This window comes from Perognathus longimembris, chromosome 12 (assembly GCF_023159225.1).
Source record: "Perognathus longimembris pacificus isolate PPM17 chromosome 12, ASM2315922v1, whole genome shotgun sequence".
NCBI classification, from domain to species: Eukaryota; Metazoa; Chordata; class Mammalia; order Rodentia; family Heteromyidae; genus Perognathus; species Perognathus longimembris.
Genome location: NC_063172.1, coordinates 34,599,925 through 34,744,103, shown reverse-complemented (window position 1 = coordinate 34,744,103; position 144,179 = coordinate 34,599,925). Strand labels below are relative to the sequence as shown.

Sequence of the window (144,179 nt, the reverse complement as noted above, 5' to 3'; positions counted from 1 at the left end):
CTGTTGGAATTGTTCAATGTTCAGTGTTACATACTTTTAGTATGTTGGTAAAAATGGACCTGAGAGGTTCATGGCTTTATATACACTTAATTGTGTGTGTGTATATAAACACATATGCAAACTGTGTGTGTGAGTGTGTGCGTGAATCTACATATACACACATATATATAAACAGTACGCAATTATGTAAAATAATATTAAGCTATTATAGGAAAGGAATGGAGTTGCTACTTAGCATAAAAGAAAAGTTTATTTAAATATACTTTTAAAATACAATAGGTCAATATACATTGTACTCATAATCTGACATGTTGAGTTGAAACCATTGTGCACAACTTAATGATAAAAGAAAACAGTAGTATGAATTATCCAAATTCCTCCTTTGTAATAATTGATGATAGATCTTTTTCATGTTCATGAAAAGAAGCATGATGGAAGAAATACCATATGGAAAAATGTAGTTGGTGTAAAACAGACACAGCTATTTGGTAGTGATTATTATTTAAATCATTTAAATGAATGTACTTTACAAACAAGAAAGTTCTGACAGTAAAGGAGCAAGGACCTCCTTTTGGAAAGTTGGGTCTGGTTTGGACTGAAATCTGCAGCAATAAAAGCTAAAACTAATTTCCAGATGGAATACATTGGTTCCAGGGTTTCTGTAATGTTGGCCAGGGGGTTGCACAGCTGAAGTTGATCCTTTCTCAGAATTGTTACCAAAGCGAGTGGGAAGGGAGCAGAAAGTGCTCAATGGGGAAGCATTTCCTTCAATGGAGAAGCATTTCCCCAGAGATCCTAGGGTTCGGTGTTAAGTGGGGCCTTGCTTGCTTCAGCTTTCCATTTCTCTGATTTTCAAAGGTCAGCAGTTCAGATCATGTCTCTGAATCTTTGTGGACTTAATCCTGGCAGTGGAAAGTAATGGGTGATGGGAATTCTCCTAGTATTGGAAAGGCTAACAATTTAGATATATACACCCAACATACTTTTGCCACATACTGAATGAACTGAACTGGAGCAGTGAGGTTTGCAAGCCTGAAAAATGACAGATTTACACCCCCACCAAAAAAAACAATTATATTGCTAGAAATGCCAGAATATAATTTTGAAATATTTTTGTCTATAGATTGTATTTCCTAGTTGTTTTGTTCTCCTCACAATACTATCATGATGAAAGTCTTCAAAGAGCATCTGTTGGTCACTGTTACAACCTGGCCAAAGAGAGAGCAGACCATATCCTACTAGGGTCAATCTCACTAACTGTGTCAACATCAATAGTGAATGAACGCAGAGCAGTGCCTTTTTTTTTTTTTTTTTTGGCCAGTCCTGGGCCTTGGACTCAGGGCCTGAGCACTGTCCTTGGCTTCTTCCCGCTCAAGGCTAGCACTCTGCCACTTGAGCCACAGCGCCGCTTCTGGCCGTTTTCTGCATATGTGGTGCTGGGGAATCGAACCTAGGGCCTCGTGTATCCGAGGCAGGCACTCTTGCCACTAGGCTATATCCCCAGCCCATGAGCAGTGCCTTTTATGTCCCGTCAAAGTAAGGCTGTCCAAATTAAAACCCCAATTTATCAAATAGAAGCAATTTCTATTTGGAATTTACAATCTAGGTAATCCAAGACTTTTTAATGCCTTATTTATTTTAAATTATTTTCCTTTATATTTTAATTATGCTGAGTTCCTTTTTTATATTTATTTTTTCACTCCTCCGTGGTTTCAACACTCTACTTTTTTGTCCTTATCTACTTGTATGATTTGAGGTGGGCAACATTTTTGCTTTCCTTGTCCTCTCCAACTATTTTGAAAAGTCCTGGAATCTAAGTTCTATAACATCTCTTCACCTGGAATTTTGTGACATTACCTTCACTCATATTGAAAAACATGGCTGAGCCTCTCACTCAGCTGATTTCACTGTTCTTGGGCATTGATGTTAGGCTAGGCCTCTATTCTTCCCTTCTGAACTACATATCTACTTGGTCTAGCCCACCAAACCAAAGGTGGACTGCCTGTTAAAAAAGAATTAGGTTATTTTCTCTTTTCTGATCTGTCTCTTTTTGAAAATATTCCTAATTTTGTGAACTAGGTAGAATGGTGTCTTGTTTTATGTTTGTTTTGTTTGTAAGAGTTGTATCTACTGGTACCCAACCATGTCATAACTACCAGACACTCATTTATTGAATGTGTAAATGATAGTCTTTTTAGAGCCCATCTTTTTCCACCCATGTCCTTGCCATGAACTCTTCCTATTCCCCGATCGCATCTTGCTCCTTCTTACCTCTCTTTCTTAACCTGTACTTTTAATAAATGAGCAATCTTTATATCTATACCAACTTGCTCAGTAATACCCATCTATGGGCACTAGCCAAAAGATAGAAAATGCTCAAATGCTTCCCCACCTTGTAGCCTTTTCTGATTAAGACCCTGGTGACCCTGCTTACCAAAAAGTGTCTCATTACCAACTGGCACTTAGTCAAATCATTCCTTGCTGCATAGTTTAACTTTTTAGGGAGACATGAAGAAGGTCCTCAGGTACAGAATGTTGAATGAATTATATGGTTTAAAGTTTGTATGAGGGCTGGGGATATGGCCTAGTGGCAAGAGTGCTTGCCTCTTATACATGAAGTCCTGGGTTCAATTTCTCAGCACCACATATACAGAAAATGGCCAGAAGTAGCTCTGTGGCTCAAGTGGCAGAGTGCTAGCCTTGAGCAAAAAGAAGCCAGGGAAAGTGCTCAGGCCCTGAGTTCAAGACCCAGGACTGGCCAAAACAAAAACAAAAACAAAAACAAAAAACTCTTCCCATCCTCCCATCTTGTTGAATGATGAATACTGAGTTCATACAAACTTTATTACTTTTTTTTTTTTTTGCCAGTCCTGGGCCTTGAACTCAGGGCTTGAGCACTGTCCCTGCCTTCCTTTTGCTCCAGGCTAGCACTCTGCCACTTGAGCCACAGCGCCACTTCTAGCCCTTTTCTATATATGTGGTGCTGAGGAATCAAACCTAGGGCTTCATGTATATGAGCCAAGCACTCTTGCCACTAGGTCATATTCCCAGCCCTGAGAAGATTTTTAAGAATGAGGATACTATGTTTCTTTCTGATATTCACAATCCCTTGCAAGACGTTAGGCACATAGGATGTGGATGAAGTAATTTTGGTTGTACATCTACCAGAAATTATTATATCATAAGCAGGTCACTGGAAAGAAATTTCCATAAAATAAACCAAAGCAATTAAATTCTCACTGTTTGATAGCACAAGGCTTGATGTAGGTTGAAGCTAATGGCTATGCTGTAGTTGAAACCAAATGACCTATATAAGTCTATATGTTCCAGTCCACAAACTTCATTCCATGTGAAGAGGGCATTAAACTCTTTGAAACCACTGAAGTGCCAAGGCAAAGAACTTGCTACACAAGGTTAAAACTGAGTTGTACACAGCAATGTTAAATAATTCACAATCTTAAGTGTGATTTATTTAAACCAAATAAGGAAATAATTTCCCTTAATGATATAGAATGATGCAGTACCATTTTCTTCTTCCATCCTCTATCCTTTCACAAGTACTTATAAAAAGTAATCTGTGTCTACATAGATAAATATATCCATGTCTATGCAAACTATCTATGTCCACACAGACATATGCTTTTCTACATTTCCTAGTGGCTTAATGATGATAGAGTTGCATTTCTATGCATAAATAAAAATAGAAAATGTTGTTTTCCTCTCTTTTTACCCATCTCTGGATCAGTCATATCCAATGTATTATCTAATTTAATTCTAGAAAAAATTAATGGGAAACAGAAATACTTTGAGATTGAGTTGTTTATTGAATTCTATGGAGAGATAAAAGCTATAATATTAGTTTTATCCAAATATCCTCCTAATTCAGGGCTGGGAATGTGGCCTAGTGGCAAGAGTGCTTGCCTCGTATACATGAAGCCCTGGATTCGATTCCCCAGCACCACATATATAGAAAATGGCCAGAAGGGGCGCTGTGGCTCAAGTGGCAGAGTGCTAGCCTTGAGCAAAAAAGTCCAAGCCCAGAACTAGCAAAAAAAAAAAAAAAAATATATATATATATATATATATAATTCTATAACTAGATCTCGTATTGCAGATTTAATTGTGACATCAACCAACATTCACTGAATTACCTAATGCTGCATTTCTTTAGTATTTGAGGCCAAGTCTTAAGGAGAATGAGCAATGACAACAAAAAGATAGCTATTGCAGGTTTCTTCTGCAGGCAGAGAACTGAGAATTTGAAACGTTGCTCTTAATGTTCATCTTTTTTTATATATTCTTTTTTTATTAATTAAATTTTGTTGACAAGGCGTTGTGCAAAAGGGATACAGTTACATAATAGGGCAGTGAGTACATTTCTTGTGATATCTTACAATGTGATATCTTAATGTTCATCTTAACAAGACAGAAGAAGGAGTAAGGCTGCCTTGTTATATTATATTTTTATTCGATTCAAGTAGTCATATAAAGGAGTCACCACTTGACAAATCAGTTCATCATTTTTTTTTTTTTTTGCCAGTCCTAGCACTTGAACTTAGGGCCCGAGCACTGTCTCTGGCTTCTTTTTGCTCAAGGCTAGCAATCTACCACTTGAGCCTCACTGCCCCTTCTGGCTTTTTCTATATGTGGTGCTGAGGAATCGAATCCAGGGCTTCATATATATGAGGCAAGCACTCTTTACGCTAGGCCTTATTCCCAGCCCAGACAAATCAGTTTATAATTTCAGTGAATCTTGATTGATGTCACCCTTTTCATCATTCTCCTCTCCCCTTCGTAACCCATTACCTCCCCTCAATTTTCTTAATTTTATAAAATATGCATTGAATATCATGACTACATTTCTACCCTGCCCCATTGCTTTCTTCATTTCTTTATGCCCTCTTCTTATCCTCCTCCTGAAACCTTTCCTGTGCAAGTTTCCTGGTGTTCATTTTGTTGGACTGGGAGTTTTTCTAAGGAATTGCACCAATTGAGAGAATGTTTTTTGATCTGTATGGCAACATACACATGGTATCTTTCGACCAAGAGACTGCCCTTTGTAAAGCATTGAGATTGAGCTCATAGACCCTGAAGTCACTTTGCCTGCCTTTGGTACTTCTGTCACCTAGTAATATTTAACTTAAATGTTAGTTGTGAATTGTTAATGTCTAACTTAATTATACTTATATCCCAATTCCATTTATAAAATAGACACAACTTAACTCATAGAGTTGTAATGTGTATATGAATTAATACTTTCTTTTACAGAAGATGACTCATTACATTTTATGAACCAAATAAACTATGCTTAAATGAAGTATGACTTTCTATAGATTTTCAGACATGTTTGGGGACAGGAACACTATTTCTCAAATTTCATGTGCATATTAACTGTTAGCAGCTATTATTTATGATGTTCAGGTAATAAATATGAATCTGGAAGTTGTTATTTGCATACATTAAATGTGAGCAGTTTTTATTTATAATGTTCAGGTAATAAATATACTAAGAATGCTCAGTATGATGAATTTAGATTGCTTCCATTTTTCAGCTTCTTTAGGAAGAATAATTGTGTTCTTCCACAAAATAGGATCATGGAAAGGATTTTTTTTTTCTGATAATATACCAGTTGTTTTGCATACGTGTTGGGAAACTCAACAACAGTGCTAGTTTGGAAGAACTCTTTCAGTGGCTCCACATTCATCCCTCCCAAAGCCATCCTTAGCCAGTGGACAGGACTTTCCTAGGTGAAAAGTAGAACTGTCATTTCCCCATCCCTCTGCATAGAAAACACAACTGAATCAGAAGGATGCAGAACTTTAGAGAATACAGAGAATGAGTGCGGCTTACTATACAATGTGCTAACTCTTTCTTAGGATCTTTTCTGAGCGTGTGTGTGTGTGTGTGTGTGTGTGTGATGCACACATGTAGATTGTAGACATGCACTCTCAAGACTATGTGTATCATCATTCATTTATTCTCAGAATAAGAAATGGTGACTTTAATAAACAATTGGTTAAGTGTTCAAACACCAAAGATTCTTAAGTCCTTCTTTCATGGAGGAATAAGTTGTTTAGTGGATGAATTAATGGACCAATGAGTCAAAAAGTTAAGTGAGTGAATATAAATAAATAAAGTCTGATGAGATGGATTTAAAAAAAGGGATGATTTTCAAACAAAGTAATGATTCTGTTATCTCACCCAGAAGCAGCATCAGAGCATTGTCAGACAAGAAAGTATGCTGTCAAACAGATTAACTCAAAAAGAAAGAAAGTGAGAGAGAGAGAAGGAAGGAAGGAAGGAAGGAAGGAAGAAGGAAAGAAGGAAGAAGAAAGAAAGAAAGGAAGGAAGGAAGGAAGGAAGAAAGAAAGAAAAAGAAAGAAGAAAAAAGGAAAGAAAAAAGAAAGGGGTGTACTAAATAACTAGAGCACAAAATGAAGAGCATGCACTACAATGGAGAGGTTTGTTTCCCCAACTTAAGACAAGCAAGGTCAGGTGTTCCTGTCACTATTAGCCAGTGAAGCAATGAATGACAGACCATTAATGGCTGTCTTAAGTTATGGGAAGGAATCAAGTTTCCCTAATGAATGTTCTTTCAAAGGCTAAAAGGAAACGATTGACAACCTAGAACTAGAAGAGCTCTGACATTAAAGAGCATCTTTTACATCTCAAAATGTATATCTCTGGTTTAGTTAAAAACAAAGAATAACCTAAGTCCTAAAAGAAAAGTGAGTGGAGTGGCATGTTCTTGGGGACTAGCTGATACAATGCATCTCTAACTGGTGTCCATATTCCATATTCTCAATTCTGGAAACAGAGATTTCTAAAGTGTGTGTGTGTGTGTGTGTGTGTGTGTGTGTGTGTGTGTCTCAATCATAATGCAAGTATTAGCACTATTAAGAAACAGAAATGGTGAAGTTCACTTGTACAAGCTCAGCTTTGTAAGTGCTTATTTCTGTGGCTGAAACTTATTGAGAGTTGTCAAAGGGAATGACAAACATTTGGTTTTCAGGGTTTCCATGTGTGTAGTATCACCACACCACTCGACAAAAAGATAAGGCTGCAAAAGCCTCCAGGGCCTGGAAAGGAAGTTCAACCTTCACACAGGATTTTTTGGCTCACTAGATCAGTGATATTATTGTGGGATTTTCTTTTAACCCTTAAGTACCTATGTCCTTTTCTGTCACAATAAAACTCAGGAGTGTTATAAGTGGGTACACAAAGCCCCAATTTGTCATACTATTTAATCACAACAGGGTTCTTATTGTGGAACCTCAAGTCTCAATCCCTTTGCCAATTCCCTTAGCAGATAGAAAGGGAAAGGTATCTTTGAGGAGACTACTTATTGCATTATGAGCTAATGGGACTTGTCCTTCTTTGATAAAGGACTACTTGCTTTCTGGGGTCACTGTTTCATCTTTTTCTGTGTCCTGTACTGCTGGTTTAAGTATAGTGATGCTTACTGACTTCAAAGGCAGCTTAATAGTGCATGGAAAGAAACAGAGAGCATGGTGGGAATATTTCAGTTAGCACTTTACGAGGTCAGGATTCTTTTCTGTAATTTTTCTATGCACAATTCCACTTTTGTCTTAATATTGGCAAGAACCAATGGGTCTCTTTTCTATCCACAACCCCCATTAAAGTCATTAAAATGTTTCCTCTTAATCCTACAGACTCTACTTTGTGTATACAGTTCATGTTGTTTTGCTGGGAAATTCATCGACCTGTGGATGAAATCAGAATTTCGACAACTACTTTATAATACTGTCTTTGGATATAATTACATTTATGGCAGTGATGAAGACCATAAATTAAAATGCTACATTTCTTGCAATAAAGCCAAATCCAATGCCATCCAGGGTGCTGCTTGTAGTAAGCCCCCCCTTTCAAATTGGCTAATATCATCATGTTGATGATGCCAGAAGAGAGTGGATTTGTTTTCATTTTCTTTTCAGCCTCAGGATCAAGTGTTTCTAAAAACATATTTAATTTATTAAAAAATGAGTATAGATACATGAACAATCTCTATGCCAAGGCATTTTTTATTATAATAACATGCATCTTTCTGGATTTTCTGCACAATCAGATTGTAATTAAGCAGAGCAACATGCAGGTAAGTGCAAGAGATGCATGTTCGATTAAAAATTAAAAAAAAAACTGCTGGCTAAGTATCAATTTGTATGACATTCAGTTTACAAGGATTCTTAAAGCAACTCCCTCTTTCTCATATATTTCCTTTGATATGTGTGTATTTGTACCCATGTAGGTTTTCACACTGAAATCATATTTTCATTTTATATGCAGGAGTTGCTGCCACATGTAATGCCCCCATCCAAGAAAATGTTGATATATGTTGAAAAAATCTCCATAAAAAATAAAATGCTTACATAAATTCATGTAGGGAAAAATTAGGAAGAAAAAAAAACCCCCAGCAGCCAGGATGCAGAAGGCTGAGTCAATGTATAGCTTGCATATGGAAACAATGACATGATTGTTTACTCACTGGCTTAATGATATTCACTTTCTCCTAATGGCAATGTGGAAAATGTGAGTACCAGATGCTGTGCCCAGAGCAGAGAACAGAGGAAGATCTAGAGTATGGAATTTATCCTGACACCAGAATGTGGTGTAACTCTTCAGTTTATTAACGCATTTTTTTTTTTTTAGGAAAAAATACTTTGATGTCTGAAGCTTAAATTTCCATATTTTTATAACAGTTCAGCAACAAATTTACATATTTCCTGGAATCTGCAGATATAAAAGCGGTAAAACACTCCAGGCATTATTAGACAGTAGATTATAACCCATTACTATTGTTTCAATTAGCAATGTAAAAGTGACCTGCAGTGTTCAGATGACCCACTAATGGATTTAAACGCTTTCAAATATTAATGCAGGTTTTCTAAAGATGAATCCCAAACCCATTATTCCTGGAACAACTATGAGCTGAAAAGCTGGCAATGATTGTGCATTATGTGGAAAGGCTCATGGTTAATTAAATGAATACCTAGCATTACACTATTCACTTTAGTGCTACAAAATTATTTCTCATTGATTTTTACATTCTGAGTCCATGATTCAATTTACTTCTGCAATTTGTGTTGCTGTGTCAATAATAGAGGACGGCTTGAAGATGGAAGCATTAGAGACTGATAAATACATTAAGATCCAATGAAAACTGTAGTTTTCCCATTGTTTTCCTCTATTGAAATACCATTTGTATCAGTACTTTGTTATGTATTATTAATACAATTTTTGTTTGCTTCCATCTGCTCTCTCCTCCTCCTTTCTATTCAGGAACTGGAATGTTAGTGATTGCTTGAGGGTGAGTAGCTAATTTTTCAGTAACAAGTTCTCTCACTATCAAGAACAAAAGCACCATCAATACAAATCTGTTATTTCATGTTAAATGAACTAGAAGGGTAGACTGTTCATCAAAGACAGTGTGTGGAGCTACTCAATGTGTGTGTGTATGTGTGTGTGTGTGTGTGTGTGTATGTGCATGCACATGCTACAATTTTCAAGAAGAAAATGCCAACCCTGTTTATTAAACCATGAAAGGCAAAAAGCAATAACAAACAGCTGTAACCCCACTGAACAATGAATACCATATAAATACAATTCGACATATTTATGAAGTGCATATTATTCAAAAATCCCATTTTACATCTTACCACTATGTTTGCACATGCCTTTGCCCTTTGCAAACTCCCTTACTCAGTTCCCTCAAAGCCTAATATTATATGTTGAAATTTGCCTTAGTACTTTAGTATATTCCTATGTGCAACAACTTCAACTTCCTAGTTGTGTGTTATTTTCACATGACTTAGACTTACCCAGGAAATATTAGGTGCACATTGTAAATGTTACTTTTCCTAAGAAAAGTAGGTTTACTAGCCAAATGTAACTGTTAACATCTTTGACCTAAGATTACCTCCTTGCCTTGATGGTTTGAAAACCGATCCTTTCCCTGAAGGTTGTCACTAAATCATATCTCATTCATGTGTAGATTTGCACTCTGCATTAGGCATGATGGATAATACAATCTCAAGGAAGATAGTCATAATTAATTGTCTTCATTTAAAAAAAATCCTCCTATAAACATTTCTTTTCAGACTGAGCTGAGTTTCTGGCTAAAACTTGAGTTTGGCCATCATGAATTATCATTTCAGAAGTGCACTTTTTTTTTCTCTTAATGTATAATTTTATTTATCTTTCAAGGTTAGTGGTTTGAGTAATTTCTTCTTTTTATTTTTATTTATTTTATTATGTTTAAGTAGTTGTATGAAGATGCTCCTATTAAACATGTCAATATATGAGTAATTTCATCTTAATCAATGCCATATGTTTCACAAAAATGAACTTTTTTTGTTGTTTGCTTGTTGAGGCAAGTCCTTACTATGTACCCCGGGCTGGACTCAAACTCCTTCCTCATTATCCTTCCTCCCAAGTTCTGACTACCTGTTTGCACTACCATGCCTAGTTTCATTTCACAAATATTCTTAAGAAAACATAATTTTATATACATAATGTAACTAAAGAACAGATATTATCAATATACACAAATTTATACACAACTTTCTAATGAACATATAACATCTTTTTTAATCAATGGAGCCTGATTTAAAGTAATTACTCCTTTTTCCTATCATAATATAAAAGGTAACATATGATATACTGCTGATGAAAGTACTCATGGGTATATTTATGCCACTGGTGGGATATACAATGATGTCATTTCTCTAAAAGTGGTTTGACCATAAGTGGTCTTAAACTTACATTTTTTGTATAACCTTGAAAAATTGAAATTCTATTTTTTATTAAGTGTAATAAATAATTATGAGTCAGGTGCTGGTGGCTTATACCTACAATCCTAGCTATTCAGGAAGTTAAGATATGAGGATGCTGGTTTGAAATCAGACTGGGCAAAAAGTAGTTGAGGTGCCATCTTTATTCAATAAGCAAAAAGGTGGGCTAGAGGCATGGCTCAAGCGGTAGAGCAACAGCACTGAGTAAGATTGCCTGAGTAAGAAACAATCGCTAGCATGGGAAAGCTTTTAGCTATGTAAACTGTCCATTCAGACCTTAAAGTGTCATTTATGAGGAGAAAATTTAGAAACATCCTAAAAGTTTAAAATAAAAAAATAACAAATAGTTTTAATGTGCAAGTATAATCATACACACAACTAATGAAAATATGTACAATATATCTGGTGAGTTCCAATTTGGTATTGAATGTTAGGGTTAATTTGAGGATATCTTTATTTTTTTAACATGTAAGCAACTCATGTTCATTGAAGAATCTAAAAAATCTACATATCTGTAAATCTATAGAAAGGGTAAAATAAGGGCATTAACACCATAAGGTTAACAGAGACTATTAGGCACTATCTAATGAGATATTCTTTCCTTTAATTGTTTTGGGGCTAGTCTGGATCTTGAACTTAGGGCCTGGACACAGTCCCTGAGCTTATTTGTTCTTGGCTGGAACAAGTGGTCAGCAAAGTGGACAGCAAAGCCATATGTCATAATACTATGGCCATCATATCCCTCTCCTTCAATGAGTAAAATGTCACCCTTGGAATTGAGGTTTTCACCTGCTTTATTCACTATTATACCTTTGTACCTATGGCCAATGTGAAAAAAAAATAGATCCCTAGCTATAATTTTTGGCTTTTTGGTGGCTAATTGGAGATAAGAATCTCACAGACTTTCCTGCAGGGCTGGCTTTGAGCCATAATCCTCAGATCTCAGCCTATTGAGTAGCTAGGATTATAGACATTAGCCATTGGTGCCCAGTGTTTTTGTTGTCATTATTTGTAACTTGTATCTTAAAATACTTCTATAAACAACACAAGTAACATAACTTGGTTAGTTAAAATAGGATGGAAGACTGAATTTTAATTATCCTATCAAGTGGAGAACATGTCCTAGTAATTCTTGGGAAGTGAAAGATAAGACCAACTATATTTAAAAATAGTTCTGTTTTACCTATCAAACAACTTGACTAGAATACTAACTTGTCAATTTACTACCTCAGTCAGGAAACTCTCTTCTCTCTTGTCTGAACTTTAATTTCCTAGGTGGACATGGTAAGTGAGAAAAGAGAATACTTGGCTCAGTTGCATGTGAATATTAAGACAGAGCAACTCCAGAGAGCTGCAGAAACTCTTAAATATCAATAATTTCTTGCCACTGTTTATATTCACTGTTTAATTTATTCGCTTGAATAGTGCCCAACAGAATATTCTGTCATAAAGATATGTCCTTTCATAAGACAGCAAAACCATAAGTCATAGTGCTATGGTTACTATATTTTTACCCCTCCCTTCCAAAAATGAGTAAAATGTCACCCATGAAACTGTGGATTTTACTTGTCTTATTCACTACTATACCCTCTGTATTTGTGGTCAAATGAAAGAACTGTTTCAAATATTAGGCGTTTCACTTCAGTGGAATTTTTTAAAGTACATAATTTATTCAATGAAGAAAGATAGAAAGAAATAGCTAATGCATGATTATAAAATACTTTGTTGATTGTTTGGCTGTAAAATAGAAATGGCTCATAGACATTGGAGGCATCACATTAGGTATAGAAACCAAGGTGAGAAAGAAGGGCTTCCAACCAAGAAGTAGTTCTTTCCTATCACACGCTACCCCCACCTCCCTTCACTGTGCATGTTCTACAGCCTAGAATTAGCACCTGGCTTGAGTGTTGAGTGTCTGTGGTTGTACACCTGACAGGTGAAGACAGAAAGGACTAGCTTCTGAGCTACATAGCTCTCTCTCCCTCTCTCTCTCAGGTCATTGGAAAAGGGGATGTTGTTCATTTCCTCATAACAGAACTCCCAAAAGATTTTGGTACTGAAGCCCTACACTTTAGCAACCACTGTGGCTGAAGATAGACTCTGAGGGTGAGTATTCTTCTGCATGCAGTCTTGGGTTCATGCTTACAGAAGATGGTACACTTACAGAAGATTGGACCTTAGGTTTTCTGTACACCAGTGTTTTCTTCAAAATGGGACTATTCATGATATAAAAACCAAAGGCCATTAGGAAGATAAACCGAGCTCCTCTACACTGAGGACTTGAAACAGACGGAAACAGGTGTTTCTTGAAACAGGTGCTTCTTCCTATTGCTATTACTATGGCTCTGCTTCACCAATGGAAGAACTGAATGATGATTTCAAGAAGCCCGGCCTGAGGTGAGCAGAAAATTGAAAGTAAAATAAAAACATAGTGTGGATGATTAAAATCAAGAAGCTACTTAACCAAACCTCTCTACAAGTTCCTGCATTATTTCTTTGGTAGGCACAAGTGGGCCTCTAAGTATTCAGAAGTCATAGTTTGGTTTGGTTTTTTGTTTGTTTGTTTTTGTTGTTTTAGCTGTTGTTGTTTTTCCTCAAAGAAACCTCAAGCCTATCTGGAAACCTTAAGACTACCTGGTGCCTTCACCTTAACTTATTCTTCCTCCAGAGGAGCCAGGATGAATCGCTGAGTGCTGCACCCCTGGATGCCAGGAGTAAACCTACTTTTCTTGCCTCATGGTCCTGGGCTCTCTCTAGTGAATTGATTTTTCTTTATCATCTATAGTACCTTTACATTAACTCTTCTCTCCCCCCCCCCCCCGAAAAAAAAGGAAAAGAAACCCTACTGTACTCATTAAGTCACGGGACATTAAAAAAGACATATTTCTTGGAGTATAATATCTGATAAATTCCCTTTTATATTAAACTACACAGGCATGCACACATACACATTCAATTTTTAACCAATAGGCTGCTAGATCCAGAGCTTACTAGCACATTTTTATAGGGAAATTCAAACTCCCATGTGTGACTGCTTTTTCAGTAGTGCATTGCAGAGGAATGACTGGAATGGTAATGCAGCAGCTAGGCCTGTACCAGGACAAGACTGGCTGCCTGGCAGGTGTGTTGCTCATTGGTTCTAGGGAGCACTGATGGAGAATCTCATTGTCTGCTGCAATATAAAAAGGAACACTTGATCTGAGAATGTCATTCTTTCATTTAGAGTAAATATCTAGTTAAATGGACACAGGGCTGAAGCATTTAGCTTTCAGTGCAGAAGGCTGGAGTACTGTCAGTAGATGGATCTTAATTCAGAAATGACAACTAAGGACCATATCATGAATTGTACTTTCCCCAAGATCACTTAGCAGGGAATATAGCACTCTTTATATATGATCAAAATGAAGATGGTATTAATTTTGACTTTGTTTTGTGCCTTAATTATCTTTCCTTTTACCATTACTTGAATGAGAGCACAGCAGACAATAAGATATAAACAGCACAACAACTGCCCCATAAGTAACAAGGGGGAGTCAGGTGGAGAAAAATAAAATGGAATGAGAAAAGAGCTTCCAATAATCGCATGGTCAAAAGATACATCCTAAACTTGTATTTTCTTCTAGATGTTTTCACAAATTTGAGAGTAGTTTGCTTTTTATTTAAAGTGATCTAAGATTCATTTACAATAACAGAAAAAATATAGTCTCCATACTATATTATAAAGGCCGTAAAATCTAACTGGTAGAAACTCAATAGGAATTATTATAGCTGTAAAGAATTAGAACACAATAAATGGTATAGATTCTTAGTAATTTACTATCTAAGGTAGACAGTGCATGCATTATTAAATTATATGATATTCATCTCAAGAAATATTTATTCAGAAGTTAACTAAATAAGGCTAATGGAGATCATTAAGGTCACCACAAAGACAAGAAACCTCCCCACCAGTGAAGAGAAGGATTCTGAAAATAGGATCATTGTCATGCTCAGCATCAGAAATCCACACACACAAAAAAAGAATATGTGTGTGTCAAGACCCATTGCATAAAACCTACTTTTTTTTTATTTTTATTCTTTTTAATTTTTATTTTTGGCCAGTCCTGGGCCTTGGACTCAGGGCCTGAGCACTGTCCCTGGCTTCTTCCCGCTCAAGGCTAGCACTCTGCCACTTGAGACACAGCGCCGCTTCTGGCCGTTTTCTGTATATGTGGTGCTGGGGAATCGAACCTAGGGCCTCGTGTATCCGAGGCAGGCACTCTTGCCACTAGGCTATATCCCCAGCCCTAAAACCTACTTTTGAATAATTACATAAATAACATCTTTTTTCCAAAGCAATAAAAGTTTTACATGATATGGTCAGAAGAGGGAAACTGCATTTGTGCACCTTTGATGCATTTGTCCAAGAAAAGGATGTGAATTCATTTTCTTTGTGATGGTTTAACTAACCCAGCTTCTCACCTCTAATCATCACACACTTTTTCCCTTAGTTTAATTACGCTTCAAATTCTGAAGATGAATTAACCACTTACACAGGGAATTGAACTTGTCTTGATGAGAAAATAAAAATATATAAATAAAAGGGAGGGGAAAATAGCTGCCTTCTGGTTAGCCATTTCACTGACCACCACCTTAGCACCTCTTTCTGGCACTGGAATGAAGCACCCAACTTACCCATAGAATCATAAAGGCGCCTTCCAATTGTACAGATCAACTGCACATAGTGCTATAAATTAGTTGTTCATTTAATTCACAGCAGAGAGCCAAAGAACTAAAACAGAGAGAGCTCTTAGTCTACTGAAGGAAATTGTAGCTTTAAAGACAATGGGAAAGAAAATTGCTAGAAAGAGCAGAACAATTTAACTGGAAACTTGGCTGTGCATCATATCCTTTCATCTAGCTTAAAAAAATCAATTCTTTAGCTTACCCTTGCAACTTTAATTGCAAGGCTGATTATATCACAGAAGAGCAAACATGAGATTAGATCTGAAAATATGTAATTTACTTTGGCAATCAAATAACAACAAAGCTATTGAAAAGATAGCATCCTTTTCATTTATATACTGAGCACATGTTTTAATCATTCTAAAATACATATTCGCTATACATTTACATAGGAGAGCTTTTATCAGAAAGTATTTGAAAAGTCAAACTTTTATTTGGTCTAAATATCAGGGATCTAGGTGAGGTCTGCTGAATCTCATGTTGTGTTGTGAGGTTTTCTCTGCTTTAAGGTTGGAGGATAGCAGATGTGGTACTCAGCAGCATTTTTCTTGGAGTTTAGATATTAAGCTAAGAGCAATGATACATCACCACATAAGAGCTGATGACTGGATTATCATTTTCCACAACTGCAAATTCTGGTGTTTGTTTGAATTAGCTCAATGGAATTAGCTGATGATTCTCCAGTTTATGACTTCCTGGGTTTGCATTTCCAATTCCCAAATTTAATTTTTCTGACAGTAATATGACATCTCTTTAGTATATCCAAATAACTTGCTCACTTTCCAGATGAAAGAGAGGCGAGACTGAGGGTTTGAAAACTGGGAAGGAACAGAGTCAGTGGCTCATGCCTGCAGTCCTAAGACTGAGATCTGAGGACCATGGTGCAAAGCTAGCCTGGGCAAGAATGCCTATGATAGTCTTATCTCTAATTAACCATTAAAAGTAGAGCTATGCCTCAAGTGGCAGAGTGCCAGACTTGAATGATATATTTAAAGGATAATGCCCAGCCTCTGAGTTCAAATCCTAATACCAGCACACAGTAAAATAAAACAAATAAAGTAATAAAATAAATGAAACAGAATGAATAATAAGATAAAATAAAAACAGAAAAGAAAAACTGAATTATACAACATGTTCCTTAAAGGAAGCACTTCATGTTTAAAATTGACATTGAGCTGAACTGTACTATTGATTTTTTAAAAGGGGGGAAAAACCTGAAAGTGTTTGATTCTACTTGACATTGCTTTCATTGGAGCTTAGTGTATCTGATGTAATAAAGTCGCAATTTTCAAAATATCCAATTATTTCATACAATAACAGCTTATAAAAAAAGAATATAGACTGAAGAGTAAGTTGCATAATGAGATTTAATCTATGTAAAATACATCCCAGAAGAAACGTCCTTTACTTTGATCATATCCCTTGAAACAAGGTCCCCTGCTGGAAACCACAATAAAATGAGAGCTTGGGAAAAAACTCGTCTGGCAAGCAAGGTTGCTTTTTAAAATAAAATTTCACCAAGTCCATAATCCTGGGGTGGGCTTAATTAATATCAATGAAAATTTGAAGGTTCCCTGAGGCTTAAAGGGGAAATAATTCTCCCTGGATTTTCCTTCCCTTCCTATCTGATTGGACACACACACACACACACACACACACACACGTACACTTGGGACCTATCATACCCCATACCCATGCACACATGTATGTACACACACAGAGATATTGGTTTCCTTATAAAATATTCCTTCGAAGAATTTTTGTTTTCGGAGTAGGCCCCCACATCACCTTAGCATCACACTCTGCATGGCTCTGAGTGTCCACACAATCTTGTCTTTTCTCTCAGAATGATTTAGCCCAATTCTCTAAGAAGACAGTTTCTGAAACTGTCTCATTTAAAAAAATATTGACTGCAGCTCTGGCAAGTTCAACTGCAAAAGCATACCTGAATAGATTCTTCACTTGTTTTTTCATTAAAATTTAATTCCATATTAAATAGTGCCTCACTGAATTGAAAGAGTTTGGTTTTTTCCAAGTGTGCACTCCATTTCATTTCATTCAGAGTCAATGAGATTCTGGGCTTGATTGCATAGCCTTACAAATTAATACAAATGCCAATGAAATGCTTAATTTTATTTTAGATTGGTTGCATATAAAGTGACTTATCAAGAACAGGTTCACAAATTACAATAAACCATTTTTCTTGAAAAGTGAAAGAGGAGACCGGAGATCAACTTGTATTAATAACTAATGCATAGTTAATGTTGATTTGCTGCCTGGAAGTTAGGAGTGTACCCTGTGAATATATATATGGTTTCTCAGTGTACACACACACATATACACTTCAAACTCATCAGCTGATCCACTTAGGGAAACAACTATATTCACTTCCTGGACATACCTTGAGAAAATGATTACTTATATGAGAATTCTCTTCCAGCGTTTCTTCTCCTGCTCTTCCATGTATTCAGTTACATCGTTTTCAGCCTCTGAGTCACCTTTCAAGTTTTGTTTTGAAGACTTCAATTTTTCTAAAGATCTCAGAAATACACAAGTGGTCAAATAAATGTGATGTAACTGCCTGTGTGGTTTCATGTTGCTTTTGTACTTTCTAAGACATTCTAACATTATTTAATTAGCTAAAATTTCCCCTCTCTGGAGAAATGGAAACTCAACGAAATGTCAACAATTGCTGTCAGTCTGCTGCAGGCTAAACTCATTACACAAAAACTAAAGGTAAAAATAGTCCAAAGCTGAATTCTTTATCAGGGCCCACACCTTATGTCAAGGAAATCCATTTATGATTCTAGGAAAATGCCAAAATGGGAGGCCCAGTTAATAAATTATCTCAGCAGAGACAATAATTGATCAGTCCTTGCACAGAAATGTATCTAATTAGTCAAATAGCATATCAAGTTCTGTCAGGGATTATAGAAGTAGCACATTTATGACTTGATGAATCTTTGCTTTCCAATCATGGTATGGCCAACAATAATAACAAACAAAAGACTATGCTGCTTTGTATTCCTAAACTGAATCTTTTTGCCCCTCAAGAAAGAAAGAAAAATTATTATCTTTTTAAGTAAAGCATAGCCAGCAACTGAACAGAAATGCCTTACTTTATCTCAATTATCCCAGAGGGTTTGGGATCCATAGGCTCATTACTATGGATAATAAAATTTGGCATTTTCTATTGCAAGAGGTTTTATAAAGGCTAAATTTCCTGATTTATTTAAATGGACCATAGCAAAAAGCAAACTACAAAAACAAGTGCTATATACTGAAGGCATGTGAATTACCTCCTTCCCCCGGATAATGCAAATTAGAAGTATGTAAAGCTTTGTCTGCACCTGGGATCTTTAATGAGGATAAAGAAAAATCAGACAGAGATTCTCCTGGGGAAAGAGGGGATCGTTATTTGAATAACCTGCAGTGAATTCTAATCAATGTGACGTGACTTTGAAAATGAATGTGGTCTTTCAACCCGCTGTACTTGAGCTGTAATATTAATCATAACTTCATGGTACAGTAAAGCTTATGACAAATGCTCATCCAGTAGACTCAGAGAAAAAGACTGGCTCAGATGTGCCAAGGAAGCATGGAGCTAGGGAAATACAAAGATTCTTTCTTTTCCTTCCTTGCTAGTCTATTTATCGGCTACTATATTCTGATATCCTTCTTTTATTATCTCAAAATGGTCTGGTGCACATTGCATGTCATAACTATAATTGTTTTCTTTTTTTTAAAGGTGACATTTTACATGTAGCTTATTTCCTGACACACTCTTAGGAGTGTTATTTAACATTAAATTATACCAGGAAACTGGTGTGCCAATCTACTAAGGATGCATTAAGCAGTCCAGCAAACCTCTGAGACACAGGAGGGAATTTTAGCTCTGCCCCATTAAAGCCCTGAATTCTTTATAAGTGCATCCTGGACCTGAAGAAGGTTGAGTATAAACATAGCAGATTTCCTGGTAGGCTAGATAGAAAAGTGATGCTGACTTAAATAATAATTTTCAAAAAAAAATCAGTTATCAAGTGTTTCCTGGCTTAAAAGGAAATGTAATTAGTTTTTGACAAGTTGACATTAAAAGGCTTATTACAGAACACAATGCGTTAAAGTGAAATTTTTAAGAATCACATAAGAAAGGAAGAAGATGATAAAATAAACATCTTACAATGATTTAAATAATCTTTTGTCTGGAAGTAATTCTAGAGAAGGAAGAGGGGTGCATATGTGAACTGCTCTGATGGAAAGGGAGCTTAGGAATCAGAGCTGATGTCATTTTGATCCTGTGGCTGTTACCATTTTCTGGAATGAACTGAAAATGCTTCCCTCCCCACCCCCCTCCCCCCTCCCCCCTCCCCCCACCCACCAATACTGCCAGCACATGCCATTGCTTTGTCAGCAAGAAAACAGAAATTAATTTTATAAATGAAGAATCTCACATGATCTTTCAGGGAAGCAAAGTAATTTTTTAAAAATAATGGTAGCTGGCCTTTTAGTTTGAGGACAGCCAACAAAAACAGGTCCATATCCAGCTTATCCATGTGTTACAGAATTAAGGAAGGGAGTTTTCATGAGACATTCATTTTATCTATTGCTTCAGAGTTGCAGTAAAAAAATAATCAATACCTAGATGAAGCATATGTTAAATGTAAATGCAATGTTTTGTTCACATATACATGAATATGAACCTGTAGATATATACAACAAATATCAAAATGTTTGTGGAAGGCTTATGTGCATAGAAATAAAATTTATGAATTCACATGCATGTAGGTAGACATAATTTAGGTAAATGAATGGATACTAAAGTCTAGACCCATCACATGTCATGGTAATCTTTATCTATGGTCCTTAGTATATATGTTATGTGTTGGTTTAATAATTTTATTACTACTAAAACTATTATGTATTAATCACTACAACTCTTTTACGCATGACTTTAATATTCTAACCTTAACATTGATAGTATCCAACATATTTTGACCTTTCTAATATGCAAAGAAAATAGATATTATAAAAAATACACATAAAGATGAGAATTCAGAGTTACAAAGTAATACGTTGTCTTCATTTGGCCATAGCATACCTGCTTATTTTGTTAGGTGTTATTTCTAGGTATGTCTTTGATAACATTAGCATTTTACTCAATAGAGTGTGGAAAATACATGTCTCCCTAACCAAGGGTCATATATCTTAGTGTGTTTCCAATGACTATAACTGGACTTGGTGATTTATAAAGAAAAAATAGTTTAGCATTGGGTGTGCATATATGAAAGAGTGTGTACATGTATTTTCCAATTGGTTATGTTTCTCCAGAGAACCGTGACAATCCAAGGTCTCAATTTATTTCACACTGTAAGTGACAGAGCCAAATTTCAAATCTACATGAATAGTAACACTTTATGGTTTCCACAAAGTTCACTGTGCTACAATTTACATAATAACAAATTTAAGAATTTTGAATGTACAACTCAATGATTATTAGTAAAGAAATGTACATAGTTGTGCAGATATTGTCATAATCTAGATTTAGATAATATTCATCTACCCCACCAGATAACCCATGCCTGTTTATCTTTTAATCTTTGTTCTACCTTTAGCCCTAAGCACTAATTGATTTCTGCCTCCATAGATTTGCCTTTCCGGTCATTGCATGGAAATAGAATCAAATCATACAATCTGAGAGGTCTTACGTGTCTTGTTTTGTCCACTTAGCATAATGTTTTTGAGGCTCATCTAGGTTATCATCTCAAGCTTTTTAGAATGCATTTGTCTACTCTTCACTCTGCTCACTGATTCTGATCTATTTTGCGCCTTTTCTATTTTGATATTGGGAGGCAAAGAGATGCACTGAAATGCATAGGAAAAAAGAGAGACAGAGAGGAGAAAGAGTTGGATTTAATTCTATGGGAAAGGTAATTTACTTTCTCAGATATCTCAGCTGTGAAATCCAAGAGACAACACCCATAGTAGCACTTTTCAACCCCATACAATAGTAGCTCATTGGTCTTGTATCCTTTGCAGCATCAAGAAGTTAATGAGCTGGGTTTTGAATTCAAACAAATGAGAAAGATTAATGAACAGAGTTTCAATGGTGGTAAAGAATTATAAGAGGCTTCTCTTCAGGTTGCCATTCACCGAAAAAAAACCATGTTCAATTTAGATATTTCAAGTGATGGGTTTTAATTGCAACAATACATCAACCATTCTCGAATTTTATTTAAGATCATCCTATAGGAGCCACCATCTCCCTCAAATTGTGAAAACTGAAAAGAATCACTGATACTACATTTTAAAAGAAATACATATTTGTTGGATCTACTAGGATTGGAGCTTAAAGAGCTTTAGTTTGGGCTATTTTGAAAGCAATCCACTTTTATCCCCCAATCTGAGAGACATTCTTGGGTAAAAGCAATACTTTGGTGCATTAACTATTGGTAAACAGTGGAGAATCACTTATCTAATTCTCATGTCTTCTCATGTTTACTAATAGGTAAACTTCCAACACCCATTTTCTCCTTCTTTTGGTTTATTCCTCTAGAACTTTTGCTAAGAGCATGGCAACTCAGTCTCTGGTGTTGATCATGTGACTAATCACTGGTCAGGTCATATGAACAGGAATCTTTTCTAATATTTCTAGGTGATGCCTTTCCTCTTTTTCACTAAGAAGACTATTCATAAGGTAGTTGCAACCCATCCATAATCCCATGAATAAGAACAACGTTAAACAACATTAGTATTTGCTTCCTTGTGTTTGCTTCTGTTGAACTTAGTCTTTTTAGAAAGATACAATATTTGAGGTACCCTTGAAACTATTGCATATACACTTGCATATCAGTATAATTTACTTATAAATTTAGCTTCCATATATAATGGAAAATATGTAACCTTGACACAGATATTCAAAAGAGGTGGGGTGGGGCCAAAGGGAAAATGGTGGACAAATGAAGAGGTGGGGAAAATGGAGCAAAAAATCCAATGTATATCCTACAAAATTAATATAAGGGAAGGGATGGATAGAGGAGAGGTGGGTGAGAATGTTGAAATGGGGTGACATTGATTCAAATATGTTGTATTCATAAACGTGTGTGTTAAATGGAAACTCCTTTGTGCACCTACTTAAAGATAAGAAAAAAGTAAAAGAACACGTTAGTGAATTGCAAAGCAGTAAATAGAAAAGTTTGGGGCATCGAATAATCTCACCGACTGCTTATTGCCCCTTGTTTGTTGTACATTCATTTATTCATTCATTATGACATGATTTCACTAGTAACATCTTGCCTGTGACTCATTATGTAGCCTAGGCTGGCTTTGAATTTGCCATCCTCCTACCTCAGCCTTCTTACTGCTAGGATTACAGGTGTATAACAACTATTCCTTGCTGTTAGCTCAGATTCTTAATTGAAAGAAATTAATCACCATTTTGTTTATATGTTTTATTCTTTTCTCTGTTTAAAAAGCAAAACTGGTTGGATGCTGGTGGCTAATACCTGTAATCCTAGCTACTCAGGAGGCTGAGATCTGAGAATAGCAGTTTGAAGGCAATCCAGGCAGGAAAGTCCATGAGACTTTTATCTCCAATCAATCACAGAAAATGCCAGAAGTGGTGCTTTGGCTTAAGTGGTACAGTGCTAGCCTTGAATGAGAGGCGCTCAGCGACAGTACTGGCAGAAATAAAAAAGCAATAAAACCAAAACTAATAGCTTAATCAACATAGTAACTAAAAAGCATTTGCCGCTCAGAAAGTTCAGGTAAATCTAACTTGAATATCTTCATTTCTAAGGTCGTTATTTTCTGTATACATTCACTTCACCTAGGATACAAGCTGGGTATCTTGACTATTTTGTTTATGAAGACATTTAATTTGAAGAGCCTGAAGAAATGGTCTGAGGAACACTATGGCATAAAAGCTTGTAGGGAGATAGCACAAAAAACCTGGTATTTGTATGGTTGTTTTCTATTTTGCCTTGCAATTTTTTAGATTAATAAGTTTTCAGATCACTGGTATGAATGAACTGAATGAACGCCATTTTGGGTTTCTCCAGAGGACCCAGCACACATTAAACACTCAAAAATATCTGTTGATTAATTCTGAACAAAAAACTTCTGGGCACTGTGTTGACATATGAATTTTATACTCTCATTCATAGGCGATACACTCAGGCACTGGAACTCTTTTCTCTGAAAGATATGGAGGTGTGTTGTTTGTTTGTGTGTGTGTGTGTATGTGTGTGTGTGTGTGTATCACTGGACAGGTAGAATGTACAAATTTTGAGTCCTTATAAGCTCTAAAAGAAAGAGAAATCACTGCTGTCACTCCACTTTCTAACCTTGCTGATTCTTCATTGTCTTAAAGAAAATGCGCCAAGATTCAACAGCCAATATAAATGCACCCCAGTTCAATCTCTCTCTAGTTTTCTTTCTTGCTAAACTCACTGTGACTTGCTCTTTATTTTCTAACCTTACATTCTGTTCCACCTGTTTTCTCTGCTTAGGGACATATCTACCTGTCAAATTTCCATGCACTCTGCATGAGTGAATGCCCTTTGGAGCAATGTGAATACCCAGATCCCCTGATGGCACGGGAGGTAAACAACCCTGACAGTTCTGGACTTTCTTCTAATTGATTTTGCATGATGATTTCTCACTGAAGAGACTCCATATAGTAAAACACCAAGGCAGAAACCAGAGCAGTAAAGATACCTGCCAATGGAGTAGGGCAATCTGCAAATTCTGGGTCATTGACTGGTAGGCAAAAGGCTCAGGTGGTCTATGGTCAGAGTGGATCCCTGGCATACCTTTCCCCCACAGCTGCTTCCCTTTATCAAGTCCTATGGGAATGGTCTCCAAAATATTTTCTAAGGCTTCTCCTTCTTACCATTTCTAGATTCCAAACACTTCTCATAATCCTCCCCACATCCGAATGCTACCTGCTTCTTTTAGCACTACCATCCTTGCCTGAGCAGCCATAACCTGTTACGTGAGCTTATCTGAAATACTTACAACTTCTCCACTGGCATCTACTCTTCCTTGCTAGATTCTTCACCATGATTAGTTCTACACATGAGTCGAAACTACTTAAAATCATCCAAAGACTTCCCATGGCACTCATCATAATTCCTAACAATACTCTAATGACTTAATTTCTGCCATCCCCTTTGAAGCCACTTTATCCCGCACTTTCGCCACACAGCCCTAACTTGTAAGTTCACTAAGCTCTCTTTTCATCACAGCTTTTGAAAGTGATGTATTCTCCATTGAGTGCACCTTGTCCTTTCAAATTAGCCAGACTGGTCTCTTCTCATCAAATAAGTCTCTAATCAAAAGCCACCTCTCAGGGATGTTTTTCTGAGCCCTCCAATCTAATGCCCCCTTCTCACTTTACCAGAATCTTTTCTCAAAGAAACTAACCTTATTGGACATTATTTTACTTGAACACATCAATAAATTTCTGAGTAGAATATTTAGCTTAGTGCATAGGATCTCAAACACTAGAGCTGCTCTTCCTAGATGAAACTTTAACATTTGACATCTATCTATGTGTTGGCAAGTTACGTTTTTTTTTCCTCTTTGTGAATCCATTTCCTCTGAATAATAGGAATGCTACTGTCACCTACTATTTAGGGTTGTTGTCAAGAATAAACAAAATAATACATGCTGCGGAAAGGAACAACACTTAGTGGAAACTGTGCAATCAAAAAATTCAACTAACAATTTAAAATACTGCATTTAAAGTTCCATCATATATATGATAAGAGTATGTCAGTAACTATTTGGCTTTATTTAACTATTTGCTTCTGGTTTTAGGGAGAGCCAGAATACTACATGGTCATTGAATGCCACCATCATTTGGGCTCCTAAATATTCAAGGCCAGTTTCTGTCAGAGCTCTGAATGTTTTATTCATTCATCAAACAGTTTTACAGAATTATTATTTATATGTAAGTTTCAGTAATAGGTTCTGAAATGGATGAGTTGTTCACAGTTGAATATAGATTTATAAATAAGTATGTAAATCTGATGAACATCCAAGAGAGAAGGGAAAATAAAACACCTCCTATAGTCCTTTGGGGGCAGGCATCTCCTGTTGACCAGGAAATGTTCCTGGTTCTTGCAAGGTAGGATGTAGACTTGGGAGGTTGAGTGTTTAATGAGCACCTGTGGATACCCCACTGTGGCTGGAATACCACTCAGGGAAAATGTAGTCACTTCATAAGTGAATAACTAGAAAAGAATGTAACTCCGTTTGCTCTACCAACAGCATGTGAATAAATATGCTGCACATATGTATTTATACAAATGCAGACTTATAGGCTTGCTCCAGAGGGGGGAAGAAGAAGAGTGTTGAAACCTGATGGCACATCAAGCATTTCCTGAGGGAGGTTGTCTGTCAGTCTGTTTTTGCTGGCTGATTGAAAATCACATGTGGCTTTCAGATGTAGTAAAGGAAAAAAGTATTTGCATATAAGAATGGAATTTTTTAGTAGAAATTCTCGCTGTAAGCCACTTGAGCAATCATACCATATTTCTGGGTACATCTTTGGTCATAGATTCTGGAAAATCTGAAGACCACCTTCGTGGTTTTCCTCTTTGACTTTGGGATTCTTTTAAGGGTGGGATTTATTTTAGACGAGCTCTCTATTCTTGTTCTATACCTCCTCCTCTTTCTTGCTTGCAAGGTGATAAGGATGTGAAACTTATTTCCACTCTGCTTTTTCTTCAGTCAAGAGAAGATTTTATTATTTTTCTTTAAAAGGCTTGTGGGAAACAAAATTGCGGTAAGATTCATTCATGATTAAGATTCGCTGGTGAACATGTACCAAAATCTAGTGTCACTGTATGACAGACTAAATTGTGACCCACCAAAGGGTAATTAGAGAATGAGATAAATTCTTTATCCAAATCTGTCCTGATTGAAGAGTAAACCAAGTTTGAGAAGAAGAAGTGATACATGTATATATTGAGTTATGAATCTGGGGATCAAGTAGACTAAGGCATGAAGGTTGCCTCTAACTTACTAATTATTCTGTTGTGGGAATCACAGCCTGTGAAACATGAGGCTTCCTCACTGCTCATCTTCTCTTCTTTCTGTCAACTTACCCAGATTGCATTTCCCTGCCTTCTTCAAACCTCAGCGCTGTCTAGTGATTGAGTTCTGCCGAGTGATCACTACTGTCCTCATCCATGGCCCAGCTACCTTGGAATAGCACTTGAAATAAGAAATTAAATTTTGATGGATTAGACAGTGGGAGTTTGCAGCTGGTAAAGGAGCTAGCTTACCCATATGCACGTGAATATGACTCTTGCACTCCCAACTTTAGTTTCATTTGCTGCTGGCTCACTATGCTGGGTCAGTATGCTGCTGATACTAGCAGCACAAAAATTATCGGAAAATAAAGTAGCCCTTGAACCATAATTCTAAGGTGTCCCAAGAAAGGAGTGGCAGCGTGTATTAAGTCCTTAATTCAGTGTCAGTTGTCAAGCTGGGCCCCATGGGAACCGCCTCTAAGCAAAGTTACAGTAAATGAAAACATAAGGAGCAACTTGAGCAATGTGGAAGGTTCATAAAGATTATTACTAATTTTCTCAGAGGGAATGCCACAGGGACCTTTATACAAATGCATTGCAGAGTTTCTTAGAAATACATTTTAGACATCATACTTTCTGCTCTAATTTCATATTTATGAAATCTATTTTTAAAAATCTCTCTCATGCTCTTATTTACTTGGTTTCTGTTCCATGAAGTCATTGTTCCTCTCTCCTCTCACTGTGGTCTTTATGCTAGAGAAAACCCATGGCATTTCTGACCCTATTTTCTATCCAAACCAGAACACCGAGAGCCAAGAGCTTCAAGTCCTATGACTGTTTTCAGAGAAGAAGGTATATACCCCTTGGGAAGTGTGGTTTTAATTTCCTCTGACAGTTCATCCTCTAAATCATTCTCATGAAAACTTTTCAGTGACTGAAATTCTCTAGCTTACTGTATGGTTTGATACAATGACCAAATTAGGAATACACAAGTCTCTACTATGACAATAAATGATGTCAGAATTCAAGGGAAAGGAGTGGCCTGGAAAACCAGCATGAACTCTGTGAATCTTGGGTTCTCTGGAGTGATAGACAGGTCTGGGCAGCTGGGAGAGCATCTTGTAGTTCAGATACGCTTTGATGTAATTTATAAAGCAAGGAGCCTCTCACAAACAGCATTCCTTACTCCTGAGATCCCATGGTGCCAAAAATAGAGAGGCTTACATCTGCATCAGGTTATGACACTGTGAAAAGGTAATTTTTATATGTGAGAGGTAAATATAATTATCACAGATATGATTTCAGGCATATTTATACATCAAATAAGGGATAAGAACTTTAGATAAATAGCTTTAGATGAAAACAAAATGAATATATACCATATTTTCTTCATCCATTTATCCATCAAGGGGCATCAGGGTTGATTTCATATCTTAGTTATAGTAAATAATCCTACAATGAACATAGTTGTGCTAGTGGCTTTAAAATTCTATGCTTCCATCAGAAAGAATGACATTACCCTATTTGTAAAGAAATGTAAAGAAAAATCTTTATTAAGTGAAGTAAGCCAGACCCAAAGAAATGTAGGCTACATGGTTTCCCTCATTTGTAATAACTAGAATATGTCTAAGATTTCTTAGGAGAGGACCATAATAGCTCAATAGCAATGCATATGACCATAAAAAATTATGCTTATCAAAATGAACTCCAAGAAATAGGAACAAGAGGTTTTTATACAGTGTTGTTTGAAGTTATTCCTCTTTTCTTTCTTTTTTTTCCTTTGATTTATTCCCTGATGTCATTGTTTTCTTTATTTCTGTATCTTTTGTTTTGTATATAAGTTTATCTGATTTGGGAAAGGGAAGGAGAATCAGAAACTGTGGGACAAAGGATGAACCAATTCAACAGTGATACTCACTAGACACTATGTTGGAAATGAACTCTTCAACTTGGGAGAAGGGGGTTGGGAGGGGAACAAGTGGGAGAGAATGAGGGAGAAGGTAACACTATTCCAAAAGAAATGCATTCATTATCTGAGTCATGTAACTGTAACCCCTCTGTACATCACCTTTACAATAAAATTTAAATTAAAAGAATGAAAAGAAAAAACCAAAAACTTGAGGTCTCAGTAGAAAAGGTATATCTCATCCTTCTTGTGCCATGTATGTTACCATACTTGAGGTTATAAACTGCTTAAAACCTGAGATTTTACCTTCCTTGCAAGCCAGTGCAAGACATATTAGCTTCTGAGCTAAAGGTAAACACTAACTTCGTATCTTCATTGGCTGCTGTTGTCACTCAGGTACCAAGGGAACTCTGAGCTGGGAAAAAGTCAATGATCTTTAATGAGTTGTCCGCGAACCTGTCCAAGTTTCTCTAGAGGGAAATTTTATCTTAATTATTCTGAATGACAAGTAAATATGTCCTTTTCTCTGGAAAGAAACACTGACTCTACCCTTCAAGGCTGTTGACTGTAAGGAGGACATGAAAAACTATTGAATCTGAAACAAAATGTTGCCTGTGTCTCCACTAATCTCATGTGGAGAACTAGGTGGGATCTATGAAAAATAATCTGACATCAGTTGCAATGAGTACTGGAGGGAAGGCATATTGAGTCAAGCAAATCTACTTAAGTCACGGTTATTATATAATGGCTTTCAAGAAAGTTACTTCAATATTCTGAATTCCAGTTTCCTTGTCTGTGAAATAAAGAAAAGCTACCATATAGAGTTACTATAAGGATTAAATAAAATAATCTATAAGAAGTATCTATGATTCTGTGGGTATATTACACAGATAACATTACAATATAATGTTACAATGTTATTTTATTTTTTACTACTTGTTAACATAGATTGTAAGTATGTTATGGCTCATGAGTTTAGTTTAGCTTTAAAATACTATTCAACTCATTTACTGAACAACGTGAAAGCCCTGCCTAAGGAAACAAGTTACCTGGCTTCTAGCTCTATTACAAACTGCTGCATCGCTTCAGCAATTCACCTCTACGCAATTAATTGGTCAAGGGAAGAGTTTGGACAAGCATTCAACAAAAGTGAAAAGATTTCATCACAGTGATAATGTTGAGACATGGGTAGTGACTGCCTAAAGAATTGTGTGGAGAAAAAATGTGAGCCTATATCTAGGCTTAGCAAGCAAGTGAGCACATGGCATTCTAGCTATATCTTCATGGTGCTGGTTTAAGAGAAGGTAGGAATGGAGCTGTCTGAAGTGGCATGTATGCCTTTAAGTGCTGGTCAATTAATGCATATAAATTTAGTAATTGATGGATTGACTAACAGTTTCTGGAATCTGGGGTCAAGGATGAAAACAGGCAGAATAAAGCTGATGAATGGTGGAAAGGGAAGACTATGAGCCATGTTACAATTTTACTTTGGGATGAAGGGAATCCTCTTTTTTTGTTAGGCCATGACCTCTATACTAGGTTAAGTGCTTATGGAAATCCCAGATGTTGTCAGGCTGTGTGTGGAGCCTGACCAGGCTTTTTCTTTTCCAAATGACCTGGTGTGATGATGTTGCCTCTGTTTTCTCCTGGGCTCAAAATGACTGCTCTGAAGCAGCTGCTCAAACACTTTAATGGCCACGATTAAATAGTCCCAGAGGCTGACCTTTAGACATAGCAGTGGTGAATCCAGCCAACTATGCTGGGGTCTGCCATCTTTGGCAAAGCCTCCCAAATTCAAAGTAGCTTGGTCTTCTGTTTGATTTTTTTCAGAGTAAGGGGAAAACATACTTCTAATCACCCTGGCAAAGATGGCAGAAACTGTAGAAAGAATTTCAATGTCCTTGTATGGAAAAATCTTTGAAAAGGAGACAGTCTCAGGGAAACTGAAGGGGAAGACACAGAGAAGGGAAGAGAGAAAATCAGAAAAATAGAAGGGGTGAGTACGATCAAATTACATTGTACACATGTATTAAAGGGTCATAGTGGGCTGGGGATATAGCCTAGTGGCAAGAGTGCCTGCCTTGGATACACGAGGCCCTAGGTTCGATTCCCCAGCACCACATATACAGAAAACGGCCAGAAGCGGCGCTGTGGCTCAAGTGGCCGAGTGCTAGCCTTGAGCGGGAAGAAGCCAGGGACAGTGCTCAGGCCCTGAGTCCAAGAGTCCAAGGCCCAGGACTGGCCAAAAAAAAAAAAAAAAAAAGGGTCATAGTGATACCCTTTATTATGTACAATTTAATGTGTTCCAATAACATTTATTATAGATAAAGACCTTGGAAATAATACAACTGAAGGCTTTCATAATTAATGAGAAATATTAAGTTCCTTCAAAAGGTAGTACAGTGTATGTACTTTGTCATAAGGAAAAGGGAAATAATTAGTGTTTTTAATCCATTGTTCAGTTAATATTCAATGAGCACTGGAAGAAGAAACAACAGGTATCAGAGTGATTCAGATAAGAATAAATAAACATCACAAACATTTTTATTTGGTTCACTGAATTCTTCAAGAATCCAGGATGTTGTCTAGTATAACATAAATGCTCAAGTAGAACTGTTGGATAAATAGGTAGACAAACATTCTGCTCTCATCAATCTCCCAAATGAGTAGATACATGAACCACAAACACAAAATTGATCATTTACAATGCATTATGTGAACAGGAAAAGCACTATGGTATATGACAGAAGCTAGTTGGGAGGTGAGGGAAAAACACTTTTGTTAGAGATTCTCCAAAAGTTATTTTATTTGAGTTGAAAGATGCCTAAGAGCAAGGAATTACCTGTGCAATTGCATGTGTTTGCTGGCAGTGAAGGGGGAGTTCAAGGCTTTCTAAGCAGCAGTAGCAATGGGCAAAAGTTCGTAGAAATAAAGAAATAACAGTGTGTTAAAGAAACAGAAGCTTGGATGTGAGAGAGACATCTAATGAGGTGTATAATACTTAAGTGGTGGGCAGACACCAGTCATAAAGGTCTCCTAATTACATTGGGAAATTTCAGGTTTTACTCTATGTCCTAACACTACCATGACAACCACAATCTGAGCCCCTTAGAACCACAGAAAAGTGTTCTTTCATAGCTATCAAAAGACATTAGCAGGGCTGGTTTCTTCTCAAGACTGAGAAATAATCTATTTTCCTAGCTTCTAGTAGTTATTGATAATCATCATGCTCCTTGGCTGAAACATACATCACTCTAGTCTCTGCTTCCCTCTTCTCATGATCTCAGTGTTTCTTTTCTTCAGTGTCTTTCCTTAACTTCCTTCTCCTCATCCTCTTTCTTGTGTACCACTATAATTTGAATTGAGGGTCTATTGCTTTCTGGGTAGATCCTTTGGGGGGTATGTGTCATGCCCTCAACACTTTCTGCATTCATTTATTTTTGATAGATTCCCAAGCTTTTGTCCCTGGCTGGCCTCAGATCTCTGTCTTCTAAGTAGCTTGAATTATAGGGATATAGCCAGCTGCTTTTATTCTTATAGAAAACTTGTAATTGGACTTTGACACATGGAAAATAATCTAGTATGATCTTAACTTGGATTATTCATTTGTTACATCTGCAAAGACTATTCTTTCAAGTCTGTTCACGTTTATGTATTCCTAGTGCTTATATCATTGAGGGTAGTGTGTCATTCAACCCAATGCACTTTATTTTCAATACAATACCACTGGAGGATTCCTCCTAGAGTTGTTATATAAGACTTAAGTTTTCTGGGTAAGGAATGAATTAGAGAAGAAGGGAAACTTATCTTGACAGGGAGGCTTTGGGTATTCAGAGATTTCCCTATTTATCTGGGGCACAGGAAGGCATGCAAGCTTGAGTGAAAAGTGGTCTTGGAGGCTGGAGACAAGGTGATGTGAATTGAGTGAATGTGCTGTAATGAGAACAGTAGTATGGAGTGCCAGGAATAGCTCCTCTATCATCACAGTGTTTACTGGGAAATCATCAAGCTTCTTCCTTCTACTTTCTTGTATTTTTCATTCCTTGGTCCTCCTACAGACCTCCTTGGCTCTTGATATGTTTTTAACAAAGCACTCAAACATGAAGCTCTTCTCTGCATCTTAAAGCAATACCCCTTCCTCTGTAGAATTCACATAAATCTGAGTGCTCAACTACACAACATAAGGGAACTCTAGCTTCCCTCTGTACCACATTGCTTTCAGGTTTCCCAGTATCCCTTATCTGTCTATTCAAAGCAGAGATTGCCATAAGGAATAAAATAGAAACAATTTTTTTTCTAACTGAAAATTAGATCTTGGCAACTTCTAGCTTTGCCTCTCTGGAAGCATCGCCAACGGGATGCATGACAAGCTTCCTTGAGAAGAGAAAAATATTCAAATCCTGTAAATTGATACTATAGACTGACTAGTCTGCCCGTCACAATCTGTGAGCCTTTCCCAGAGTCATGGAGCCCAAGGTTGGAATTTAGACTGGAACTTAGTGTGGGATTGGAGTATTTCCTATAGAAGTCTACAGAGCAAAAGGTCGTGATTCAGTATGATGAACATTTTAATTACTTACCATTTCTTCTATTTGATTAGGGGGACAGAGGAATATTTCCTGATGTAGGAAAAGTATATGCTCAACAGAAATAGGGAACTTACTTACTGAAGTTTGGAGAACCTTTTATTTTTTTGAGAGGGCTACATTTGTTTTAATTCATTTTTAGTTGCAAATGGCAGAAACATCTAACAAATATTGTTTGAGTCAAGTAGAGAATTCAATGGGAAATCTAGTTGTAAAATGGAGGTAGTACAGAAAATGTCCTTAAAATCAGTTCTGTAAATTTGCCAAAGTAATTATTATCAATTAAAAGTAATATGCAACATGAATAAACATGATACCAAGAACAAAAACAAATAAATTAAAGAAAAACAGACAATGAAAATGATTCATGAGAGTTCCATGAACACCTGAGTATCAGACTCACATTTCAAAACAACTTTGACTGTATTTGAGGACATAAGCAGCTACTAAGCATTTCAGCAGAGACTAGGAAACAACTAAAAGAGAAATAAATAAGCAGTCAAACAATAAAAAATAATTAAAAAATATTATAGGTTTAATATCTTTTTGAATTTGCTTAGGGCATCAAGGCAAAGGTTCAAGAATCTTTAGACATTAAAGAATGGTCAAAAGAGAGAAAGAATCCACCCACAGTAGCAAAAGGAAAATGACAGATTGTCTTTGAAGGAAGAACAGGTAGACCAGGAACAGAGATTTCAAAAGAAACCATGATATCAGAAAGGAACAGATTGCTATCTTTAAAGTGCTAAAAACAAAATAAATGTCAAACTATTACTCCAAAGGCAACACAAATATACTTTAATATTTTTCAATATTACCAAACGAAGAATTGGAGATTCAGAAAGAAATGTGGAACAAAGACAATGGTATATGTGTGGGTATATCCAAAAGAATATCAATTTTCTAAAATAAAAAGTATTAAGGCAATATCACTTTAGAGGTACTGGGAATTTGAATTTAGGGCTTTATGATTTTTATGCAGGTTCTCTACAATGAGCTACTTTCTCCTAGCCCAAAGGCAAAAGCCACTTTTGAGCATAATAATTAAAATATATTTAGCATACATTTATCATGTTATTGAGGTAGGGAAGAATTAAATTAAAATATTATAAATTTATTGCTTTACTCAAAAAGAAAGCAAGAAACTATTAGTATTGTGTATACTAGTGATAAATGTTGTGCTGTCTAGAATAAGGAAAGGTGATTTAATACCAATAGAGAAAAGGCAAAACGTAATAAAATTAATCCATGCAAAGTAAGAGGAAAAAAAGTAGTATAGAAATACAATGGATCCTGGTCAATTATCATTCTAGTTTTGACTTACTTCTAACACTGAGGGAATGTCATATAATGCTCTAAAAAAAAAAAAAAAAAAAAAACTAGGGCTGGGAATATGGCCTAGTGGCAAGAGTGCTAGCCTCATATACAAGAAGCAGTAGGTTTAATTCCCCAGCACCACATATATAGAAAATGGCCAGAGGTGGCACTGTGGCACAGTGGTAGGGTTCTAGCCTTGAGCAAAAAAGAAGCCAGGGACAGTAGGCAGGCTCTGAGTCCAAGACCCAGGACTGGCAAAACACACTAGACTCATCTGTTTTTAACCCCATTAATATTACCACCACCTACTCAATCATCTGCACTGAAACTGGAAGCATATTCAATTCTTTGATTCCAGTAATTCCCAACTTCTAGCTGAGTAGATAGTATGGTTCTTACCACCTTGCACACATCCATTTCATTTGCCCCATTCACACCAAGAAAAGGTCTATGAGTTCAGCATATGCTGAACTCCATTACTGAGTCATTCTGCTTCCAAAAAATTCTGGTAAGAAGAAACTAGTAAAATTGTTCTGGTTGCTGTTTAGAAAATAACAACTGTGGTAAACTCTTGGATTGTTCCCAAGATTTTTTATTATATAGTGATAATATGCAAAGGTTTTATTATACTCTATTAGGGCTAGACATTTTTTTTGGTTTGGCCCACTTAGTATATATTGTTTTATTGCTAGAACATATTGCCAGGGATGGCAACACAGGCCTAAAATGCAAACAAGTAGAGGTAGAGAATGGCTCTCTGAATCTAGTCTTGAAATCAAAACAGACACCCTGAAAACACTAAAGGAAGGAGTAGGAAAAACACTTGGGCTCCTTGGCACAGGATGGAACTTCCTTAACAAAGACCCAGAAAGGCTACAAATCAAAGAAAGGTTGGACAAATGGAACTGCATCAAACTGCAGAGCTTCTGCGGGGCAAAGGACATAGCTCCCAAGATAAACAGAAAGCCCAAAGATTGGGAGAAGATCTTTACCAGCCATACAACGGACAAAGGCCTCATATCTAAAATATATGCAGAACTAAAAAAAATTACCTTCCTCCAAAACAAAACAGCAAAGAACCAATAGCCCCCTCATCAAGTGGGCTAAAGACTTACAAAGAGAATTCTCTGATGAGGAATTGAGAATGTCCAAGAAACATATGAAAAAGTGCTCTACATCACTGGCCATAAGAGAAATGTAAATAAAACAACATTGAGATTCCATCTCACCCCAGTAAGAATGACCTTTATCAAGAAAACTAACAATAACAAATGTTGGAGGGGATGTGGCCAAAAGGGAACCCTACTACATTGTTGGTGGGAATGTAAACTGGTTCAGCCACTCTGGAAACTGGTATGGAGATTCCTCAGAAGGCTAACTATAGAGCTCCCCTATGACCCAGCAGCCCCACTTTTGGGCATCTATACAAAAGACCACAAACAAGAACACACTAAAGCCACCAGCACAACAATGTTCATCTCAGCACAATTTGTCATCGCTAGAATTTGGAACCAACCCAGATGCCCCTCAGTAGACAAATGGATCAGGAAAATGTACTACATATACACAATGGAATTTTATGCCTTTATCAGAAAGAATGACATTGTCCCATTCATGAGGAAATGAAAGGACTTGGAAAAAATTATACTAAGTGAAGTGAGCCAGACCCAAAGAAACATGGACTCTTTGGTCTCCCTCACAGGGAATAATTAGCACAGGTTTAGGCAAGTCACAGCAGAGGATCACAAGAGCCCCATAGCTATACCCTTATGAACACATAAGATGATGCTAAGTGAAATGAACTCCATGTTATGGAAACAATTATTATATCACTGTTGTAACTACTTTGAATGTGCTATGTGTAACTGTAGCTTCTATTATTAATGATCTTCTTGTATCCCCTTCTGGTGGTTGTATCTACACTATCTCTGGATCTTATCTGAGTATATTGGAAACCGTGTATACTGGTATTAAAACTAGGAAATTGAAAGGGAATACCAAAATCGAGAGACACAGGGTAAAAAAAGCCAAACAACTACAAAAGCAATACTTGCAAAACTGTTTGGTGTAAATGAACTGAACAATTCATGGGGGGGGGGGGGAAGGGAAAGGGAGAGGAGGGAGGGGGGAATGAGGGAGGAGGTAACAAGCAGTACAAGAAATGTATCCAAAGCCTAACATATGAAACTGTAACCTCTCTGTACATCAGTTTGATAATAAAAATTTAAGAAAAAAAGCACAAGATTGTCTGTGGAACACAAACTAAAATAAAAAAGGCCAAGAGACATATGAAAAAGTGCTCTACATCACTGGCCATAAAAGAAATGCAAATCAAAACAACATTGAGATTCCATCTCACCCCAGTAAGAATGACATATATCAAGAAAACCAACAATAACAATTGTTGGAGGGGATGTGGCCGAAAGGGAACCCTACTTCATTGTTGGTGGGAATGTAAACTGGTTCAGCCACTCTGGCAAGCAGTATGGAGATTCGTCAGAAGGCTAAATATAGAACTCCCCTATGACCCAGCTGCCCCACTGTTGGGTATCTATCCAAAAGACCACAAAGAAAATCACAATAATGCCACCAGCACAACAATGTTCATCGCAGCGCAATTTGTCATAGCTAGAATTTGGAACCACCCCAGATGCCCCTCAGGAGACGAATGGATCAGGAAAATGTGGTACATATACACAATGGAATTTTATGCCTCTATCAGAAAGAATGACATTGCCCCATTTGTAAGGAAATGGAAGAACTTGGAAAAAATTTTACTAAGTGAAGTGAGCCAGACCCAAAGAAACATGGACTCTATGGTCTCCCTTATTGGGAATAATTAGTACAGGTTTAGGCAAGTCATAGCAGAGGGTCATAAGAGCCCAATAGCTAAACCCTTATGAACACATAAGATGATGCTAAGTGAAATGAACTCCATGTTATGGAAACGATTGTTATATCACAGTTGTAACTACTTTCAACTTCCCATCTGTATCTGTAGCTTCTATTATTGATGAGGTTCTTGTATCACCTTCCAGTGGTTGGTTGTACTTACACTATTTCTGTAATCTTACCTGAGTATATTGGAAACCATGTATACTGGTATTAGAAGTAGGAAATTGAAAGGGAATACCAAAATTGAGAGACACAGGGTAAAAAAAAGACAAACAACTACAAAAGCAATACTTGCCAAACTGTTGTGGTGAAAATGAACTGAACACCTCATGGGGGGAAAGGGAAAGGGGGAGGAGGGAGGGGGGAACGAGGGACGAGGTAACAAACTACAAGAAATGTATCCAATGCCTAATGTATGAAACTGTAACCTCTCTGTATATCAGTTTGATAATAAAAATTTGAAAAAAAAAAAGGATTAGGAGCATGGTATAAATTGTAGATAAATTGGCTAGAAAGTACAAAGTCATTCATTCAATCCCTTAGATTGCCAAAAAGAAAGAAAAAGAAAAAGGCAAAAGAAAAGAAAGGCAATGCAATAGTTTTCTTTATCAGGAAAAGAGAAAAGTGTAGGATTACTGAGTTTTAGAATCTGGACTTTCTTGTGTTTTTCTAATACTGGAATTGTGGAGTATCGCTCAGATAGACTGATAAGACAATCTCTCCAGCAGGAGATAGCATAGTTAAATGTGTTAAACATCCACTTGTTTATTATAATCGTTTTTTAGAAAGAGAAAGACCAAGCCAAATAGGAAAGATATGAGTGTGTATGTGTTTGTGTGTAATTGATTGACTCCTGTTATATATGGTCTTATGTATTTAATGTGCCTTGATAGTCACTTACTGCTTAACTTATGGTCACATTTACAAGAAGAACATTCTCTACTTCTCATCAAAGAGGAATTAACTCCTTGGGTATATTCTCTTCATGACAAATTGATTTTGGGGCATTACAAATTGGGATCAAAATAGAATTATTTCAACATACATATATTATTTGAAAGGAATCACTACCATACCTTTCTTCAGGTGACATGTGTCTTAATTGGCAATTAAGGAATACCTACTGCATCACGGGGCTGAAGGGTTATATTTGAGAACAAGTGCATGTGGAATGCAGAAATAACCGCTTGTTCTTTTAATCTGGACCCCAGGAATTGCACAAGGCATGTGTCAGTGACATGAAAGAACCTGACTCCTTTAGTAGTGCTTTAATCTAACCTGCTTATTTGGCATACTTACTCTAATCACTTTTGCTTTGCCAAGTGCTAAAGATATGAAAATACAAGTGGTTTCCTCCTTAACATGCAGGGACAATCTGTTAGACTCAGCAGCTGTTTTCTTCTCATCAAAGCCCATAATAATATTGTCTAAGTTTACTTTACAACTTATTGATAGTTGTACAGAGGATCAAAATAAGATTTTGAACAATGTTTTTATGTTCATTTCAATGGTAGTGCCTATAGTAGACTGTATAAAGTTAGGCAAAGACTCTTTCCAAATTATTGCTAAATGTATTTCCTAATTAAAATTGCCTCTTCTGCTTTGACCAATGAAGTGGGCAGTGGTTACTCGAGTTCTTTGATTCCTAGTCTCCACTGAAATTATGACGTTTTAATATGAAGCCAAGTGAAAACTGCTTTGAATATTGTCTCCAAATCTGCAAATCAGAATGATGGTAGCACATACCTCACATGATTGTACTGAAATTACAATGGGAAAATAATAAGAAAAACATAACTTATACATAGCATTTAATTTTGTTTGGTGTCATAATACTAAAAAAAATTCAAAGGTTAGCAAAGTCTAAGAGTCTGAGAGTGTATGGAAATCAGGGCTCACAAACACTATTGCTAGGGATACAAATAAGTTTAAAACTTTTAAAAGGATTTTGACAGTATCTTTCCAATCTGCGTCTCTTTCAATCCACCAGGTCATTTCTTGGAATCTACACTACAGAAATCCTCACATGATTAGGTAAGGACAGCTGTACAGCATGTTTATTGCAACAGGTTTTGAAGTTTAAAAAATCTTATCATTGCTGGGTACTGAGGGCTCACACCTGTAATTTTAGCTATTCGGGAGGCTGAGATCTGAGGATCACAGTTCAAAACCAGCCTCAGCAGAAAAGTAGTCGAGCACTAGCTTTGAGCAAAAAAACTCAGGGACACTGTGTAGGCCCTGAGTTGAAGCCTCGAAACCAACCAAAAGAGAGAGAGACAGAGACAGAGACAGAGAGACAGAGAGAGAGACAGAGACAGAGAGAGACAGAGAAACAGAGAGAAAAAAGAGAGAGAAAAACAGAGAGACACAGAGAGAAAATGAGACCATTGAAACATCTATTATTAAGAAAATGGATTAAATATATTTAAAAAATCAAACTATATTAGTTGCTCTTAGAGAGCACACACACTTACACACACACACACACACACTGTTGCAATATACAGATTTGGAAGATAGCTCAGGTTCTTTCAGTGAAAGGCAATGGCTAAATTTATGGAATAAGTCTAGATACTCAGAGAAGATGAACAAATAATGAAAGGAAGTATACCACACAAACACAAAATAAGATGGGTTATTCAGCCATGAAGAAAAACACAATTATGTCATTTATAGGAAAGTGGATGGAACTGGGCATCATCATATTAAGATAGGAGTGCCTCAGAGGGATACATGTTGCATATTTTCTGTCATATGCAGAGTCTAGATTTATGAGCCCCCCCTCCCCGAGAAAGGGGAAGCAAACTAGAAAGATGATTATTTGGAAAGTGGGATGAGAATAAAGACAAAAGCTAGCTTGAATACGGGGTTGTATATGATGATTGTATGTTATATATGCTGATGAAAATGTATGAAACCCATTTAAGTGTGATTTCAAAGAAATAACATGATGACAATCTGAAATATGAAGAAAAAAGTTACAAAATGATAGAGAGAATATCGATATTTCTGCTTAGAGAGAAAAGAGATGAAGAAAGGAAGAAGGAATGAAAGGAAAGAGGCTGAGGTGGGGCAGAAGGGAGGGAGGGAGGAAAGAAAGGTCTTGAGTGTATATAGTTTGGAAATCATGTCACAACCTTACCAATCAATTCTATGATGTTCTTTTAGGAGAAGGTGTCAACATTTACTATCATATGCAATTCTATGAGTTATTATTTTTAATGAATATGAACTACTTAAATCTTAAAGACGTAAGGAGTGTAGGAAAGGAAACAAGCTAAAGATTTTAAAAGACTGGTGACTGAATAATAATTTCTAGTTTAGATTTCCCCTCCACCACCCATTTTTTCTTCCTCAGCCCCTTTCCATCTTTTCCATCTCTTCCACATAGTTTGTTCTGCTGCTTGTTTAATGGTCATTGGGAGCCTAATTATATTCTGACTGTCTTTGAATTCAATTTTTACCTACTAAGAAAGACCAAGGTCATTGATAAGGCATGTAAAGCCTCCTGTGCTCCAGACAATAAAAATAAGCCACCTACCTTATACACAGGAAGATTTCAGGGAAGCAACTAAAAGAATGACACCACTTTTCTTAGCTCCTTTTATATTCCTTATATTTTACCATTAGTGTGAATGGCAAGGTCCATGCAGTCCATGATGGAATGCCCTGAATTTGGCAATTTTCCCCCTACAGGACAATTTCTTGTACTTTAAACTCTATGTAGAAGTTCCACCAACATCTTACTTTCTTGTTTGTTCTGCTATTTTAGATTAGAGTTTACATAATAAATACTGCCTCATTAAAATTTAGGTATCTCATACTTAATAAATTTGAATTTTTTTAAAAAAAACAAGCAAACTAATGTTTATTTCTGTGGGATTCATGCATTTATTGTGATCCACTGATCTGGAATTCCAGCACATGGTACCAGGCATCTCTCCGAGAGCAGCCTTACCCTACAGTCTGGGCATACAACAGTGACTAGGATTCCCCCTCTCTCTTTCATATTTCTATGATCCAATTTTCTTTCTTTGTTTTTTTTTCTTTTTTCTTGCAGTCATATTTCTATTTTCCTTTAGGGAATGTTAACTTACTCTTAAAATTACATTTCTCAATGAATTCATTCTCAAACTTGAATCTAGAAGATGGAGATGTCCCAAAGTAGTACTTCAGTTGGGACATCATATTGCCCTAGGTAAAGTGATATAGTCAATGATGAGGGAAATTATGGATAAACCCAGAATTTTCTTTTCCCCCCACAGGATTATGTCTTGAGGGAATTTAAGTCTGCAATTGAACCACAAGGTAAAACTGGAAAATGAAGTCAACCTAAAGATGTTCATAGCATTGAAATGAAAGGAGATTGCACCTTGGTAATGAGTAAGGTCTTTAAACCAAGTTGTACCTGAAGCCAGTAGTGCTTTAGGAGTGTTTGGTTAATGATCTAATAAGTTTGCTTATTTGTTTAATCAGGACTGATATTTCTGTGTGTGATCTGAATCTCCCACTGGAGATTCTGATAAAAGCTATTACATTCATTAAAATACTAGCCTGTGCCATTACTTAAAGCATTTGACAAGGGATGAAAACTATGTTTTCAGTTCCTCTACTGACAAAAGCCTAATGAAAATTAATATAAATGCTTCTTATTCCCCGTATATAGAGAACATGTCAAATGTTTTCCAGAGGAGACAGGCTTCAGACATGTCTTATATAATAGCAAAAGAAACATCATTGGTTTTCTGGGGTTTTTTTTTGTTTTGTTTTGTTTGTTTTTGCCAGTCCTGGGGCTTGAACTCAGGACCTAGGGACTGTCCCTGGCTCCTTATGCTCACAGCTAGCACCCTACTATTTGAGCCACAGCACCCCTTCCGGCCTTTTCTGTTTATGTAGTGCTAAGAAATCAAACCACTTAGCTACATTCCCAGCCCACATCATTGGTTCTTATTGTGACCATAATCCTTGATATGAACAATGATGCTGACATATTGCAAGCCTTTAAGTTATTTGGTCCCACAAACAATTATAACAATGCAGAAACTGATCAGGCCAAGGATTTTTGAATATTTCTTTCTTTTGACCACATATAGAATGTGTTATTCACTCACCTAGATTGTTTCTATTTGGCACAAGTTCAGTGTCTTCATAAAAGTAATCATCCTTATTAACATCAATAAGACTGTATTCATTCAAGGTGTTGAATGTTAAATCATTGCTTTTTAAAAAAAATGTATTGTCAAACTGATGTACAGAGGGGTTACAGTTTCATACATTAGGCATTGGGTACATTTCTTGTACTGTTTGTTACTTCCTCCCTCATTCCTCCCTCCCCCTCCCCCTTTCCCTCTCCCCCCATGAGTTGTTCAGTTGATTTACACCAGTTTTGCAAGTATTGCTTTTGTAGTTGCTTGTCTTTTTTTACCCTGTGTCTCTCGATTTTGGTATTCCCTTTCAATTTCCTAGTTCTAATACCAGTATACACGGTTTCCAATGTACTCAGATAAGATACAATGATTAGTAAGGAAATGAAAGGACTTGGAAAAAATTATACTAAGTGAAGTGAGCCAGATCCAAAGAAGCATGGACTCTTTGGTCTCCCCCATAGGGAATAATAAGCACAGGTTTAGGCTAGTCACAGCAAAGGATCACAAGAGCCCAATAGCTATACCCTTATGAATATATAAGATGTTGCTAAGTGAAATGAAGTCCATGTTATGGAAATGACTGTTATATCACTGTTGTAATTACTTTCAACATGCCATGTGAAACCATAGCTTCTATTGTTGATAATCCTCTTGAATCCCCTTCCTGTGGTTGTACCTGCAAATCATTACTTTTTTAAAAAACTTAAATTACAATTACTTATTTATTGTCAAAGTGATGTACAGAGGGATTACAGTTTCATATGTAAGGGCATGGGTACATTTCTTGTACTATTTGTTACCTCCTCCCTCACTCCCTCCACTCCCTCCCCCTTTCCCTCTCCCCCCCCGAAATCATTTCTTTTTAAAAGGTTATTCCTTGTACTTTAAATATCAGAGGATGTGTTCAGCACAGTATCAGTACCATATTAATGTAGATAGAGTACTATATGTACCAACACCATCAAAAGATACATCATATTAATTAGGAAATATTTAACTGTGCTCAACATTTTGTGACTATGATTTATGAGGTGATTTTGAGAATTTAAGAGAAAAGACAAGTAAAGAAGGAGGAAAATTATAAAATCACTGTTTTCTAATGATTGCTAAGTATGAAAGGTATTTTGAGAACGGGATGGAAGTTAATAAGAACAGAATTTCAATAGTTTAGGCATCAAGAGGCTGAAAGTCATTCTAATGGGCACCAAATATTTGGTAGTATCTGAAGCCACAAGTTGTTTAAATGACTGAATTGTTTGAAGACCTGATTCAAAATATATGTCCACTTAGGAAATGGTCAGATCTTGAGCAAATAATGTTGAGCGAAACGAGCCTAGAGCACAGAGAACAAAGCGCATGCTCTCCTTGATAAATGATTGTTAGGGAGGGAGGAGGGGAGAACAGTAGATATCAGGTCTGTAAAATAACAAACTTCTTTTCAAATGGTATTTTCACATGTTTGGGTCAGCAACTGTACATTATCTATCTAAAAACCAAACAATTACTGAACAAATATTAAAAGGTCTAGGATAGACCTATCAGAGGATCACAATAGCTCAACAGCTATGTGCATGTGATTATATAAGATGAGGCTAAGCAAAATGAACTCCAAGAGAAGGAATCAGGAGGATTTTATTGTTGTCATTATGTTTAATGTACTAGGTGAATTTCCTTTGGCATACTCCATGTGGTTACTGTATATGATTTTGGTACACTGGATATTATATATATGCTTACCTAAACTAGGGAAGGAAAAGAAAAATGAGGGAGGATGTAACAAATATGACAAGAAATGTACTCATTACCTTATTATGTAACTGTACCCCCTCTGTACATCACCTTGTCAATAAAATTTAATAAAAAGAAAAAATCAAAAAAACCCAAAATATATGTCCACTTAGGAATGAACCTATAGTGAGTAGCTAAATGGCATAGTTGTGGTATATCTTACTCTTTAGAAAAATCTCTTTTAAAGAAAATAAAGTCATTATATTCAATGCACAACATGTAAAAATTGGACTATGCTATTTTAGGGTAGAGAGGGGAGAAAGAAAATGAGGGAGAATGATTCAAATGTGTCATTGACTGAGATGCATTGTACTCATTACCTACGTGATGGAATTATAACCTCTCTGTACAACTAAGAATACAAATTTTAAATCTTTTTAGTTGTTTTTCTAATTTAAAATGGAAGAAACTTAAACTGGCAACATCAGTTTTACATATTTACATGATCATATATATAACTGTGGTTCCATTTTTTTCAGATTGTAGAATCTGAAACTATTTGCAACTTTAGTTATGAAGATATATTTGAAATGAAGCTGTATTTTTAAATTGCCATAAATATTTGTATGAAGACAAACTTAAAAGAGAGGTGAAGTCAAGCAAACTTTGGATCTGAGTGGTGAATATTGTTGTATTCCTTCTACTCATCAAGGACTTTATTAGTCCTGATTTGCCACTTAGGTTTTCTAATGAGTTAGATATTAATCTCCCCCAACTTAGAGAAGTGAAACTGACACTGAAGACTTACTTACTCCAAGACACATCAGTAATAATGGGTAACAGAATCAGGAACTATGCATCAGTTTCTAACACAAAGCTCACTTGCTAATCTTCTTCCTAATCTTATCCTTCTGTTTTCTAATCTCTTACTGTATTACATTGTGCACCTCTACGGTCTTGCTGACAATAGTATCCATTTCTTGTCCTGCTTATGCTCTCATCTGTTTAGCACTACCAGTTTATGTTACTCAAAAAATTCCTCATCCAGGAACATAGCTCAAGTAGTAGAGTGCCAGCTTAGCAAATCCATGGTTATTTCTAATCCAAGGACCACCCTGTGGCAAAAGAGGACAAGAAAAATTTACCATAGTTGCAATGACTTCTTTACATAGTGTCCTGAATATTAGGATGCTGAGTTAAAGTCATGATATTTCTACTACTCGTGGTGCTATATGAAAAGATATCTAAGAAAGCAAGTTTGGGGAAATCTCATTTCTTGGCAGGAATGTGGAGTCTCATACAGCACCAATTTCAAACATTTCATCTCATCTGTTGACTGCTATGATAAAGAAAAGGCAATTTTTCAGAAAATACTAGTAATAGTATAGTTACAATAGCTAAATCTCTAAAACCATCAGTGTGTAGTGTCAGACAATAGACGAAGAGCTTTGCCCAAATTATAACATTTAGTATTCCTAACAATCATATTAGGTATTATTTTGACCCACTTTCAAGGAGGAAGAAACTGAGCTTAGAGAGTCCAAGTAAATTCCTCAAACTGACCCAGAAAATGAAGAAATAGCAAAGATATTCCTTGGTGGAATTAGTGCATAAAGGCAGATTTTTTTACACATTTTATCTCATTAAAGAGCCGTCTCTTGGTGTTAACAGATATCTTTTCAATATGGACATTTAGGAGAATTTCCATAGTTGCATTTCTTTCCTGATCCCAAAGAAACACAATTTACCCTGGATATTTTGGCAACTGCTTAGTTGCTTACTCTTGGCAATTTTTAGGATCTGGGCTATAACAACTAATATGGTTTCATGTGAGGTTTCTGAAAATATTGTTTCTGAAGTTAGTTTCTCAAAAACTAGTTCTTACTCACGACTGTGAAACAATTGTGTAACTTTAGATATTAACTTTTTAAAGATATACCTTAAGATACCACTTCATTTGGACATGTCAAAGACAGGCATTTTAAAGTACAATAGATATTACAAGGTGATTTGATTTTAAAATGCCTCCCTGAAAAAGAAAAAAAAATGAACTAGAAAGAGAAATTTGGCACACATGAATTGTTATGTGGTAAAAATAGGTATCTAAATCTGGAAGAATCATTATTAAGTGCTCCATAGAAAGAAGGTAGAAATACAACAACATCCTACTCCCTGATGAGTCTCATACTTTGCCTCTGCTCATAATGCTAATTTTGATGTACAAAGTAAGTACAATAAACAAAAGAAGTTACTTTTACTCTTCTCGCTCTCAGAAATTAATTCTTCAAACTGCCCTACACAAAAAATACATGTATATATGTACACGAATGCATGTCTGTGCCCCACCCCCCCATATACATACAGTTTGGAAGAAACAATCCAGGTTAGCTGACCTTTCTATCTGAAATAACTAAGGGTATTGTAGCTGAAACAAATAGTTTTACAGTCATATATATTCTTTTTAAGATAAAGTCAATTAAAAGTTTTAGAACTTTACATATGCCATGTAAAATTTTTAGACCCCTTCTTTTCAATGGAGAACACTGGAAGAGTCCCAAGATTTCCTTTCAAGAAACATCATATTAATATTCCTGAGTATTTGAGATTTAACATTCCATATTCTTTCCTCTGCACCTTTTATTGTTCCTATTTACAGTGCACCTGAAACACATTGTGTAATTGGCAAAGAGCCCAGATTTTCCATTTAGAAACAGTTTGATTATTTCACTTTTTCTTCTTTTTTTTCAAACAGCAGGTGCTCCACATTGTAAACAATGCCAGTCGCCATAATATTATTAGCTTTTGAATTTTTATTACATTCTTGCCTCCCTCCATATTTTAAACTTCAGTGCAAGGAACTGCTGGCACCAGCTCAGCAAGCTTCTTATTTCATAAGGAAGATAGAGATTCCAGTGAATAGAGTGCTTCATTGTCATTTATAATTAGAAAGTGTAAGATTTACCTAATCATAAAATCACCCAATATTTTCAGGTTTGTTTCTCATTTTCTAAGCAATACATTCGCATCTGTCCTATGTAGAATGCTAATTCCCTTTCCATTTGCATCCCTGACACAATGTTTAACCCTTCTGTTACTTGTTATCTAAATACAGCTCTCCTTTGGCTTATCTTTACTGAAGAGTCTGGACTTAAAAGCTAAGTTTTTGTTTTTTCCTTTAACACTTTTGAAATGGCCAAAGCTCATCATAATTGATGGATTCCATTGAGGTGTTTTATCCATGATCGGTTGGGTTTTTAGCAGACAGCATGGAATAAGGAGATGGCTGAGGCAATACAATTGGCTATGCTCATGGCCAAATATAATTTATTGCATTACCCATGATGGTAACCAAAGTCTCAGGCTGGAAGCAGTGCACACCTAGGAAGTACTCAATGTTTGCTGGAAAAATAAGTATGAGCAGAAAAAAACACGCCTATTGCCCTCAGAAGTGAAAATCTTATTTCTTATAAAATGTATTTTTCCATGCAAATTTTTGTATAAAAATGTTAAAAATTCAGCTCAAAGTACTCTTGGAAATGCTGAATTAAGTAACTCAAAATGACTTAGGCAGTTACTGCAGGCATTACAAAAACTGCTGAGTGCAGAGTAGTGAGAAGCTAGGAATGATTGCCAACCCCAAATCTGAATATTTGCATCCTATGCTGAGGTGGATTTCAAGATAACACTTATGATAAACAATATTTAGTAATTTTTTTCTTCACAGGTTATGAGGAACTTTCCACTTGATAAGAAAAAGGGGGGAGAAATCACATTATTTTATTTCTCTATCTATGTTTCTTCTTACTGAGCTGCATTTACAGCTACATTTTTTTTCCAGATCACTTCAATAAGTGAAAGCCCAACAGAGAGCAGATGCAATATAAGAACAATAAAGGAAGACAGAAATTAAAAATCCTTTGTTCTCCCTGCAGTACATCCGTAAATCTATTAGCATTATTTCCCTTTCTTCCTTCTCTCTCTCTCTTTTTTTTTTGTATCCCAAGCCAGATCTCAAGTTCTTTGAAGCAACCCTTAATCAAGCTCCCTAAAGGCCTACGACTGCATGCAGCAATTTCTCCCCTGCTCTCAGCACAGATGTTTCGAGCACATTCCATTACACCTACATGCCATTACAGCTAATGGCTTATTCTGATGAAGAAAGCTGCTTTCTGCTCAGTGCAGCAAAGGGGAAAATTTCCTCCTGTACACTCCGATCCCTGCAACAATGAAATGTGGGGGCAGGTGGTACAACAGAACTCTCTAATGTTAATTACATACTGTATTACCCCCAAATTTGGCTGGTCATTAATTATGCTAATTTACCTTCCTGAAAATTAGCACCATCAATGTGAACATTTGAGCAGATTATAGCAAAAAGTAGTCTATCATATTGCCTTGTAAACCTGAACCTTCTAAGCCATCAAAAAAAAAAAAAGATTACACTTATTGGACATAAAACTTAAGGAGCGATGGATAGTGGCTACCTTTGGTCCCTTTTGCAGTGACTGTCTTGATTTTTCAGTTAGGTAATATGAAAGGAAGTATTTTCTTTAAATCTTAAGTAGATATATCATTTGTTCATTAAAAAATTCTGAAATGTAAATTATAGAAAAATAAGTATGAAATCCAAAAGATTTATAAGTCATAAAGGAAAATAAAGCTTTTCTATTTGGGGGTCAATAAAAATCGTTGATAACACTTTGAAACAAACAAAAAGGGGGGAATGGAAAATAAAACTTTGTTATCAGCATGTGTAGTTTTAATGCTATCGGAGCATAGTGATTTTTCTCTGTATACTTTTTTCCTGGATCCATGATAGAAAGGCTCATTGTCTTCAATAGTTCCTACACTAATTGATTGTATTCTTTATTACTCTATAAAAAATTAACATGTCTCCTCTTCCAACTAAAGCTCAATTTTTACCATATTGATTATTGGCTTAATAAAAATGTGTGAAACAGGTTAGGCTGGTTTTCCATATGAATTAAATAAGTACAATTTCATTTTGCTCCAAGGAAAATTGATTGGATTTCAGAAGTAAATAGACTATCTTCTCTATGGAGTGAACAGTCTCCGTTTCCTCTTCCAGGCTGCTGTTTCCTTCTATCCATCTCCAAGAAGCCATCATCATATTAACATAGATGACAATCTGGCAAGGAGGTGCTGATCAAAGATAAATTTCACACTCGCACTTCGCATTTTCTAATTACACCATCTGTGTCAGACTCTTTCGTGGCAGTTCTGCCCAATCTGTCAAATGCTGCGTGCCTATGGGAATGCAGAGGAGCTGAGAAGATCTCCTGTCTCCCTCCACCCTCCCAGCCGATCCATCACCCCCAATCGGAGCAGGGCAGAGATATTAGTCTAATTGGGGACTGGAATGAAGGTTCTACGTTGCGCGGGAGATGAGGTGTTTGGGGGATGCAAGACATGAGATTGCAATTTGAATCATATTACAGGGCCTGCCCTAGCTTGTTTCAGAGCAGGCTGAGAACAAGCCATGCATGCAATATCAGGATGGGAGGGTGAAAACAAAAGAACAGTTTCTGAAAAAGAATCATGAATGAGAAAGTGTCTTCTTTCATTTCTCTCTGTTTCCTTCACACACATTAAGGATAAATGATTGTGAGCAGATATCGATGGTATTTATCCCTTTATTCTAATGTTATAAAACATAAGAATAAGGAGTTAAATAGAATGACCTAACCAATAAGTGCAGATCTAATCTAATCAAGGCCAAGCAAATAAATCCAACAGTTGTACCTAAGTAACACAAATTAGTTCTTATGGGATGTGCGTGGTGCAATTGAATACAAAAGATTAAAACCAAGAGGCATAGAAGACGGCTAGCTACTTTAATAAAGAACTTTCAAGTGTGTATTAAACTTTCAGATTCACTTTGATCTCTTCATTTTTAAATATAGGATGACAAAGTCCATGAATACTGAAGAAAATGAAATGATTGCTCTTTCAAACTCTGGCATAGCTAACTATTTCTGGGTATTGATTTCTTTCTGCTACATGTCACTGCCTTTAACTCATGTTGCAACTGATGGCAAAGTAAGTGAATTAAATCTTAAGGACAGGCACTTCTTCATGTTTCCTCCAAATGGTATTGCTATGAAACCAAGGAGAGTATATCTTGAACGTTTTTTTTTAATGATAAAGCTATTTCTGTTTCCCTAGAGAAATTTGCAACCACTTTCTATCCTATCTGTTCTATCCAATGAGAATGGGTGAAAAGGAAATAGAAATATAAGAGAGTTGCAAAATGGGAGTCTAGACTCAGCTCAGTTACTTCATGTATTTGTAGCGTATCCATGTGAAAACATGTGGAAGATTCTAAAACACTCTGACAACTATAAGGTCATATCATTTATGCACTTAGGTATTTACAGCATCTCCAATGGTATTTTGAGTAGCTATTTCATTGTAGTTGACTGCAGAGACTTTGTCCCAAATATACTAGATGAGGTATCTTGACCTTGTCTCAATTGCTAGATGATGAACTAGGAACTCTTGTGTTCACATTTTGCTACCTTTGTTCTTTTTCTTGGACTGGAAATTGAACCCAGAGTCTTATACATGTGAGGTAAGAACTTGATCTCTTGAACCTTGTTCCCAGCTCTGTTGTTTTCATTTTGGTCTCATCTACTTTCCTTAGGTTAGCCTTGAATTTATAATCCTCCTGCCTCCATCCGTCAAGAAGCCAGGATTACAGCATGAACCACCATGAGTGGCCTAAGAAATTAACTACTGAAGGCCTAGCACCAGCCCTTAGTGTTTGTATTCCACTTTGCATGTGATCATAATTTTATTACGGAACTTTATTAAGTAGTATCAGTAAATTTAACACTTGTAAATGGAGGAAAACACCAAGCCTGAGAAAGCCCAGGCTGATGATTCTAATGAGTTAATTTGTAGGTACTTAAACCTCCCAACAACATGTTCCTTCAGTTTTTCCCTGCTTATGAAAAATTAGAATTTTTCTGTCGAATAATGTACACACATTTTTGTAGTTTTGCTTTGCCTGTAGGATTTCTCCCCCTTTCTTTTTGGGCTTCCAATTCTCTGGGCCTACGTGCTGTTCCTGAGCTACATTTGCTATCAGCTAATCCTTGAGCCGCTAGCACCTACTACTTGATCCACTTCCAGCTTTTTCTGTGATTGATTGGAGACAAGGGTCTCATGGATTTTCCTGCCCAGGCCGGAGCCACCAGAGCCTGGCTATGATTTCCCTTTTAAAGTAATGTGGACTCATTGACTTCTGTTTGCAAGGACTGTTTCCTCCAGCCATGACAAAATTTCTTTTGGAAAAAGGATCATATATTTCCTTATAGTTTCCAGATTAAGATAACACCAGAATTTTGTTTTATCTGCCTTTTTAAATGCATCTCAGGCTACTGCAATTAGAATTTCAGAAAAATATTTTAAGAATCTTACATAACAAAATTGGTCCTTTCAATGGAAGAGTAGCAAGGCAAAGAGAAATTTTAAAACATTATTTAATTTTATGAATCAATATTAGTGAAGTTAAGGAAAGACCTGTCTTTTTAAAAAAAAATTATTGTCAAACTGATGTACAGAGAGGTTACAGTTTCATACATTAGGCATTGGATACATTTCTAGTACTGTTTGTTACCTGTCTTTCATTTCAAATCTTCTGATTCTCCTAGATTTGGACATCTGTGAGGAGTCTTTTTAGTAAAGGTTGTCACTGAAGCACTTAAACATTCTACGTGCTTTGTTCAATTTTGAAGGGGCATAACAGCAATAAGAAATCCATTCTTATTTCTTTTATTGTCAAGCAACAGTGTCCAATGTCTAAAACCTAATTCCACCCTTCTATGTTCTCAGTTGTTCTCAGACAAGTTGAAATAAAACATTCACAAGTTCTGTGTAGTTTTAGAGAGTGAATGACTGCTCTAAACATTATTTGCAGAATTGTGCATTTGGGGAATACTAACTTCTCTCTGTTCTGCTTAAGGAACATTGGTAACAAGTAGGTTAACAGGAGAGGCCTGTCATAATGGACCAGATCTTTAGCTGAACTATTATATGTGATGATGCTTCTCATTATTGAAAGTTTAAAAATAATGTCTCATCCTTATATGCTACCTAGATCTGCAATGATGCTAAGATAGTCACTAAATAGTTTTAGGTTCAAAATTATGTGGGCATTTAAAAAATATCTTTACAGAATTCATTTGAATATTTCATTAGTAAAAGCTTGAAAGTACACAATATATTTACTTCTTTTCTAAAACCACAGGTAAAAGTGAAACAATTGTGTGATACTTTGAAGAAGCAAAGGGATAAAAAAGACTTGGATAATCTAATAAGAGTTCTATAACCATTCACAGTCTCTTCTCAACTTTGCTTTTGCCCTGATACTTGCATCCACATCATGTTTCCATTAGGCACTAAAAACTAAAAATAAAATAATTATGTCACAACTATGCAATCCAATCCAAGAAATCTTGTATTCTTATTACAGTAATACTTTCATGTATAAATATTTCAAGAATAAAGATTATTTTGGGCCTCTCTGGCTCACTAAAGCTCAACAACTCAAAGTATAATATTTACAAAAAAGAAAAGTAACATCTTGGACCAGTATTCACAGAGCTGTCTTCTAGATAAGGCATTAAGGATGGGAAAACTCCAGCTTCACCTCCACCCTCCTGGAAACGAAACGAAGAAAAGCTCCGCTGCCAATTCTGTTTCATCTTGATCACCGTCCAATCCTAGCCCAGTAAGCTTTATTTCACACCCCATTTAGAGCATGCTTGGAGGAGCACCCAAAGATTTCGAAGTAGGCTCAAAGCTTATCTCAACTCTCCAGACATGAGCAGTGTGAAAAATGAGACTTTTTAAAAAAAAAATAACGTTTCCTGTTCTTCCTGCTTCTGGTCAAGCCAAACATTCCACAGAGACTGTTGTTCTCCTGGAATGTTGGCACTTCCTCTGTGAGGCCCAGCCAGCATCTACATTCAGAGAGAGACGGCAAAATTGAAACCGATTGAAAAGTCTCAAATCAGGATCACACACACAAAAACACACACACCTACACACACACACACACACACATAGACACACACATAGATACACACAATATTATGGAAGCACAGCTAACAGGCTAGAACACAGCGTGGGAGCTGAATTTTCACAATGACACCGTTGAAGTCCAGCCAACCCCTCAAAGCTCATTCTCAACAGGGTTCTTAATGTCAGAATGTACAAAACATCCACAGAGATCCACAGCTAGTGACTTCCCATTCAGTCCAATCAATGGGCAAGAAATTGTCGAAAAGTATTCTTTATAAGGAAGGACTTTGCCTTCATGCATAAACAAGGGAGGTAAGAAGAATCAAAAGTGCAAATATATTACATCTACTACATTTTATAAACAGATAATGGAATAGAAAATAAAACCAGAAAAAATTTCTGGAACAACAGAGTGTTTCAAAGATATTCTCAATCACAAGTAAGTATAGCATATAAATACAATTTTAGACATAACTAAAATGTAGTAAGTAAAATTACTGCCACTGTACTATTTATTACTCAAAGGGTATAAGATCTGACGAATATAAAAGAATTTTCCATTGTTTTTCAAGATACTCAACACATTTTTTCTTGGTCTTCAGTAATTGCCTGGAGAGGGTATTTTTATTGGATAAATAAGGAGTTTTATTTTCCTGAATATTCAAATTCAGATGGTTAGAACTGGACTATTATCATATCAAAATAATGTTTCCATAAGACTCTAAGTAAATAACATCAAATTACCAAAGAGCAAAGTTGTACTCTTTCAGAAGCCCACAACGAACATGATCAGGACTAAGGGAGTAGGGTGTATTTTAGTGTTAGGCAGGAGACATGATAACTACACTCAGGCACACAAATTAGTCCTCAGATGATGTCCTTATTTTCTGTGTAGCCTCAGGGAAGTTACTTAACCTCTCTCTGTTCCTCAGCTTTCTATTAATCAAATTAGTATAATCATGCGTATCCCATAGATCTGAGTGCAACATGAGTCAGAGAACATATGCATACCTTTATGTATGTACACACACCTTAGAAACAAGTAGATGTACTGGTTAATCTCTGGGCATGCCATACGATCAAAAGAAGCTGGTTTAGATCCCCTTTTCATCCTTTTTGTTCCTATAAGGGCTAAAATTGAAGAAAAAGGGTCATAACTTTCATAGCTACTAGAATTCCTTTCGAGTTAGGAGCTGGGAAGTATATTCACTGGAAATGGCTTGGAAATGGAGAAAAGGTGACTTTCTCACTGATTTGAAGACCACATTCTTGATAGTTGTGGCACAGAAAGGTAGAAAAGATGAGGGAAGGTTTGATGTTTGATGTGGAATGTAGACAAAGTAGGCAGTTAAAATTGCGGCTGCTTCTGGCTATTAGGTAGCCCATTCAAAGTTTATTCCCTAGGAAAGTTGTTTTTCTTTCAAACTTTATTACTTCCTCCATTTTCATAGCCGCATCTGGTTAAGATCAGAGATTTCATGACTGATGGTGCCTGGGGAGATGCCACCTCTGCTGGCACCTCCTCAGGCACCATCAGTGGTACCCCAGCAGGTACGACTGTCACTGGTATCCTCAATGAGTGCCCTTTCCAGAAGCACCCTGAATTCCATTGATGAAACAGGGATAATACTATAAGCAACACTTACGACAGTCATCAGCAGTTATGGATAGATGTAGAGGAATGAATCATCATGTCTGACTGTCAGATATCATAACCATCGATGTAAGAAGATATAAAATGATTATCCATCAGAAATATATTGGTGTTGATGGCTCATGCCTGTGATCTTAGCTACTCTGCAGGCTAAGATGTGAGGATTGTGGTACAAAGCCAACCCTGGCAGAAAAACTCATGAGACTCTTATCTCCAATTAACTATTTTAAAGCCAGAAGTAGAGCGGTGTCTCAAGTGTTAGAATGCTAGCTACTTTGAGCACAAAAACTCAGGTACTACACTAAGGCCTTGAGTTCAAGCCCCCAAACCAGCATATATATATATATACATATATATATATATATGTATATATATATATACATATATATATATGTACACACACACACACACACACACACACACACACACACACTGTCATCTTCCAAGAAATGCTAAGAACAGTGTATATTTTCCAAAAATGCCCATCATAGTTAGGCTCGCAAGTTGGGATCACATACCCAGATGTAAGGCTTATGTTCTTAGACAAGTAATAATGATATGCTTATCTCCACATCAATGTTAAACTCTTGGCTTGTCAACAGGTAGTAGCAGGGGCAGGCATGACCCTCTTCACTGAGGACCACTTTAACATATGGGTTAAACTGGCATTTCACCAGCCAGGAGAATCATGGAATCATCTACTCCCTAAGCTGATTCACATGCCAGTGATTTAGGATTCACTGCCCAGGATTCTTTCCCTCGGCTTCTAAGTGCCAATAGGAACCTTGAAAACCATGGCCCACTATGCTTGGGACAGCCACATAAGTCTTTTCTCGCTTCATCTAGTTATTTTTCTATTTCTTTCTTGTTAAGCTGTACACCAGCAAATACACATTCATTTCCCATAACATATACTTAAATTTTGGCTTTATTTTTCAACTTTAGTCAAGATTCGCTTTTATTATGACTCTTTCATTCTACGTGGTTTAACAGTATACCAGCTTCTCCTGGATCATAGATCTTAAGTCCTCACTCGGTCTGCTTTCTGGTACTACAGAGAACATTCCCCCCAAAGAAAGTGAGTCAATAAATGCCATTGACAAAATCCTGGTCTCTGAGATACACATAGTACAGCACAAATGCCATCTCCCAATTGGACACTATTTGCCTATTGTGCATTATATTAATTTTGTTGCTCTACATTTCATTTACAACTGTGCTCCAGGGAGGAAATTAATATAGTTAGACATGAAAATGAATGTTGGATATAAAAATGGAGCTCAAGCTGACAAAAATACCACAACAGGTCTGTTCAGTTGTGTGGAACCCACATTTATGGAATACTTACAGAGCAGATATTGACCCAGGTGCTTCTTATCCATGATGTAGTGTTTAATTCTTTCAGAATCACTGAGCAATGAGTACTAGTCTCTGATCATATCCAAAAGGAAACTGAGGTTCAAACAGAATATATTTTTGTACAGGTTTCCACAGCACTAAGTAACAGAACAGGGCTTCAAATTTAGAAGGAATACTGTGAGCCCCATAAGAGTCCTTGGCTGTTGAGCCATGTACCTCCTTTGTACTTATTGGCATGTGAACCTGATGTCCTTTTTATATAGGGATATCAAAACTCAGAGCCATGGAATTTATTAACTTCCACATCTGCCTAACCCCTTGCTATCAAGAGGAAAAATAAAATGAAAATGAAAATGACAAAGGTCCTGCCCTTTGGAACACCATAATCAACAGAGGGTGGGTGAGAAGTACTGATACAGGAATGGAGACCCAGACGAAGCCAATTCCACCACAGGATTGGTCCGCATGGAATATCCAGACTCCCTAAGGAATAAACTCTCCAATTTCTGAGAGAGTTCAGGTAGAGTGGAGTTAGATAACTCTCATTTGATTTTGCATGTGTTGTGCTGGTATTGGAGCTTGAACTCAGTACCGGCTTGCAGTCCCTTAGGCTTTTTGGCTCAAGATTGGCACTCTAGCCCCGGAGCCACAGCTCCACTTCCATTTTTGTTTGTCTGCTTGTTTTAGAGGGTGGTTAATTGGAGATAAGAGTCTCATGACTTTATCCTACAGGGCTGACTTCTAATCTTCATCCTTAGATCTTTGCACCCTGAGTAGCTAGGATAACAGATGTAAGCCACCAGAACCCAGCTTCAATCATCTCATTTAAACGAAGAACATCCTCCCAGACCTTGGCCTGCTTTTCATCCAAATGTTCATCCAGTACCACATGTTATCTTGAATCAGTGTGAAGCAAGGCTTTTCATCAGCTGTCAGATTAGTGAGTCCTTTGGTTCCCTGGAATATTTTCTTTAGTTGTTATGTCACTCTTTGCTATATCATTGTGTGTGTGTGTGTGTGTGTGTGTGTGTGTATGTGTGTGTGTTTGCAATGGAGCCAGGCAGACTGTCCTGATGCATGCAGCACTGAAAGGGTGATTCAGACATCTATTTCAAAATAGCTGCCATTTTTATTACATTTCAAAGTAAAATGAAATTAGGAGTGGATGAGTTGTATGCTACTTTTCACAGTCCTTAAGAAAAGTCATTTCTTCATATTTCAAAGCTGAGATGGCAGTCAACTAGTATAGATTGCTGACCTGACTTTTTTCTGTTCAATTTATTAAATAACAACATTCTGGATAAGGAAAAAAGTTGTGTAATATATAAGGCTCTGCATAAAATGGATAAAATATATTTAGACTATGTCTGAAAGCCAAGGGAGGAAAAGTAAGAGAATGTGCTAGAGAGCCTTCCATTATGAGTGCATGACAATCTGAATTAATGTGAAATTATATTATTAGCAAGTGACAACACACAATGGCTGTAAGATATAAAAGTGAGAGTAGTTTCCAAAATTTTTGTTATTTTTTCTTTTACACAGGCAGACAGATTATTAATATTGCACACACATACATGGTATTCTTTTTGTAATAGAAATTTTAGTTCTATGTAGATTTAAGAATTTAAAGTATCACTTTCTGTCACCTCAGGAGAATTTCCATGTTCAGAAATGCATTATTCATTGATAGTTTATTACTCATAGAGAAAAGTATCACTAAAGAAACAATGCTCGACCATCCAGTCTTGAGGTCAAACTCTGCTGAGGAAAAAAATCAATCCAGAACCTTGTTGATCAAAAAAATACTATACAAAATAAAAATCTATCAACTTTTTCTCTTTTTGGTAGATGTCACCCTGGGCATTATAAATCATGAACATGTACTATATAATTATATTGTCCATAGATTTATGCAACTCCATTGCATATTTCATTACTTTTTTTCTTGGTCTACTTATTAAAACTACATTTTACATTTCTAATAGTGCCATTCAAATTGTACCAAATATGAAACACTGCTACATAGGCCTCGGGAAATGATGCCTGAGCAATTTAACCTGATTCACTGCAGGACAGGAGAATTTCCTTCTTATGGTAATGAGTTGTGGATGGAGGATGGGGCTGCCTTTTCACATGTGATTTCTTCACCGACAGTCCTCTCCAAATCTCAAGCCCCTGTCAGCCTGAGCATGGGAATCTTGGATACACTACCACTGCCTCTCACCAATCTCTCATCCCAGGGAAGGCAGTGGTTAAGGAGTGTGTGTGTGTGTGTGTGTGTGCGTGTGTGTGTGTTGGGAGTGGGGGTGCAGCTTGTTGGTTTACAGGAAATTCCGAACACCCCTGGGATGCTTTTCAGAATCCAAACAGAGTTCAAAACATAAACATTCCGCATCATGTGTTGTTTCCATACATCATTTGCCTCTTAAAAAGGAAAAAAAAAAAGAAGACTGGAAAAAAAAATTAATGTGTGACTACAGTGACGGAAAATGGGTGCCAACAGCTCTCTGGATGGCTTTTTATCTCATTCCCTTAGTGAAAACAGTTAACTAGGCACTGGTGAGAAATTCTGTAACTGCACAACACAAAGCTGGAGCCAGCGCCAAGTGTGGCATGCCAGATGTGTGAATCCATCCAGGAGGACGGCATCAGCAGCTCCAGCAGCTCGCCATAGCCATTAATCTAGAGACCTCTGGGAGTTCCTGAGGAACGCTGTAAAACCCGGGCCCTGCCAAGCCTGCATCAGATAAAGCCATCAATGCATTGTAAAAAAGACACAAAACCTATTTCATGGGCCGCACTGATCAAGCAATTACAATCATTGACTACATTAAGCAAAGAAACAGCAGGGTGCCCTATAAAATTGACTGCCAACTTGAATAATCAATAGACTCCATGTAGAGTAAATTAAATAACTGAAAAAAAAAACTATTTGGAAAAGCTGAAGTTAAAAAGCCAATCAGTAATCCCTCATCCATGGCAAAACAACCCTGCTTTCCAAAAGATCTTTTGGGTGGCTTGAATTCTTATCTCTGAGAAAAATCTTGGCACAGTGTTCTTGGTAGTGGAGAAAATGTGTCCTCCTCTTTTATATGTCTTTCCTGTCGCTGTGGGTGTCATTTGAATGTGGTCAATACTCAGTCGTGTTCTTCCTGTCATCTGTAGCTGAGTGAACACTCAGGGCAGAGAGGTTGTGATGGGAAGAGAACATTCTGAGAAGCATCAGGGTTTGGTAGTGTTTAACCTGAGGCTGAGAGGCACAGCAGGGCTTTTCTTATATATTTAGAATAATTCAGAATTGGGATATTTTTACTGTTACATAAAACCAAGTCACACATACAAGCTATATATGCACATCAAAGCCCATTTGGGGTGGTTGGTGACTATATATTGTCACCCCATACCTGGGTAGAAGTTGTCAGAAGATAGATCAATTGCAGTCCAGTTTCACAACTCCTCCCTAAGCTGTTTCCCCTCTTTTTGTGCAACTGCAAAGTACTAAAACATACTCCAAGAAAAACAAACATTAACTTATATCTTATGCTCTTATACCATGGAAAATTTCCAGTATTTTATAAGGAACTATCTGTTTATCTATGCACATGCACATTCATCTGGGCTAGAGAGAACACCCATTTCCTCAGCAGTTTCTCTCCTGCATTATCAGAATAATCCAAGAGAAAAACTGATGGAAATGTGAAAATAATTTTTCCTCACAAATAAGTACACATACAGAAAGCCATTTTGTGTGTGGGTCTTTGTGATTAAAATGTAATGATAATACTTCCCGATCTCAGAAGCTAGCCTCATCAGTAAACATAACATTGAAAGTGTATCAGTGTTTATGTGTACTTAGTGATGATATTTTTCTACCCAAAGAGAAAAAAAGTTCAAAAAGCATTATTGCAGACAATACAATTTTCTTTGTAGTCAAGTCTGTTTCTGAGAACAATATGTAACAGTAATAGTATGAAGACACCCACGGCCCTGATGAATGCATCATTAAGCAGACATTATTGCTGCTCCCGGTGAATGGAAGATCACCCTGATATTATGAATGATTTGCATACTAACGAAAATAATATTGAAGTGTATTTGAATTAACTCTTAATATCATGTAAGTTCTTTTGGGCCAGGCTAGAGACTAAATATTAGCATGAGTTCAGAACTAATTATCAGTAGTTAGTCCTTCTGAACCTAGGCCTCTAGAAAATGAGTAGTATTTGTTATTATTTTTAACTCATTGATGTGTTTTATAGAGCCACCTACTGTGGAATAACAATAAATTAAGTGTCAATAAACAGCTTGTTTAAACAATACTTGGCTTCTTTCCCTATTTTAAAAAAATCTAATAGGGACAAACCCCTCTGGAAGGTTGTATTTAATAAGCAAACTTTATTTTTTAAAAAAATGTACTCAGAAAGGAAGAAGTGAGCTAAAAATGATTATGTGTCACAATAAAATTCTCACCTTGCAAGCTGATGAGATGATAATGTAGCCCAGAAAAACAGAAAGAGCCATGTGCTGCTGAGCCCCTGATAAAATGGCTTATTGTAACCTATTGTATTTACTTCTTACTACATTCTGAACTCAAATAGATCTTGATTGTTGAGAGCCTGGATATTTAAAAACTTTAAGATCATCAATTACATTACACATAATTTCCACATCTGCCTTCCCCATTGTAATTCTGAGAGGATGGGGTAGAAACAGAATTATGAGAGTCTTCCTGCAACTTGATTACTGGGAGAGGCTGTTAACAATGTGCACTTGAAATGGTGTTAAGACATTAACTGCAATTTTCAGTTTGTTTGTTTTTGGTTGTGGAGCTTGAACTCAGATCCTGGGCACTGCACCTGAGCTCTTTTTCTCAAGACCAGTGCTCTACCACTTGAAGCCACATATCCACTTCCTGTTTTTGAGTGGTTACTTGGAGATAAGAGTCTCATTAGGACTGAGGGATTTCCTGCCTGGGCTGGCTTCAAACCATGGTCCTCAGATCTCAGCCTCCTGAAAATCTAGGATTACAGGCATAAGCCACCAGTGCCTGGCACAATTTTCAGTTTTATGAAACTCCTCCTACACAGATAGATTTTGGTAATAATTGAAACAAAATAGAAAGAGATCTGTGGAATCATGAGGGTGAAAGAGAAGGTCACCCTAAACCCAGAACCCTAGAGGGCTGCAAGGAGAGTTTCTCTGTGAAAATACTCTGTTTTACTTTCTTGTGGAGAATATTAGCTTTGTGGGACCTAATATGCATTTGACTTAAACAAAATAATAATTAAAATGGCCATTATGTAATTAAACAGCAGTTTGGTTATGTTTATTCTGGGTAGAAGCAGGCTAGGGGGAGTAGGGACTCAGAGAGTTCCTGCTGTCAATATGTTGCCAAAGCAGCTCAGTGTTCACAGAAAAAACTTGTTTTCTAATTCCTGATGGAGGGAAGAACTTGGAGCTAATTTCCACAGGCTTCTGAAAGCCAGTGGAATTTTCACCATCCAGGTGCCCTGACAGTAACAGTGTAGAATAATAACAGGCTCTCTTTTAATAAAGCCACTCAAAACCATACACATGTGAATGTTTATTCTATCTCCTTGGATCCCACCAGACCCAAGGAATGAGATGAGGTACAGACAGACCATCATGTAGGTCTAATGTGTGTGCTAAAATTGTATAGCTGGTTTGGTTGTGGAGATGATTTCTAACATACAGGATAAAAACCACACACACACACACACACACACACACACACACACACACACACACACACACACACTTACAAGAGACCCATATAGGAAGGAGGTGAGGAGAAGACTGAGAGAGTATTTCTCTCCTTACGACTGCTCCTGGAGACAAACATAGTCTCTGTAATTTCACTGGTTTAGTAATGTTTCTCAATGGATAAAGCACTTTTATTTTTATTGTAGGTTAGAGAGTCAGTCCAGAGATCATCATGTAATTGAATCTGTGATCTCATCCATTATTCTTAGACTCAAAGGAATGATGTGTTGCTTCTTGATAATTCATACTAAAATTAGAATAATTTACTGTTCATTGGCCAAAGGGTTTATTCAGCAATTAATCTGTATGTATCTTAAAGTAATTAAGCTGATACAGAAATTAGGCCAAAGAATACTTATTTTTCACTAAATGCATTTGCTGTAAAGAAAGAAAATTTTTCCATTTGGGTGAAATCAGCTTCCTCTTTCTCTGAGAGGTGAGGTGGGGCAACAAGAAAAAATAATCTATATTACCTCATTTAGAGGTTCAACTGTTTACTCATCCCATGAAAGTGTTTAACTGTTCAGAAAAGGAAAAAAAGTGCATAGTGTTCTCTCTGGTTTTCCCTTATAGTAGAGTTTTAAATCTTTATTGTTCTTCTGTCAGTCCTAGGGCTTGATCTCAGGGCCTGGGCACTGTCCCTGAGCTCTCTTGCTGAAGGCGAGCACCCTGCCACTCTATTACTTTGCCATAGAGCCACTTCTGGTTTTGTGGTAGTTCATTGGACATAAGGGCATTTCAGACTTTCCTGCCCAGGCTGGTTTTAAATCACAATCCCCAGATCTCAGTTTCCAGAGTAGTTAGGATTACACGTATGAGGCACCTCTAAATCTATTTCTGCATACAGTGATTATTTCAACTGACCACAAACAAAAGTAAAATTCACCTTGGTAGGAACTATATTAATTTTTTTTCTAGCACAGAAAAGAAATGAAGAACTAGGAAGAAATGAAAGTGCATGAATTAATCACTAGCATGGACTATATTTTTTCAAAAAAGAATGCAAGGCATATGTGTCACTGCAATGCTAAACCAGAACTGGATAGTTTAGGTAGAAAAGTCTTCTAGGTTCCAAGCATTGGAACAATGCAAATTTATTTGGAAAAATTCCAAATTTATTTTATATATTTATCACTGACACAAATATAGCTTTAACTAATTGCAAATAATTGGTTGATTGAGCATTCATCATTCACTTTGGCCTAAAACCTGTTTGAAAACTTATAAAGGGAGGAGAGAGAGAAGACAGTGAGAGAAAGGCAGACTGAGAGAAAGACACACAGAGAGGCAGAGACAGAGAGAAATGAACAGGTCTTTGAGAATGCCATCCAATGTTATTTAAAAATATTTCCACATTGATGCCTACCATTTTAAATATACAAATGGTGTTGTGTTTCTGGTAATAAAAATTTAGCAAGCAGCATCAGGGTCACAATTTTTCAAACATGACCGAAAAGCATTTTAATGGAAATCTATCTCCATCACCTCTCTGTTCTTGAATTATAATTCTCATCATCTAACAGACTGCCTTTTCCTTATCCACTTTTAATACTAAATAATGTGCTGTTTCTCTACAGTTTCAGGGAAACTCTGGTTTCTTGTTGTGGCTGGCACAGCTCTTCATTCTTCTACTTTGTTCCCCTTTCAAGAATGGATGGAAGTGATCAACCTGATCTCTCATCTTTAACAACAACAACAACAACAACAACAAAAGGTTGATTTTCTTTGGAGTCAGATTGATTTCTCCAAATAGCATTACTAACACCATAAGTTGTACATTTTGTTAATGTACTCTGTACACACTAATTTTACTTAATAACTGAACTGATTAAGATTTTGTCTGGATAGACATGGCCCCACACCCTCCAGGATCAAAATCATGGCACTTTATAGAAGCCAATTCAGGAGATGAGAAACTGATTTTCCCAGGGTGGGTTCTGATGGGAAAAGCACAGACTTCTGAGTCAAACAGATTTGGGTTGAAATATGTTTCATTCACTTTCTCTCATTGTTGATATCTTGGGACCTCAATGGCCTCTGAATAAATGAGGATAATGTCCATTTATCTGGGTTGTTTTAAGGATTAGAGGTAATGTGAGCCCAGCATGGTTAAAAACAGAGCTTAACATGTAATGGAGAGTGGAAGAATATTTTTTTCTTAGAAAATGTGGAATCATGATGCAAACACAGGAAAAACCAACAGCTATGAAGAAACACTTCTACCTATCACACATGAAATATGCTTCTTGCCCACTAACAACAGATTTAAGTCCACCATAAATCACTTCTCAGAGATCACTCACTCACCACACAGCATCAGCAGTTTCTAACCCCAAAGCCTGCTCTGCGTTTAGCCGCCAACAACAGGAAGGTGAAAGACCACAATTGACTTTGTGCCCCCAGAGCACCCACACTTCCATAGCAATGTGAATTCCGCGTCAGCTTTCCCCACCTGCTTCCAAACACTGTGAAATGATGTCTTCCATCAAGACATTCATTTTTTTGTGTGTATTTTATTTGGTTTAGTTTGTTCTTCCACTTCCTCCCTTTTATTTCTGAGATTAGAAATGAATAAATTCTAAATAAAATAATTCCATACAAGATTTAGTAGCACTTAGTTCTTGTACTAAGTATTTTTCTTTACAAAATGCAGCAGAGACATAATTATATGAATATTCTGATACAGAAATACTTCTTACCCTATCAATATTCTTATTAAGAATAATAATAAAGCAGCATGTCATGCGACTATGCTGTCATGGATTTTTTTTATTCTGTGTATTTTTATCTTCTCCACCCTGGATTCTTTACATATGGCATGCTGAGTGTGACATTATTTCTGCTCTGCTAAAAGACAGTGTCAAATAAAATTAGTTCTCTCAAGTCTATGCCATAACAATGTCTATAGAAGTGTATTATAGTCTTTATTTAATATATTAACTCTATTTGTGCATACTTGTCTTTATAAATCATAATGAAAACCCTAATGCACTTTGGAACCCAGCAGCATATTCAATGAAGATTTTAAAAGGCTCTATTTGAAGTGTAGCTTCTCTTAAATAAAAGGACATATAGCCATGCTCAGAAAAAAAAAATTTAACTTGAGGAAAATAGCAAGTTTATTGCTGGGATAAAAAGTTATTTGCTATTCTGGATTTAGGGCATTTGGGATAAAGTAATTGATTTATATCCATATCTACACCCTGCTGTGTGTGTGCTTTTGTTCATGTATGTTAGAGTTGTCCATTTAAAAGAAAGAATATCTATGAGTGAGAATGAAATGTGTTGTCTTTATAAGAATTAAGCTGCGTATACTCTTTACAAGAGGGACAATGAGTTTCCTAGTCAAAGGGAAAGGTTCTAGATGAGTAGTTAAAGTGAATATTGGACCTACCCAAGTACTCAAAGCAGCTGGACTTGAAGACACTTGCAATGAGCCCAGGAGGATAAAGCTTCATTTTTCCATAAGTATGTGAGCAAGTAAGTGATGCAATGGGATAAACAGAACTATGCTGTGAACAAACACAGACCCCAGCATATGGCATCCCTTTCTAACTCAGACATAACTAGCTAATGAAGAATAGGAGTGAGTCACCTCAGATTTCTGTTCTTGGCTCTGTCTTACCATACCCATGGGGACTGAAAGAGACATTATGCAACCCTCTTTCCATTTCCAGTTTGATGCCATATTTTTCTAATTCTAAGATAAGCAAAACAATATCCCATATAGCTGAAGCTTTGGTTTCTTAGAACTTCATCTAAAACTCTAGCTGTTCAGCCAGATTGCACAATGAATCAGTTGCTAAGAAGGAGTTCAACATCAAATCCAAGCAAGTAGTCTCAGGGCTTCTTAGATGCCTTTGTCCATCTCTACACAGTTTACTTTTAAAGGGAGATGGAATAATTTGGGGAGAAAACTCTTTAGGAAATTTTGACAAAAAATAGTCTTTAATTTCTGTAGAATGACCATATAATTTTATTTCCTTTCCACTGTTGCACCTTAAGCTGACATTCTGAGATGTCATCCCTTGCATTTGGAAGAAATCTCTTCATGACCTGTGATACCAGAAACAGAATGAAGGCCTTGAATTGAAGTCTTAGTTCTCTCACTTTGCTACTTTGTGATCCTGGTTCACCATTTAATCTCTATGAGCTTATGGTCATTGTAGAACATTCTAATTATAAGGATTCAATAATATTTTTTGTCAAAATTTCCTAACATATACATGTAAGTTAATTAATAGCATCTCCTCACTGCCATTTGTTTTATGAGTTGCTTTAATCTTTTGTTTATGATGATAATTAGCAAGAAAAATTAGGAACCGAAATCCAGTAGGAGTATGATTATTTATTCTTTGGTTAGAAAAGGTGTCATAAGCAAATGCATTTACACTGTGGAACATAAAATTTTTATTAAAAAATTTAAAAGGTATAATCCTACAAAAAACAGACTACAGCAGAGGAGACAAAATTGTAGCTGAGTAATTGACACATATATGTAAGACAGAGGACAGATGTATAATAATTATCTTAGGCAATCAAGAAAGCGGAATCCAAGGGCATCAGAAAGTGATATTTCTGAGCAGCAAAATGAGTGAAGTAAAAGAAAGCATGCAAAACCCCTGGGATTGAAGCACTGGGTTTCTTCACTGGAAAATGAGAGTAAGAGGTAGGGGTAACAATAGGAAGGTACCTATCTATGTAAAAAGTCCTTTAGTTCCCAGGTCATGCTTGTACTGTCTGAGCTATATCTCCAGTAATGATTCTTGAGACAAAGGACAAAGGGTAAAGCAACACAACAGTGAAATTCACAAGATACTATGTTGGAAATTAACTGTACAACTTGAGTGGGGGTCTTGAGGGGAGGGAAAGTGGGAGAAAAATGAGTGAGGGGGTAACAAGTTTGAAAACAAATGTACTTACTACCTTATGTATTTAACTGTAACCCCTCTGTACATCACCTTGACAACAAAATTATATTAAAAGAGAAAAAGATGGTGCATGCAATTGAAGTGCCAGAGTGGAAGTAACTTTGCTCAGAGATAAAAAGAATACATGGTTTCCTCCTAGGTGGAAACTAAATTTACCTTATAAACATGTAAGTATATATGCTAGGTGGTAAGCAAGTATATAAAAATGTATTAAGTGAAATATGGTGGATTCACGAGAGAACTCAAATAATGTAATTCCTTAGAAAGACAAAGTTTAGCAAAATAAAACAGCGTGAATGGGTACTTGAAGAGGCTTGAGTAGGATCAATGGAAAAGGAGTAGAGGAATTAAAGAGAAGAGGGAAACGATGTAGTAAAGAATTCTATGCACATCTTACAAAATTAAGAATGAGAAAAGGAGTAGGTAGGGGAGGAATGGGTGAGAATGTTGAAAGAGGAGAGATTGATCAAGATGTAGCACATTCACAATCTGCTTTGTTATATGGCAACTCCTTATTACCTTAAAAATAACAAAATAAAGCTAGATAAAAGTAAATACACTGAACAGTGAAATCACAAATATTTGCTCCTAGAACATAGGCATTCAACCCTAAAATTCCAAAGACAAGCTTGAAATATTCCTTTCTGGAGAAATTACTATGAAAAATAAAGTTACACACACAAAAAGAATATATGCTGAGTGCCAGTGGCTCACACATATAATCTTGACTACTTAGCAGGCTGAGATCTAAGAATCATGGTTCAAAGCCAGGCCAGGTAAGTTTGAGAGGCTCTTATCTTCAATTAACTAGCAATTAACAAGTGGAGATGTGGCTCAAGTTGTAGACCAACACCAAGAGTTCAACTCCCAGAATAGGCACACACACACACACACACACACACACACACACACAAAAAAAAATCTTGTAACAAACAAGTAGATTTATAAACACTGTGCTCACACATAGACCTTTCAAATCGTCTTTTTTAGTTACTTGGTATTATGAACAATTAACCCAAATCAACAGACACTAGTGGAATAATTCTAACAGGAAAAGGTTTAAATTATAAAAACAAATAAAGCTAGCTTGTATGAAAGAGAGACATGCAAGAACCAAAACATAATGTAAAAATCTGCAGTTATAGTATTAAGGAATTTTGGATAGATATTCATGAAGCATGAAAGACAACACAAAACAAACACAAAAATTTGCCTCAAGGCAGCATGATCAAGGATATGAATTACAATTCAGGAACCTGCAGAAATACATGAGGAACAAATAAAAGCTTTAGGTTGAAACAAAAACTTTAATTAATGGAAGAAAAACTAGACCAAATAGCAGTGAAATGATGAATTAGGAGGAAAGGACACAAAACTATAAAGGGTCATTATTATGAAATAAGAGAAAAAAATTGAAAACTATCAAATTAAAATAGACCATTAAATGACTAGTATATTGTATGAATGTACACATAAGCCACTGTAGAGGAAAAACGAAAAAAATACAGTAAAAAAAGAAATCTATGATGTTACATTCCGAGGATCAGAAATAGGGAAGGCACAGGTCACCACAGAAAAATCGGAAGCTGGAAGAGCACTAGTCTTCAAACTGTAAACAAAAAGAATTTTCAACCTAGTTATCTCTTTACCCTAGCAAACTATGGATCAGTGAGGTTAAGTTGGATGGAGGTATCTTTATGTAGCCTCCTGTGTATTCTTTGCTAGAGAAGGCTGTATTTAATATATTTTGATCATTCATCATAGCTGTGACCAAAGGTTTTAAGAGAACAACTTAAAGGAAGAATGATTTATTTTGTCTCAGTCTATCCCAGGGTTTACTTCAAAGTCCCAGATACTGGACAAAAGATCATGGTGGAGGGAATCTCATGGCAGAGGAACTACTTCTTCTCATAAGAAGTAGTCAGTAAGGATGAGACTGCAAACAAGGTATCACCTTGAAAAACATTCCTTTATTTACTTACTTCCTCCAAATTGCTCTCATTTCCTGAAGTTTCCAGAACCTCTAAGACTAGTATTAACAGCTAAAGAACAAGCATTGGATATATGAGCCTGTTGATGTTTTAACAAGCAGAGCAGAAGAGCAGATAATGGGAACAAGGAAATAAATAATATAGCAATCATATATACATTGCTATTGAGCTGTTGTGCTCCTCTGCTAGGACTATCCTAGACAAGTACTAATTTTTTCCAGTGAGTGAAACCATATAGTTTATGTTTTTTTGGATACAGCTTACTTCACTTAGTATGATTTTTTTCCAAGTCTCTCCATTTCCTCAGGAATGGGGCTAAGTCATTCCTTCTAGTAGGTGTATAGAATTCCACTGTGTATATGTACCACATTTTCTTGATCCATTCATCTACTGAGGGCATCTGGGTTGGTTCTATATTTTAGTGATCGTAAATTGTGCTGCGATAAACATAGTTGTGCTGGTAGATTTAATGTGATCTTCCTTGTAATTCTTTGGGTCAATGCCCAAAAGTAGGGTTGCTGGGTCATAGGGGAGCTCTATGTTTACCGTTTAGCAATGTACACATGATCATGCAAGATGAGCCTAGTGAAATGAACTACAAGATTTGGAAATAAGTGGTTTATCTTTGATGTTGTCATTTCCAATGTACCCTATGAAATTATGCCTTTTTCTTTTGTCTTTCTTCCCCACGCTTTTACCCCTGTTGTCTCTGTAACTGACTTTGGTACACTGGGTATTGTATGGACATTTATTACAACTAGGGAAGGGGAACACTAAAATGGAGAGATGAAGGGTAAAAGGCAAACCAATGCAACAGCAATGCTTACAAGACAATATGCTGTAAACATCAACTGCACATCTCAGAGGAGGGAGGGAGGGAACCAGGAGGGGGAAAGGTGAGAGAAAAACAAAGGAGGAGGTAAAAAGTTTGATAACAAATGTACTCACTGCCTTATGTATGTAACTGTAACCCCTCTGTAGAGTACTTTGACAATAAAAAAATAAAAGTAATAAAGTAAGAACCTTCTTTTTTCTTCCCTCACAAATGACAGAGAAAAAAGGAGGACACAGCAACTCAGGATACCTGAACTTTCCTGGATGAACTAGGACAAGTTTTCCAAGATACAAAAGCAAAATGTAGGGTTCCAGGAGGAATGTCACAAAAATACAAATACAAATACAAATACAAATAAATATATAAATACCACAAAGCAGATAGTTAAACCATAGGAACGATCCAGTTAAGTATGTGATGGTGAAGGCAATGTGGAAAATAATCTCCAAAAGCCCTAAAGACAAACAGTTGCCCTGGAAATGAAATACAAGCATCTCTCTATGACCCTTGGTTGTGATAATGGTTGTTTACATTTACTGGTATTTAAAATATTTATTAAAATATTGCAATGATAATCAACCTTTTTGGGAAAATATGGGAGGTAAGTTTTTTTTCTAAATGTGGAAGGTATATGTTGAGAAAAGACCTACATCTTTATTATTCTTAAGAAGTCAACAGTAAATGTTTAAGATCATCATATCATTAAGTAGTGGAATAAGCATATTAGTAGAAATAAAATTTCAAAAAGCATTATAGGCTGAGAATAACTTTCTGTGCAATAAGCAGAGGTGGTATGAGGCAGAGAATCCTTTGGTTCTTCTTATTATTTGTAATTGTTGGTAATTTTCGCAACCCAATTCAAATCTAGGTAAATTCTCAGGGAGGTAGACATCCTGGTATCAACAAGGTCCTATCTCAAGCTCATTCTTTTTGTCAACACCTCAGAAGTTGGAAAAGTTGTCACAGTAACCTCCTTGAAGAAAAAGTGAGGGGAAATTAAAGTTCTTGGGATCACTCTCAAATAATAGATCCTGCATATTACAATTTCTAGCCTCTAAATTTCTAAGAGGACAATTATGGAAAATATTCTGGATGCTTCTGAAGAGATGATGCTGGAAATGAACTTCCAGTCCCACTCTTGCTGCCCACATTAGCTATCTGTATGTATTGACCCAGGCTTCCTCCTGTCTCCTTTTCTCTCTCACTCCCCCTACTCTTTATCTCGGAATGCCCTCCATGATGAACAGCCTCCATTCACACCCTTTTCACAGATTATTGCAAAAGGATACAATGAACCTTAAAAAAAAGGCACACATTCAGGCACATTGTCAGTAGTTATATTTTACATATCTTTTAAAGAAGAAAAACGAAAGATCTTTTTGACCTTATAGTAGCTTGGAACTTGTAGCCACAGACTAACATGTCATTTGAAAATCTGTTTAAAATCAGAAGTGAATATCATTTGCTTTTGATGATAAAGACATTGATGTTGAATATTCTGGTGAGTAAAGTTGAAATAATTTTCCATAAAATGTTAGAAAGGAGATTAACATTATATCATAATTGCTTAATTAGTGCAATATTCAGCATAATTCGTGATTTACATACATAATGCTACATTATTAAATTAAACATGATTTAATATACCAAAATATATGGTGTTTGAAATGTGCACAGCTGAACCAAACAGCAGAAAGTCACTACATTAAACTGAAAATATCCTTCACAATATTTCTACCTAGCTCTAAACAACCATGTCAGAATAAACCAATGTAGGATATGGAAGTGAACTAACTAGACTGAGGAGAGAAAGCAATGCAGAAACAGCACAACTAAATGACTTATTCCCTGAATTGCCTGGTAAGGGCCAATTGGCAAGCCAAAAATTGGCAACTTTATCAACATCAACCTGAGATTACCACTTAAAAATGATTTGGAATTGTTGAATGCTAGATATAGGTGTGTGTTTCATATGTTTGTGTTGACATTACAATTCTTTCCTACAGAATCCCTAGAAACACATCTCTTTGCTAGCTATAAAATTCATTGTCTGCTGCTACTGCTGAATATCCTTTCTTCAAATTCTTTCAACTCTACCCATCCAGAACTAATGGTATTGAAGAAACTGAACCATTTCCAAGGGTTTTTCTCTTTTCATTCGGTGTTGCTTTTTCATCCCAGTTCTCAAGCTAAATGGCTCTTTTGGGGGTGGGTGGGTGGAGGGAGACAAGATTTTGCTATGCTGTCCAGTCTAGCCTTGTGTTAGAAATCTTCCTGACTCGGCTTCCTGAGTGCTGGTATTACAGGCATATACCACCATGCCCAGGCTCAATTGCCTTTAATTGAAGGTTCTCATAATAATCTTATCACCATAAAATGAAATGTTTAAAAGGATATGTATGTTAAGTACTTTGACATAATCACTGCATTACTTAGCATACACATATAACATTACATATATTTCATAAATGTATACAATTACAAACTGTCAATATTAAATGTAAAATTTTGGAAGTTATTATACCTTAAAATGAACCCACTGCCTATTAATATCACCAGTGACACTTTTAATCCCTATCCGCTATTGGCCACTATTTTCCCTTCATATGATTTTGATTTCATTTTTTGAGGAGGAATGTACCAGCTGTCTGAGCTCAGGGTTTTTCACTTAGTTCTGTTCGAATTTGATGTTTATTTCTTACTCAGAGGCCATTTGAGAGAGAATATAGAGTACTGACTGAGTGTTGATTTCTACACTGTGATGGCATCCTTGCTCTGTCTGATACTTGCAAGTATGAACCTACACAGATCACTTATCGTCTTTAACACTTCATCTTCTCATCTGTAAATGGGTTATCTACTTGCAAAATTGTGAGGACTAAATATATATTAATGTTTATTAAGCACTTGTAGGTTTTATGAAGTGTGGAGGACATTAAAATTCTTCAGATATAATCTTTATTATTAGGAACATTTGTGAAAAACTCTGGGTTCTTGAATTTTTAGTATGCTCAAAATAAACTAGGAACATATCTTCCCTTGTTTTATTTACATTATATTTGTATATATTATGCTAATAAAATGTTTCATTTTGATATGGCCATACATATATAAAATGTTATCATTCTGAAATTTATGCCTTCTAATATTTCCTTCATTCTCCGCCTCCTTATTAAAAAAAAGTATAATCAGGTTTCAATGTTCTATTTTTATCTGGGTGTGTGAAGTATTTTGACAAAATTCATTGTCTTTCTCTGTCTCTTTAACCTGCTCCCATCCTGTTAATACCCACTACCAAACAAAATCATTTTATATTTTTGTCATTCAATTTTAAGACCTCAATTCCACATATGAGAAAGAGTAGGTGACAGGTACCCTTCAGAATGTAGCTTATGTAGAATAATATGATGGTCTCTAGTTTCCTCTTCCTGCATAAATGAAATAATTTTTATTGTTTATTAGGGAATGGTACTCCATCATGTTTATATATTTCTTTATCCACTTATTGGTTGATGAGCACTTGGGTTGATTCCATACTTTGTATTGGGAGTATTATTGCTATACACATGGGTGTGCAAGCACCTCATCTGTATATTGATTTATATTCCCTTGGCTATATGGTGAGGAATGGTGTAACCAGAAAAGGTAAAAACCACTAATCTTTAGATAATGGGAAACCACTGAAGTAAAGTGGGATGCTTTCATAGTACCTTGTAAAGCCATTGAAAATAGAATGTAGACAAACATCTGTTTACTGTGCAAATGTGTGATGTGTCTTGAAATGTAAAGTGAGCTAAGCTTCATTCACTAGATAGTGGGGGGAGAGGCAAGTCTCTTGATATGCACACACTTCAGCCTTGCAACATTCCATCAAAGGTAGCAGTTGGGAGCTGTGAGTCCAGCAGAGTGTTCACTTCTGAATTTCTTCTCTGTTATTTGAAGCTTCTTTGAATTAGTCATATGTAGCATATTTTGAAAAATATCATAAAAAACAATACAGAATGTATTTCTTAAGCTTGTGGCTGAAGTTACTTTTCCTCTTTATTCTTGAGCTAATAGCTGAATATCATCCACATCAGTCCTATAAACTAGAAACCTGCCTCTTTATTTTTATTCTCAGCTTGCTCCCTACAGGCTGTCACTCCATTCCCTCTGTCTCAGTAATTTATCTCTTTTCTCTCCCTCTCAATGATTCCTCCAACTGTGGGCTTATTTTAAACCTTCAGCACTTGGTACTGGGTAGGCAAAACCCTTCTCAAAGTATTTTCCTTTAACCAATCTCTTCCCACTGTATTCCATCCCTTCATATCTCTTTCCCTCAAAGTCAAATTCAATTGATTCTTTTTGGTTGATTCCTATTGCTTAAAAAGTTTAAGTATCTTAGTATGTTATATCTTTCTCTTCATTAGCAGTTGCAATTTTAACCTCATACCCTGCTCTCCAAGAATCCTTGCTATTCTCAATGAAAGTCCTAGAAAGTGGGACTCATTAGATTAAGGCAGGACATTGCACATGCTTGTGTAGCACAGGCCTGATTCCTTAGTGACCAGAAGCACCTTTGTTGTCCTTCCACATATTGCCCTAGTTTCCCTGCTCCAAGAAATTTTGCTTTGTTTTTCCAGCCATCACTGATCCCGGAGTAATTGAGTTCTTATATACCATGACAATTTCATTTTACAACGAACAGGAAGCCAAATTTGGCCTATATTTTTCACATCTTCATTTGATTAAAAATAGTTTTGAGGGCTGGGGATATGGCCTAGTGGCAAGAGTGCTTGCCTCCTATACATGAGGCCCTGGGTTCAATTCCCCAGCACCACATATACAGAAAATGGCCAGAAGTGGCGCTGTGGCTCAGTGGCAGAGTGCTAGCCTTGAGCAAAAAGAAGCCAGGGACAGTGCTCAGGCCCTGAGTCCAAGCCTCAGGACTGGCAAAAAAAAAGAAAAAATGTTTTGAATGCCTGCATTATATTATTCCACAGGCACTTTACAGAACAGTATGGATAAAGCCATGTGTGAGATACACGTGCCATCTAATAGTGGGGCTGAAATGCTGGGGAAGAGAGGATAAAAGAAAGGCAAATGGCAACCTGCAATGTGTACAATCGCATCACATGGGTCAAGAGAGAAAGACCACAGTGTGGCTTTGAGAGGCTACTTGACATGGAATGTTGAGGGTGGACCTCAGGGTAGTTGAAACCTGAAGAGGAGATCAAGATAATGATTTAGAGCGGGAAGAGAGAAAGAATCCATGCTTACGGACTAGAAAGCATGTTTGGTTCTGAGAAAAGAAGGGTCAATGTGGCAACAGCAACTTTGAAAGGTGGAAGACAAGACAAGATGCAGGGCTGGGAGAAAGGGCTCAGCTTTGTTAGGTCATAGAAAGATTGGAATTTCCTTTTATGAGTAATGTAAACATTTTTAGAAATTTAAGTGTTTTATTTGCATTCTGTGTGTGAGAGAGTATTTTTGTGCGTGTGTGTGTGTGTGTGTGTGTGTGTGTACACACTGTAGTGTGCCTGTTCTGAGGCTTGAACTCAGGGCCTGAGTGCTGTCCCTGAGGTGTTTGTTTGTTTGTTTACTCAAGGCTGGCACTCTACTATTTGAGCTACAGCTCTACTTCTGGCTTTTTGTTGATTAATTGGAGTTAAGCTTCATGGACTTTCCTGCCTGGGGCTGGGGCTGACTTTGAACCATGATCTTCAGATCTCAGCCTTCTGAGTAGCTAGGATTACAAGCATGAGCCCTTCAATTAAACTAGCTCCGCCTTATTTTAATTTTTAAAATTTAAAGTCTTCCCTCCTGCCTCCCTCCCTCTCTCCTCCTCCTCTTCCTTCTCCTTATGTACCACTTTCTTCATCTTCCTCTTCCTCCTCCTCCTCCCTCTCCTCAACCTCCTCCTCTTTCTCTTTCTCTCCTTATCTGCATCTCTGTCTCTCTCTCTTGCACACCTCTCTTTCCTTCCCCTCTCTTTCTCCCTCTCTTTCCCTCCCCATCTCTTTACTGGTATAAGAGTTTGAACTCTAGGCTCTGAACTTGAGCCACATCTCCAGCCAAACCACTTGCTGGTTATTTTGAAGATGGAATCTGAGCCTCCCTCTTCTTCCCAGGCTGGCTTTGAACCACAGTCTTCTGGATCTCAGCCTCCTGAGTAGCCTTGATTATACATGTGAGTTACAACACATTACTTTACTCTAGCTCTGTTTACGAGGCTGGTCTTACATTTTGGAGCCCATAGGCTCCTGTGTTAGGAGCTTGGTTCTCAGCAGGTATTACTGTAGGAAGGCTATGGAATCTTTAGACAGTGGGACCTTGGAAAGGATATTAGGTCATTGGACTATCTGACATTGGAGAATGGGTCCCTGAACCCTTCCGGTCTCTCTCGGCTTCTGCCCACTATGAAGTCCACCTGAACTTTCCAATACACACTGTCTGCCATCATATTTTCCCTTGCTGCTGGTCTAAAATGTGTAGGGCCAACTAACCATGGTGTGAAACCTCTGAAATGATGGGTCCAAACAAACCTTCCTCCATCAAGTCAAACGTCTCAGGTATTTTCTCACAGTGACAGAAAGGTGAATAAGACAAAAGGATTAGCAAGGCCATGATTACATCAAACAAAAGAAAAAGGCTTCTAGTAGCCCTGTTGAGACAGAAGGACACCTTGCAGGAGACAGTCTTAAGGAGGAAGGGAAACCTTCATGGATTGGGACTCCTGAAAAAGAAATAGCAAAATCTGCTGACAGACCAAAAAGGAGAAGACTCCTCGTTTTTGGTGTCAGCTGCTGACCCATGGATTTGTTACTCCTGAAGGAAGATGAGGCTATATTATACAACGAACTGTTCTTCTCAGTGCTCTCACTGCAACTCATGTGAAACAACAATCTTTTTTTTTTTTTGGGCCAGTCCTGGGGCTTGAACTCAGGGCCTGAGCACTGTCCCTGGCTTCTTTTTGCTCAAGGCTAGCACTCGGCCACTAGAGCCACAGCGCCACTTCTGGCCGTTTTCTGTATATGTGGTGCTGGGGAATTGAACCCAGGGCTTCATGTATAAGAAGCAAGCACTCTTGCCACTAGGCCATATTCCCAGCCCGGAACAACAATCTTGACCTCACTGGGGCTATGTGATTGGGGTCTGACGCAGACAGCAAGTCTCAGGCGCTTCTGGTATGACTTCACCCATTGTGGCTCTGTTCTCATCACTGTTTCCTCAGAATCCAGCAGGAAGGTGGCAGATACCAGATGTACTGGATTGTTTTCTAAGTTAATGCATCCATAAGTAAGTCAATTCATTATAAATTCATTATAAATAAATAAATAAATAAATTCATCATAGTTTATTTCACAGTGAAGGCTAGACTGTTCACAATTACAGTTCCTAAGCTTATCTATCTTCAAATTAAAGATTTAATTCAGATCTCAGTAAAGAAGAGGAACTCAACTGCTTGTATCCAAATGACATAGATATCATTATTGATGAGTTGTGACTAAATAGATCATAAAATGAAGATTTCACATTTTGACACCTGGTTGGATTACTTCCATTTGTGCTTTCAAATGTATTTTCTCACTTCCATATTTATTAGCCTAATGAACAAGCTAAAGAAGTTATTATCATTATAATGTTCTTCTTGTTTTCATGGGCCATCAGAGCTAGAGAAGGCTAATCATAGCACAACAATATTGCTAGGTAGAGAAAACCATGAGTGGAAGTCATATTTTTTGCCTGACGTTCTCCTCTGCTCTCTTCAGATTTCAAGGCTATGCAAAGGCATTGAGCAGTATGACTCTCTGAACGACTTAAAAACCAAACAAACTTGGTATTATATATTTGTGGAATTTCATTATTTTGTTTAGGTCCTCTTCACTTCCTTAATTTGAATAAACGAGTTATTTTTAAAAGTCTCACTTTAAATATTATTCTGTCTCTCAACAGAAAAGAAACCATTATGTTTATTGCCCAAAGAGATTTAACTAAACAGGTGGGTGCCAGTGGCTCCAAACTGTAATCCAAATTCTCATGAGATTGAGTTATAAAGATCAAGGTTAGAATCCTAGTGGGCCATGGAAATTTCTGAGTCTCTTTTCTCTAATTAGCCAGCAAAAAGCTAGACAGAGTTATAGCTCAAGGGGCAGATCACCAATCTTAGGTGAAAAAACTAAGGGACAGCTCCCAGGCCCTGAGTCCAAGCCCCAGTACCATTACACGCGTGCACACACAAAAGAAGCAAGCAAGCAAACAAGCAAGCAAGAAAGAAGCTAAACAGTTTATTTTATCCCTTTTGGACTCTGGATCTCTTTCATGCCTTTCCATTTTTTCCACTTTTTTTTTCAATAAATCCTTTAGTGGGTGGTTTCTTAGAGTGACAGTGTTGAACTACTTGGGCAGATGATACTAGATCATTAGAAAACAAACATATTTGCACATCCATAATCACTGTTAACTAGGCTTTCTTTTTCTTTTCTTTTCTTTTCTTTCTTTCTTTTTTTTTTTTTGCCAGTCCTGGGGCTTGGACTCAGGGCCTGAGCACTGTCCCTGATTTTTTTGCTCAAGGCTAGCACTCTACCACTTGGCCACAGTGCCACTTCTGGCTTTTTCTATATATGTGGTGCTGAGGAATCAAACCCAGGGCTTCATGTATGCGAGGCAAGCACTCTACCACTAGGCCACATTCCCAGCCCTAGGTTTTCTTTTTGAGAGTCACCAGCAAGGGCAGACAGTCGTGTAACACCACCAAAAAAGGAGAGCAATTATGTTAGTGCCCACATCAGCAGGACAAACCCTTAGACAAGAGAGTTCATGAGGCTGAATTTATTTCTAATCTTTCTGTTCTATAGGTCACAGATTTAGTTTTCAACCTTATCCTGCTTTGCTTTCTTCATCTTAACTCCTCTGATATTGTTTATTAAAGGAACTCTCAGGTGTCTGCTTGTCACCTTCCAAGAGAATAGATGCCTTTCAGAAAGGATGACATGCACATAAATATCCAAACAAAGCACATTTCTCCTTTTGGGAGGAATAATTATGCTAATCATTAGCAATCATGAATGTACATCCTATAAGTCAAAAATGAAATACCAGTGTTGGAAGAGGTTTTGCCAAGAGACCATAGGACAGCACATTCATTTTCAATGAATGAGTTAGGTCACATCCTTTTCCAATGAGAAAGGAGGTAGAGATGCTACCAAGTCTTGATGAGATTTTAGCAGTGCAGATCATGACCTGATGCAATGTAAAGTCAATCTTCACAATTCACTGTGGTCTGATTTTACTTGTCCTCAAGGATAGTCATTAGCCTGAGCTCACACTATTGGAATTTGGCTTTAAGGATAGGGCAAAGTTTCCCCTCTGTAATTGCTTCCATCTGCTACAGGAACACATGTGTTCCTGCTATAAAATTTTCGAAAACTCTTCAAACTCCACATGCTTTCTTTGCTGGGGCTTTGCTGTACCAGTGTTTCACCTGCATTCCGTCTGGGTGGGAATCTGTCTTGCAGCTGCTCTCTGTTTCCAGGGTGGGGTTGGCTGGGGGAAGTACAACATTTGCTGTAAGACTCCAGTGGCAAATTGGATGCAGACACTTGCCTCAGGCAGCGAAAATTGTAGTCATATGTGTTACATCATACACCCAACTTATGTCTCAACTCATTCCAATGAATTTTTCTTTCATCCATTCCATTTATTCACTTTGACATGACACAAATAATACATCAATCTACTTTTTTAATAAAAAGTTTCCATTGGAGTAGAAAAAAATTCCCTTGGGTACATTTTTTTTTCTCTTTCCATCCCATGTAATAAATGGGACAATTTTCAGGGAGCTAGAATTTCTTCTCCTTAAAACAATTTTATTTTATATTCTACTTATGAGTACATACTCAAAGAGCTCAAAAATCTTTCCAAATACAGAAATCAAAGTAAAATAACTTTACAAAGATGATCTAAACACTCTTTGAGAAGAAAAACTATATGGGAATCAATTTGTCAGGTAGAGGACTGTTACTTAATTGGTAAGTCTAAAGAAGTTTAATATGAAGCCTCTAATGTACTTCAACTTTGAATTTCACAGTTTGTCTATGCAGTTATGGTTCAAGCTAAATGCACACTTGAAGCAAAGCCTCTCTTGTTGAGGCTGAAGTGATGAGATGAGCCTTGGCTGGGTCTGTAAACATCATCAGGATCTAAAAAAGATGCTTCCATGATGAAAATACTGTGGAGGATGTCACCAAGTAATGTTATCACTTAATTTAGTCCCTGAAGTCATGGTTATGAGCTTCAAGAAATTTCTTTTAACACTGTTGGATAAAAAAATGCACTCATGGGCTGGGGATGTAGCCTAGTGGCAAGAGTGCCTGCCTCGGATACACGAGGCCCTGGGTTCGATTCCCCAGCACCACATATACAGAAAACGGCCAGAAGCGGCACTGTGGCTCAAGTGGCAGAGTGCTAGCCTTGAGCGGGAAGAAGCCAGGGACAGTGCTCAGGCCCTGAGTCCAAGGCCCAGGACTGGCCAAAAAAAAAAAAAAAATGCACTCATTACCTTACTTATGTAACTGTAACCCCTCTGTACATCACCTTTACAATAAAATAAAATATTATTTAAAAAGAAATTCTTTAGAAATTGTTTCTAAGTATACCGTGTGTGTCTTTATATTTAAATATGCACATATAGATCATGTGAATAAAACATCCACATATCATATATATGTTTGTATACATATATGAGTGTGTATATGTATATATGCATTTCTTAATGTTTTTTTTTTTTTTTTTATTTTATATATTTTTTTTTCTCAAATTTTTATTTTCAAACTGACGTACAGAGAGGTTACAGTATCATACGTTGGGCGTTGGATACATTTCTTGTACTGTTTGTTGCCTTGTCCCTCATGCCCCCCTCCCTCCTCCCCTTCCCTCCCCCCCGCCCAGTTGTTCAGTTCACTTACACCAAACAGTTTTGCAAGTATTGCTTTTGTAGTTATTTCTCTTTTTTTACCCCGTGTCTCTCGAATTTGGTATTCCCTTTGAATTTCCTACTTCCAATACCAGTAAACACGGTTTCCAATATACTCAGATAAGATTACAGAGATAGTGTAGGTACAAACATAGGAAGGTGATACAAAACATCATCAATAATAGAAACTACACATTCACATAGGACGTTGAAAGTAGTTATAACTGTGATATATCACTTGTTTCCATATCATGGAGTTCATTTCACTTAGCATCATCTTATGTGTTCCTAAGGGTATAGCTATTGGGCCTTGTGATGCTCTGCTATAGCTTGCCTAAACCTGTACTAATTATTCCCAATAAGGGAGGCCATAGAGTCCATGTTTCTTTGGGTCTGGCTCACTTCACTTAGTATAACTTTTTCCAAGTCCTTCCATTTCCTTACAAATGGAACAATGTCATTCTTTCTGATAGAGGCATAAAATTCCATTGTGTAAATGTACCACATTTTCCTGATCCATTCATCTATGGAGGGGCATCTGTTCTTAATGTTTTATTAGCAAATATATCACCCAGAATTTTCACATAATAATATTATGGGTGTGTTGGGTGTATTCCATTTATTCATGTGCAAACTAACATTCCTTAAGGAAGATGAAAAGTTCAAAGTCCACATTTGATCTCTTAGTTGGTTACATGTAGTTAACTTGTCTGATGAATGTTTTGTCTAAGCGATACCCACTCAATTACAAACAGCATGTCTGCATTCCTTGGCAGACTGTTTAAGGTAAAGAGAGGCCAAGTAGGGCTGGGAGGAGGTTAAAGCTCAGAGGAGAAAGATAAGACTGAAAGACCAAGAAGCATGTGCTGAACAGGATCAAAGAGGGCATCACCTCCATCCTTTGTACATCAGTCCTTGCCTGAGATAGGGCCACTCCTAAACCACAGAAGACACATGACCCCCAAACCCACATTAACGTGTCTCACGAAACCCACCCTCCCACTGTAACTCATTCAGAATCCAATAAACCTGCCGGAAAGTTCTTGCATGCCTCTCCTCTGCTACCTATTATCATATTTCATAGAAATTAGGATGTACGTGTCCACTTAAATAGCCTCTCAGGTTACAAAACTTTCAACAATTAGAAGAGTCATTTTCAGGATCTCATTATGAATTACTTGATGCATATATAACACAGTTCAGTGAGGAAATAAGTAATCAATGAAGATCAACCCACTATCTCATTTACAAGTTCTGTTGAAGGTACCTGGATGCTTTTCCAGCCTTTTGCTTCTCCCTGGAATATGCATTCTTCTGACTTTTCTTTCTTTCCTTTCTTCAAGTTTTTACCAAGCATTTTTATTACCTAAAACTTATTTAGCCTTGCTTACTGAGCTCTATTTATAAAAATAGTGGTATAGCAATTATTAATATATGACTTGCTTTTTATCATCAAAAGCAGTAGTTCTTAAACTTATTTATTGATATGTTTTATAGTCAGTCATTTTCATTGTTATATGGTATTCCCTTGGCTGAGTGCACATGATTTAATTAGTTGCCTTCATGTGGATGCATATTTGAGGTTTTTTTTAAATTTTCTTTTTGCAGTTATAAGCCATGTCATTAGGAAAGACTTCAATTTCTCCAAGGTAACTTGTGAATTACTCCATAGCCTGCAGAATAAAAGTCATTGTTAGGCCACAAAATAAAGTTAATGAACTTCAACTAAAAATGATTTAATAAAACAACTGAATAAAACAAATCAAAGTGTTCATGAAATGTTTAGGTTTACTTTTGTCTTTTACATAGAGAGGTGGAGGATAATGTCAAATCTCTTCTAAATGGTTACACCCTCACGCCCCCAGTAGAGGAGGATACACGAATTTCCTCGTTTCTATGTCATTTCAATGCTTCTGCCACCAGATTTTTCAGTTCTTTCTCATTCTAGTAAGAGATCTATTGGAGCTATGCATTTTCATTTCCTGGGGAATCAGTTATAGCTCACATTTTTTTCAATGCTTATTTGTTGCTTACACATATACCATAAGATATTTGGGGTGCATGTTGTCAATTTTTCTCTTGGGTGGTTTTATCTGTATAAATCTTAGTCTACTTTTAATCAGATTTTTAAATTTTGGGTGTTTATCTTTTTTAGCTCTTCATATATTCTGAATATCAAACCCTTACTAAATGTGCCATTTGCAAATATTTACTCCCACTCAGAATATTGTCTCTATATTCAATAAATGAACTTCTGGGGAAAAAATAAGAAAACAGTATCATCCGCAATATGTGCAACAAATAAAATATTTAGGAATAAGCTTAAACAATGATGTGAAAAATCTCTGATAAAAATTATAAAATACTAATAAAAGTTATTAAAAAAGTGACAAGATAGCCCTTGTTTATTGATGACAAGAATCCATAATAAAATAACCACACTATGAAAAGCAATCTATGATTTGATAGATTTCCATACAAATTCCAGGGACTTTCTTCACAGAGTAGAAGATACAGGTCTAAAATTCAGATCTCACACCAACACACACACACAGACACACACGCACACGCACACACGCACACACACACACCCAATAGTCCAAGCAATACTCTAATCCTGAGAGCAAACACAATCTCTGTCTGTCTGTCTGTCTGTCTGTCTGTCTCTCTCTCTCTCTCTCTCTCTCTCTCTCTCTCTCACACACACAGACACACACACACACACACACACTGATGAAGAAATCAGATCTGACTGATTTCAGTCAGGTACTTATATGAAAACCAAGGGGGAAAAAGTCCACATAGCTGGTTGCTTTTCTATAAAGGTAGTGTAAAGAACATTTGGTAGAAATAAGACCATGCAGAGACTGTCTTATTGAAATGTAAAAGTTGCTGACACAAGTATCTGCCATTTGAGGAGAAATGAAAACCTGGTCCTTTTCTCTCATTGTACAAAAGCAAAAACACAAATAGATCAAGAACCTAAATCTTAAATCTGAAACTGTAAAAGTTTCTTTACTTACCTTTATTAAAAGGTAGTTAAGGTGGGCTGGGGATATAGCCTAGTGGCAAGAGTGCCTGCCTCGAATACACGAGGCCCTAGGTTCGATTCCCCAGCACCACATATACAGAAAACGGCCAGAAGCGGCGCTGTGGCTCAAGTGGCAGAGTGCTAGCCTTGAGCGGGAAGAAGCCAGGGACAGTGCTCAGGCCCTGAGTCCAAGGCCCAGGACTGGCCAAAAAAAAAAAAAAAAAGTAGTTAAGGTGGGTACAATATGGTAGATTCCTTCTCTATGCTAACAACCCAAAGACCGAGGCTGAAATCAGGAAAGCAACTCCTTTTGCAATAGCCCCCCAAAACATAAAATACCTAGGAATAACCTTAACCAAAGAAGTGAAAGACCTCTTTGATGAGAACTTTAAAAGCTTGAAAAATGAAATTAAGTCAGAACTAAGAAAATGGAAAAACCTCCCATGCTCCTGGATTGGGAGGATTAATATAATCAAAATGGCAATATTGCCAAAGGCTATCTACAAATTCAATGCAATACCCATTAATATCCCAACACCATTGTTTAATGAAATAGAGGAAGCAATCCAGAAATTCATATGGAACAATAAAAGACCTAGAATAGCAAAAACACTCCTAAGCAGAGAGAACAGTGCTGGAGGAATTACAATACCCAACTTCAAGCTGTATTATAAAGCTATAGTAATAAAAACAGCTTGGTATTGGCACCGGAACAGGCCTGAAGACCAATGGAACAGAATTGAAGACCCAGAATTGAACCCACAGAACTACGCCTACTTAATCTTTGATAAAGGAGCTAAAACAATAGTATGGAAGAAAGATAGCCTCTTTAACAAGAGGTGCTGGCAAAACTGGCTCAACACATGCAACAAACTAAAACTAGATCCTTATATATCACCCTGCACCAAAATCAATTCCAAATGGATTAAAGACCTTGAAATCAAAACAGCCACCCTGAAAACCCTAAAGGAAGGAGTAGGAGAAACACTTGGGCTCCTTGGCACAGGACAGAACTTCCTTAACAAAGACCCTGAAAGGCTACAAATCAAAGAAAGGTATGGTAGATTCCTACATTGACATTTTCTCTAGGCATACATGGATTTTTTTTAACCAGTCCTGGGCTTGAACTCAGGGCCTGAGCACTGTCTCTGGCTACTTTTTGCTCAAGGCTAGCACATGAGCCACAGTGCCACTTCTGGCTTTTTCTATATATGTGGTACTGAGGAATTGGACCCAAGGCTTCATGTATACGAGGCAAGCACTCTACCACTAGGCCATATTCCCAGCTCAGCACACATGAATTACTATCCATGACTTTTCCCAGGCTCTCATTTCAGTTCATTGTTGTTTTTACGGTTGTATAAATTATTGTTTGATGTGCTTTTTGGTCTAGTGGTCCACAAAAAATTTTTTTGAATTATCTTCATGTCATTATACCTTTGTTGTTCTTCTTTCTGGAACATTTAATGTAAGTGGAAATATAGACCATTATTTTCTTCACCTTTCATTTTACACAACATAGCAATAATTTGGGAGTGATCTTGTTTTGTTAAACATCAGTTAGTAAAGCTGTTATGAATCTCAAATTCAGATTCACATTCTAAATATATAGATTCTTTCTAATCCTCATGAACTACAACTCTTTTTAAAGGCAAGGCTATGGCTGTAAAGGACAGTGCTAAAATCTTCCTGGAAATTGGGTTATTCTTAAAACAGACTGTGTAAAATTAAGTACAAGTGAATCAGAACATACGATTACACATTTATTAAACACACAAACATGGGTTGAAATATGTCATAAAAATGTGCTTGGCAAAATCCATCTGGCAGCTTTCTAAAAGCACAACATTAAAAAATTATTTAATTGTTTCCTAAATCTAAAACAAGACCAGATTTTTCAATACCTAAGAATTTATTTTTGTACTTACTTATGACAGAGCAACTAATTTTAAGTCCTTATTTTATGAATATTAATAATAAAATCCTGTATACCAAATCTCTGACACCTCCAAAGTGATTAAAAACTCCCCATGAGTAGATTTCTTTTTTTAAAAAAAGACATAGCGCTCCTTATCTTGTACATAGGAAAATTCTAGTATACAAAGACAACTCCCAATGTGTGCAAGAACTCAGCAATAATCAAATTCCAAATTTACTTTGTACTTTTTGTGCCAAAATTAATTAACCAAACAGATAAGGGAGTATTTTGGAAAAAATAGAGACCTTTGATTATCATTTTAACTTTAGTGAAGTAATCATTGTCTTCTTGGTTCCTGGATTCAAGCCATTATTTTCACATTCGTGTGAATCAACCTTACCGGTTGCAAATGGAGCCATTACACCATGCGAGATTAGTTTGATTGAGAAAATTAGGTCTACTTACCAAATGCTTAATGTGGCTGTGCTGAAACTTCCTCCCATTCCCCAGGGAACTCATTTCACTTCGATTCTAATGTTGCGATCAGGGAGGCCCCCATCTATAGCATAGTGATGGAGAAGTACTATTATTTCTCAAGAAGGATGTAAGGTTTTAGTCCTCCAGCCTACTCAATTGACAATGAGGACTTGGTCATCCACAAATGTGGGAAGGCCTCAATTCAATGAGAGGTATTGCTTGTGTTTGGGGTTCAAAGAGCACTTAGTCAACTGAAGTTTGTGGATATAACCACTTCTGAGTGAAAGCATCAGGGTATATATCCTTTTTTATTATTTATGGTTTTATTTTTTGAACTTAGGATCTTGAGATTGTTAGGCTGGTGACCTACCTCCAGTTCAGTAAAATCTCCAGCTGTGCTTTTTTTTTTTTTTTTTTGTCCAGTCCTAGTCTGTGAACTCAGGGCCTGAGCACTGTCCCTGGCTTCTTTTTTTGCTCAAGGCTAGCACTCTGACACTTGAGCCATTTTCTGTATATGTGGTGCTGAGGAATCGAACCCAGGGCCTCATGTATAAGAGGCAAGCAATCTTGCCACTAGCCCATATTCTCAGCCCCCCAGCTGTGCTTTTTGCTGGTGATTTTGGAGATGGAGTCTAGCAAACTTTACTGCCTGGGCTAGCCTCAAACCATATGCTCCTTATCTCGGTCTTCTGAGTAGCTACAATTACAGGCAAGAGGCACCAGTGCCTGGCTTCAGAGTATGCTTCCTTTAACAATAATAATAGATCGTCATTATGCATCTTCTATGAATAAAAGATATTGTTCACACTGTCTACCCCAGCAACCATTGATAATTTTGGTTGTTGGTTTTTGTTTTGTTTTTTTTAAACAGGTCAAGTGTTCTAGAGCTAGCTCCTGTTCTTTACCTAAAATGAGTATTCAGTCTCTACTGGATGCCAGATCCTCCCTTTCTCCTTTGGAGAGGAGGTTAATCTCACTCTGTATTACATGTGCCTATTATATACTCTACCTCTCCTCTCTTCCAACTCCAGAACCAAATTTTTCCTGTAGTCTGCTGGAACGAAGCATACTGACAATCTGAAAGTAATTTTTCAAAGATTCATACTTGATTTCAATATGCATTACTTTATAACAAAGTCGGATTCAGAGAGAACAATTCAATTTTCTTGCTTGTCTTATTCTGAATATCCTTCCTATCCCAAACATCCCACTCTAAGCTAAGCACTGTAGTGATATGTGTCTTTGGAGTGACACTGTCCTTTAGGTCCCAGGATTGGGTCCAAGCCTACTACATTCTCCTCCCCCACCAAGTTATTGGTATATACCAAGAGACAGGCCAGGAATGCCCTCAGGTGAAAGTCAATCTCCAGTCTTCCAGAAAGTAGGAAGTGGAGCGTTTTTCAGTCATCCTTAGCTTAATACTTCACACATTCCACTCTCCCAGCAAATCTATAGGCTGAACACAGTGCTGTAGCATTTTGCTCTAATACTGTCTGCATTTATGAAAAAAATTTGTAAAAGACTTAATTTTTCAAAATGTTGGTGTTATTTCTTAGTGAATATTGTAAATGTGCAATTATTATTTCTTAGCAGTGGCTATTTCCCTTCAATTATTTTTCTGCTATTATGACTGGGCAATAGTTTTAGATATTTTATGGTATTTTCACCAAAACTACATAGCTAGTTAGTAATTTGGGTCCAGATGTATGTGATATAACTATACCTGGTCCTAAAATCTGAACATAAGAGAGATACCACTGGGCTTATATAACATGTTAGAAAATGAATGTCCTTGAAGGCAGGCCCTTCCTCTAGCAATAAGGTACAAGGTCCTAGCCTTGTTTACATACCACTATATAAAAAGGAGATTGAACTGGAAACATTCTTTGTATTTTAATTTATATATTTTAATAAAGAAGCTTAAAGAAACTGGACTAAGAATATTGATCAACTGTGTTAGTGGTTTCAATCACTTCACAGGATTCCAGACACACCTGGAGAATAGTTTAAATGTGGCTAGTAGTCCTCAGAGTACTGTACCATTTAATCCCATGCAAAACAGTTTTTAAAAGCTAGTATCATTGTCTTGTAAGTATTAGCTTTGAGCATGGACACCATGCAGGAAATAAAGCAAGAGAAACTTTTCTGTTCTGTTCAAATCTCATTGTAAAGATCTGACAACTGTAACATTAAATTAATAAAGAAAAGGCGCTAGATGGTTTAAGATGAATCTATATCTGGTAAATTCAAGGCCAAAAATCAAATCAATTATTCAGAAAACTCTATAGGAAAAGTTCCACATGTTTTGGGTTCACTAAATCCTCAAATATCAGGGAACACATTATGAATAACTACATTTCTCAGAGTGTACAAATAGAACAGAATAAATAGTTTGGCTAGTTGCTGTTCACAATTTGTTTTCTATAAAAATGTAAAATCATTTTTCAGTGAGATTAAACTGAGTTGACACTCTTTAGTTATGTTGTTGTACAAATTTAAATAATATTAAATTTTAAGGCAAAGGCAAAACGTAATAGTTTAGCACAAAATTTTTATGAATTTGTTATTGCAAGTTCTAACTTTGCTTCATCAATTATATTTTGAAAGGAATGTCACAAAACTGTGTAAATTTATGGCAGCTAAGTTATATTTGCCTTCCACTTTATATTAGTAAGTTTTTTGTTTTTTTCCTGCCAGTCCTGGGGCTTGAACTCAGAGCCTGAATAGTGTCCCTGGCTTCTTTTTTGCTCAAGGCTAGAACTCTACCATTTGAGCCACAGCTCCATTTCTGGCTTTTTCTGTTTATGTGGTTCTGAGGAATCAAACCCAGGGCTTCTTGCATGCTAGGCAAGCATCCTACCCCTAAGCCTAGCTCCTCCATTTGATTCTAGGTCATATGAAAACATACTTTCTTTTGACCCTTGGGTTGTGTAACTATTTTCAGCAAGGAGAAACTACTTTCGGATTCTAGGATTCTTTCTGCTCCACATAGATTAGTTAAGTAAGGTAGAAAGATGGCCAGCTCCTCACTTGTTCTGGAAGACGGAAACATGGTTCAAGTTTCAGGAGTGTGTAAAAGCATACAGTGATCTAATAACAATCTCTTTCTAGTCAGAAGACAGTAAATTTCTTCCCTTTTTCACACTACTTTTTCCTCAGCTCTCATTCCTTCAAGGCTCAGAGCTAGTGTAAAAGTTAATTTGAATTGAAATGTTTAAGATCAATTTCAATCATTCTACCAGAATTTCAGTACTTCTGTAAACCTATTTCTTCTTTTAAAGAACCTTGTAACTTTTCCAGAGAGTGTAGAAATAAAATTCAAAGCAAATAATTCTGTGTTTCAATAGCAGTGACAATCTTAAGCCTCACAGGCCAATGAAGGGAACAAAGTTAAAAAAATAAAACCTTCCTATACTCCAGTTCCTCAGTGGATACTTGAAAGCAAGAAATATTTCACATACAGATACATATATATATATGTATGTATATATATATATCTTATACTCTGACATTCTTTTTTACTCAATACTGTATATGAACAGGTGTGTAGTAAATAACCATTGAATAAATGAGTGCAGTTCAAATCACTTGTAATAATGGGAATTTTCCCACTCTATATATCATAGTGGACTACTAATTGGGCTTCTAAATATAGAGCAAATAAGTTGTATAAAATAAGATATGTGAGAAAATTAGTGTTTCTTGGAGAATGTGAACTTTGCATTCATTTAGTTTCTAGGTCCTACTTTATGATTCAAGGTCTGCATTAATGTAGGTTTCTGTGTGATTAATTATTTATAGGGCATTGAAATGATCTGTGCCAAAAAGCTGATCTGCTACAATTAGCTTCCATGTACCTAAAGGCAGTACTAGATACAATTCACAAAATCTACACACAGATTATAACAGGTTTGCTGAAATTATATTAATTACAGTAGGTAACACACAATATGGGAAAGGAAACACTATTTGAAGGAATTTGTAAGTGATTCAAGGGGGCACCTGTTTCAAGATCCAGGTGCTAAAGTGAAAATGGAAATTTACATTCAACCCTTTTATATGAAAATTCTGTTAATGATGATATTATGTATATGATTTTCCTACTCCAGAGTATAAATTTATCTCAAGGGTTGCTGATATCTGTTCCAACTCCCATATTGTTTTTTAAACCATCAGAAGAAAGTTTAGTAATCACTTGATATATGGAGGAATTAATAGCAAAATATATAAAAATATTTACATCAATCTCATAAAATTTATACATGTAGAAAAGAACATAAAGCACTTCAAAATATAAATATGAGAGAAAAATCTTTGTTGGTGTCTTTTGAAACACATTTTTGAAGAGAATTTTGAATTGTGGTATATATGTTCTGTATAAACAATATGTGATACTGTGTGTGCACTTATGCATTCTCCCATATAAAAAAGTTTTGGTTAACAAATAAATGTCATTCTTCCCTTGTGGATGGTCTTTGCACCTGTCATACAATTAAGAAACCCAGGCCCATACCATGATTAAGAAAATATTCATACAAAATGTAAATATAAAGTAATTATAACAAATACTATATAAAACAATAATAAAATTATAAATTAATAAATAATAAATAAATCAAATTAATTAATTAATTTCCAGTTTTATTTTAGCACCTGGACCTTGGATCAGCCTTTTAAGTACTTATTGGGCCACCCCAGATTTTCTCATTTCGATGAAAATTAAGCATTCATTCTAAGTAAACCATATGTATACAAGTATTAATTTAACTGCTACATCTTTACTACAGTGTAAGTTGAATTTCAAGAGGAAATGAGAGGCAGTCACTCAAGTCATTGTTTTTGTGTTCTGTCCTTCAGAGATATAAGGATGTAGTTAACTTAGAAAACCTATAAAGGCCATACATAATTTAAAAATTAATGATATAACTAGATAAAAAGGATCAATGCGCCACTATGCAGCATAGATTTTCAAGTATACCACCGAAGGTTTAGGTACGCTGCGGAAGTTGTGCCTTTCATTTTTGAATTCCTCTGAACACACTGCTCCAGGTAGCCATTGCCAATCAATGGATAAAACCAAACTGTAATGCGGAAGATATTGAGAGTGATTAGAAAAGCAGGTAGAGAGCAAAGGCAACATAATCAAATCAGTTCTATAATGTATTGTTTACCTTCTCTATATTAAAAGTACACAGGGTATACCTTTTTTTTTTTTAAACCTGTCCTGGGGCTTGGACTCAGGGCCTGAGCACTGTCCTGGCTTCTTTTTGCTCAAGGCTAGCACTCTACCATTTGAGCCACAGTGCCACTTCTGAATTTTTGTATGTATGTGGTACTGGGGAATCAAACCCAGAGCTTTATGTATGCAAGGCAAACACTCTACCACTAGGCCACATTCCCAGGCCTATTTTGTGTTTCTTGATAATAATCATATTACTTCACAGGGAATGAAGAAAAACAAAAGAAACCTTTTAGAGGAAGATAACTTTTTTTAATTAAAAAATATTTTATTATCTAACTGATGTACAGAGAGGTTACAGTTTCATACATTAGGCATTGGATACATTTCTTGTACTGTTTGTTACCTCCTCCCTCATTCCCCCCTCCCTACTCCCCCTTTCCCTTTCTTCCCCATGAGTTGTTCAGTTCATTTACACCAAACAGTTTTGCAAGTATTGCTTTTGTAGTTGTTTGTCTTTTTTTACCCTGTGTCTCTCGATTTTGGTATTCCCTTTCAATATCCTAGTTCTAATACCAGTATACACGGTTTCCAATATACTCATATAAGATGCAGAGATAGTGTAGGTGCAACCACAGGAAGGTGATACAAGAAGATCATCAATAATAGAAGCTACTGTTACACATAGCACGTTGAAAGTGGTTACAACAGTGATATAACAATTGTTTCCATAACATGGAGTTCATTTCGCATAACTTTTAAGGAAGAGATAAAACTAATATTACTTCTCTGAAGTGGCTGGTTCTCTTGTCTACTTGCAGATAGTATAAATTGTATGATCTCCCAAATATACATGCTCAATAAACGGAAACAACAGCTGTTTCCTTTGTCCTTGAACTGCTTTCCTTTGCAGATAAGAGCCATTTCTTTCTGATATTTATACCGACTCATGTTCAAACTCTGAGAGTAGTTAGGAACCCTAAGAAACATAACATTTCAAGATCAATTAATATTGTCATCTCACATTCTATCTATGTTTTCTAGTAGAATGTCTAGATTTTCTCCTATATGGCTCATGGCTTATCTCTAAGAATACTTCCAAGTTCTGTTTTTCAGTGTCTAAATTCTTGCAGTGCCTCCTGAACCACAGATTTGTTTTTGCTTTTTTTAATTTTGTATATTTTAAAATACTTGCTAGTATCCTGAAACGTGATTGTCACCCAAGTTTAAATTCCAGTTCCCATGGCTGAAACTTTATCATACATTGTTGCATATGAATCTGATGTTCTTGCTGTTTCTAATGTTAATGATGGAGATGAATAATACTTTATGTATGCAAAGGAATTTTACAGATCACATTCATCATTTGATAGTCACACAAAGGTCTGAAATTTAATTATGATAATTTTTGTTTTGTGGACAGAGAAACCTTGCCTCAGAGTTGTCAAATGGATTGTTCAACATCTCCTCCTAAGAAGGTGGTAAAGTGGACTACACCTAAACAGTTGACATCTTTTTTCCTCAAATTTTTATTATCAAACTGATGTACAGAGAGGTTACAGTTTCACACGTTAGGCATTGGATACATTTCTTGTACTGTTTGTTACCCTGTCCTTCATACCCTCCTCCCTTCTCCCCTTTTTACTTTCCCCCCATGAAGTGTTCAGTTCACTTATACCAAACAGTTTTACAAGTATTGCTTTTGTAGTTGTTTGTCTTTTTTTAACCTGTGTCTCTCAATTTTGGTGTTCACTTTCAATTTCCTAGTTCTAATACCAGTATACACAGTTTTCAATATACTCAGATAAGATTAAGAGGTAGTGTAGGTACAACCACGGGAGGGTGATACAAGAACATCATCAATAATAGAAGCTACAGATACACATGGAACATTGAAAGTGGTTATAACTGTGATATAACTATCGTTTCCATAACATGGAGTTCATTTCATTTAGCATCATCTTATGTGTTCATAGGGCTATTGGGCTCTTGTGATCCTCCGCTGTGACTTGCCTAAACCTGTACTAATTATTCCCAATAAGGTAGACCATACAGTCCATGTTTCTTTGAGTCTGGCTCACTTCACTTAGTATGATTTTTTCCAAGTCCTTCCATTTCTTTATGAATGGGGCAATGTCATTCTTTCTGATAGAGGCATAAAATTCCATTGTGTATATGTACCACATTTTCCTGATCCATTCGTCTCCTGAGGGGCATCTGGGTTGGTTCCAGATTCTAGCTATGACAAATTGCGCTGCGATGAACATTGTTGTGCTGGTGGCTTTACTGCGATTTTGTTTGTGGTCTTTTGGATAGATACCCATAAGTGGGGCTGCTGGGTCATAGTGGAGTTCTATATTTAGCCTTCTGAAGAATCTCCATACCAATTTCCAGAGTGGCTGAACCAGTTTACATTCCCACCAACAATGAAGTAAGGTTCCTTTTGGCCACATCCCCTCCAACAATTGTTATTGTTAGTTTTCTTGATATAGGACATTCTTACTGGGGTGAGATGGAATCTCACTGTTGTTTTGATTTGCATTTCTTTTATGGCCAGTGATGTAGAGCACTTTTTCATATGTCTCTTGGCCATTCTCATTTCCTCATCAGAGAAGTCTCTTTGTAAGTCTTTAGCCCACTTGAAGAGGGGGCTATTGGTTCCTTGCAGTTTTGTTTTGGAGGAAGGTAATTTTTTTTAGTTCTGTATATATTTTAGATATGAGGCCTTTGTCCGTTGAATGGCCGGTAAAGATCTTCTCCCAATCTGTGGGCTTTCTGTTTATCTTGCCAGCTATGTCCTTTGCCCAGCAGAAGCTCTGCAGTTTGATGCAGTCCCATTTGTCCAACCTTTCTATGATTTGTAGCATTTCTGGGTCTTTGTTAAGGAAGTTCCGTCCTGCACCAAGGAGACCAAGTGTTTCTCCTACTCCTTCCTTTAGTGTTTTCAGGGTGTCTGTTTTGATTTCGAGGTCTTCAATACATTTGGAATTGATTTTGGTGCAGGGAGATATATAAGGATCAAGTTTTTGTTTGTTGCATGTGTTGAACCAGCTTTGCCAGTAACATTTGTTAAAGAGGCTATCTTTCTTCCAAACTATTGTTTTAGCTCCTTTATCAAAGATTAAGTAGGCATAGTTCTGTGGGTTCATTTCTGGGTCTTCAATTCTGTTCCATTGGTCTTCAGGCCTGTTCCGGTGCCAATACCAACCTGTTTTTATTACTATAGCTTTATAATACAGCTTGAAGTTGGGAATTGTAATTGTTCCAGCACTGTTCTTTCTTCTTAGGATTGTTTTTGATATTCTAGGTCTTTTATTGTTCCATATGAATTTCTGGATTGCTTCCTCTGTTTCATTAAAAAATGGTGTTGGGATATTAATGGGTACTGCATTGAATTTGTAGATAGCCTTTGGCAAAATTGCCACTTTGATTATATTAATCCTCCCAATCCAGGAGCTTGGGAGGTTTTTCCATTTCCTTAGTTCTGACTTAATTTCATTTTTCAAGCTTTTAAAGTTTTCATCAAAGAGGTCTTTCACTTCTTTGGCTAAGGTTATTCCTAGGTATTTTATGTTTTGGGGGGGCTATTGCAAAAGGAGTTGCTTTCCTGATTTCAGCCTCAGTCTTTGGGTCATTAGCACAGAGAAAGGCCATTGATGTTTGAGGGTTAATTTTATATCCTGCAACTTTGCCAAAGTTTTGGATCAGCTCTAGTAGCTTGGGGGTAGAGTCTATGGGATTCTTTAGGTATAGGATCATGTCATCTGCAAAGAGAAAAAGTTTAACTTCATCTTTTCCTCTTTGGATACCCTTTATACTTTCTTTTTGCCTAATTGCTCTGGCTAGGAATTCTAGTACTATGTTGAAGAGCAGGGGAGAGAGCAGACATCCCTGTCTTGTTCCTGATTTTAAAGGGAATGGCTTTAGTTTTTCACCATTTAGAGTTATGCTTGCTGTTGGTTTGTCATAAACTGCTTTGATTATAGTCAGGAATGTTCCCTGGAATCCTAGTTTTTCCAGGGCTTTTAGCATAAATGGGTGCTGGATTTTGTCGAATGCTTTTTCCGCATCCAGAGATAAAACCATGTGGTTCTTTACCTTGCTCCGGTTGATGTGGTGGATTGCATTAATTGACTTGGGTATATTAAACCAGCTTTGCATCCCTGGGATGAATCCAGTTTGATCGTGGTGTATGATTTTTTTGATGACCTGTTGAAGTCGATTGGCCAGAATTTTGTTGAGAATTTTTGCGTCTATGTTCATCAGGGAAATCGGTCTATAGTCCTCTTTCCTTGATGAGTCCCTGCCTGGTTTTGGGATGAGGGTTATACTGGCTTCACAGAATGTGTCTGGTAGTGAACGTTCTCTTTCAATTTCATTGAAGAGTTTGAGAAATATTGGTGTGAGTTCTGTTTTGAAGACCTTGTAGAATTCTGCAGTGAATCTGTCTGGACCTGTGCTTTTCTTGGATGGGAGACCATTTATTGCCGTTTCTATTTCAATACTGGATATGGGTCTGTTTTTAAGGTTTAAATCTTCATGGTTGAGTTTGGAGATATGAATTTTTTCTAGGAAATCATCCATTTCTTCCAAGTTCTCGAATTTGTTGGCATAAAGGTTTGCAAAATAGTCCCTTATTATTTTCTGAATTTTGGTTATTTCTGTGGTGATGTTACCTGTTTCATCTCTTATCTTGTTTATTTGAGTGTGCTGCCTTCCTTTTTTGGTCAGGTTTACCAGGAGTCTGTCTATCTTGTTGATTTTTTCAAAGAACCAACTCTTTGTTTTGTTGATTCTTTCGATGGTTTTTTTCATCTCTAATTGATTTAATTTTGATTTGATTTTAATTATTTGCTTCCGCCTATTGACTTGGGGTTTGGCTTATTGTTCTCTTTCAAGGAAATTAAAGTGCTTCCTTAAATTATTGAGCTGCTTTTTCTCCAGTTTGTTGATGTATGCACTTAGAGATATAAATTTTCCTCTGAGTACTGCCTTTGCTATGTCCCTAAGGAGCTGGTACTTTGTATCCTCATCTTGGTAGAATTTCATAAACATTTGAATCTCCGTTTTAATTTCTTTGATGACCCACTGATGGTTCAGCAGTGTGTTGTTTAGTCTCCATGAATTGTAGGATTTTCTGTGGTGGCTGTTTGAGTTGAGCTCTAATTTTCTTCCATTGTGGTCTGAGAGAATGCAGGGAATAGTTTTGATACTTCTGAATTTGTACAGATTTTCTTTGTGCCCTAAGATGTGATCTATTTTGGAGAATGTTCCATGTGCTGCGGAGAAGAATGTGTATTCTGTTGTTGCTGGGTGGATTATTCTGTAGATGTTGGTTAAGTCTAGTTGGTCTATGCAATTATTTAGTTCTGTGGTTTCTTTGTTCAGTTTTTGACGTGTTGATTTGTCCAGAGGTGATAGTAGAATGTTAAAGTCCCCAACTATCAATGTGTTTGAGTCTATGAGTGTTTTTAGAGTCAGTAGTGTTTGTTTGATGAAGTTGGGTGCTCCTGCATTTGGTGGGTAGATATTTAGAATGATTATATCTTCCTGTAGGAGAGATCCCTTTACTAGTATGTAGTAGCCTTCTTTGTCTCTTCTTACCTTTTTTAATTTGAAGTCAATTTTGTCTGATACTAGGATTGCAACAACCAGCCTGCTAATGGGGTCCTTTTGCTTGGTGGATTTTATTCCAGCCTTTCACTTTTAGAAGTGGATAGATGCTGGATAGATGTGTCTCTTGGAGGCATCAGAAAGATGGATCTTGATTTTTGATCCAACTTATGAGCCTATGTCGTTTGATTGGAGAATTAAGTCCATTAATGTTGAGAGTTAGGATTGAGAGATGATCGTTTGTTCCTTTCATTATCACTATCTTGTTAAAAGCTGTGTCTTCCCATTTCTTGATCTGATGTTTACTATTTAGGGTTCATTTCTCTGTCTGTATTGGGATGTTGATTATTTTCCCTGTATAGTACATCCTTACGGATTTTGTGTAAAGCTGGTTTGGCGGAGATATGTTGTTTCAGTTTTTCCTTACTATGGAAGACTTTTATTTGACCTTTGGCTATGAATGAGAGTTTAGCTGGGTACACTATTCTTGGTTGGTAGTTGTTTTTATTTAGGGTTTGGTATACCTCATTCCAGGCTCTCCTTGCTTTCATGGTCTCTGCTGAGAAGTCTGGGGTAATTCTGATTGTTTTTCCTTTATATGTGATTGTTTTCTTCTCCCTAACAGCTTTAAGGATTCTTTCCTTGTACTCTAGTGAACTTGTTTTGATCACTATGTGTCGGTGGGATGTCCTATTCTGGTCTGGTCGGTTTGGGGTTCTAAATGCTTCTTGTATCTGTATAGCCCTTTCCTTCTGGATATTTAGCAAGTTCTCAGCTAATATTCTGTTAAATAGGTTGCCTATCCCATTAACTTCTTTCTCCAAGTTTTCCTCAATACCTATTATTCTTAAATTGGGCTTCCTGATCATGTCTTGAATCTCCTGTAGTGATCTGTTTTGTTGATTGCACTGGATTTGTATTAATTTTTTATCTTTCTCCATAGATTTTAGGGAATCTTCAGCTCCTGAGATTCGATCCTCTACTTCAGTTAGTTGGGACTGTAGGTTAGCTACTTGATTTCGAATCACTTTTCCTTCTGTCTGGTCTTTCCTGATGATTTCCATGTCATCTCTTAGGTCCTATATGGACTTCTATACTTCATTAACTTCATTAATTTCATTTTGGTTGTTGTCTCTCAAATCTTTAAGCTGGGTAGCTAACTTTTCATTTGACTCTTGAAGTTCATTTATCTTTCTATTTGTGGATGCCATGAAATTCTCCATTCATTTTTGCTTTGCCTCCTCACACTCTAGAATAATTGACTGGAGAGATTCAAACTTTTCATTTATCATGTTTATCAGTAGACTTTGTAGAGCATTTTGAGGGTTCTCTTCTATGTCTTTGATTGACTGTTCAGCTTCCTGCTTGTTTTGAGTGGGAGATAAGACTTCATTGTTTGCCATCTTTCTTGTGTTTCTTCTGCCCATTTGGATTGGGAATGCTAGTCTACAAGTACCTGTGAGCACCGTGTTAAGACCCAAAGCAGACCTTACTAAGCACTGTTGTGTAAATCTTAGAAGTTCACACTTAAATACAAATACCTTTTATACCTATGTATAAAATTAGATTTGGTGTTCCTAAAGCATACAATTTCAATATAACAACCAATCCAGAGCCCTGTATTCAGTAGTTACTTATTTACTGTTACAATATGAGCAATTCTTGTTCTTATATTGAGTTCCTTATGGATTGGCCTTCTCTATGAAACCCTTTGTTTCACTCGAATTATGCAGGGTTACCCTCTATCCAATAACCAGGAGTCAATGGAATCTGGAAGACCTAGAAGTAAGTCAGGAGGGTATGTTAGAGGTAATAAGGAAACTAGAGTAAAAAGTATGGGGGGGTGATGATTTTGGTTTAGTTTCAGTGATGTGGAAATGTCGAGGAGAGTAGAATCAATGGAAACAACAAGGTTAAAATGATAGACAATGGAGAGTTAGCAGTAAAGAGTGGAGATGTTATTCATAGGAAAGTAATTTTTAAAGAAAGAGAGTAAATAGAGAGAGATAAAGAAAGAATACTGGAAGACAGATGCACATAACCTAGAAGAGTTTTTTAAAAAAAATTAAAAGAAAAAGAAAAAAAACAGAAAAAGAAAAAAAAAAAGAAAAACAACAACAAGAACAACGAAAATTGACAGAACCAACAGGTGAAAATGGAAAACAAAAACAAACCAATGATGTTTCAGAAATGAAAATATAAGAAAAAATAAAAATAAAGATGAAAGCTTAAAAAACTTTTAAGACAAAACAAACAAACAAACAAAAACAAAGTCTTCCTTGTTTGGGTGGGCTTTCTACAGTCTCTGGTTTCCTTGCGGTGGTCTGCCATCTATTCTGCCACTTGGCTGGTTTGACTTGCTTTCAGTTTGCAGGGGGTGGATCTGTTCTGACCCTCCTCCCCTGTTGGTGCAATCATGGGTCTCTGTTGTTCCCACAGCTTGCAGGTAAGACTTGGGCGTGCTCTGTAGATGGGGACGTGAGCGGTCTCGGGAGCCATTGCTCCTCCCATCTGCTGTGGGGCCACTGCCTTTAATGCCTGGCTTTGAATAGGCTTCAAACTCAGCAGGGCGGGGTGCCTCTGGCCTGGTTTACCTGGCTGAGAGTCGCTTGCCTGGGGGAGGCCCTCCTGGGCAGGGCGGCCTTCTGGTCAGAGCTGGATATGGAATTCAGCTCAGTTTTGGGCTGGGAATTGGGCTTCTAAATGGGACCGCTTATCTGTCTCAGGAAGTTTGTTCTCCTGTGTGGCTGGTCCATGCCGCCGATAGCTGCTCCCTGCTTTTGCTTTTAATTTAGGAATTCCAGTGGGCAAGGCAGACACCTCTAGCTGAGCCAAGACCCAGGACAGGACTCCCATCTGGGCAGGGACATTCTCCTGGGTGGAGCTGGCTCTCACTAGTTGGTCCCTCTTGCCCTTCTCAAAGATGGCCACTTTGTCCTCCCTTTTACCAGGCGGGCTTTAGCTCCAGTCTGGTCTGACACGTTGCCAGTGTCAAAGATGGCACTTTGCTCTTGCGATTCGGGAAGGAGCTGCTCTGTGGGCTCAAGTGAGACTGTCTTTCGTGGGAGTACTCACGCTGTCTCTGCAATATTGGCCTGTCCATGCTCACCCTGAGATCTGTCTGTATGCTGCCTTCTGGAGAATTTCTCCCTGGTCTCCATTGAGCTGCACAGGGTGCACAGCGCGGTGCCAGCGCCTGCACTGGTGTGGCGTTGGGATGCCGCCCAGGGCTCAAATCTGTGTTTTCAGACCAGCAAAGTTGATATTTCCTTCCTGGCTGGAATCCCTGTACTGTTAGAACTTATGTGAGCTGTCTATCTAGCGGTAAAAGTTTCTCTGGGGTGGGAAAACTGTGATGTTGGAGGGAGCTCAGCTAAGGCGCTGCTGCTCCTCTGCCTTCTTCTCCCGATCAACAGTTGACATCTTAAGTCTTTTACTCATGGGAACTTTAAGATTTCCATCTAACTCATCCAACAGCAATTATTCGTCCATTTTTCCATACAGCAAGGATTTACTGAACAACTATAATGAATCCGACATGCAGTTACCCACGGGAGTCACAGAAATAGTCCATAAAATAATAATAACCTTTGACTTTACATACCTATAAGGACAGTCTTGAAGCTCTAAAAGGTGCAGCAAACTTTTATTCCAAATGACAAATTTTGAAAGAATTTTTAAATAAGAATTTAAAGGATAAAATAGTATGTTTTAAGAGTACTATTCTGAGATTTTGGAATATGTATGTGAAATAGAAAAGGTACAGCTAATAAGATAATCTCACACCAGATGTTAGTGGCTCACACTTGTAGTCCTAGCTACTCAAGAGGCTAAGATCTGAGAATCACAATTCAGTGCCAGCCCAGACAACCAGTAAAACCAGAAGTGGAGCTCTGGCCCCAAGTGGTAGAGCACTAGTCTTGAGCAAAAAGCTCAAGAACAGTGCCCAGGCTGCAAGTTCAAGCCCCACAACAGATAAAGAAAAAAGATATCCTCACAAGAAATGATGAAGGCTAACACAGGTAACATGACACATGAACATCAGAAGATGAGCAACAGGTTGAATAGTTTACATTTTCTGAATGATTGGGTGTGGGTTTTAAATAGAAGATAAATTGGAAATACTCCTGAGCTCACTAAGGACCGAGTATTTGTTTTCCAAAGAGGAATAGGCTTATAGGAGAAGATTGAGTTTAATTTTTTAATTACATTGTTTGAAGACATGTGGGAAGCCAGATATCTTTCTAGTAGTACTTGGGAATTCACTCTGAGAACTCATGACCAGAGAAAATTGAGTAAGAATTGAGTAAGAAATGAATGATATTTGAAATTATCTGGAAAAAAATGGTGTAAAGCCTGGGAATAGCCTGGTTGAAGGAGAAAAGGAAGAGAAAGAAAGAAAGAGTTTAAAAGTGCACATGAGGGCTGGGCATATAGCCTAGTGGCAAGAGTGCCTGCCTCGGATACACGAGGCCCTAGGTTCGATTCCCCAGCACCACATATACAGAAAACGGCCAGAAGCGGCGCTGTGGCTCAAGTGGCAGAGTGCTAGCAGCCTTGAGCGGGAAGAAGCCAGGGACAGTGCTCAGGCCCTGAGTCCAAGGCCCAGGACTGGCCAAAAAAAAAAAAAAGTGCACATGAAAATTGAAGTTATGCTTAAAGAGCACACAAATGATGGACTTTGCTAAAGAGGTTGTTGTATACTGCAAAATATGTGCACAGTCCTTTCTTTACAACCCCCCATTGTGAGTTAATTTTTTTTCCATGTAGGGGTAGAGTTTCCTTCCCTGTGAACCTTCTTCACCTTTTGGATTTGCTTTTCTCAACAGAATGATGCAGAACTAATGGTTTGCCATAAAGAGACCTTATAAAATATTATGTAGATCTTTAAGAAGCTGCCAGGTGTGTGAGTCCAGGCTAGAGGATAAGAGGCTTTACAGCAGAAAAAGACACTTCCAGGGAAGGACTTCACTACATTTATTGTGCTATAGCCCTGTTGATAGATAACTATTGGAACTGGTGAAAGCTTGGCTGAGAGCTATAGAACTAAACAACCCAAATCACTGAATTGTAGAATCCTGAAAAAAATGAATGGATGCTGTTTTAAATTATTCACTTTTAAGAGAGCTTATGATATAGTAAAAGATAATGTATCCAGACATAGAAATGAGGAGAGGAGTCAGCATTTATTAGGGCCAAGAGTTAAGAAGGGCAAAAAGAAGAGTATGAGGCTGGGTGCTGGTGGCTCATACCTGTAATCCTAGCTACTCTGGAGGCTGAGATGTGAGGATCACACCTCAAAGCCAGCCTGCGGAGGAAAGTCCCTGAGACCCATCTCCAATTAATCTCCAGAAAAACCAGAAATGGTATTGTGGCTCAAAGTGGTGGAACAGTAGCCTTGAGCTGAAGAATTCAGGGACAGTGCCCAGGTGCAGAGTTCAAGCCCCATGACAAAATATGAGATATACTGACATATACACAAATATTAATATACAAATATTATACATACACACATTTATGTCAATGAACAGGACTCCACTAATCGCCAATAGAGCAGTTTCCAGTATCAGGTCTGGAGACGAAGACTGTTAGAAGAGAGGGAGTTAGGGGTGAAAGCATTACACATTCACAGTGGTTAAGAAAAGTTCCCTATTCTGTGAGAGAATGTTGGATACAAGAAAGTAACATATGTTGTATATTATGAGCCTTAGTGTTTTCATCCATGGAGTAAGGAAGTCGGACTTAGTGGATGTGGAAAATGCTTCCTTTTCTCAATTAATTGTTTTCAGGAGGCAGAAGAACTTGGTAGTAACACACCCTGGTATGTAAAATCAAGCAAGCCCTATAAGTGATTCAAAACTTGAAATGTGTATTCTTTCTAAGAGTATATAAATAAAGTATGAATTTTCTGATATTCAATAAAAATGCTTCACCTAATACTATATAAATATACCTACTCAGTGGAATAACAGATAGTACTGAAATAAATGATGCATGAACTGTACTCCTGAAGTAAAGAGTACATACTGATCACACTCTTATTACCAAAGGCATCATTTTACTGTTGCTATGACTGAAGCTTGAGCACAGGCTTTTAATTTGAGCTTAAATCTGTATCTCCATCTTTACCACCTGCTGGCCTTGTTCTATTGAATAGTAGCCTTTCCTGGGTTTTAGTGGCTTTGAGAGTTACACAGTGTGTGTTTTTGCATCATTACATTAGGGTTTACCAAACATCATACGGTTTCCCTTGGTCTCCTTTAGATGTTCCCTGGTTTTATAACAAATTAGATTCAGATACAGTGATGAATTAAAGCAATGGCAGTAGCACTGCATTACAGCTGTTGATAAAAAAGGTACGAATGGAAAATCACAAGTATCTGAACCAATTCTGCATAGGAGGAAAGTGGAAATCCCAAGCTTAATCATGCTATTATATTTCTGCCAGTATAATGGCTGTGCATAATGATGACCCTGCTAAATCAGTAGCTGTTTAATCATATCTATCTGTTTTGTAAAGCGGGGCATATATTTAAGACTAAGACTGAGCTGTAGAATGTATTCTCTATGCAGAATCTGAGAAGGACCAGTACAGTGGAGCTAGCAAAGCAGCAGAGCTGGGCTTGGTATGCTTATTGAGATCAAGACTAACAAGACCTCCTGTAATAGAGGAGTCCTCTACAATTTTAGACGGGTCCTTAGGAAATGTTGCAAAACAGAGAAATGAATTTATTACCTTTTTTAAAGTTATAACAATTTCTATTTATTGCACAAAGTTGTTTCATTTAAACATCAATTTATGAATATGATGCACTTAGGTTTTCTTTCTTTTTTATTTTTGTCTTTTCTTTTTTGATGTTGGGGATCGAACCCAGGGCATTGCACTTGCTAGGATTCGCCATGGAGCTACATCCCAGCTCTCAGCTTACCTTTAGAAAACAATATACAGCAAAAATCTTAAAACACACTTTAGTGCATTAAGAGACAAATATTCAGGGGAAAGAATTTCATCCTGCAGAAGCATTGCATCTCTTCACAGTTCTAAAGTTTCATTTCTTTTTCAAAGGTAAGAAATCACCAACATCTCATTTTTTTAATTTTATGGAACAATTCTACTGACATGCACGGAGTGTTACTTCCATGGGAAAAACTAAAATTATTTTATTTCCACTTATAAAAATCTTCCTGTGTAAAATATACCTCTTCCTATTGAGTATATATTGCCAGTCTTTTTGAAACATTTTGTCAGTTAATATCATGCTGATCTCCTCTACCCACTAGCTACAAGATTTTTTAATATTTCATTTTGTCCGTGATCTCACTACAAAATCTAATCAACATTAATTTCCAAGCAAAGAACAAAAAATGGCATAGGAAATTAAAAGTTACAAGTTAGAATAATACTAGTGCCAACATTTTTTAAAAAATGAAAATTGATTCTTAAACCCTGGCTTCTTAAGAACTCCAATTCCTCAGCATGACACATATGTAAGTTTTACAGACATAATTTTTTTTATTACCTCGGAGCATTAGGAGCACTAGGATGTACTTTCTTGACTGTAATAATTGCTTGCAGTTAATTACAAATGAAACTGAAATGCTGGTAATATTGGAGACTTGTACTCTGCATAAAACTGGAAATTACGGCTATTACTCTTGTTTGCTAGAGAATATTAGGTCACAGATGCTAATTAGCAGTTCATAGCCCTCCCACCGAGGGGAAGTCTCATTATTGTATGAAGCTGTCTTGATAGTTAAACCCAACATTCATGGCACTTTGACCATCTTTGTTTGAACAATTACAAGTTACAATAAAACTAAAGTATTACATGTTTTTGTGAGGAGCATAAAGGCTCACCGATGCAGACTTGTATTTGCTTACTACTTCAAGATAAATAGCCACATCATAATTTGAGCCTTATATCTGATGTACAGGGAACAATTGAAAACTAAAAGACAAAAGTTTTCATTAATGCAGTGAAGAAACAATAGAGTCTCGCACTAAACACCTGTTTGAAAAACAAAAAACAACTAGGAAACCAGAGGACACATTTTACATGGAATGAGAAAAATGAAGAATGGTTCTAGGACATTTCAAATGTATTCTTTCTCTAAGACATACACACACACACACACACACACATAAAACGTACGCATACATACACACACACACACACACACACACACACACACATATATATATATATATGGATGGAGAGAGAGAACATATTCAGAACATATTCTAACCCACAAGTAACCTTGGGTACATTTCTAGCAATATGGATACACATAGATAGGTCTTTTTTAATACAATCAGATTCCTTTTTCAAAAAGATGCATTTCTTAAGCTCATTTTAGCACTATGTTTTAAGTAGTATTTTAAAGCCGTAATGCTGCAACATTAAAATATTTCTAATTCTTCCAAAACGCATATACTTTATTATATATGCAAATATTTGGAGAGAAGAATATTGAAAAAGACAAACATGTTAAAAGTACAGCTTGTGATTCACTAGTTCCTATTAAAAAAGAAATTAGTTAATATATAAACCTTGTCTGCTTATGTTTCATATTGAAATACAACCCATATTTATATTTAAAAATATTCGATAATTTCCATTTCCATCCAGGGAAGTACATGTGCACGCACGCGCACACACACAAACACACACACACACACACACACCTACCTACACATTGATGGCCAAGAGAAGTCCTTAACAAGTGAGATACAAAAGCAAGGAATAAATTAGGCCACAGGAGTATATTAATTCTTTAAAGGAGCCATATTCATTTCATTTCATTGTAATGTCACGTCCTATTTTTAATTGGCCTCTTTACTTTTCCCAGAAATAATACATCCATTTTTACCTGTGGAAATAAAATTAATTAAAGGAGCAATAACTTGCGAAAATTGGAAGAGTATATCTCTTTTCTATAGCATCAAAGATTCCATGTGGAACAAAATACCCTTGCCCTATGCTCCTAAGCTCTTGTTAACCCTTCAACAATGGCTAAAATAGAATATTAACAAACTACGACTTTATTAGTCAAAGGAGAGAAAAAGATTGGAAACAGAGTGAAAAAAGATAGGAGGAGCCAATCTAGATCAACCAGCAGAAGTAGAGAAAGCTGAGAGTATTTCGTTTGAATCTGCACATTTTAGTCTTGCTTATCTCAGACGGAGTCAAATGTTTATCATGGGCAAATTCTTTGGTAAACATTTTGACGCTTTGTTAGACAGTGTGCTACAATTTTTATTTGAGAGATTTCAGTTGTGATGATATATGTGAACCAACTATTTGAATTCCTGATTGAATAACAGAATGTTACAATTTTTTATTTTGTATTATTGTACTATAATATGTGTGAGGGGCAAGAATCACTGGGAAAACTCAGTACAAATGCAAATGTCTTCATTTCTTATACTGGTAGAAATGTTATGATGTTGGTTGGCATTAGCATATCTTTCTGCCTGCTTCTATTTCTATATCTACAAACTGATTACAACAGCTCATATCTGCGAATAATGCAGTTTTTCGGGTATTTGCAAGTTTGAATTTCCACACAAATTCAGGAGTGTGTCTATATGTGTGTGTCTTTCTGTGTTTTATTTATCATTGTACTCTACCAATTGTCCCACCTGTTCCATCAAAGCAAAGGTTAATTACATTTCTGTGGAGCTATCCAGTAGAAGGCTACTTTTTTCCCAGTAAATTACAACACGAGAAAATTAGAGGTTTTCAGAACTTCAGGGTTTTGATTGATGAATTCATTAATTCACCTTTTCAAAATGAGGACTCATGTTTTAAATATTTTATGTACAATTTGCATGTTGGCATTTTAAGGGCTTTTCAAAAAAAATCAGTGCTTCAAAGAAAGGTCAAATTGATCACCTTGGAGCCTGAATACATAGTAACACACACAGCAAGAGACAAGGTTAAGTATTTTCTGTCTTTTTCTCCCCTGAATAATAGTTGGTGTTGATTGACTCCAGGAGCTTCTTATAATGTTCCTGTAGAACAAAGACAATTGTGTTTAGTGAGATGTTAGGTCTCTTGCTTCACCAAATAAGCTTCTCTTAGCATTATAGTAGATATGGACACTGAACAAAAGAAATTTGACTCTTTTCTTCACCTTATGTATCATTACGAAATGTATAATAAAGGCTTTGCCTTCTCAACTGAAACCTTCCTTCTGAGTCTCATGCTTTTTAATATAGCTGGTATTGGCTCGTTGACACTTAGGCATGTCTCTGCCCTTCCGAGAGCCCTGAGTATTTGCCTGCAAACTGGGCAGCTAGAGTCTCCTAGCTCAACGAAGAAGTCATTTCAGAGTCAAGAAAACATGCATTATTTGTGAATACATGTGACATCAGAAAAAAACAGTCAAATGAAAAACTAGATCTGATAGAGTGTCATTGTTTCCTAGTCTCATCTAAGCTTCCAGTATAACACAGCACCTTCCCTCACCTTGAAATCACTTTAACTTACTCTGCTGCTTTAGAAAATTCGTAAAGAGATAAAACAATGATAAAAGATTTTCTAACTTGTTTTAACCTCAGATGACCAATGTTACATCTATTTTTTTCAAGTTAAATAGAATAAAAATGATGACAAATGAACAGGGAGAAAAAAAATTACCCTAATCTTTCAGATCCTGTGGGGTAGACATAAATGAATAAGCAGATATACAGTATGGCACAAACCACAGGATAAGTTACCCAAAAAAGATTTTAGAAAACAACAAGCATCTTAACAATAAAAAGAATCTTATTTTTAATGCCCAACTGCTTCCTGCAACCTCAAGCCAAATTGGTTCACGCATGTAGAATACTAAGCAGGGATCTAGTGCAATGAGCAAAGGTTTTCAAGACATAGACCGAAGACTTGTTAATGATATATGGAACTTCATCCTTATTAAAATCCAAGGCAATATTTATGCCTCTCCCCACTGGTTGAGCCATCCTCTTGCTACACACAACAGTGCATTGCTGGCCTCATTCTCAGTCCTTAATTTGTACATGAGAAATATGTACATGTTGAGCCAGATGCTTCCAGTGCCTTAGGTAACTGTGATAAATTAGACACTTGAGAAACAGGATTAACTCATTTCCTAAGAGTTCTGCATAGAAGCCCACTCTACTTTACATAAATGTAATACCTGAAAACCTAACTCTGAAAAGAAGCAATGTGAATTTACTGTGATTTTACATTCCTTGTGATCTTTTCACTGCTTACAAAATGCTTTTGTTTACCAAAAAGTTACGTTTTCCCACTAATACTTCAAGAATTTGCCTACAGGGTCATGCTTCTAAAATGAAGACTATATTTTGGTAGCCTCAGATTTGGCATCAATTATATTTCCCAAGTGTGCACCAAAATATTTTGTGCTAGTACTGGGGCCTAAACTCAGGCACTCGTATTCTAGATTTTTCTTTTTTTAAGAGCTGGCCCTCTATCACTTAAGCAACACCTCCAATCCAAACTTTTCCTGATTACTTGGAGATAAGAATCTCTTAAATTTTTTAACCTAGGCTGACCTTTGAAGTGTGATCATCAGATCTCATCCTCTTGAATATCTAGAATGACAGGCACGAGCCACTAGTTCCCATACTGTTCTATTTTTTTTAATTTAATATGAATGATGTTAACATACATTCAGAGGGAAAGCACTAGGAGGGTCAGCTTTAGTTATCCACTGAGTGTTTGTAGCAAAGTTGTATTCACCTTACCAATAAAGTTTATTTTGCTTTAATTCAGAAAACTAAATTATTGAGCTATGAAAATATTTTGTTTTTGGTTCTTTCTAAGGCTGAAATTTGTCCTTCTCTCCTTTTATCCTCTCTCTTTGTCCAATGCCTGAGGGTTCCTTGAAAATATCAGACTCATGTACAACTAATATATGACACCTGAGTCACCCTTTTAGTACACAAGATTTTGGCAGGACCCTGGAATGGACAATAGGCCTCACAACACTGAGCACAGTGACAAAGTGGCAGCACACAATGTGCACTATGCTGTTTCTATGGGCAGGACCATCCCTGGCCCTTACCTGCGTCAGCTCAAATCCTTACAAAGCAGACTTGTCTCCTCACAGCACACATTCTTTTATTTACCTCCTCAGCCTTCTGATTACAATAGATGTTGAAATTTTGACAGACGAGTCTTTTTCTCTCTTGCTTGAATAAAATCTCACTGCTTGGTCTTCCTCCTCTATTTCCCTGTTGTACACCAACATCCTGCTTTCTCATTCATGTCAAGTTTTTATTTCTTACAGCACTTCTGTAGGCTAATAATCATGTGTTGTGTTTATTCCCTTATGTTCCCTTTTTGTTAACAAAGTCTAATTTGTCCTCCTTTTGTTGCCATGAACATCTGCCCCCTCACAGACTGTTGAATCCATTTAAAATAAGATAATCTGCCAGGTGCAAGTAAATATGGGCCACCACACCACCCCCAGCAAAAACAAATGCCTTCCTCCAAAAATTTTTCAACAGCAGCTACCAAACACTAGCTACCAATCAGAAGCTTCCAAACACTAACGATCTATTTTTTAAAATTAGTTCAATGTAACAGGATAGCAGTATTTAAAAAAAAAAAACTTACAGTTTTTCTTGAAGTTACTTTTCTGTGTAGCCCTAAATAGAACATTCTTTGTTGTGAAATGTCAAGCAACCTTCATGTTTCCCAAAATGGAACATCTCCTGTCAATTGTGGGTTTGTTGCTTAAATGAAATTTTAGCAAGAAATTATAACACAGGTTACAAATTCAATTGACATCTCACAAATACTTCCCCTATACTAGACATGCTAGAATACATTTCCCGATAGAAAGTAAGGGCAAAGTGAAATGTCTTATTTTAAAAAATTAAAATTAACAACTACTCATTTAGTATCCTTTTCAATTGTCTTGGAATTTGACTTCTGTGGAAGAGTAAAGGATGGTAAGCATTTCTCAAGGCTAAAGAGGAGCTTTAGTTTTGCTCCTGTAGAAAAGAAAGACACTTAAAAGTATTCTGAGTTTTAATTTCAATAATGATATAGAAGTGATTTCTTTTAAGCAAGTAACTGAGACCACTGAAGGGAGCCCAATGCTCCTATCAGTCATCGTGTAGTAGAATCCACACGCCTACTCACTTTATGGAATAACTGGGTAATCAAAGGCCTATCAATAGGTCTTAATACCATACTGAGCGACACAAATACGATTGTTCTTCTTCAAAAACAAAAATTAAAGTCCATAAAAATATTCACGTGAGGCTTATATTTAAAAAACATTAATATTGTAATAATACAGATGCCTTTTCAAAGCATACCTTAAATGTGGTTTATGGTCCCTCCTTTTATTTGATACTATTATTCTTGTACAATATCACAAAAAGCTATATTCACTTGAATTACTTTGCAAATTCTTGTTTTTATTTACCACTTACATTGTTCTAAGCAATAGTGTAAATTATTATTATTTCAGTTTCATCTGATGGAATTTTTCAGACTAGAAGCAGAAGCTGTAGGTGGTATCCTTTTTGGATATGGTTATATGTTATATTAAGACCCAGGTAATATTGTGTCTGCAATTTGTCAACCATAGCCTAAAGAGAAAATATAGGATTAGAGTTCATCAATTTATTAACTCATGAACTTGCTTGGTATGTTTTCTTAATATTTTCTTTAATGTATATTGTTGATTTAGCAACCACTCATATACAAAGCTTATCTCACACATATAATTTGCTCCAAAAAGCAAACTACAACCAACTTTTGGTTAAAAATCATGCATATGCAGGGTGCCATTGACTCACACTTGTAATTGCATCTATTTATTCAGGAGGCTGAGATCAGTGGCTCACCATTCCAGACCAAACCTGGACAGGACAGTTTGTGAGACTTTAATTTCTAACCAGCAAAAAGCCAGAAGTGGTCCTGTGGATCAAGTGGTAGAGCACTAGCCTTGAGCCAAAAAACTTAGAGACAATTCTCAGACTCTGTGTTCAAACTCTAGAAATAGCATATACACGTGCACAAGCAAGCACGCACATGCATGCACACACACACACACACACACACACAAATAGTACTTCTGCACTATGTTTGAGAGTCAATTTACAAGGCAAATCAAATATGAACTAAAGAAAAGGTATTTGGGGCCTGGGAATGTGGCTTAGTGGTAGAATGCTTGCCTAGCATGCATGAAGCCCTAGGTTCAATTCCTCAGCACCACATAAATAGAAAAAGCTGGAATTGGCACTGTAGCTCAAGTGGTAGAGTGCTAGCATTGAGCAAAAAGAAGCCAGGGACAGTGCTCAGGCCCTGAATTCAAGACCCAGGACTGGCAAAAGAAGAAAAAATAAAAGCAAAATATACAAGCTTTCCCCAGGACTGGCAAAAAACATAGAATAAAAAATAAATTAAAAAGCGTATTTGGATAGTGTGAGAACAGAAGCAAGAGGGCAGGGAATGTCCAGGTTCCACTTCAGCAGGGAATGTGCATGTTGTGAGACTCCAATTCCTCATCACTCCAACTGGAGGGAATTCGTGCATTGGGGGCTTCTCTTTACATGAGCTATGGAGTATGTGATGCTGCTGAAGCAAAATCTACTGCTTACAAATTCCTATCTGTCTTTTCCTCATTTAACTTTCCCATTCAAAGAGGTATACTCTAAAATGCTTGTTTACAAATTCTTTGTGTGGAACAGCTTAAATGATTATTTTTGAGCCATAATTTAGGACATCTGGGAGTAAATTTGTGTAAACAAATTCCTTGTGCTTCCTCTTTCCCCACCCCAGTTTTCTGCAGCCTTAGGACTTTATTCAGTGTACATATGTGATAAAGGAAGTGGGAAACATGACATGACTCCCAGGGGAAAGGGATAGAGAGAGGATGGGGAGAATGACAGATGAGATGACTTAGATCAAGACTCACTGGACACATTAAATTGTAATCCCTTTATACAATCATTTGAAGATGGACAAAAAACAAATAATTGAGCTAAATGGTACTGACTTGAAAAAACTTTTACATGATCAGTCATGACAGTTATGACCCTGTATGACATTGTGGAATAAACATTAATGTCATCCTGGCTTTCTTCAGGACTTCCTTCAGGTTCTGGTAAATTCTATTTCTTTTAATTTTCTATTATCTTCACTGAGAAGAATGCTGTGATGGACATGAGATGAAGATGGCTAAATTGATCTCATCTATGTAGTACTTTGACCAATTAATCCACTTAATCACTAACCCTACATCAGTGAAGGAAGAAGAATATCTGAGCTCAAAAATGCAACTACCTTGTCTGAATCCCATGACAGGATCTATTCATTAAAAAAGTTTCTTCAAGCCTTCACTGTTTACAGCCTGTTCCTAAGATTGCTGCTTTAGCATTTTGTGAATTGATCTCTAAAGTTCCAGAAATACTCCACAGTATGATTATCCACTGGATAGTCAACCCATTATTCACTCGTAGAGAGTGGAATGCAATTATTTCTTTTTAAATGCTGGAAGTCAGAGACCTGGGAATTAAGTCCTGCTGCCATAAGCTGTGTGAGGTTAGGCAGGTCATTTAATCTCCTGAGCTTTATTTTCCTCATCTGTTAAATACAGACTATAAAGTAATAGTTACTTCAGAGAGCCAGTATGAAGACCTAGTGTGATAGAAAATGCAAACAGAGTTTTGTAAATATTCAAGAGCTTTACCAAAAGGATATTGAGGGTAATATAAGCCAGCATCAATGGACTTCCAGTAGTAATATCATTCTTTGTAAAAATAATCTTTCAAAATGCAGTAAAAGCAGCAGCCTCATATGAACCATGGTTTTAAAAATTTGTCATCATTCTTTTGAAATATTTATTGGAGAAAAGTCACACACTGACAAGTAACAGGAAATAAAACTGGAACCCTTGAGTCTGAGGTTTGCAGAGATGGTTTTGGACCTTTCTTGTGAAAACAAACCTCTTGCACATGACCCTTATAAACCAGTTTCAAGGGCTTCAAAGAAGCAATAAGTGGACAATATTCTGAAGTTCAGAAGTTTTGACTTAGCTGAACTTACATCCATACTCAGAAGTGTGAGCACGAACCTACACTTGATTCAGTTACGTAACATGGAACACTTGAGCGTGAGGAAAGTTGCCTAGGTTCAATCCCAGATCTGCTCACATAATTAATACTGCTGAGAGTGTCCAGATAATTTTGAGTTCTGTTCATGTTTAAGTTTGTTTTCCCTTTTAGTAGAGAAACATACTTCAGATTTAGGTTTGAGAGCATTTGTCCTAGACTTTTTCTTTTCCTTAGCCTGGCTTTCAGTGCCCAACACTGTAAGAATTTTCATCAAGGCACACCTTGGTCATCAAATCCCAGAACAACATCTGAGTCCAATGAAGACTCTTTCTTCCCAAAATGTATCCATCTACCTGTCAGCATTCAAGTTCCTACTACCCAAATAACAGCTTTAAAATTTAATCAGTATAGAGGAGTTTAGGGCCTGGTTTTTTTTTATTATGAATAATGCTTAAGTCAATGCAGCTTACAATTTTAGAGAGGACTCTAATATTGTATTTCATAGAGTGTGGCTTATTCAATAAACACATAACCAGAATTGGATCAACTGACAACATCAGATCTATAGATAGGATGAAGTAATGTTACATTGAAAGACCCTTTAAAAGTAGAACAAATTAAGTAAGGAATGTCTAAATTAAATATACTGAATATACTAGGGCTTTAAATGTTACTACCATCCACAAATAATGAAAGAGTTAAGAATGACCCACTGACAAACAGACAGACTTCTGAAGCTGGTGACTGACACTTCTTTTTGACCTAACATCTACTTCAGATACTGTGGACAGAGCTCCCTGAGTGAGAATTCGTTTTATTTCAGTACTCAAGTTAGTTTTGGTTTTGCTAGTTGTTATTTCACCTGGATAGCTACTTTATAATCCTCAACTTTTTACCTCCCTCAGTCTTCATGTCCCAATGGGTGGGCTCATCTTTGCCTTATAAATATCTCCATGTAATGGATAGATTTTTACAAGGTTTCATGCATAGAGGAACCACAGTAGATTCCATAAGACTCTATAGTATTCAGTTTTGGTCCATCCTAAAAATCACCTTGTCTCTCCTTAATATGATGTCATGCTTTATTATCTATGAAACAGGACAGGCTGTGGAATACCTAAGTAGTAGCAGTATACAGCAGCACGTCTGCTTCAAGATTCACTAAAACAGACTTTCCCATTTCCAATTAATTTTATGGGCTCTATGCCTTAGTAATGTTCTTCTATGCCTGGCCACCTGATGCATACGACAAGCAGCTGGCTAAGAGGACAGTCACTGTGGGATTTGTGGTTTTTAATTCTTTCTTTTGGCAAATCATCAGGTTCAATAAGAGAGGGAAAAACAACATCAACATTATTACCTTCCTGTGTACTGAAACACAAAATATTGTGTGTGAGAATCAAATTTATTCATTTATTTATTTTATAATTTAGAGAATGCATCAGCAACCAGCCAAGAAACACAATTTTGTAAGGGAAATGAGTAGTAGCTTCTAAGAAAGTAAGGAACCAGGCCAGGTGATACTGGCTCATGCCTGTAATCCTAGCTACTCCTAGTTGAGGTCTGAGGATGGCAGTTTGAAGCCAGTCAGGCAGGAGAGTTAATGAGACTTTAACCTCCAATTAACCACTTGAAAACTGGAAGAGGTAGAGTACTAGCCTAAAGCAAACATCTCAGGGACAGCACCTAGGCCCTGAATTCAAGCTCCATGACTACAAAAAAAAAAAAAAGAACGAAAGAGAAAAAGGAAGGAAAGAAGGAAGGAAGGAAGGAAGGAAGGAAGGAAGGAAGGAAGGAAGGAAGGAAGGAAGGAAGGAAAGAAGGAAGGAGGTAAGTAGGTGACAGATGTGTTAATATCTTGATTACATTAATGGCTTTATGTGGATATGAATATATCCAAACTTACCAAATTTTATACATTAAGCATGTGTAGTTTCTAAACATAAATTGTACTACAGTAAAGCTATTAAACTGTGAAAATATTGGTGGCTAGAAAGTAGAAAAACACTAATGTAGGATTGACTTTAGTGCAAGGTCATAGTGTAAATATTTAATTTTTGAGTTGTTAAAAGTAACTTAGATGCCAGCAGCTCACAAGTGTAATCTTCGCTATTTAAGAGGTTAACATCTGAGAATCATGGTTCAAAGCCATCCATGTAAAAAGTCCATGAGTGCTGGGAATATGGCCTAGAGGCAAGAGTGCTTGCCTTGTATACATGAAGCCCTAGGTTTGATTCCTCAGCACCACATATATAGAAAAAGGCCAGAAGTGGCGCTGTGGCTCAAGTGGCAGTGTGCTAGCCTTGAGCAAAAGGAAGCCAGGGACAGTTCTCAGGCCCTGAGTTCAAGGCCCAGGGCTGGCAAAAAAAAAAAAAAAGTCCTTGAGACTCTTATCTCAAATAAACTACTCAAAAAAAGCTAGAAGTGGTGCTATGGCTTAGGGGTAGAGCACTAGCCTTGAACACAGAGAGGCTCAGAGGCACCTAAGCCCCAAGTTCCAGTCCAGGACCAGCAATAAATAAATAAATAGATAACTTATGATTTTTAAAATGGTAAAATGGTATTATTTTACTACTTCAAATAACAAATCAAATAATCATCAATAACGATGTGGTGCTGAGGGCCTAAGGAAGATCTGTAGCTGAGTTGTTGCAGGAATGAAGAAGATGATGTGTACTTTAGAGGAAAGTTTACATGACTATTGAGGAAAAAAATAATTACACATGACGATAGTGTATGTATTTGTTTTTTTAATGGCGACAAAAAAAGAGTCAACATTTCTGAAGACTGTTTTCTTACTAACAACTGCAGAGATGAGAGAAAAAAGATGTATGCAGATAGCTTCAACTCTCTCAAAAATTCAAAAGTTAGGTTTTTCTTTACATAAAGATGCCACCTAACATATTTTTGGGGAAAATGTGTTTTGTGGTCAGTGGTAGGAATCATAGTGGACAAATTTAGAGGAGTAAAATGAGGAAGAGGAAAGGAACATTTGGTATTCATAGAGTTATTTGTAGAGGGCAGTGGGGCCACTTTCAGAAGGGACCACAGAACCAATCCTTGATCTGAAGAATATGCCAGAGTTTCATTGGAAAACTGTAATTGTTATCATAATGAATTTATTGAACAACTCTGAAGATATTATTTTTTGTCAAAAAGAAATAATAGCTGATGTTTTTATATCAAGGATCTATAGAAAGCTGATACTTAATCTCAGGGCATCTTTCATAACTTAATTCAGTTACCTAAATCGCAACAGATGACTACTAACATTGCCATTCACCTCCTTCTTGTATATCACCTAGCTGGCAGAAAATCACTAAAAATGTGGCCCTTTCCTCAAGTAGTCAGTGGTACCTTTAGTACCACATTAAAAAATAATGTTTCTTTGGGTCTGGCTCATTTCACTTAGTGTGATATTTTTCAGGGCTTTCCATTTCCTTTCTAATAAAAGCATAGAATTCCTTTGTGCATATATACCACACAATTTCTTGATCTATTCAAGGGAGCATCTGGGTTGGTTCCATCTTTTAGCTATGGTAAATAATGCTACAACCAACATAGTTGTACTGGTAGTGTTAGTTTGGACTTCTTTGTGATTCTTTGGGTAAATGCCCAAAAGTGGAGTCATTGGGTCATAGAGGAATTCCCTCATTGGTAATAATTAGTATATGTCTAGAATAGCCCTAGCAGAAGATCACAATAGTTCAATACTTAGTACATATGAACATATAAGATGATGCTAAGTGAAATGAACTCCAAGAAATGGAAACAAACAATTTATCATTGTTGTTATTTTTAATGTACTATGTAAAATTATTTTTTTTCTTCTGTTTATCTTCCCTATGATTTAGCCCCTGTTGTCACATCTGGTACCCTGGGTATTGTATATATGGTTTTCTGAATTAGAGAAGGGGAACATCAAAATGGTGAGACAAAGGGTAAAAGACAAACCAATGAAAACAGCAATATTTACAAGACAATATGTTGTAAACTAACTGTACAACTTGGGGCGGGGGGGGGACTGGGAGGAGGAAAGGTAGGCAAAAAATAGAGGAGGTAACAAGTTTGACAAGACATGTACTCACTACCTTGCTATGTAACTGTTGACAATTTAAAAAAATGTTTCTTGCATGCCCTTCTTGCTCTTCTCCCTGCCCTGTGTGGAGTACCTGTTTTGTTAACATCCTCCACACCTCCATGTGAATTCCTCTTCTAAAATGCCAGTGTAAACATGCCATTTAATAACAATGCATTATTGCAGGATGAAGTCCAATGCATTCAACATGGTGGTAAAAAGATCACTTGCTTCCTGGCCTCTTCACTCTTCAGCACTGCCCCCATCTGTGTTTGTCAGCCTTCTTTTCACTGTGACAGGGTCTGGAAAGAGTTTCCAGGGGAAGAAATTTGTCCCGGCTCACAGTTTCAGAGTGTTCATTCCAGAAATGGATGCTCCAATACCTTAAACTTGAGGTGAAGCTGAACACTATAGTGGACAGCATGAGGTGAAGCAAGTTCCATATCTCATACCACCTGGGAGGAAGAGAGACAGAAGGGCAACCAGAGAAAAGATCTGCCGGTTAAGAGCAGACTTGCAGTGGTTCACCTCCTCCAAGTAGGCCCTCTTCCTCATTCTGGTATCTCCCAATAATGTCATCAAATTAGATTTTCATCCATGGGTTAATGCGTGGAGGAAGTAAAAACCTATATGACCCTAAGGCTTTTCCTGGGCAACAAAACACTTGAGCCTTTAGAGGCTAATTTATATTAGGATCATAACACTGTCGGTAGGGACTCACTGAACAATTTGCAGTTCCTCAAGCCCACTGATAACATGGGCTTTTCACATAATCTATATTATTCCCATCTTTTAATACACAACTTTGCTGTCAACTCCTGGTGACCACTGCTTTATCCCCAAGAGGAGATGGAAAGGTATGACATTTTCTTTGCTCTCCTTTATTATAAAACTTAAAACATCTTAGTAGAATTCATCATGCTCCCTAGACTGTGAGCATTTCAAGAACAGAGGCTGCCAGGACTGTTCATCTTTGATGATCCATCATCTAGTACTGCTCAATAAATTTCACACGAGTGAGTGAATAAATATCTTGCTATTTTACTTACATTGAATGTGACTTAGTCATGGACTAAGTCATTTTTATCTTTACCCTCAAAGCATCCAGAATGTGTAATATTGCTAAATGTTTGCTGAATGAATAAGTTAAGAATTACCTGAGGGCTGGGGATATAGCCTAGTGGCAAGAGTGCCTGCCTCGGATACACGAGGCCCTAGGTTCGATTCCCCAGCACCACATATACAGAAAACGGCCAGAAGTGGCGCTGTGGCTCAAGTAGCAGAGTGCTAGCCTTGAGCGGGAAGAAGCCAGGGACAGTGCTCAGGCCCTGAGTCCAAGGCCCAGGACTGGCCAAAAAAAAAAAAAAAAGAATTACCTGATTACCTAAATTAATTAATTGGTAAAATGTATAAGGCAATATCTAGCTATAATATTTCTCCTAGTGGCATCAAGATTTTCAATCATTTAGTATATCTTGTCTTATACTAAATTTGATTACACATTTTATTTGTAAAAGATGCTAACATCATTTTTAATATTTTTAAAATTATTTGGTCATTTCTGTGCTTCATGGCTATAATATCTCCAAATTTTTCACTCAAAAAGTGAATCAAATTCGTCTTAAAAGGAAACATAGATCCAATTTTTATTTAATATTTTATTATTTTAGTAGTTGTACAAAGGAATTGATACTTAACAAAGCAGTTTATGCATACAATGTATCTTGATCAGTATCACCCCTTTTAAAATTCAGCTCTCTTTTTCTTAAATCTAATCATAAAATAAATTATTTGATAGTTAATATACTTTGATCATCTTCACGTAGTTGTACTAAGGAGTTGCCATTCAGCAAGGCCTATTTTTAAATGAAAACTCACTTAAGGGTAAATTACTGTGCAAGTACATAACATACCTTTTAGTAATTTGTAATAACCCTATATGGTCTTAGTTGTTTTAGGTTCTTTTCACATATAGAGCTAAAGCTTAGGAACATTATCTTACACAAGCTCACACAACAAATGATATATTTGAAACCAATTATTTTGTTCAAAAGAGCATAGAATAGTAGCCACAACCCTAGTGCTATCTCATTAATTAACTATGAGAAATTATGAGTTTAAGGTCCTACAAATGATATTTCTTTAAATTATTGTAATATTCTTGGTTTAAATCTATCTCAGTGTCCTACAAGTAATAAGGGGAAATAGCTTTGCCCAAAGCAGTACTAAGATAATTAGTTTTTCTACAGCATGTATTGAGTATTAGCCACAGTATTTTTTTTCCATTTATTGAATGTGTGCTATGTGCCATTAGCTCTGTTTGATATCTCTCATTTGTGACTTCACTAAAAATTGAAAAGTATTCAAAACCAATGTCATTGTAGTCATTTTTGAAATGAGGAAACATAATCAGAAAGGTTATTTAACATCAAAGAACACTTTAAATGAGAGGTCTCTTCTTCTTCTTCTTCTTCTTCTTCTTCTTCTTCTTCTTCTTCTTCTTCTTCTTCTTCTTCTTCTTCTTCTTCTTCTCCCTCTCCTTCTCCCTCTCCTCCTTCTCCCTCTCCCTCTCCTTCTCCTTCTCCTTCTCTGACAGTACAATATTAAAGGAAAGGCTGTTATACAGGTACTCTACCACTTAAGTCATATTCTACCCCTTTTGGCTTTATTTATTTTAAAAAATTTTATTGTAAGATAATGCTAAGCAAAAAAAACCTCTAAGCTATGGAAAAAAAATTATTGTACATGTGATGTACATAGAGGTTACAGTTACCTAAATCAAGTAATGAGTACATTTCCTTTTGAACAGTGTTGTCCTTCCTTCATTTTCTCACAGATTTTTAACCTCCTGACTCTTCTTCTTCCCCCAACATTGTAGAGTTCATTTCCAACATAGTGTCTACTAAATAGCACTGCTGAATTGGTTGACCCTTTGTCCCACCATTTCTTTTCTTTCTCTTCCCCTCTCCAAATCAGATAAGCTTGTATACAAAACAAAAGGTATAGAAATCAAAAACAGTGACAAAAGTGAATAAACTAAAGGAATAGAAAAGAAAAGAAAAAAGAACTACAAACACTACAATAAAAAGCGTTAGTTATCTTTTCAGTAGGGTCTTGTATTTTTGGTGGGAGCTGGCCTAAACCACAATCCTCCTCATATATTCTTGACATAACTGATAGGCCAGATGCATGTAACCACACCCACATTTTTTTTTTTTTTTTTTGGCCAGTCCTGGGCCTTGGACTCAGGGCCTGAGCACTGTCCCTGGCTTCTTCCCGCTCAAGGCTAGCACTCCGCCACTTGAGCCACAGCGCAGCTTCTGGCGGCGTTTTCTGTATATGTGGTGCTGGGGAATCGAACCTAGGGCCTCGTGTATCCGAGGCAGGCACTCTTGCCACTAGACTATATCCCCAGCCCCACACCCACATTTTTGTTGAGATGGAGGGTATCACTAATTTTTTTGCTCAGGCTGTTCAGGGACCAAACTCTACCGCCTGAGTAGCTAAAATTTTTAAAGTAAGCAAAACAAAACAAAACAAAACAAAACAAAAACAACCATGTTATTTGCTTTTTAAATTTATTGAATAGGGTACCAGTGGCTCACATCTTTAATCCTAGCTATACAAACAGCTGAGATTAGAGAATTACATACCCAAGAAACTCTTATCTCCAATTAATTATCAAATACCCAAGAAGTGAAGGTGTGATTGAGGTGGTAAAGTGCCAGCTATAAGCAAAAAACAAAACCAACCAACAAACAAGCAAAAAGACCAAGAGCATAAAGCCCTGAATTCAAGTTTCCAGTCCTGGCAAAATAAAATATTGGCATACAGAGTTTGAATCGCGGTGCGACGACGGAGTAGGTGGCCGAGGCCTAGCGGTGTGTCTGACTAGCCTTTTCTCTGCCTTGCTAGCGTGAGCTTCAGCAGAATTCAAGATGGCTGGTGGTAAGGCTGGGAAGGACTCCGGAAAGGCCAAGACAAAGGCGGTTTCCCGCTGTCAGAGAGCCGGCTTGCAGTTCCCAGTTGGCCGTATTCATCGACATGTGAAATCTAGGACAACCAGCCATGGTCGTGTGGGAGCGACTGCCGCCGTGTACAGCGCAGCCATCCTGGAGTACCTCACCGCAGAGGTACTTGAATTGGCAGGAAATGCATCAAAAGATTTAAAAGTAAAACGTATTACCCCTCGTCACTTGCAACTTGCTATTCGTGGAGATGAAGAATTGGACTCTCTCATCAAGGCTACCATTGCTGGTGGTGGTGTCATCCCCCACATCCACAAGTCTCTTATTGGGAAGAAAGGACAACAGAAGACTGTCTAAAGGATGCCTGGATTCCTTGTTATCTCAGGACTCTAAATACTCTTTAACAGCTGTCCAGTGTTGGTGATTCCAGTGGACTGTATCTCTGTGAAAAAACACAATTTTGCCTTTTTGTAATTCTATTTGAGCAGGTTGAAAGTTTAATTTGCTTTCCAATCAACCAAATTTCTGCATTCGAGTCTTAACCATATTTAAGTGTTACTGTGGCTTCAAAGAGCCTATTGATTCTGAAGTAGTGGGTTTTGATTGAGTTAACTGTTTTTAAAAAACTGTTTGGATTTTAATTGTGATGCAGAAGTTATAGTAACAACATTTGGTTTGTTTTTTTTGTTTTTGTTTTTGGCCAGTCCTGGGCCTTGGACTCAGGGCCCGAGCACTGTCCCTGGCTTCTTCCCGCTCAAGGCTAGCACTCTGCCACTTGAGCCACAGCGCCGCTTCTGGCCGTTTTCTGTATATGTGGTGCTGGGGAATCGAACCTAGGGCCTCTTGTATCCGGGGCAGGCACTCTTGCCATTAGGCTATATCCCCAGCCCAACAACATTTGGTTTTGTACAGACATTATTTCCACTCCAGTGGATAAGCTCAATAAAGGTCATTTATATCCCCCCAAAATAAATAAAATAAAATATTGGCATACAATAATAGCACATATTTATGGGGTACAGGGTGACAGTTTGTTACAGTATGTAGTTTAGAGTAACCACTAATCGACTTTTTATTTCTACAAAAGCAATCTTTATAGCTCCCAAAATGTTTTATAGTTTAAAATGTTTTTAAACATAAGAACATAGATACAAAAATATGGAAATCTATAAAGACTCTTTCTAATTAATTATCACAAATCATTACCAAACCAGTCCACTCCCTGAAGCTAGTTTTTTTTGTCAGATATATCAGTGTTCTTGTATTTCAAAAATTAAACCTGCAATAGGAAAGTCATTCATTTGTGTTAATTTCAGACTTTGTTCTTCCTTCATCCTTGATCAAATAGCATAGGAAACAACACCTGTGGTGTTTGTTCATTTGCCAACATTTTTGTTACTAAAAATACTTTGGTTGTCTTTGAAACACAGGGAATGTCTTTCACCCTTTGGCACTGCCAGTTTTGTTCCATGTTCAACATAGTGCCTTGGGGTTGAGAGAGTTCTCCATCCATAAGGCCACAGATTGCAGCAGACATATGGCCCTGTGCAGTTGAGCGCCTCCAGTTTGGAGGAAGAGGCTTTCCTGCTATTACCAGTAAGGCCCTTGGTGTCCCTCATAGCATTAGCATTCATCCTAGTCAGGATCTCCTCTATGATCTGCCTCAGATGGGTTGATTAACTTTGATTAAAGCTGAGTCTGGTCCATTCTAAGCAACATGGAAAACCATCACAGGCCTCTCTAGTTTCTTAATCCCCTTATTACAGCTTCCTGGGAAGGAGTCCACTTTGTTTCTGGATCACCAACAATTCCATTTGGAATCAGCTCCAGTTCCAGGAGAGCATGCAAGCAAGCATAATCCTACATCACTGTGTTCATTACTGAAGCCCTCAGCCTGCCAGTGGGGCTGGGGTGAGGCCTTAGGCAGATGTTCCTGGGAGGAAGCAGTAAGGCAGCTGTGCACACAGAAGGCAGTTAACATTTCCACTGTTTCCTCCATGAGCCCTCTTGGATTTAAATCTCCAAATTTCTCCATCTTATACCTGTTTTTTGAAAAATTCAGAATCAAATTTTTAAAACTGGATTTGGGAGTTTCTTCCAGGTGCTAAAGGATAAACAACCTTCCATATCTGAAATATGTTTAGGGACAGAAGAAAGTAGGGAAAGAAAAAGTAGGATTTTTGTTTGCCCTTTGGAGGAAAAGTAGAAATGTTAGAAAGCTGAAACTATCCTTTATCAGAAGGGAAGTATTTCCCTCTGGGACCTGATCACTCAACTCTATTCAAGGAGAGAAAAGGTAATTTCAAGTACTTGAGTACATCTTCTATACTTACTCATCCTTCTCAAGGAAAGAAAGCACTTCTTCAAAAACTAAACTGCCTACAAGCAGGCTCATGTTCCCAAATAGCCCTGACTGAAAAGCCCATATCTAAGTGAATTTTCATTTTCAGCTTGAATTTCCTGATGTCTCTGATGAGCAGACTAATGAAATTGTTGCTAAATCTATACTTAATTTTTGTGTATGTGAACATAATTTCCAGCTTAAAGAAAGAGTTACAAATATGTCCCCATGAGAATACTATCTGGTGGGGTGGGGGGCAGAGAAAGCTACTCTTAGCATTAAAGTAAATATTCTTGTTATATAAAAAAGGAAGGGAAAATATAAATAGAAATGCCTTTTTGGTATACCATGGTAAAACACAGTAAACCTACACTATGGTAAACTACTCCTGTGTATGTATCTTAAAATAAGGGGTATAGGAGTTTAGCTGCATTGGGAGGGGGCTTGTACAAGAAAATCTGCTCTGTTCATGTCCTCACTACTCTCCCATGCTTCAAAAGAAGGAGGTCTGGCTAATGAAAGGGACTGACCCTTCCCATTCAGTGTACATGTTAGCTTCACTCTTGACTGCTGTTTTTCTTTTATGGTGACCACTTTCATGAATATGCAATGGTCACAAGGCTGAAGGAGCATGTAATTATCAGGTCAACTTGACTGCTCCAACAAACTACTTCAGAACTTAGAAGCTTTATACAAGTTGATTTCTTGCTCATGCCATTGACCAGTGGTGGTTGTCAGAACAGTTCACTTGGGCTCCTTGCATTTAAATACTATCATGAAGATACAGCCTGGGCAGGCAGAATAAAAAAGCAGCTTTTGTTGGTTAGGCTTAAGAATGGTGCCTGTCATCTCTACCCATACTACATTGGCTAGCATCCAATCCTAGAACTCTTCCTGAACACAAGACAAGCTGTGATATATGACCCCACTCTATTTCCCAAGAAGAAACGGAAGAGAGTTGCTAAACATTTATGTGCTAGACTCTGCTGGAAGAATCCTTGCTACCTTCTTTATTTCACAAAACTATTCACAAGAACTTTTATATACAGATGCTCCCCACAACTCTTGCTTTTTATTATTGTAGTTTTTTAATGATGCAAAAGGACACATTCTTCATGTTCTTATTCAAAGACAGAAGATGAAATGTTAATCTTACAACAGTGAAGAATAGAATAGTAGTTACCAGTATCTGGGAGGGCAGTTGGGGATGTTGATAGTGAGAGGATGATTAACAGATGCATTAGTCCACTTACATAGAAAGATTAAGCTCTATTCTATAACACAGTAGAATGGCTATAGTTTGCAGTAAAATACATTCAAAAATGCCTTAACTCTTTTAGAAAGAGGTATAACCATTTTTTAAGGCTTCAAGGATGCCAGGACAAAAACGATATGGCACAGATTAGGCACAGGGGCCACGTTGGAGAAGAAATCACTGACTACATGAAGTCGTTGGCATTCTAAAGTTAGTGGGTGATTTTGTGAGAGTATGGGGAAAAAAAGCTGTGCTTTTTGTAAGCAGAAAGTCTCATTATGTTTGAGGTGAGTCAGGAATGGAAGTGAAAGGGAAGTGTCTATTTTTGGGCTCTGAGCACAGCTGAGAAGCCTGAGATGCCTGCCAGAGAGACACAGCTGCAGCAGCGAGGCACGGCTGTCCATCCACCTGCACAGCCAGCCGGTGCTGCTCTCATTTCCTCACTGTGCTTCTGCTCCTCTTCTGAAAGTTAGATGCAGCAGAGCCGAATATGACAGCGTTGCCTCCAGTGTTATATAGCTAGCCCTTATAGGATTCCAATAAACAAACTATTCTAGGAAAGGAAACCACTCAGCCACGTGAAAGGAATCTCATTCACTTTGCCAAATTTGAATCTTATGCATTCAAATGCAAGTTGTGAGTACTGAAATATCTTGATCTTTCTTTTAATCCTATTTACCTGGACATGGTGGTCCTTTGGTCATTAGTAACCACATTCTGCCTAAAATACTTTTGAAGTAAACACCAAGGAGAGTTGCCAGGTACAGTAAACACTGGATTAAAGTGATATTACCAAGTACTCTTTTATGAGCCCATTTAAAATGGTAACCAGGCAACTAGCTTGCTTTTATCCAAATGGATTACACAACCATAATTTGCACTCTGAATTAATTTCTAAATAAGTTTCCTGAAAACAAATGACACTTCCAACTATATATTTAAATGAGCACACACTTGAGAAATGTTCAGAATGAATTTGCCATCATCCATCCTAACTGGAACCCCCCACAACAAAAAATAATAATAATAATCTGTGCTGTTCAAGGGGGGATAAGCTTGCCAGAATTTCTTCAATTAAACAACTTGAAGCAAAAGAAGAGTCATGATTAATCAAATGCTATATACCAAGAGGCTTTATGACTTTAAAAGTTAGTGTACTGAAGCACTTGCATAGAGAACAGTAGAAACTCACTTTGGAGGGCAGTTGGGAGAGCAGAGCTTAGTGGCTCTCATGCAGACTCCCTATGGCAAGTTAGAATTCACCAATGTTTAGTCTGTGTGTGGGAACAAGAGAGGATGCATGAATCAGATGCAGGACTTGACCCTTCAAGCTTAGGATGCAGTCACTGATGCGAAAGGACGTATTCCCATTGGAGAAGTTCAGCATTTCCTGGGAGTTTATAACTCTTAGGCAGTAGCATCAGCAAAAGCTTTAAAGCTAAATTCTGAAATCAGATGTAGACAGAGAAAAGACATGAGAGAGGACCATACTTGGGAGATAATTTTTATAGATTCTACAGCTTGTACAATGAATATAAAAATCAGAGAGGGTATCATGTCATAGAGGCATTTAAAAGAAATCAGAATATAAAAAATAATCGGCAGAGGAAAAAACGGGGAGAGAATCAAGGGAAGGAGTAACATTGTACTGTAACCCCTCTGTACATCACCTTTATACTAACAATAAATATTAAATATTTTTAAAATTACTGGGCAAAATTACTGGGCAAAGGCTATAGTGGCAAGAGAGAGAAGTGAACAATAGATAAATTGGTGGAGGAATGTAAAACACTTGGAACAAAAATATAAAACATATATATCCACAACTACAGTAACAAAACAAACGCAGGTATTTGTATAACACATATAATTTATAAATACAAAGACACATGCATATAATAATTTTACAGACATATGTATATGTATGGACATGGATTTTATTGTTTCAGTAGTTTATTTGCACAAAATAATCTCTTCAAGATAAATAAGAAATGCCTAGTAAAAGTTTTAAACAGATCAAGCAAGTGCAACTTCAAATTAGCATCACTATTGATGTCCAGAAAAATGCCTTTTTCTAGAGATTAGGCCCATGTTGGAACTTGTCATTTATCTGAATAAACAGTAGTTATTGTCAATTATGTTTCTATCCAATACTAGTTATACAACTGGGAATAACAAAAGAAAAGTTTGTGCTTTAATCAACTGGAGATATAAAATTTGTTCCTTAAGCCAAATTTAAATGATAAAGCCAGGAAGCATAACATAATTAAGAATTATGGAATATTATAAGGCGACACAAGCAGAGTTCAGAGAAAGAAGTCTATTAGAATAATCAGTCCAGAGGCAATGAAGGAGTTGATGTAAGAACTAGTCCTTTAAGTGGAGATGGAAAATAGGGATGGTGCAGTAGGTGAATCAGTGTTACTAGCAGAATGTGAACAGAGACCATTATTAAGATGAAGAACAGACTCAAGGGAATGCTCACATAGATGGACAGGATGTATGCAAACAGGACTGTAGGCCACCCACGTTCAGCAGCCTTTATCACATCGTGTATGTCTTACCCAGGACTAGGAGATGAGATAAGGAGGAATCAAACTGTGGACACCCAGGTTTCTGCCTTCAAGAAGATCATGTTCCAAGGTAAAACGTGCAGCTTTTAAAGCAGACATATACAGAAACTCTTTCAAGAGGGCCTATGCTTAGAAGCAGAGATTTCACATTTTAATTTCAATACTGCACACCTTGAGTTTTAAAAGATCCTCTGTCTTGGACAGAGAGGGAGTAAAGGGACTTTACAATAGTTTGCATGTTTTGCTCACATATATACTGTTCTGTGCATGCTTAATAATACACAGGTGTGTATCCCCTGGTTGAGATTTTTTTAAATTGAAGTCAGGGATTTTCTGTGTCAGGAAAAATCTGTTCTATGTAGGACTTGGACTATGTCCTCAATTTCATGAAGTTTGATGTAGGTATATCATGACCATTTTTCTCTGTGGTCCTTAAGTTGCTGGGAGAAGGAAGTTATATTGATCTCAAAGGCAGGGGGACTAATCCAGTCCATTACTGAAATGCGCATAGTTTTTCAAAGCATGGTGCTCTGGGCAAGGCTGTCTCACAGGGCACTAGGTTAATTGGCGTTTATTACATCGTTCAAAGATTAAAAATGAGAACCAAGTAGTAACAGGGCTGAGAGGTGGTAGATTTTCTTTTTCTGATGGCCACTGTTCTTCTGGCATCCAGTCTCCTAGACAGCCTTCTGCCACTCTGTGGCTTGGGTTACATCTGGAATCCCTTAACTTCTTTGACCTCTTTCTGTCTGTTTCTAGAACTGAGGTCAGCAAAAGAGATGCACCAGTTAGACTCTCCTCTGAATAATAACAGTTACTATTTAGGATGATCTAGGTGTACTCACAGACATTATCTCTTCATATGAGCATACAAATTCCAGGAAGCCAAAATTATATGAAAAGTAATTCTTCCATAAGGAAGCAAATGACATGCCTATAATTCAGATTTGAGTTGTGATTGGCTTCGATATTTATGTTCCTCCTCCTGTTTCCTACCAATTTCCTCTACAGAAGGGACTCATAATCAGAATGCAGGACAGTTTGCAAGCTCTTTCTCATATATCAGTATGGATTCAAATGATCAGAAGTGAAGAAGACCCTTAAAACTACTGTTGGACAAGATTTACCATATAAGTTTTAGTCAAACACTCACTGAAGGTAACTTCAGTGGGCAACTTTGAGGGGTTACAAAATCTCATAGTCACTCTGCTTTTTCAGCTGGGAGAGATTTGTCCAGCTCATGTAAGATGTACCCTAGAATAGTTTAGATGTCTTTTTCTTGTAATTCAATAGGTCAGCAGGGCAGAGAGTCTTTAATTTACATAATTTTCTTTTTTTTCTTTACATGATTTTCTTAAATCCAGACTCTGCTTTTTGGACTAGTGATTTATTTTTTTCACTGTTCCAACAATAGTAAATTGCTTGGTGCCACGTTTCACTCATTCTCTCCCATCCCCTTTACTTCTATTTCCGATTTGCTACAAGAACCAGAGAAGAACACGAAAGTGCCAGTGTTTCACATATTATGGATTTTCAGTTCAGAGTTGTTCAGACAGAAAAAAATAAATGTCAATAATGTTAAGGCTACTGATGTATTGAAACTGCTACTCATAGTTGAAATTAGTTTTAATTGATTTACTATATATGCAAAAATGTTTGAAATTGAACATCTACCATAAAAGGTTAAAGTCTGTGGGGGATTACTTTTAATTTGACATATGATGTTTAAATATGTATATACAATATTATATATTATAGTATTTGTGGACAGACAGTAAATAAACATTAACCTATACATGTCTGCTATTAACTAGAATCCAAATTTTTACCTGGAAATTTACAAAATAACCTAATAGAGCTTTCCACTGAGAAATATATAGGGATGGTTTAGAGATACAGAAATCACTTCATGTGCATTGGTAATGAAGGAAAAATGATTGTCCAGCCAATGGATAGGACAATGCTAATAATAAAATTAACCCACAAGATTTTCTTTCTGTTGAGCTGGACAGTTTTAGGCTTTGCAATAAGAAGTCTGCCAAATTTCCTCTCTTCTGATTCTCTCCTCACAATCATTTAATGAACCTCATAAAAGCTAATATCCCAATTTAGCAGCTCCCTCCCTTGTGCTTCACTAAGAAAACAGATCTTGTAATAAAATAAATATGCAGAAGGACTAGGGGCAAAGGTATAACATGTATATGATTTAAATATAAACATGTTTTGCTTTGTGAAGGGAAAAAACACCTAGTGATAGCCTACAAATAAAACAAAAATTGTGGCGTTCATCTATATTAAAATCATCATGTTATCACCAACCACTATTATTTCTTCCCATCATTTACAGTTAAGATAAGTTTGTGCCTGAGGAAAAGGTAGAATATATATTACAAGATGAGACTGAGATGTTCAAACGGCTATTTTAGAGTACTGAGGTGGGGCAAGTGTTTGGAGCCAAAGCAGTAAGGAAAATTTGATACAAATGAAATTGTTGCTTTCTAGTCTGATAATCACTGCATTCGTGAGTGGAATGGTGAGATGCCAGTCCATGCTAGCACAAATTAAGAGTTCTCTTTGGTTTTGAAGTTTCCAAGAAATAACAATGAAGTCTGAGAAGGAAGGAGGACAGAGTTCCACATGTCTAGTCCCCTACTCAGTCAAGGACTGTTTGCTTTAAGATGCTATTAAATGGGATAATTGATCTGTTTACCATTCATGCTTATTTTTTTCTGTTATTTATTGTCAAAGTAATGTACAGACAGGTTACAGTTTCATACATTAGGCCTTGGGTACATTTCTTTTTTTTTTTTTTTTTTTTGGCCAGTCCTGGGCCTTGGACTCAGGGCCTGAGCACTGTCCCTGGCTTCTTCCCGCTCAAGGCTAGCACTCTGCCACTTGAGCCACAGCGCCGCTTCTGGCCGTTTTCTGTATATGTGGTGCTGGGGAATCGAACCTAGGGCCTCGTGTATCCGAGGCAGGCACTCTTGCCACTAGGCTATATCCCCAGCCCCGGTACATTTCTTGTACTATTTGTTACCTCCTCTCTCATTCCCCCCTCCCCGCTCTTCCTCTCCCTCTCCCCCCATGAGTTGTTCAGTTGGTTTACAGCAAACAGTTTTGCAGGTATTGCTTTGTAGTCCTTTGTCTTTTAATCCTTTGTCTCTTGCTTTTGATATTCCCTTTCACTTCCCTAGTTCTAATACCAGTATATACAGTTTCCAATGTACTCAGATAAGATAAACTGATGGTGCAGGTACAACCAGAGGAAGGGGATACAAGAGGATCATCAACAATAGAAGCTACGGTTTCACATGGCATGTTGAAAGTAATTATAAGAGTGATTTAACAGTTGTTTCCATAACATGGAGTTCATTTCACTTAGGATCATCTTATGCATTCATAGTGACTAGCCTAAACCTGTGCTAATTATTCCCTATGAGGGAGACCATAGAGTCCATGTTTCTTTGGGTCTGGCTCACTTCACTTAATATAATTTTTTCCAAGTCCTTCCATTTCCTTATTAATGAGGCAATGTCATTCTTTCTGATAGAGGCATAAAATTCCATTGTGTATATGTACCACATTTTCCTGATCCATTCATCTACTGAGGAGCATCTGGGTTGGTTCCAGATTCTAGCTATGACAAATTGTGCTGTGATGAACATTGTTGTGCTGGTGGCTTTAGTGTGTTATTGTTTGTGGTCTTTTGGCTAGATGCCCAATAGTGGGGCTGCTGGGTCATAGGGGAGCTCTATGTTTAGCCTTCTGAGGAATCTCCATACTGCTTGCCAGAGTGGCTGAACCAGTTTACATTCCCACCAACAATGAAGTAGGGTTCCCTTTTGGCCACATCCCCTCCAACAATTGTTATTGTTAGTTTTCTTGATAAAGGACATTCTTGCTGGGGTGAGGTGGAACCTCAATATTGTTTTGATTTGCATTTCTTTTATGGCCAGTGATGTAGAGCACTTTTTCATATGTCTCTTGGCCATTCTCATTTCCTCATCAGAGAAGTCTCTTTTTAAGTCTTTAGCCCACTTGAAGAGGGGGCTATTGGTTCTTTGCAGTTTTGTTTTGGAGGAATGTAAATTTTTTAGTTCTGCATATATTTTAGATATGAGGCCTTTGTCCATTGTATGGCCAGTAAAGATCTTTTCCCAATATTTGGGCTTTCTGTTGATCTTGCGAGCTATGTCCTTTGCCGTGCAGAAGATCTGCAGTTTGATGCAGTCCCATTTGTCCATCCTTTTTTTAATTTGTAGCATTTCTGGATCTTTGTTAATGAAGTTTCGTCCTGTGCCAAGGAGCCCAAGTGATTCTCCTACTCCTTCATTTAGTATTTTCAGGGTATCTGTTCTAATTTCAAGGTCTTTGATCCATTTGGAATTATTTTTGGTGAAGGGTGATATATAAGGATCTAGTTTTAGTTTTTTGCATGTGTTGCACCAGTTTTGCCAGCACCATTTGTTAAAGACACTATCTTTCTTCCAGACTATTTTTTTAGCTCCTTTATCAAAGATTAAGTAGGCATAGTTCTGTGGGTTCACTTCTGGGTCTTCCATTCTGTTCCATTGGTCTTCAGGCCTGTTCTGGTGCCAATAATGAGCTGTTTTTATTACTATAGCTTTATAATACAGTTTGAAGTTTGGTATTGTAATTCCTCCAGTCCTGTTCTTTCTGGTTAGGATTGTTTTTGCTATATGCAGTCTTCTATTTTTCCATATATATTTCTGGATTGCTTCCTCTATTTCATTAAAAAATGGTATTGGGATAATGGGTATTGGATTGAATTTGTAGATAGCCTTTGGCAATATTGCCATTTTGACTATAGTAATCCTCCCAATCCAGGAGCATGGGAGGTTTTTCGATTTTCTTAGTTCTGCCTTAATTTCATTTTTCATGTTTTTAAAGTTCTCCTCATAGAGGTCTTTCACTTGTTTGGTTAAGGTAATTCCTAGGTATTTTATTTTTTTGAGGCTATTGCAAAAGGACTTGTTTTCCTGATTTCAGCCTCAGTTTCGGGTTATTAGCATATAGAAAGGCCATTGATTTTTGAGGGTTTATTTTATATCTTGCAACTTTGCCAAAGTTTTGGATCAGGTCTCATAGCTTGGGAGTAGAGTCTATGGGGTTCTTCAGGTATAGAATCATGTCATCAGCGAAGAGAGAAAGTTTAATTTCTCTTTTCCTATTTGGATCCCCTTTATGTTTTCTTCTTGCCTAATTTCTCTGGCTAGGAATTCTAGTACTATGTTGAAGAGGAGGGGAGAGAACAGACATCCCTGTCTTGTTCCTGATTTTAAAGGGAATGGCTTTAGCTTTTTGCCATTTAGAATTATGCTTGCTGTTGGTTTGTCATAAACTGCCTTTACTATATTAAGGAGTGTTCCCTGGAATCCCAATTTTTCCAGGGCTTTGATCATAAATGGGTACTGGATTTTATCAAACGCCTTTTCTACATCAAGAGATAGAACCATGTGATTCTTTACCTTGCTCCAGTTGATGTGGTGGCTTACATTAATTGACTTGCATATACTGAGCGAACTTTGCAAACCTGGGATGAATCCAGTTTGATCATGGTGTATGATTTTTTTTGATGACCTGTTGAAGTTGATTGGCCAGAATTTTCTTGAGAATTTTTGCATCAATGTTCATCAGGAAAATTGGTCTATAGTTCTCTTTCCATGATGAGTCCCTGCCTGGTTTTGGGATGAGGGTTATACTGGCTTCATAGAATGTGTTTGGTAGTGAACTTTCTCTTTCAATTTCATTGAAGTGTTTGAGAAAACTTGGTGTGCATTCTGTTTTGAAGGCCTTGTAGAATTCTGCTGTGAATCCATCTGGACCTGGGCTTTGCTTGGATGGGAGATCACTTATTGCCGTTTCTATTTCAATGCTGGATATGGGTCTGTTTAGAAGGTATAAATCTTCATGGTTGAGTTTGGGGATATCATTTTTTCTAGTAAACAGTCCATTTCTTCCAAGTTCTTGAATTTGTTGGCATAAACGTTTGCAAAACAGTCCTTTATTGTGTTCTGAATTTTGGTTGTTTCTGTGGTGATGTTACCTGTTTCATCTCTGATCTTTTTTACTTTTTTGTGCTGCCTTTGTTTTTTGGTCAGGTTTTCTAGGGGTCTGTCTATCTTGTTAATTTTTTCAAAGAACCAGCTCTTTGTTTTCTTGATTCTTTCGATGGTTTTTTTGTCTCTAAGTCATTTAATTCTGATTTGATACTAATTATTTGCTTCCTTCTATTGATTTGGAGTTTGGCTTGTTGTTGTCTTTCAAGGAGCTTAAGGTGTTTCCTTAAGCTGTTGAGTTGCTGTTTCTCCAGTTTGTTGGTGTAGGCACTCAGAGATATAAATTTTCCTCTGAGTACTGCCTTTGCTGTGTCCTAAAAGAGCTGGTACTTTGTGTACTCATCTTGGTTGAATTCCATAAACATTTGAATTTCTGTTCTAATTTCTTCAATGACCCACTGATGGTTCAACAGTGTGTTTTTTAGTCTCCATGAATTGTAGGATTTTCTGTGGTGGCTGTTTGAGTTGAGCTCTAATTTTATTCCATTGTGGTCTGAGAGAATGCATGGAATGATTTTGATACTTCTGAATTTTTACAGATTTTCTTTGTGTCCTAAGATGTGATCTATTTTTGAGAATGTTCCATGTGCTGCTGAAAAGAATGTGTATTCTGGTGTTGCTGGATGTATTATTCTGTAGATGTTGGTTAAGTATAGTTGGTCTAGGGAATCTTCATTCCTGAAATTTGATCCTCTGCTTCTTCCAGTCTGGACTACAGGCTAACTACTTGATTTCGAATCTCTTTTCCTTCTGACTGGTCTTCTTGATGATTTCCATGTCTTTGCTATAATTTTCTCTCAGGTCCTGCATGGACTTCTTTACTTCATTAATGTGGTTCTGAGTGCTATCTCTCAAATCTGTTGGATGGGTAGGTATCTTTTCATTTGACTCTTGAAGGTCATTTATCTTTCTATTTGTGGAGGCCATGAAATTCTCTACTAATTTTTGCATCTCCTCCTCATGCTCTAGAATAGTTGACTGAAGACAGTCAAACTTTTCATTTAACATTTTTATCAGTAGACTTTGTAGAGCATTTTGAGGATTCTCTTCTAGGTCTTTGATTGACTGCTCTGATTCCTGCCTGTTTTGAGTGTGAGATGAGACTCCATTGTCTGCCATGTTTCTTGTGCTTCTTCTGCCTATTTGGATTGGGAATGCCAATCTACAAGCACCAGTGAGAACCATTTAAGACCCAAAGCAGAACTTACCAAGTACTGTTGTGTAAATCTTAGACGTTCCCAGTTATATACACATACCTTCCCTCTCTTTTTTGTATATAAAATCAGATTTGGTGTCCATAAAGAATACAATTTCAATATAACAACCAACCCTGAGCCCTGTATTCAGTAGTTACTTATTTACGGTTACAACCTTATGAGCAATTTTTTGTTCTTATATTAAGTTCTTTTTGGACTGATTGGATTTCTCTATGAACCCCTTTGATTCACTTGGATTGAACAGTGATACCCTCTATCCAATAACCAGGCGTCAATGGAGTCTGGAGGTCCTGGAAGTAAATTGGGAGGGTAAGTTAGGGGTAGTGAAGAGAATGGAGTAAAATGTATGAGGGTGGGGGGTGATCATTTTTGTTTAGTTTCAGTAAAGTGGAAATGTGGAGAAGAGTAAAATCAGTACAAAGAACTAGTTTAAAATGATAGACAATGGAGAGTCAGCAGAAAAGAGTGAAGGTGTTAGTCATGGGAAAGTAATTTTAAAGAAAGAGAATGTGAAGAGAGAAACAAAGAAAAAATACTGGAAAACAAACACAAAATACAAAAAAAATTACAAAAAGGGCTGGGGATATAGCCTAGTGGCAAGAGTGCCTGCCTCGGATACACGAGGCCCTAGGTTCGATTCCCCAGCACCACATATACAGAAAACGGCCAGAAGCGGCGCTGTGGCTCAAGTGGCAGAGTGCTAGCCTTGAGCGGGAAGAAGCCAGGGACAGTGCTCAGGCCCTGAGTCCAAGGCCCAGGACTGGCCAAAAAAAAAAAAACAAAAAATTACAAAAAAAGAAAAAACAACAACAATAAAACAAACAAATAAAAACAGAATACAAAAAACAAATGACATCTCAAAAATGAAAAATAGAAAATAAAATAAGTTTAAAAAATGTTTTAAATAAATGGAGTCTTCCTTGTTTGGGTGGGCTCTCTCCAGTTTCTGGTTTCCTTGCGATGGTCTGCAGTCTATTTTCCTGCTGCTTGGCTGGTTTGACTTGCTTTCGGTTTGCAGGGGGTGGATCTGCTTTGACGCTCCTCCCCTGATAGTGAAATCCTGTGGCTCTGTGGTTCACACAGCTTGCAGGTAGGCCTTGGGTGTCCTCCATAGATGGGGGTTGCTGAGCAATCTCAGGGACCATGGCCCCTCAGGTCTGCTGTAGGGCCACTACCTTTAATGCCTGGGTCTGAGTAGGCTGTGGACTCAGCAGGGCAGGGTGCCTCTGGCCTGGTTTACCTGGCTGAGAGTGCCTCCTGGGTAGGGCGATCTTCTGGGTGGAGCTGGCTGTGGAATTCAGCTCCGTTTTGGGCTGGGAATTGTTTTTCCTCCATGATGAGACCATTTAGCTGTCTCAAGAACTGTTTACTCTCCTGTCTGGTTGTTTCGTGCAGCAGGTAGCTGCTTGCGGCTTTCGGTTTGAGTTTAGAAATTCTGGCTGCTAGGGAGTCCGCAGCCGCAGCTTCTGAGGGGATGGCAGGTGTGGCACCTCTGCCTGAGTTCACCTGAGTGTGTGTGCCACAACCCAGGATGTGCCTCCCACCTGGACAGGGGTCATTCCCCTGGGCGGAGCTGACTCTCACTGGTCAGTCCCTCTGGCCCTTTTCAAAGATGTCCCCTTTGTCCTTGCTTTCCCTAGGCCCCACTTTACTTCCAGTCTGGTCTGACCCTATGCCAGTGTCAAAGATGGCGCTTTGCTCTGGCAGTGGGGGAAGGGCTAGCTTCCAGAAGCTGCTCTGTGGGCGTGAGTGAGAATGTCTGTAATAGGGTACTCACGCTTCCTCTGTGATTTCAGCCTGTCGGTGCTCAGCCTGTGATCCACGTCTATCTGTCACCATCTGGAGGATTTCTTCCTGGTCACCATTGTGTACTTTAGGTACACAGAATGTCGGGTGCTGTGCTGGCGCAGGTACTGGCATGGTGGCAGGATGCTGCCCAGAGCTCAAATCTGCATTTTCAGGCCAGCAAAGTCGGTTTTTCCTTCCTGGCCAGAATCCCTATACTGTTATGACTTACTTGGGCTGTCTTTCTAGGAGTAAAAGTTTCTCTGGAGTGGTAAAATTGGGATGTCGGAGGGAGCTTAGCTTGAGCTCTGCTGCTCCTCCACTCACCATTTATCCTTTGAAAAGAATGTGGATTAAAGTTCAGTGGGACCTCCAACCCAGAGAAAACATTCTGAAACTAAGATCTGTGTGAATTTAAAGATAGATATCCTTATACTTGACCAGAGTCTTAAAGAGTAATTAGTGTGTGCTTGGGTGTGTGTGCACAAATGCATGCTTGCCTATGTAGGTGCATAGTGCCCAAATACTTGATACATGAAAAATAATTTACAGTTAAAAACTAGTACACTCTTTGAATGTTATTAATAAAAAGAAAATCAGATGATCCTACCTCATGCATAATTCTGTTTCAAAGCAAATATTTATTTGAATGCTCATATTACAGAAAGACTAACAAAATCCATTGCTTTTCTTGTTTCAACATTACTTCATTCATTCCTTTTAATCCAAACAGCCTCCACATCTGGCTTCATCCTTTCTGTCTTCCTACCATCAAAGCCACCACTGTCATCACCATGGGTGCCCTCTGATAGATTGTACTGCATCCTTCACCTTTAGGGCACTTGAGTCAATGAAACTTCTATAAACACTTATACAGTTAGTAAATATGTGTCCACTCTACAGAGCTGAAAGAATACAATGTCTGGAACTTCATCCTTCTTACTTGTTGCTATCACAGTAATATGACTACCATAATTCTGGTATATAGTAGGTATATAATGAATGTTTATTAAGTAAGTTAATGAGTTTATTAAGATAGAAGTAGTCAAGGTTTGTTTTTTTTAAATAAACCATTGTTGAAAAGTCACAGGTTAATTAGGGTTTTGAAAGAGTGGAAAGATGTACATAGTTGATGTCAAAATTACAGAGGAAATAAAAGTACTAAGAAACAATTATTTTTTGGAGGGTGTGAGTGTGATTAATTCCTTAATCTAATGAAAACAGAATAATTCTATTGTATAAACACCAATAGCTGGAGTAGAGACCTGAAGATAGTGTAAGCCCACTAACTTACTGATAACTAATACAGAATGCCCATTTTAGGTGTTTTTTTTCTACAATTTTATTTATCAAAGAAAAAAAGTCACCTTGAGCTTTCATTTTATATTGCAAATGAAAGCATTATGTAAACAATTATAACCTAAAAGAATAGAAGTAGTAGTTGGCACATGGCTTCTGCCTCATCTCATTGTACTCTCCAGGTTCAATTCACATGTAGCACTAATGAATGCATAATATTTAGTTGCTTGTTTACTGGTCATATTTGAGCATGTAAATAAAAAGAGCATTTCTTATTTAACTAAGAGATTAAGCAAGGCATAATTCTCTGTGAAGATAAAGTTTGAAGTAAACACATACTCATACATCAGTGACAGGAACAAAAATTTACATTTCACTTCTGATGAAAATAATCTGTTTATACTCTTTGCCTGAAATTTTCTATTCTGCTACAATATTTATATTTCTTGATATTCATGGATGAGACATTATCTGAAATTTTATAGCAAAAAAATTAAAACCATCTCTTTTTTTGTGTCAGTCTTGGGACTTGAACTCAGAACCTAGGTTTTGTTCATGGGCATTTTTGTTTAAGACTATTGCTCTAATACTTTAGCCACAGCTCTACTTCATACTTTTTTTTTAAACAATGAACATTCTTTCAATCTTCATTTTTTTTATCTGGTCCAGAAATGTTACATGGAATTTTACATACAAGAACCTGATGGTGCCTAAATGACTACAAAGATAACTATAAAGATATAACTTAGAAGAATTTGTCATCTTGGATTGGGTATTTCCTCCACTTACAGGATGAAAAGCAACTCTTAATAGAAAGCACAGTGGCAAGTTTTTGTCCCTGATGGTGGTTTTGTGTTTGCAGAAACATTGATGAGGACATAGTTGTGGAGGAGATCCCATCTCATATTTTTCCATTTAAACGGACCTACAAAATACATTCTGCCAGTTTTCCATATTGTGAGATTTGTTCTTCCCATGAATGCTTGCTTATGGCTTTTTGCAGGAAAGACTTTCCTGCTCAGGGTTGGCTTCATATTGTGATCCTGAGATCTCAGCCTCCTGAGTAGCTAGGATGACAGGCCTGAGCCTCCAGCACCTGATCAAAACAAATATTTTAAAAGTAGACATTTGGATGAATGATGGTCATGAATACTAGATAATGGACATTGGGTTTTGTACTTTTTATTTATTTAGTTATAATTTTTATTATTGTCAAGATAATGTAAAGAGGGGTTACAGTTACATACTTAAGGTAGTGACTGCATATACATTTCTTGCCATACAGGTTACCCCCTTCCTCATTTTTCTCCCGCCTTCCCACCCACTCAACGCTCCCCCACTTGCTTTCATATTTTTTAAAAATCTTCCTCTTGATGGACATTGTCATTTTAGTCTACAATGCTTATGAACTTTATGATTATTAACATTTAAAACAATTCCTTCCAGGTTGGGTGATAGGTATATCCTTTCCTTTTGCTTAGTGTAATCTGTTCCTTCTTTTTCTCTCATTCCTCCCTCCCCCGCTGCCCTTGAGTTGCTTAGTTTGCTCTCATCAGTGTCCATTGCAGCTGTTGGCCCCTCCTACTGTACTTTTTCACCCATTTTCCACTCATTCTGTGCCCTCTTCCCAGCTTCCCTCAGACATGCACATGTATACACCGTATGTGAAGTAAAGAATATCAGGTCCTATAAATACTTTAACACTAATTAAGAAGAAGTCCTTTGCTTCCCTATTTTTGAAGTTCTTTTCATTCTGAATATTAATTTATGTACATATGAGTTAGTGTTTGGGTTTTACTTTTCAGTGACTTTCTCCCAGGACTGACCTTTTTTGGTCTCACTGTGAATTGGTACCTTGGGTTCTGTTTTCTTTGTCATGACTCTTTGTTATTTCCTTCTAACAACCACGTATCAGGGAGTCATGCGCTATTTGTCTCTCTGTTCTAGGCTTGTCTCACTCCACATGATTTGTTCTAGTCCTGTCCATTTTCCTGTAAATGCCATTATTTTTACCATTTCTAATAGTTGTGTATAATTCCATTGTGTACAGGTACTGCATTGTTTGGATCCATTCATCTGTAGTGGGGCATCTGGGTTGTTTCCATATCTTGGCTATTGTGAACAATGCAGGGATGAACATGAGGGCATAGGTATCCTCCTCTTATCCTGGATCCTGTTGCTAAGGATAGATGCCTAGGAGTGGTATGGCTGGATCATAGGTTATATCTATGCTGAGTTTTTTGAGGAACCTCCAGACTGCTCTCCAGAATTGTACTAGTTTACATTCCCACCAGCAGTGCAGTAGGGTTCCTCTTTCTCTGCATTCCCTCCATTTTTGTACTTTTTAAACCATGTGAAACTTTAATTTGAAAATAATGCAGAAATTATACTTCCCTTATTTAAATGGTTTAGCAAACTATTGTCTTCCCCTGTCTACTGCATAAACAGAGTTTACAGTTCACAGAGCACTTTGGAAGAAGAATTTAGCTGACGTGGGAAACATTTTTTTCACACCCTATGAAAATTTTACAGGGAAACCCGGATGACAACTCCATCCTCAAATGCATAGGATAATAGTAACAGTCTTTGTCACCGTGTAATGAGAGTAAAAATAATTTCACAGTCACAAAACAGACTTACTATAAATAAGAATTGAAGCTAATATTTCTGTGTTCAAAGTTAATCACTTCTCAGAATAAACTCACTCTTCCCTGGTAACATTTCCACTTGTTTTACATCTATAAGCAGAGAGGACATTACCTGCATTGCTTCCTTGAACCTAAGCTTGAACTTTTTTTCCAACCGAACCAACATCATTATTCCAGAAAAATGTGTGCCAACACCGTGCTTCAATAAACATGAGGGCTATCCTAAATTTTATTTTGGAAAATTTACGAGTGCTTAATTTATGAAGGACAAGTTTTCCCTTTCTGAATGTCACAACAAAATTACATCATACAAATAGTTGGTTAACAGGGCTGGGAATATGGCCTAGTGGCAAGAGTGCTTGCCTCGTATACATGAAGCCCTGGGTTTGACTCCTCAGCACCATATATGTAGAAAAGGGCCGGAAGTGGCTCTGTGGCTCAAGTGGCAGAGTACTAGCCTTGAGCAAAAAGAAGCCAGTGCTCAGGCCCAGAGTTCAAGGACCAGGACTGGCCAACAAACAAACAAACAAACAAACAAAAATAGTTGGTTAAGCCATGGCTATCCAAGTTTGCAAGTACCAAATGAAAGACATTCTCTCCTATTCTCTCCTAATATCAATGTGGTGTGTGTGTGTGTGTGTGTGTGTGTGTGTGTGTGTGTGTCTTTAATGGGAGCTCCAACTGTATTATCAGTTACAGCACTGTTGCTAGTGTAGGTAGAGGTAGCTTTAGGAATCTGTCATGCTATCCACTGCTTCTATTATGTATGCTTGGCCTACAATAAGGGAAAACCTGAGAAATACTTCTCTGTATGTATCTTTAAATTTCCTTTTTGATAGAACTAGCTACTACCAGTCACCTGTGCCTAACCTTAACCTATTTTGAGTTGAGTAATGTCATCTGCTCTTATTTACATAAATGAAATTTCTTGAATAGATTCTTGTTTTTGCCAAAATGTTTTGAAAGAGATTTTTATATAATGCTGTACATGGATAAATAACATTTTCTTCAGTAGCTTATTAATTAAGTGATATTATCCAATATAGCACTATCCAGGAAAAAACTCTCTGTCTCTTAGATTTACTACTAGATTGGGAAAGGATTAAAGGAAACAGTATTTAGATGATTTGATGTTATTTAAAACCATGTCTCTGAATCTCCTAATACTTAATATCTTCTGTGTTTCCACTGATATTTATTTATGTACTATGATGGGAACTGCTGCTCTAGGTTGATGCTAGACCATATATAGCTACACACATCTTACTGTCTCTTTCCTTTCCCACTGTAAAAGGATGTTGCTATCTCCCAGGGTCATTGCTTTAGCCTATTCACTTATTTCTTTCATGCTCAAGGAAAATCATTGGTATTCAGTATTTTTATGGTTCTCTCATACATATTTGTACCTTTGTAAGCCCTTTAATTGTGATCTTTGCTTAAGACAAATTCATATTCAAATTCCACCAGGTGCTTTACTTGCCAGTAAGCATGGCATATTTTTGAGGCACTAAATAAATAATAAATAATGCCAAGTCTCACTTTTCTCCACTTGTGTGCTGATAATTTAGTATCTGCCTGGGTACCAGATGATGTCATTGCTGCAAGCTTTAAGACTTTCTTTATTACAACCATGCTAGCATTATTTTTAGCACAGCAGGTGTCAAAAAGGTTTATTTTGAAAGAAAGAAAACATAAAAATGAATTATTTATGTGAGTTAAATCAAAATGTACTTGATATAAATGTTTAATCAGTTTTTCACCAACTTCTTTCCATATGCTCTGCCCTGCTCGATGGTGCAGTTCTAATGGAATTACTAAATATATCTTAATAGCTCAGCATACAGCATTATGCAACGGTACTTACACAAGAAGAATTTTCCAACTTACATTAAACAGGGCGAATGATGAAAAATCTGTAGAATGTGCAATGTTTTTTTTTTACAGAAAATTATTATTCAATTGGCGTAGAAAAATTCAGTAAGTTTGACACTTAAAATGTGCTACGTTGACCATATTTAAAGTTTTCTCATTCCTTAAAAAAGATGAGAAGATTAGAAAATAACTTTAATTTTGACTGTAATTGCAAATGTTTTTTCCCCTGCTTTCATAAGTAATCAGCAGATTTGCTGTTACTCCTGGAATATAAATGTTGCAGAATTAAAATGAGGATTCCAAGAAAGACTACACCATGACTAAAGGACAATTTTTATATTATGGAAGAAATTGAAAAACCAACGGCAACAGTAATAATTAAGGACCATGCCAACTTCTTGAGTGATCTTTGACTAGCTGTCTCTCTATTTCTATTCTTTGAGATTCCTATTTGTTAGGAATTCATGACGTCCAATCTTCATTTTTTTTATCATGTGCCATGTTTTCAATCAAGTAAATATCTGCTAACAAACAAAATACTTATTACTTTTATATGAAGATACTTCATGCATTAAAATCTTCCCCTTTCCAAAGATACAATCCAAGATCAAATCACTCAAGCAAAAGATCAGATGCAGATTTTCTAAGAGGGTTTTTAAAATGTTACTTTGCTAATAACATTCAACATTTCACTATTACTTACTTTTTATTGAAGGTATTCCATAATCCAGGGGACTCATCAATGTTTTCTATATGATGTATAAGATTTTCTCCATATAACGTTATGAGATAGATAACAACTGCAATCCTCTTTTCATAAGGAATAGTGGAAACACTAGAAATAAAACATGGGTTTAAGAGATTGAATATTATATGTGTTTAGGATTCAATAGTTAAATTGATGGCATGACTTTCAACAAATAATACCAAGCGTATGAACAGGATTCTTGCATACATCAAACTCTGTCTGTGCTTTGTACAAAGCCACAGCATCAAATAACCAAATGTAGACTTCTCACTACACCTTCAAAAAATGGGACATTAGCAGAGAAAATTCAAGGAAGGACAACAAAATAGTTAAAGGGATAGAGGCTTTCTAAAAATAATAGAAAACTGAAGTCTTTTGTTTTGAAATTTTATTGTTAAGGTATTGGTTGCAGTTACATAATTCAAGTAATGAGTTCATTTCTCTGTGAACAGTGTCAGGCCCTCCCTCGTTCTCTCCAAGGTTTTCTCCTCCTGATCCCCCAAACTCCCAAGTTGTAAAACTCATTTCCAACATAGTGTCTAGTAAGTATCACTGCTGAGTTGGTTCACCCTTTGTCCCACCATTTCTGTGCTTCCCCTTACCCTCGCCAAATTCAATAAACTTATATACAAGACAAAGGGTACAGAAATCAATAAAAAATCAACAAAATGGAATAAATCATAGGAGGGAGGGAGGAAGTGCAAATAGTACAATACAAAAATCTCTTGATTCTGTTTCTTGGAGTTTATTTGCTAAGCATCATTTTATATGATCCCATGCACATAGCTACTGAGCCTTGTGAACCACTCCTAAGAATATGTTCCTTTGGTCTGACTTTGTAAATGTTTAGAATCCTTTTTGGTCATAGGACTTGAACTCAGAGCCTAGGCACTGTCCCTGAGCTATTTTTTGGTCAAAGCTAGCACTATACCACTTTAAGCTACTTCTGGTTTGTTAATTGAAGAAAAGAATCTCACAGGGACTTTTCTGCCTTGCTTGGCTTTGAACCAGGATCTTCAGATCTCAGCCACGTGAGTAGCTAGGAATATAGGTGTGAGCCATTGGCAACCAGATCCTGTAATTTTTTTTCCCTTTCACTATCCATTTGGTTTACTTGTAGGTTCATAGGCACATTCTAATTATTACAAATAAGGGAAATCATAGAGCATTTGTTTCTTTGGGCCTAGCTTCCTTCACTTAATATATTTTTCCAGGTCTTTACATTCCCTTATGCATGAGGCAATGCCATTATTTTTTATGGAAGTGTGTGTGTGTGTGTGTGTGTGTGTGTGTGTGTGTGTGTGTGTACATCACATTTTCTTGATCC

General features: G+C 37.0%; 1 protein-coding gene across 1 annotated transcript; it reads left to right on the top strand.

Annotated features, from left to right (window-relative positions):
- The first annotated feature begins 120,925 nt into the window (after window positions 1-120,925).
- Window positions 120,926-121,556, top strand: LOC125360505 (histone H2A.Z-like). Its single transcript, XM_048358475.1, has one exon. It carries the CDS (start codon window positions 121,005-121,007, stop codon window positions 121,389-121,391), a length of 387 nt encoding a protein of 128 aa, XP_048214432.1. The 5' UTR covers window positions 120,926-121,004; the 3' UTR covers window positions 121,392-121,556.
- The last annotated feature ends 22,623 nt before the right edge of the window (window positions 121,557-144,179 follow it).

Coding starts and splice junctions, on each gene's coding strand:
- LOC125360505 (XM_048358475.1), top strand. CDS start 121,005: ATGGCTGGTGGTAAGGCTGGGAAGGACTCCGGAAAGGCCAAGACAAAG.